Source organism: Microchirus variegatus (genome assembly GCF_963457635.1).
Source record: "Microchirus variegatus genome assembly, chromosome: 23".
Taxonomy (NCBI): Eukaryota; Metazoa; Chordata; class Actinopteri; order Pleuronectiformes; family Soleidae; genus Microchirus; species Microchirus variegatus.
This window is the reverse complement of record NC_139824.1, coordinates 8,626,571-8,747,260: the sequence shown is the minus strand read 5'-3', so window position 1 is coordinate 8,747,260 and position 120,690 is coordinate 8,626,571. Positions and strand designations below refer to the sequence as shown.

The window sequence follows — 120,690 nt, the reverse complement described above, 5'->3', positions numbered from 1 at the left end:
TGCAGCTCGGAGGCAGTTTTGTATCATATCGTATGTATTGATGTCATAGCCCCACCTCTTTAACCCACCTCTTAACTCCGCTTGATTTATGACCATGCTTCACATCTTTTTTTTTTTTTTACGGCAACACATTCAGATGAAGTCATTTCTTGAAACAAAGCTGCGATATAAGAACCAAAATGTAAAAGCCTGTATAGGTAACTTTCTCATTATGTTGGCGCTTTAGTTGATGTGTGCCCCGTGCAAATTATTACATTTTTACATCAAAATTCTATTGCTGCATGGCTAAGCTATCACCGGGTACACAATTGTCAGATGTGTAAATAAATATTAGATATGTCAGTGTTGTAAATTAAATATGTTTGACACATTTTGTACAACCTTCGACAATAATGTAGGCTTCTCTGTGATCCAACAATACAAGATGTATTGTTCATTAATTATTGATAATCATTTGAATAATTTTATTTTAGAAGCTAGACATTTATCTTGCATGAATTCGTCCCGCATTGCATTTTATTTTGTAGTAATTATTATCTATTATTTTCTGTTCTATTCATTATATCTTTCTGGTATTCCTCTACTGCTGTAACTCAAATAATGTCCCCTTTGGGATATTAATAAAGTGGTATTCTGTTCTATAATGATATTTATTTCTTGTGCACTCCAGTTGTCCAGTATGTTCATTCTATGGTTATCTATGGTATAGTTTATCATTCATCACATGATATTTTACTCTTAATTTCAAAGGTTTTTAACAACTTTGAGTCCACGCACTCAGATTTTTATTGTCAATCCTTACAGCAATGTGTGGGTGTGTTCTGCAGTTGTGAATGGCCCTCTGCTCTGTATCTGTGAGGCACAACGAGCATGTTAATAATTCAGCATGGTGCCATGCAGCTCCGAGTCTCTTAATGAACACAGAGGAATCTCTTAGGGATGTGTTTTGTGCAGGGACAAGAGGAAGTGTGACAAAATAAGTCCCGATGAAGAATTATGATGTGAAATTGAAAGAGTGGAGTGTTTCTTAATCCTGTGCTTGGAGGGACACATTGTTTGTTGATGCTCTGGTGCTGAGCAAGCGCAATTTTAACTGTTCCACTATCTTTTCATTATGTTTATAGGAACGTGTAATGGTACAGTCAGTGTTTTTACAAAGAACAGACCTTGCCTTGTCAGCCAGTCTTTCTCCCCTTGTAAATACAAGTATCCTGTTCACCCTGCAATTAAAATAGAGTTGTAGATTGTATGGATAGCTTTGGAGCATTGGTAGAACCGGCTGTCTTCCAAATGGAATGTTGGGAGGTTTGATCCTCGGGTCTTTAAGTTGACATGCAGATGTGTGTCTCTTTAGTAAAACACTGAATGATTACTCTTGCTGGCTGTGCTGGCAGCATTTGCAGTGTGTGATTGAGGATGTGCTGCATAGAGGTGTGTTGTAGGATGTGTGTATGAGTGGATTGCAAAACTGTAGTGTAAAGTGCAGTCAATTGGACGATTTACCATTTACATAAACCAGAAATGATCAAAAGCGGTGCTTACAAGAAACCATTTAATTTATACTGAAAGAAAAGCAATAAGAGGTTGCTCTAGTGCTGGGCACTTTAACACGATATCGGCAGTTAACGGTGTCAAGGTTACCGCACGACACGTTTCCGTGATGACTGACCGGAGAAAGACTCGTGTGACGTCATGTTTACGTCACTCCGGATTGTTCAAATGAGTCTCTATAGCAACGCTAAACTTTAAAAACAGAAGCAGACATACGCAGTACACAGGTACAGCTGGTTATTTGTAGCACTGCTCTTTTCGTTTAATAAACAGACCGCTCCAGTTCGTCTGTAGGCGAGCTAACGGAGCTAACTGGTAAACGGTGCCTGGACTCCGGTGTCGTGGCACGTAAATATGACGTCGCTTTTTCATGAACCACGTCATGCGTTAACCTAGTGCTGAGCACTTACTTAACAACCACATTCATGATATAACCCTCAATATCAATAAAACAAAAGACCAATATATTTATGTGTTTAGCCCAAAAGAAAAAAACACATAATGAACTAGTTTCTTTAACATTCACTCATGTGATTGACCTTTTAGTAACTTCCAAATAATTCTTATTGAAACATGGATGAAAAATCTGTCTGTCTTTGTCAGAGTTTTTATCACATTGTTCAAAGCAGGAATTCTTAGTCATTTGCGGTCACCCTTCAGTGGTTCTTCATTGGTAAAACCACAGTACATCCAAATCTCTGATTGACTGTCTCATCTCATTATGTAAACACACAATAAATAGATCGGTAAATAATCTAAATTGTTATGTGCAGTCCTAATTCATTCAAACCGAAGTTCTGGTCTAATAGGGATAGAAGCAGCTCTTGTCTCCAACCTGCTTTTCTATCACAGACTCCATGTAGGCTCAAGGGCTTTAGCCTCCAACATTTTCCATCTTGCCGTAACACAAATGCATCTCTTCGCTGCCACCCACAACTTATTCCCTCACTAAATTCCCACTCGTTCTTCTCTGAGACTGCAGCGGAGGTGCATGATGAAAAAGGAGGCCTCTCTCAGCAGAGGTCCTGTTGGCATGGAAACGGCTGTCCTTGTGAATGGAGGCTTCTCCTACAGGCCTGGTGAGGGGTCTCCCACTGTCTCATGGTCCAAGAAGACATTGTTAGTAATCTCACAAACTAAACTTAAGTCTGTTTACTAAACCTTCTGAAGAATTATAATAGTTATGCCGTGTTTTTGTACTGAACTTAGTGGACCTAAGGTGAAGGATAATGGAAAATGATATCTACCTCAAAAAAGCTTTGCATACTTTGTCTCCAAAAATGTGAGAAAAAATGGGACCCTTTTTTAGGTGTAGTTTGAAACTTTTAAATACAAACAATGTCTGTTATAATCAAACATTCCCACACTGCACACAGATTGACGCATTTTACTTCATGACTGAACAGGCGTCAGAAGCCTGAAGCGACAACAAAATACAAACAAACAAAGCAGCCATAAAAAAGTCGTAGATGTGGATTCTACTGTGGAAAAAAAACCCCTAACATTTTCAGGGTTAGGGTTAGTTAACATTTGTGTTTTATACATTTTTATCACGATTTTGGCTTCTCATGAAGGTGATTTTACTGGCGATCTGTCCAGGGTGTACCCCTGCATGTTGGGTCACAACTGCTGCTGTTTCCTTCGCCACGCGGCTCCAATGGAAAGACGCAACTTGCCAAAGTACTGTATCAACGACATCAGAAGACACCACTGCTTTTTGATCTCTGTGTGATCTCTCACATGTGTGTGAGTGGGAAGAGGTGGGGGCAGAGTAGAGTTTTGATTCTCTGCCCGAGCCTGACCCAGGCCCGACCCGACCCAACGACTCGGCCGGGCCCTTGATCAAGCATTTGTGTTTTTTCTCCCTCGTCGTGTGCACGTGGTATTTTATAGCACGTCGTCTTGTGTGAAGGTGTGGCCGTGAACGCATCATTTAAAAACCAGGAAGCGTATCGTCATTAGTAACGTATGCTTTCATGGAAACGAATCACAGCGGCTCTGTTACTGTTGTAAATTAGACAGTTGCAGCAGGTACAACAAGCTCCCGCCGTGGACGTACGTGTACATTTACGGCTCACGTATTAAAAAATTGTCGGGTTTAAATCGGGTTCAGACTCGTAATTACAGTTTATTTTTTTTGGGCCCGATCTAAGATCTAGGGCAGAGAACTAGGCCATTCACCACAGGGTCTTAAAAACAGCAGACTGTTTTGGTGATTTCTCAGAAAAAAAGAAGTCTTAACATTCTGTAAATCTGACTGTTGGAGCATTCAGTACATTTTATTCATTGAAATGTTGAAGTGTTGAGGCTTTTCTTTAGTACTGTATTGTATACATGTATTGATTAATAATGTGAGATCTACAGCTTCTTGAGTCAGAGGTCATTGTTGTATGCCTTTTACTGCATAGTGCGATTGCCTACACAATCTCTTATTGCAGGGTGAAACAAAGTGCTACATTATAGCTTTTATGATTTGAATTAGGTTTCTTTGCCATTGTTATGCGCAACTAAAAATAAAACCATTTGGAATTCAAAAAATTTGAAAATACCATGTGCTTAAAACATTTTGTTTAACCAACAATTCAAAGCCAGGTTCAGAGCTAGATCTGGACCAGATTTCTAATTCTTAGGTTATGATGCTTCGGTTTGATTTTTTTTATTTATTCCGTGTGTTAATTTTATCTCATCCATATTTTGTAGTAACTTCCCTTTAGCATTTAGGTGTCATTAAAGAATTGTAAGTGTTCTAGGAATGCACTGCATTGTCATAGTAGGATATCCTTCCTCGGTCTTGACCTGTGTTTCTTTCTGTCAGGGATGCAGACAGCTGGCAGCTCAGTTAAAGTGCCTTTAAGTCTATTAGAGAGGATAATCCTTGAGAGAGTTGCATTGAACACAGAGAGAGAGGCAAAACAATCTGTTAGTTCACTTTCCTCACTTTTGCCATCCAAACGCGCCTCTTGGACAAATGCTCTCCATACAGCTGATCACTCTCCACCACATGGCCACCACATGCTCTCTTCATTACTCCCTATAAGGACAATTGGCCTCTTTTAAACAAGACGTAAAAATAGGGAAACAAAATTATGTGCGTGCTGTGACCCCAACGTTTTAGCTCTGCTTCTAAAAAAAACTGCTGTCGAAGGAGTCTGAGGTGTCTTTTTTTTTTTTACTTGAAGAGATGAAAGTGAACAGGCATATTTTGGTTATTTCTCTGTTCCTGGTTTCTCTGTCTATTGCCCCTCAGGGTTGTTTTCTCACTTTTGTTGCTTTCTCTACATTTCCTCTAGCCTCCCACCTTCTACCTTTTTTACTGCCTGTGGATCAGCTTCACTTCAGAGGGGAAAATCTGCCTGACTGCAGATAATACCCTGTACCACACCACCAGCTTGTCCCCTGCACAGTTCCTTGGCTGACAGGTTTGGCTCCTTCTATGTTTTTGTTTTGCTTTCGTTCATTTTTTGTGTTCTTCAGTAAAACTCTTGCTTTTTTATATCCATTATGCTATAGAGCCAGGCCAGAATTAGAACCTTGTAGCCTTTAAATGATACTGTACAACTTTAAAGAATGAATGAACAAAATAATTTGTTGATATTTTTGGTAGTGTGCAGTCTTTCAACCGTTTTTGTCGCCTATATATTATATAAACTTGGTTCAAAACGCATTCAGAGTTTTAATTTCTAATATTTAGAAAGAAAAAAATAATGATATTTGCATATAATGCTGTAACACAGGCTAGTGCATTCAGTCTGAAGACATGGTTGTTTGCACATTAAAATTCCTGCTTCAGAGTTACCTGGTTATCATCAGTTTGCCAGCAAATGCACGTTACAAAGGCATATATTGTACAACAGTAAACAATGCCATTTATTGACTGTAAGTTACTTTAAGAGTGTTATGACAAAATTAAAAAAAAGGTGCATAAAAACAGGTGGATATTAACATACACCTAAACTGTACATATGTCAAAATTCACCTGCTCTTATCACACTATTCTCACTGACTTTATCTCAAACTTAGAATGAGCACATTGTTTAGAAAGGCATGAAATGACATTTCTTTGTTGCAAAAAATGCACTGAACTAGTGTAATGCCTCCCAAACATGAACAATTTGTCTTATTTTGTGTCCTTTCATCATTTTTTATTTGTAATTCCTGCTCTGCGCGACTGAGATGCGAGTTAGTTTGCTTTCGACGCACAGCTGTAACTTGTGTCGTGATCGCGATGTTCAGTCTCGTCCCGGTTGCTTGGTGTGTTAAGGTCCAGGACTTTGAGGAAGAAGCTGTTGAGAAGGTGGGGTCACAGAGGAAATGAGGCTACATTCCAGCAGTGATTTATGGAGCGTCTTTCACACTCTCTCTGTACTGCTCGCTGGTTTGCAGCTGCTCCCAAACTGTTGGCTGACTTTAAATCTGGAATTGTTAGTTACGTATTGAAAGGAAGTTATTATTCTCTACATGAGCAAATGTGATCGTGTGTGGTCAGATGAGGGAGTTTCGTTTCATCGGTACACCACACCTGCATAGTTTTATTCAGAAGCCGACACATTTCCCCACCCATGACATCACATTTTCTAAGTGTATTACACTGAATGATTCTCTCATTTGCTCCAACTATATACAAAATGCTGAAAAACGACCAATGTGTCATTTATTACCACTGGGTCCAAGGTGACGAGACAGGGCCTGTTTTATTAATGTGTATGAGACTCTGCACTGCTGTGTGAGAAAGTGTCAACCAGACTGGGCTCAAAGTTCACACCTATAGCAGCAATTAAAGACCCTTGCGACACCTCACAGGATGCTCTGATGTAAGGCCTTTATCCACATAAAGACGGACCATCCATCCATCATCTACTGCTTTATCCTCCACTGGAGGGTCGCGGGGGGTGTTGCCCATCTCAACTGACATAGGGCGACAGGCGGGTTACACCCTGGACAGCTCGCCAGTCCATCGCAGGGCCGCATAGAGACAAACAACCATCCACTCTCACATTGGCACCTACGGTCAATTTGGAGTGACCAATTCACCTAATCCCCATATTTACATATTGCATGTTTTTGGACTGTGGGAGGAAGCCTGAGAAAGCCCATGCACACACGGGGAGAACTTGCAGAAACATGCAACCCCACTAATAAAACGTAATTTGTGACTTTATGAGCGTGCTGGAAACCAAAAGAGAAAAACCACACCACCACTGTGGCGCTCGGTGACATTGTTAGATGAGTTACTATATTATCCATCTTCAGTTGATCATTTAATAGAAGGACATTAAAATGCAGATTTCCATCTCTGCCAGAAACAAAGGAAAAAGAAATGGGTTAATTTCCCACTGAAACTGATTGGGTACCCTGGTTTAAGCAGGTTTTTTGATCAGTAGGAATGGGGTTTGTTGTGGAAAACTCACTGCAGCCCCTTTATCTGGAAGCGGTGATCCATGATAACATTTTAAAGTGACCTCAAAACAGTTGAAGATCAATTATCTACACCACAGGTGTCAAACTGCCGACCCACTGGCCATATGCGGCCCCCCAATCGATTACATGTGCCCCCCCCCCCCCCCCACAATTAATATTATGTTATAATGAAATGGCCCACAACCACACTGTCTTTTAAACACAATGCTTAGCTGAGGCACAGCTGCCAGTGAGGTGACAGAATATTATATACTCAACAGGAAGTCGGCTTTTTTGAATTTTGGCATAGATTGATTTCCACTGCCGAAACTTGGCGGTAAGACCATGGCCTCAACTTAACAGGCAGTTGGCCTTTTTGCATTTTGGCGATTTTTACCCTTTGTAAATGAGCTAGACACATCGAAAAGTTGCCGAAAGCAGGCCGGCCCCCTATTGACCATGCTAGACATTCATTGGCCCCCAGGTCATTTGACTTTGACTACAATCTCTTATTTCATTCACATGCTATTGAAAATGCCTCAAATTTGACTTTTCCACATTAGCCATCTGTTAGTCAGATATTTTGCTTGTGATTTAGTTAAAAAAATCTAGAATAAACAACTCTTGGGTTAACTTTTGGTAACATGTTAGTTTGTGAGACCCACTGTCACTGCTTTCTCCTTCTTAATAATCCAAATCTAAAGGCATATAATTTGGGAAAATCTGACAAATTGAATAACTCATTATCACAATTATATGATTGTTTTTCTTCCCTATTCAAATGAGCAAATTTCTCAATGAGGACATTGATTTTGGTCCCTGAAGATTTGCTGCCCGCTCGTATTTTTACCCGAGTTCCTCAAACTGAACTGAGGCCAGGAAAGACATTCCTCCACATCTTTATTTAGCACATCCAAACACCGCTGACCCAGTCTGAAGCTGCATGCATTCATAACCACTGTTGGATTCACATCGGCCTCTGGGAAACATTCTTAACATTTCCTAGAAAGTTCTTGAGGTTGTTCCTCCTGATAATGATATTAAACGACAGCTTATTTTAAGGTAATGTTTTTGGGAAAGACACTGAAACATTATAGTCCTCTATATCACATACATTATACCGTGTATTACAACCAGGCATCTGTTTAAAAGCCAGTGGCTGATCATCAACCCAAGAGAATTCCTCCCACGTGAAGATTAAAGGATCTCTTCATCTTGAGTAGCCATTATATTGTTTTAAGTCCTGTGAGGATTTCTTTTGTGCCCAAGGACATGGATCAAAGTAAGGTGTAAGTAATGATAGTATTGTGTTGTAGAAACATAATTCTTCCCCTTATTCAACTGAAGTTCATTATTACTTCTACTTTCTTTCACAGAAAGTGGAATTTACTGTGGTGGTCATTGACTAGGCGACATTGTAGTTGGAAACGACTGGTTTTAGGGTTTTGGCTGATGGTGGACAGTGTATGAGAGCACAGGCAGTCATCAGTGTTCTTTCCTTAGATAACAAGTTAAAACATAAGGAGAAAGAGAGGAGTTCTTTTGCAAAGCATCAAAACTATTTCCTCTCACATTCCAGCCAAAGATGCCATGATCACACGGCATATTATAGAAATCGTTAAATAATTCCAGGATCTGCCTTCAAGAGTGCCCTCATTTTGTTTTACCCTCAGGGTTCTTTCATTTACAGTAAAATCCAAAAGACTGTTATTACTTTAATTAGCTACTGTATATACTTTTATCAGAATATTAAACATTTCTTTCACTGATGAAATTGGTTGCGTCTTGCGTATAGTTCTTTAAAATGAGCTTGGTCATCAACATTTGGAAATCTCTTCACCATATTTGGAAACCACCACCAGAAGCTTTAACATCATCCGTCAAATAAGCGTCTTTGGACACTGTTCAAAAACGACATGTTGGGTTTTTAGTTTTGAATCTGTCTATCTGTCGCCCCATCGCTCTGTCTCACGGTTATCAAATGTCTAACAGCTGGATGGTCCGTGTTTGGGCATCTGTCTGTTTCCCAGAACTCGATGTGCATATCCAGTTTTGTTTACGTCAACTAAGAAATCCTATTCACTCTCTCCACAAAGCCAGCTCCTCGACGCTGCTGGGGGAATCCAGTGGGTCTCGTTATTTTTGCTGCTTAAAACCAACAGCTCGGTCTCTTGCTATAAAACACCCTTTTTTTCTATTTTAAGACCTGTTATAAGGCATATTGCACCCTAAGGTACAGAAATTAAGTCTCAGAGATTTGCGTGCTTTTTAATTGTTTCTGTTTACACAGGTGATTCAATTGAGGCCATTTTCAAGAGAGACCTGATCAGTATTGCAACGGAGAGTTATAGACCGACAGGGCAGTCGTTAATATTGACATTTATATACGTTTGGTTTCAACAAGTAAATGCATGGATTAATTTAAATTAATCGCAAATCCAAGCAGACTTTAAAACTCAGTATTTAGTGTGTACTTGTTTAACCCTTTACTGGGCAAAGAACTGTATTTGGTAACTTCTAGAAACGCCCAAAACTACATTCAAGTGCAGTTCCAGAAGGCAAAAAGTACGGTCATATGGTAATATCTCAAAAACCAACAATCAGCTGGAAAAAATGTAAAACATGCAGGACAGTGGTCCATCAGGACCAGGATTGGGAAACACTGTTCTAGAATCTTCTAAAATAATGTTCCTTTCACTTTATTTGTGTTTTTATTCTATATTCTTGTGCGTACAGTATATGGGCAAGGAACCATACATGACCTTCATTCAAGGAAAAAGGTCTCGTTTTTAATTTCAAAGTATTTTAATGAGTGCCCTGTAAAGGGTTAAGCACATTAGTTCACTTTTGTCTACAATAAGTCGGAAATCTTACGCAAGCGAGATTCACATTTTATTTAATATTCAATATAATTGTGAAGTGGAATTCATACATTAACTGAACTAAACTGTAATTTGTGCATTTTAGCGCCAGTTTAAGTAGTGCCCCTTATAATCCATAAGGGGCACTACTTAGAGGCCAACATCTTAGAGATGGTACATAAAGAGATATGCCACTGTAGTAAGCAGATTTGGTGAAGAAACATAATGTGCACAGAATATCCACTAATAACCTCGCCTCATACTCGTCATAAATATGTGTATTTCAGCGATGTCTGTGCGCCTTCAGCGCATGTTCTCATACAGGGGTAATATTGTACTTAAGTTTTGCCAGAAACACAAAATTTCAGAGATTAAGAGGTCTCTTATCCTTGACTATTGGTTCCATGTTTAACGTAGAACCAATCTAACATAATTATATTTTGGCTGCTGGAGCTTCCTCCTGGGCCTGGGCAGCCCATTGCCAAGAGGAAAGGAATTGGGCTGGACGGTTGCTGGTTCAATCCCAGGATGGGTCAAGGCACCCAATCCCCTGTTGATCCCTGAGCACAGTTATGTGTTGCACACTTATCCTGTGCCCAGCTTGTAGTTGTGTTCGTTACTGGTGTGTAATGAGGATGGGTTAAATGCACAAAGTCACTATCACTAATTGTGTGTGCAAATGTCTAATTCTGTTCTCGGTTATTTTCTGTTCAGGGAGTGTTTATTCTGTCCTACTCTGCTGTACGTTTTGAACATTCCAACACTAGAAGTACTGTTCGTACATTTTTAAACTGTGACGTCTGTGGTGTATCAGGGGAGTGGCGACAGCGACACATGGGTTCTAGGTATTTATACAGGTCATTATAAATTAGTTATGACTTGATAACCTGATAACCCTACTAGACGCTACCTACCTTTCTTATGTCATTTGTGACAAAAATAGAATGTGAAGGAGCTTTACAGTGGCCCAGGTGTTTAAAATATGCATTGGTTCCAAATAGTTTATCTTTCCTTTCTAATTAAAGTTGGAATTAAACTTTCCAAATAAGCACCATTTTGTTGATGCCTTTTAGCTGTACAGCTGCCTCCTGCTCCCTTCCCATCAGACGAGACAGGAGGAAGTGACACATCTATGGTCTTGACTCACTGTTACATGCTGATGCAGGTGGTGTATGTTGTGCCAGGTTGTTGAATAGTTCTGTTGTAGTTCTTTTGGCAAGGCGATTGAATAAGTGGCGTGTTGGGTCCGGGTATTGGGAGATAAAGTGTGAAATCCCAGTGTTCTTATCTCATGACTCTGGCCCTCCAGCTTTCTCCTCTCGTATTTCAGACGGTTCCATGGCTTGTTAACTCTTGGATGACCTCTGCGATCGCTGCGCTGACAGCTCTATCTTGCTCTTTGTCCACAGAAAGAATTGACCCTTAGAGTGGGACCTGGAGTGGAGAAGACGAATTGTGGCTTGAACAAAGGCAGACAGAGAGAACTGTAAGTAAACACTGCATTCGTATTAACTTGTGTGTGTGTGTTGTGTGAGTGTGTGTGTGGCTTGTGCTCCTTTGAGAGCTTATCACATTGGTTTACATGCAAGGATAGCATGATGTATGTCTCAAGGATGTCTTCATTGTTTGTAGATAACGAAGATGTTGTTTTTGGTGATGTTTGCAAAGATGGCTTTAAACCATGTAGCAGACGGCCGCATGTATACAGTAACAGCCACTTATTAGGCTCATTCTCGGTTCTCCTTTGCTGCAGCCATGTTTATTATTTAAAGGGCAGGTTATATAGTATCACTTCTGCATACGAGCCGTATTTTGTTTGACGAACTGTGTATTGTCTGATAACGAACCCAAGACAAACGAGGTAAAAACATTTCCTCCACTAAACGGCAACCTGGTGAAGTATCATATCCAAAGTGTAGGCCGTATTACAGGTTCACACAATGACGGCTCAGGTTTATGTTGGCTGTTTTGTGACGGCCTGACGGGATGTAAGTGTGAACCCAGTTGTTTCCTGGCAACACATTTCCCCACATGTTGGGTATCAGGTGAATGTGAATGTGTTCCCTGTCAATCATGACATCAGTCTGCATAAAGAAGATCATAACCTTTAGGAAACTGTGGTATTTAATGCTACTTTATAAGACTTCAAGATGATGACAAGAAATAAATGTTTTGGAAATCTTGCAAAGAATTTTATGTTTCTGTTTTTACTTCTTAGAAACTTTAGTGAAATTAAGGTGCAGACTGGAAGTTTCTTGTATGTTTTGGAAGATGATGCAAATGCACAAACCAAAGGCACATAATTAGTTTCTAGTGCTGGGCGCGTTAACGGCGTCAACGTTAACACGCGGTGCGTTTCCATGACAACTGACCGGAAAAAGATGCATGTGACGTCATGTTTACGCGACTCCGGATTGTTAAAAATGAGTCTCAAATGTAACGCTAAACTTAAAAAAACAGAGGCACACATACGCTGTACACAGGTACGCTGGTTATTTGAAGCGCTTCTGTTTTCGTTTAATAAACAGACCGCTCCAGTTCGACTGTAGGAGCGCTAAAAGGAGCTAATGCAGCTAACGGAGCTAACCGGTAAAAGGTGTCTGGGCGTGTCGTGTCACGTAAACATGACGTCATGCGCGTCTTTTTCCGGTCAGTCGTCATGGAAACGCATCAGGCGTTAACCTAGTTTCCAGCACTATTATTTTCCAAGGCAACCGATTAATTATACAGAGAATCAATAAACAGAGAAATGTGGCCTTTAACATTTCACTCCTGGTGTTTGAATTTCATCGAGGAAAAAAAAGCAGGGCAAAGGTTAAACAGCTGGGGAAATCTATGCTATAAAAAGTGTGATGTTTTTCTCATTAGAGTTCTTGATCGACTTCAGCTTCCTTTTTTAAGGATGTGTAAACCATGTGTCATCTAAGAGAACATTGGTGAAAAAGTGCTACAGAGATCAAGGACAAGAGAATTATTGCATTGGTGGATGAACGGAAAGCCTCACCCTGCGTTTCATTGTCAGCGTCTCTGGCAGGAAGCGGACCTTTCACACTTCCGCAGGAGACACAGTGGAAGTTGTTCGCGTTGTTATGAACAAACAGGAGGGGAATTCATTCAGTGGTATCTGAGGTGTGTGTTGGCCATTCGCTGAACTTTGTGTGGAAGTGAAATGACACGTGGATAGTGGTGGCATAAGCTGACTGATATATGGCTTTGTGGACATTTGTAAGGATTGTTTTTATTTTCGCTCTCATTTTTACTCGATACATACATTTTTGGCACAGTTCTGCATAAGACAATTGGATTTTTTTTTCTTATCATAAATGACTGCTACCGTCTGTGTTTGTGGTTTATACAGTGTTCATTCCTGTAAAGGTGTGATTCTTCGTCAAAGCCAAGAGTGTGGTGCAAATCCTGAATAATTCATACTAGGCACGCGTCGTTGAATTAAAGGTAAAGTGATAGCACGTAGCGGAACCTTACTTGGCTCGCTGCTGCATTTTTAAAGCGTGGACAGGCACTCGAATGTCAAAATGTTAAAACCGTCTTCCACCTCAAACTCTTACCCTGGTCTGAGGGACTCGATAAAGGAAATTTGATATTGAGTTTAAATAATTCAGGCGTCCAAGTGCAACTTCCTTATTTGTATCCCAGTGATATGTTTCCTTTTGCTCAAGACTTGAAGAATCAATTATTGGAATTTGATGTTTACTGCCGTCACCCTGTCTCTCAGTGGACACAAGACTTTGCCTTTTCTCAGATTTATAAATTTGAAAAGGATGTATGGGCTTGCTGTATGACGTATAGCACAGTATAAAAATGTATACAAATGATCACAATTTGTAAAACTGTTGTATAGAAACTGTGTCCGTTCCCTTTTTTGTAGACCTTTCTCGGCATATAATAGACCTAATGCAAAGGTAAATTCCTGTAGAAGAAGTGCACCGCTATCATTTCTTGAAAAGGTCAGTTGAAATTTGAGTGTAAAACTGCTTCCTAAGCAGGCTGGTGAAAGGGACTGAGATTTAACTATCCACTGTGTCACTCGCTTATCAGTCCCACACCTCTCACCCACTCATTCTTTGTAAATAATTCAGAACAGCCGTGGGCCTGCTGCAGAGAAGAGCACACACACACACATACACACACATACACGTGTTGTGGTAAAGTGGAGAACGAGCTGCTTATGCACATTGCAGAAGTCCAGAAGAAAGTTTACACAGCTTTGATTACAGTCGCACTGTTATTTCAAACTTGGACTACCTCATTGTAGTTTGTGCCGACATGACCTCGAGTCCAAATCATAAATTACTCTCGCAAACAGTCGGTAGCTGATAAGTGAATTTGGCTTCTGTGTCGTCTTTGAAACAGTTGTTCATTTTGTGAGGCCTTATTGGCTAAAAATAAAATAAAGCATGACCTACTGACAGTAGGTCAGTGATGGTCAGTAATCTAACCAGCTCTGTACGTGGTTAAAGTATATTTATTCACTATGTCCCTTTTAGAGACCCCCCCCCCCCAGTCTGTCAATGTTTTGCTGTGATATTGATTGACACACACAGCAGCTTTCATTCTGCTCCAGTAAAATGTAAGCGTTTGAAAATTGGAGCTCACTTTTTTGATTTTGTCATTATGCGCCGAGGTCCCTCTGTGTTGTATTATAAAATTGTTATTGGTTACAATAGCAGCAGATTGGTGCTACTGCTGATATGAGGATTGGTGTCATGTTTTCATGGGTGTGGTTAATTGTCATTCATGTTCGGAGACCCTGATGAAAACAGGAAGTAAGACTTTGTCCCCATTTTGCAAAAACAGGAAGTATGGTAACCCTTTTAATTCCATACATTAATTCTGTTAATTCATTTTATGCGTTATATTTTAGATGTCTTAACACTGGGATTTCTCTTACTTGCATCTTTTAACATCTATGTTAGATAATAAGATGAGATGAATTAGGCTTTTATAAATTTGAGTTTATCGGCTTACAAAACATTAAACATTAAAAACCTGCTGATGCTTTGCATTTTCTGTGATGTGACAAATTTAATGAAGAGCCCATTGGAGATGGAAAGATCCTGCATGAGTTTTCAGTCTTTGCCCACTAGAGTGCAGACTAGTCAGAGGAGATCAGTCATACTGTATGGTGTGTGGGCATGCTGGATATTATTTGTTCATTTGCCAGTTATTATTCTTATCAAGGTTTTTGTTGTTGTGGTGGTGACATTTTTATACACGAGGTTTGTTTCTTTTGTGTATTCTTGCATTTTTTCAGGTCCTGATTTAAATGTTTGTGATGTTGGAGTAAATACATTTTAAGGCTTGATGTTCTAGATTAAGTTTGTTTTCAGCCTTGTTGCCTGTTGCCAGCACAGTGTTTCTGTGACATTACAGTTAAATAAAACCCAAATACTGAGATATTTGCCAACTTTGTGGACCTTTTTAAGTTCTAAGAACACAAGTTGCATTTACTTTATAACCTTCGAGACATTTTTATTTTCAAATTGCATCATGCATTCATAGCCTTTTAAAGGTGCATTATGTAATAAATCTAAAGCAACTGGCTGTAAATTCCTCCTTATGTCACAGAGACTCAGGAATAATGTTCATATAACAAACTGAACTCACCAACAACAACAGTACAGACAAAATATTAGCATTAAAAAAATATTTTGAGGACCGCAAATCATGTTTATGTTTTGGCATGTGGCGCCACCTACCGCCGTCTACCAATCATTACAGTCAGAGTCTCAGCTGCCGAGCAACCACGGGTTGCCAGTTACATCTGAGCTACAATGGGGGAGAAAACAAAACCTAAAAGTCCTCGGTATTTTGAATTTGAGTGTAGTAACCGTTTTTGGGCACATTTTTACATATGGCGCCTTTAAATCTACAGTGAGATTTAAAAAAATGTTTAGTTTAGCCGATAACGAAGTAAATCATGGCACTGAGAAACCATGGTAATAGCTTAAAATTGACTTTACCTTCTGCACTTCATCAATAATTTCCTCCAGTCCTTGATTTTTCCTCATAGAAAACACATATTCCGATAGAGCGTGCACACACACACACACAGTATTGATCAATGAACGTATGTTGTGTGTACATTGCAGAATGTAGAACGTCTTATTTATTCATCCATCCATCCTACAAAATAACTATTTCATAAAATACAAAAGTCATCATAGCTGTCGCACTGTGGTTTGATGGTCATGATGGCTGCTTTGTGTAACCGATGGCTTCCTTTGAAACCCCCAGCTATGTTACAGTGACTCTCAGCTTTATGGATCAATACTGAAGCAGTGAGCTGACACAGTGAAAAGCAATATTCATAAATAATGAACAGGGAGGCCTTTCACCCTGAACTGTCTTTTTGTCTCAGCCAAGAATAGAACAAAACTATACCGTGTGATGATAATTTCATTATAATTCCCTCTTAGGATCAATTGCCACTGTTTTGTGCTTCATTGCTGTGTATGTAAAGACAAAATAAGAATATTCTTTATGCAGATGTCCGTCCACATTTTAGTGTGATACCTTTACATTTTCCTTTTATACCTTGTGATGATTGTAGATCCAAGCGTCTGTATTTGTTGTGCTTATCTTCTCTCCTGATTTGCTGTTTGTTCGAGGCAGATAGCAGCCTGGCATTTCATGACAATCTTCTGTCGCAATGAATCTCAGTGTGGTGTCACATTTAGTAGCGTTCCTATCAGCTGCACAAAGACGTACCGGTGAGTGAGCACAGAGAGCAGCTTCGAGTGCTTCATCATTATCCTTTCTGCCTCCTTTCAAGTTGAATGCACTTGGCAGGCGGTCTCAGCTGCACACCAAAGCGTGAGGCACCTCACCCGGATAATCTGATGGAACAATAATAGTTCTTGTCGCTCCTGTAATATTCACCCGAAAAAGAGGCTAATGGCAGATGATTATTTTAGAGCAGATTGCGTTTCATCATTTAACCCTGACCATACTGTGAACACAGCCGTGTGCCGTGTAAATGCATAATTTGTAAGAAATGGACGATGAATAAATAATAATGAGCCAATACCAATGAATGAAAAAAGACACATATTGAACCAGTCTTTATATGTACAGTTTGTTGGTCAACAAATAACGATGAACTGCCATAATATATGGTATTAAGCCCTTTAAATTTACCGTGGGAGCCGTGGCTTTCATACTGGCTTTCATACTTCTAAAACTTGCCTGAGAATCATGTTGAGTAAGTAATCCTGTGTATCCATTGGCATACTGTTAAGTATTATTCTACAAGATCATATCATGGTTAAGTCTCGTGTTTACTAATGATTCTACTGGAATCAATAAAATTAGATATTGAACTGCCTCTGTATCTAATATCGACGGTAAGCCAGTAAGCATGAGACATGCCATTTCTCAGAGATCTAATGGTGCTTGCAGTAAGATGCGACAAGGGATGGATGGAGGTGCTGGACGTGGCTTATTGTGTGTGTGGTGTTTTGGCCGGTGCTTGTTCAGTGAATGGAGGAAAGAATGAAGGAAAAATGATGAGAGCAGAAAGTCCATGTTGGCTTGAGAGACGGCGACCATGCCAGCTAAAAACTCAAGTTTTACCATGTAAATACGGTTTAGGAATTGGAATCATAATATGATGCTAGGAGTCTGTCATTCTTGCTGGTTAGTGTTTGTATTTTTGCAGCAGCATCCATTAGCAGTTTTTCATTGTCTTTGTATTGGCATGGTAATGGGGGGGGGAAATGATTTTGATCTGTCATTTGACACTGTTTTGTTTGAGTGCTATTAATAGGAGTCTGCTGCTGTTCCTCTAACAGAGGGCCCATTTTCAGTCTTTGTCAGCTTTGTCTTTGCTTTGCTGCTAACACTATCTCTCTGCCTTCATCGGCTCAGATAATTCTCACTTGTGTGCGGAATGAAGTTTTCATTGCTTCGTCTGCTTTATTTAACAAACCTCATTAATATGTCGTTTCTATGGTGCCTATTAACTGCAGATTTTCTCCAGCATTTATTTGTACTTGCCTTTTCAGTGTCCCTCAATCATACTGTGAGGATTTTCAGTGTTTTTAATTAGGGGTTGAGCTGGTACAATACTGGTCAGAATCACTGTATTGGAAATTGGGGACCGATTTGTAATTGGGCGAAAATGCGGTATTGAGTTCAGTTCAACGATTCACATTGAAATTACAGTTCGAAAACAACGCATTTGGCGCAATTTCAAAGGCTTCATTTAATATAGTCGTATTGTGAATTGTTCTGTGTGCTATGCAAATTAGAAAATGTGACACAGGGAAACCATTCATATCTTCATCAAATCCACCATTTTTCATTAGCATAATAGAAGCAAGTCAAATTGCAATCGTAACAATCACAGTTATGTTTCCTCAAATTTAGCGTGAGTATTGACCGATCCCTGGTTTTTAAGTTTCCGGTTTATCTGAGTGCAGCGACATTATAATCACAAGTGTCTTTCAGTGTCTCTGTATAGCTTATTTTGAACCCTCCTCTGTATCCCGACCCATATCAGTCTTGCTGGTGATTAGAGTGGCTAAGTAATTCTGTAACTAAGTAACTGCTCAATTTACGGTAAAACTGTATTTCAGATGAGGAATGAACTGTCATCGGCAAGTTAGAGAGTCTCGGACTGAGTGGAGCTGCTAGTCGCGGCAGTGGTTTTGTGTGTGAGAGTGTGGGGTGGGTGGGTGGGTGGGTGGGGGGGGGAGCACAGTGGTGACAGTAGCTTTGACGGGGATAGCATCCTCATTGCACAGCAGCCGAAGGCAGTGGAGGGAGTGGACAGAAACCGAGGGAATTGTGGGAGACGAGAAGTGGATGCTGACTCCGGTGTGTTGTTTTGCAAGATCAGAAGAAGCTGTTTTCTGTTCATGGAAGAAGGTTTGGCAAAAGGAGAAGCCAACGGAGGAGGAGGCGTCTGTCTGTTCAGAGACCGAAGTACAGCTGAGGGAGTGGAGTAAGTGGGAAGCAATCACCAGGATAAAGGACCGATAAACTGTTCTTTCCATCTCAAGTGCCCTTACTGTGGATTAATGTGAGCATCAGGATCACTGTTATGTTGACCGTAGTTAAAACCAAACAGACTTTACTCACGGAAAACCTGTGGATCCGCTACACCACGTGGAATACATCTCAGAAGAGCCATTAGCTTTGAGGACGGCTTAGGAAATCCAGGAAGTGGCTGCTGCTTGCAGCCATTCTTTTTTCTGTCCTCCTTTTTTTTTCTTTTTTTTTTACCTCCTCACACGACCTCTAAGCCCAGAGAATAGCCAGGCTACTAATGAGCAAGTCGATGTGTGGCTGTGGCTGCAGCTTCATCTCCTCTCTGATGAAGAGACTGGGCCGCACAGCTTGCTGCTCAGATCTCCTCTCCTGCAGCCATACCTCAGAACAGCTGCAGCGACTGGCCACTGGCCGCCCACCGCAACCAAAGGTAACGGTGCCTCAGCGCCCACTGACGCTGCCACACGCGTGTCTCCGTTCCTTGTGATCAGATAACATTTTCACATCATCACCTCTGTGAAATGCAGGAAATGTATTTGGTCCGGCAGCAGAAAGAAGTTTGTGTGAGGAGCGGCGTACTCGCTTGTCCAAAACGATTTCTAAGGTAGAACGGATGCTTCCAGGGAAAGCGCCACTGTAATTGATTCTTTAATGGGGCCAGGTGATTTAACGGATGTGTTGCTGCCTTGACAACAGTGGACTTGCTTTCAGCTTGCAGTCATTTAAATGGATGCCTTCCGTCTGCCAGTGGTTTCGTGATTGCTGCCTCTCCTCGGTGGGAGAAAAAGCTTTTTCTAATGGAACAAATAAAAGGCAAACAAGATTGTGTGTGTGTGTGTGTCTGAGTGCCTGTGTGCACGTGGCGATGCGTTCGATGAGTGAGTCTTCAGTCTAACTCGGGCTTCTGCCTCATGGCTGTAGCTTCTAGAGTTCCCTCCGTTTCGCTGCTTGATATGCATGTTTTAATAGTTGGCTTGTACTTCACTGCCCTCCTGGCTGCTGCCTATTTTCACAGCAGTGGAGATTGATTCTCTTATTTCGCAAGAAGATTTATGCTCTTTTGATTGCCGTAAGAAATCCGGCCAAATAATACCCAAAGTCCTTTGTTTTCCAGAGAAAGCATTGTCACCGGATGAAGAGCTTCATGGCAAAATGAATGTCTCTTTGTTGAGCATCTCAGGGATTGAGGTTTCACTTTCTTCCTCTGAGACATCACAGGGCACCAGCTTGAAATGGAGCCAGCGATTAATAGCTTCACCATTGAACTGAGTGAATAGACAAAGGTTTCAACAAAAGCTGGGTATTTATAGCAATGCCAGACTTTTTAAGAGGCTAGGAGGCAAAATCTCTCATCTCATTTTTTGTGTCAAAGAAAAAAAAAAGTGGAAAAGTCAGAATTCTCATTAAATCTTAATTTGCTCATGTTACATGTTAGATTTAGGATATAGAATAATGTATCCTTTATAGAGCTGCAACCAACGATTATTTTCATAATCAATTAATCTGGTGATTAATCGTTTGGCGTCAGAAAATGCTGAAAAATCTGTGTTTGTTAAACCTGGAAATAATGATGTTCTCAAATGTCTTGTTTTGTCCACAAATTATTTCTTTGTGTTGTGGAGCAAAGAAATTAAGAAAATATTAACATACATTCACGCTAAAACGATCAGAAATCATGGACAAAAGCTTCAAACCGATTATTCTATTATCAAAATAGCTGAAGATTAACTTGGTAATCGATTAATAATTGTTTCAGTTCTGATCCTTTAGTTGTCAAACTAATATAATTTGCTCAGTTGTCACTGATCTCCCACTGTTAATATTTGATGATCTTAATGGAGCAGCTGTAATCTGGTGCTCGATCTGTATCCGTGTGCTCTGTGAACAGCCAACATTTTTCTCCACACTCTCCTTCCATTGCTCTGCTTCTATTAAGGTCACATTGGTGTGATTTATCGCTGCCATTTTGGGGGTTTCAGCACAGTCCTCTAATTTTCTTTCCTTATTCTCAACAAGGTTACAGGTGCCACCTGTATCCAGTAGCCTTGGAATGATTGATCCTCCTTTAAGTCATGTTTCATCTTATTAAAGGTGGACATCACTGTCATACTGGAGTCATCCTGGATTCCCCCCCCCCCCACAATCCATCATCAAAAACACACTCTTCTTGCAAGCATTTTAATTATGAATGATTTGGAAAGGTAATTTTTATAGATACTTCACATTTTGAGATACCCTTCAAAAATAACTCTTTGGTCCATCAGCCAATGACTGATGAACTGAAAAATATAGTTTCAACTGCCCGTTAAGCTGCATAAGACAGACTTATAATTTTAATACATTAGGTGAGATGTTAAATGTCAGTAGACGGCTCTCCACAAGTCATTACAGACTTAATATGTTTGACGTTTTTAGTTTTGCCCCATTTTTGTCCCTTTCCCCACCTGCTCTTATTATCCGTTATCCATGGCATTTCCTAAACCCCATCCTCCCTAATAGTTACATTAATTAATACCGGCTTCTCCTTTCTTTAACATCCTTGCAGTAACTTAATAAATGTCCATCAAGGCAAACAGCCTGGAACCTGGAAGAAAAAATGGCAAGGGTTAACCAAATAATTTGATAGTCAGTTTGCATTTTTTGAGACTTTCTTAATAATACAACAACTGGAAACACACACCATTAAAACTTCAACACAACAAAAGCCAAAAGTACATTAACACTGCACTTAAAATAGAGGGGTATACAAAGATACAGTCAAGATGTTTTTCCAGATCTTCTACTTCATAATGTATCGCAGCATGTGAAGAACTCCGTCTGTACTTATCTACCCAACTACTCTTGCTGAAGTGGCCCATGTTGAGTCTGTGCACAGGGCTGAAGTAAAGTCTGTGTGTGCGCCACAGCTGTGGCTTTATCTGTGAAGTGCCAACTTGGCATGGCACACTGAAGAAATCCCAACCCCTCCCCATTAGCAGCTTCTCCAGTGACTGTCTGGGTGTATGTTGTGCTGCCAGGCTGCAGGGCACACACACACACACACACACAGCATCAATGCTTTTCTGTCTACACTTCATCTTATTTTTCGTAAGAAAAGGAAAAAGCCTGTTGGCCATTAAGCAACCATTGGAAATAACACAATTAAAGGCAGAGTTATTGAGACGCCGTCTCTGACTTGGAATGCCACACACTGGCAAACAAACTGAGTGAACACAGGCAGGATGTGCTTCCATTTGTTTCAGATCCACATTAGCTTTAATGGAAGTTTAAGCTTTGTTTTTGTCAAAGTACGATGCACTGATTTGATAAAATCATCATTAGAATTTCACTTCCATTGTTTTCACCACTGGGGGCATGAGAAAAATGGCAACTTTGTTAATTTTAATAGTGAACATATAAGCAGTTCTTTTTACACAGATGCAGACCAACGTCGGTAGCTGAATGGAGCTTGTGATCACTAAATGTTTCATATTTTATCCTGTCAAATAGTAGATGGTTATACAAACTATTAGGGATGTGAATCTTTGGGTCTCTCACATAGTGTGTTAAGGCAAATTATGGCATCAAAACAATACCGTTTGGATAAGATAATGTGATTTTTAAATAAACTGTTTCCAATGATGTAATCACACAAAGGCAAAGTAAGAAAAACTTACTTACTGTACAACAAAAATAACTTGCACAAATAAAAGCTTAGGCTAGCTGCCTTTTCTCCAAGAATTTACAAAAATAAACTCTACACAAATAACCCAAACTGGTGTTTTGTGTGGTTTATTAAGTTTATGAATCCATTCAGAATTGTGGATGATTACAATCGCCATTCTTGTGTGAATCGATTCCCCCCCCACCCATATAAACTATATTTATTAACTTTACTTTGTTTTGCTCCACTGTTTTCACAAGCCGATTTAACCCAGAGAGTTGATCATTTCATACTACATTACTCATTGTCCAGTTTTATGTGTACATCTTCTCAAGGCTCTAGTAATTTTGAGACATTCAAGTATTGATTAGAGCAGCTTTAATGTTTCAGGTGATGCTGGTTCACCCCAAGAAAGCAACAAGATAAATGCATGTGTCAGTGCTAATACAAATATGGCTGTGTTTTTGACCTCAAACTAAGCATGTGTCTTTGATCATTACCTCTTTCAAAGAAAATGTGTGTTTACTGTGACTCTCCCTCTATGACTATCTTTTGCCCACCTGTGTCACCTGTTTGCTCCAGGAGACACAAATTCACACCTGCACTCCTCAGATCTGCAAAGCTATTTTTGTCCACTTCATAGCTCTTGGAGGATGATGAATGAAACGAGCGTGTGTGCAATACAAAATTCCATGTGCACAATTTGTGTCGGCCGCACCAAAATACCATTTCAACCACTTCAGAAGAGAACACTGTAAAGGCGTACATGCTGTTACTGTCGAGCGATTTAATTGGGCATGTGGTTCAATAAATAATTTGACTGAAGGTTAAATAACACTGTAATGGAAAAAAACATTTTTTTTTCCCAAAGAACCTTGAAGCTCTGGGGCAAACAAATAATTACAAGTGAGTGTCGCATCTGTTCCTTTTCATCAGTATCATGCTTTTATTGTATGTTCACATCTCCCGGATCACAATTGTTTGAGCAACAATAACAGCAAACAAATTTCATGCCATGTTAAGGAAACTAATTACAGAACCTCGGTCATTCCGGTAAAAGGCAGGGACAACTTAAGCTATTCATAGCCTTCTTCCTCTCAGCTCACAGCAATGAACAGTCCCAAAGGAGGCTGTGCAATCTGAGATCAGTCTAATGCTTCCCACCAGTGCACTGGGACTAAGCACCAAAGAGAAGAAGCCTTGGAGAAGGAACCTTTGACTTCTCCCTCAAGGTCACAAAACAATTGTTTTTTAGCACAGAAACCGATAAAGAAAGTGAGTCTGCAAAAATCTGTTATCTTATACGAAGTACGCTCTGAGATATGGAACTGTACCCCTGCATGACTAATTATTAATTTCTCACAGTTGAGATTAGCCAGAGACCTCATGTGGGATTTTAAAACACCCACGGGCACCTCCTGTAAAACTACAATATCTTGGACTATATTCAATTTAACAGTCAAAAATGAACCTCTATAATACAGTTATCAGTCTCTGAGCTCATGTGTTAGGGCTAGGGTTAATGGCCAAATGAGATGAGAGTAATGGAAGCTGCAAAACATGAATAAATGGCAACCATAACCTCACCTTTTCAATAGTTTTTTTTCAAGACATCAACAGCTTTAAAAACACCGCTTTAGTATGGTATGGTTTGTGTGTCGTGAAGCCCTGGCTCAGGTTGTGTTTTGACTGAGAACAGTACCTTTACTTGGTGGGAGGGTTGTGGGCTGCGCCAGCTAGACACGTAGCATAATGTCATATTTGTGCGCTGACATCTGAAAACTTCAAATGCGACACAATAGATAACTATGGAGAGCACCCAGCCCTCAAGTCCTACTTGATTTGTGGCTTTTTTTCTCAAAACGATGTCGAGCTTTGTTTGAGAATAGATTGCGGGTGTTGAAGAAAAAACCACTCGCAAGGGAGCGACTTTTTTTCTGTTGACTGTTGTGGGTGGAGCTCAAACCTGACCTTACCATATCATATTACTCTGATACCCCAAGGGAAGAAAAAGCCAAAAAATGGAACCGTAGTGGTTGGGATATTTTTGTACTATTCCTAATGCAAATGCAAAAAATACGTAGGGTACCAAACTGAACCGTTCTACTCGATGGAAACACAGCTTTAGATTAACCAAAGGGAGGCTCAAAAGTCAAAGTCTGAACCAAAACCATGAAATTGGATAATTGATATGTCTCTTCTGCTAAAAATTTACAAAATATTTTGCGTTACTCATCTGGGCAGTGACTGAAAAGGCTTATTGTTCCTCTTCCACAAGATTCTTCTTTGATGCCTTGGCTTCCGTTTACTCCTTCCATTTTTGTTGGCATGGGTTGCTTGCATATCTTGCTATTCCGATCTGCTGCGGATTCATTTTAGGAAATGTAAATGTTTTCAAGTCATAGACTGGGCTGAGTGTCCTTTTAGTCCCTGCTTTCACATCATGAAGAACGTCGATTTGAGGGCTCACAGTTGTGCTTTGTCCTGATTTTTGAAAGGCAGCAGTAGCTTAGTGTACACGAATTGTATTTATTTTAGTATTAGCAGCTAAATGTAGCAGACAACTTTCCAACTTTCCCAGACTGACTGACTAAGAAATCTATCCTACAACAAAACTCCATATGAAAGGTTCATGATACAGTGATATTCTACCATGAAAGCAGGGCATTTAAGTAAGTAGTAAGAAGGATGCAATGATAATTTCTTTATATCAAACGAGAGCTTACAACAGTGGTGGCAATACCACAACAAAACATTTCCATGTCTCAATAACTTGATCAATTTTAAAGTGTTTACTCTGTCTCATGATGCCAAAAGTTGAACATCATGATGAAGACGACTGTTTGAATACAAATTGTCATTGAACCAGAACTTACTTTTAGTGGTTCAATTGAACCATTACATCAGACAGTTGTTGTGATTTTTGTGGTTAATGACCTTGTTAGAGAACAGCATGTTATTCAATAAGTACTGAAACATTGAACAATTGGTTATAGTGCATTTTAGGTGCATTCTGAAATTGAATCGAAAAGCCAAACTATATGCATACCTGTAAGGGTTAGCAGAGATTTGCATTATGAGGCAGCTTTTTATATTTTAGAAAAAAAAAATATATATTTATATTAATATATACTGCTCAACATTTACCTGAATCCTGATGGGTAGCTTGTGGAGATGATTGTTTTACAAGCCTAAAGAAGATTGTTGTTTGTGTCGGTGATGCACACCAATGAGCCAATTGGTTCTAGACATATTTGGAATTGGAAAATGGTAAACGATTGCAGTTATCAGATTGACACTGATAGTTGCTACTCTGCTTGCTTCTCCTTCATATCGTCTCACCTCTGAACCATCCCTGCATTGTGCCTGTCATATTGAATAGATTGTCTACATTTGCGACCCTTGCTGCGTCATTAGTGCATAATTGTAGGGCTAAGCACCAACTGAAAGAAACTGTAATTCAAGAGAGTTAATGTCTTCATTTGTTATTGTTACTGTGATGTCACTGTCGCAGTGATTCATTTTATATTTAATCAAAACAAATGCATTTCTGAGAGAAGTTGATTTTGCAAATGTGTAATTGTTAAGCGCTTGTTGTTCAACTTGGCTTCTTGTCTGCACTGGTGCTTCTGTGACTGTTCATCAGAATTTGAAGCTGTCACGTCGTAGATAAAGAGCCACTGTAATGTGAGATTTCCCGAGCCATTAGACGGTTGTTTTGCCATCAGAAGTGGTAAATGCATGGCAACCATGAAGAGAAACAAACTTTCATTTTCCAAATCACTAAGAAGAAGAAAGCTAATTTTAAGGACAGTTGATTTTGTTGGAAGTTGGAATACTATTAGCTACCCATCCCTCCTCATGCGAGTGTCCAATGCTGTGTGATCTGAAGCCAAGGACAATCACGCCCACCTTATTTCATTGTCTGCTGCTGAGCAGCAAAAGCGTCTCCAAGAGAAAATGTTTGATACCTGAATTTGATAGTGAGAATGCGTTTAAATATGAAGACATACTTTGGAGGGAAAATGTAGCCGAGTATACACATGGCTGTAAGGATTTATCTTAGATAAGTCTTCTCTTCTGCAGTGAAATAATGTTTGCCTCAGGAGCAGAAGTTATAACAGAATCAATATCAAACAAAATGTATATAAAATGTCCTTTTGTGTTGCAGAATGTCAAGACCTTCTCCTCCTCAGACAGCCTAGCGAAGGTCCAGGAGGTAGCAAGCTGGCTTTTGGAAATGAACCAGGATCTGCTGTCGGGGGGCAGCAGCAGCAGGCGGAGTCGGGGGCCGGGGGGTCCGGCAGTGCGAGGTAACGCCTCCTCCACAGCCCGGGCACCCCAGCAGGCGGCAGAAGAGGGCGATGAGGATGAGCACATGAACCGGGTAGTAGAGGTGGAAGGGCAGCTGCAGCAGAGGGTAAGGCCGAACTGACATTCAACAGGGTTTGTTTATGAAAGTTATGTAGAGTCACATGAACAACGATGAAGCCCAATATAAGCGCAGCAGAATTTTCATGAGTCTGAGAGAAACTGTGTTTGTTTTCACAGTCTGAGGCTTCGCAGGTTGACGGTGGGAGAGAGCAACCATGGGCGCACAGCGAGTCAGGAGCCAGCAACGGGCCTCATGGAGACGAAGAAGCGGAGGATGGCGGAGATGGCCCTCCAAACGAGATGAACGGAGGGGAGAAAGGTGCCCGGTGGATGTGGGAGTCGGAGCAGAGGCGCCTGCGAGGTCAGCCGCTGGGCGAGGAGGACGAGGACGAGGAGGAAGAGGAGGAGAACAACAACAGCAGCAGCCACCAAGAGGAAGAGGAGGCAGAGGAGAGGACAGAGGGAGGGGAGCAACAGGGAGGGGAGGAAGAGGAGAGGGAAGAAGGTGAGGAGGAAGAGGAAGAGGAGGACGAGGAAGAGATGGACCAAGACAGTGATGACTTTGAACATTCGGCAGAGAGTGGGAGAGAGGAGGAAGAGGAAGGAGAAGGGGAAGAAGGGCTGCAGTCTCCCTCTCTCAGGAACAATGTTTCTGCCCCCAATAACAACCTGGACTCTGGTTGTACACACCAAAGCTCTTCCAACAAGAAGGTAAGCACAGCTGTTTGAACCGTTTTTTATACATAACCTATGCTTTATCTGACTTTAAGGGTTTCCATATCTGTTTGTTCCTTTCAATCGCACCACAAAAACATAGAATTATCCCCAGTGTATTTGGTTGGAGGCTAAAATGTGACAAGAGGACATGGACATCCAAACCAAATCCATTTACATGGCAAAATGCCACCACAACAAAGTGTAACACTGTGTAATGTGGGTGAACTGGACCTTTGTAGTCAGCATTTTCTCACAGACGTTTCTCACTGCCTGGCATTACTTGATTATCACTTCACCACTGTGAAAAGTTCCCCACACTGCACAGACACTCAATGTATATTTGAAACAACAGCTCCATCTTTTGCCACAAGTGTGCTACTGCATTCTACCATGCAGTGTAAAACAGCACTTGACAGTAGGGCACAAGTCCACAAATACAAATATTAAAGTGATTCAGAAATATGGTCCATCTACCCTCGAGTCTAAAGTTTTTGGGACTACTTTGGCTGCAGCACAATTTTCCATTCTATTGTCTTTGAAAAGCCTGGTTCTATTAATTTTGCAGCTGTCCTGCTGGTAGGTTGATGTCATGTGAATGCCTTGCATTTTTACCTCCAAGCTCTGTGGACAAATTGTTCAAGTTGGCCACAGTTTGAGTCCAAAAAAGGCAAAGAGTTACTGATGTAAGATATTTCAGGGTTTCTTACCCATGCTCAAATAAGGCTTTTAGTCTTTATTCATCTGAGTTGGTGTTGAGCATTGCCTTCACTTGTATAACATTATTTTTAAGAATTTTTTTAATCTGTGGTACCTGGAGAAGTCTGCAGTGAGATTAAGGATTGACTATGGTTTGGATCCACATTATTCTAAAGGGATCACGTCTTCTTTTCATAAAACATTTTTAATTCTGTTTTCTCAGTGAAGTTTGTTTATTAATCCAGAATACAGGTTTTTCATGGGGGTTTTCAAACATTGCTTAGCATATTTCTCCTAGTAACACTAACACTGTAACACAAACTGAAAGCTAATACATGAATGGAAGGAACTGCAGGAAGTAGAATGTATGCTCGTTGCTCTGGTGTAGGTTTCATTCAATTATTCATCCATATATCATAATGTAGTTAACAGACTAAAGCTGATATGTCATCAGCGGTGTAGTCTCCTGAAACAACCCTGTCCACATTTGTCTGACAATGGTAAGCAGGCCATTGAAGAGATGCTTTTAATGCTGTTGAAGAGCATTGTGCCTTAACTGGCACAGTTGTTTCCTGTATTGGATTTCATACCTGCTTTGGTCTCAATATAGAGTTATTATGCGCCTTTGATTCAGATATTGTCCTTGCTTATACTGGCCTAAGTTTAGCAGACGGCCCTGTGTGTTCTCACCGTCAGACACAGCTGTCAGATTTGTCAGGGTCTTGGTTATTGTAGCAGGTCAGCTGGCTTTGATGCTGAATATACACATTTTATTCAGCTGTGGATCCCATATGCTTGGAATTGGGAGTGCCACCTTTGGGAGGCTGCTGTTGTATCCTCACTAATCTGTGAAGCATAAATCATTGTTTTGATGAGTGTCATTACATGACATGACATTTTTTTTGTAATCCTGTTTGCATTGTCCCTAGATTCCAGAGTTTGTATATTATCCAATTATGTACTTTACTGTAATGTCATTTTGTTTAGAGCTGCTTCGGCAAATATGGTCTCTTTCACTGTTGGGATCAGTTTTGGGGAAAAGTCTAAGCCCCAATTTAATCTGTGTCTGACAGACTAAGAATGAGTCAGAGTCTGGGCTGAGGTTGAGCCAGAGTTAATCATGTTATTTCTATAATAAATAATAACATCGAGACCGAGGATAGACTCCTGTGGTACCCCATTACTGATGTTATGAGTCCTGACACTTATGTTTAGTCTGCACAGATTAAGTTGGACTTAATCCACTTTGAAATATTCATTGCCTGTCAATTGAACAAATCTTTAATGTGAATTAGACATGATCAACAGAGCTTTGAAATCCAAAAATGTATTTATAATAGGGCTGGGCGATATATCGAAAATTTATCGGTGCAGTAGCAGTGTTGCCAACTTGCCGACTTTGACGCTAAATCCTGATTTTTGACTCCTCCTAGCAATTTTTTTTTGTCAAAAGCAACTAGTGACAACTCTCCCCACTCTTTCTGGTGTTATTGGAGACTTTTGTGTTTTTTGGTGCACATGCTTATATCAGGCAAATTGTCAATTATGCAAATTAGGCGATGACATCATTTAGCAACTTCGAACTTATCGCTCATTTATCGTTAATCGAGGTGAGTTGCTCAATATTATCGTGATATTGATTTGAGGCCATATCGCCCAGCCCTAATTTATAATTCGACATATGAAAAGATTGCATTTTGGAGCTAAACTTAGATTATTATCTAGTACTTTTTCAAAACCAAGTACTTCCCAGTGAAAGTAGCCATAGTATTCAGTTGGTAACATGATAAATAAAATGTATATGTTCGCGATGAGCGCTCACAATCTCGTGTGTGCAACTTGACAGCTGCCACAAGCTCGTGTTCAACAAGATTCAGCATTATAGTAAAGGCTCAGATTCACTACCCATATATGGATTAGGCATGTGTCGCCGGTCCATGTGGGGTTATAAATGATATGTTCAGGTGTGGGTGTGACCGACAAGACGAAACCCTAAGCAACAAGATGTGTAAAAGTTTGACGTAGACGTTAAAAGCCTGCAATATGACTATGATTTGATTTTTTTGTATGCATGTCTCTACACGTCTCTGGTGAGAGCAGACTTTGTTCCAGGCTTCAGGTGCTGCAGGCTCAGGTTACCAGAATTAGACGCTCCATCGCCTGGTGATCCTCCCAGGTCATCCTTATCGTTAATCGTTTATCGTTTATTCATTTACATTTAAGCCATGCTTCAGCACACGATTTTCCCCCGTCAAGTCTGTACATCATTCAGATTAACATTTTAAGCAGGCGTGTGTCTTCAAAAGTAGTGAAGAGGGTGTGTGTCACATGATAGTTATATATGCGTGCGGTTGTGGGGGCGCGGACAAGTGTTTATCTGCATATTGTATCGTATACATTACTCCCTGGGAAGAGGGTAAAATGTTAAAGGTTGTATAAGGTAAGTGTTAAAGGTCAATAACCCAAATGCCACAATCCTCAAACCTCTCTCACTTCTTAAATTATTCACAGGTTTTAAAGGACAGATTTGTTGAATGGAAAGTCCAACGAGCTGTGAATAATACACATTTACTTTTATAACTACTTAACTCGTAACTGAGGTGAAGATTAACATTAAGTGAGCTTTAAGTTATTGGGCTGTATCAAATTTGGAGTGGGAGGTAAAACATTTTTTCTCCTTCCTGTCTCAGTGCAGTTTATTTTACGCAACTGGAAATTGAATGCTTTTTACTTTTCTATTTTAATAGCCCAAATTTCAGGACAACTGCATTTTATTAGAACTCGCGTTTTGAATAAATATTTGTACTCAAACTAAGCGCATCTTCAACACTTAAACTCGTTATAACAAGCTGATTCCTTTTTAAAAGTTATGACAATAAACAGAAACAGTCTGCCCATTTAAGGCTCCCAGCAGCAGTACACCGCTGGCTGCCCGTCTTAGAATTTATTTCGGTGTATTACTTATGGCCTGTGACCAAGACATTAAGTGATGTTGCAGGATTAGATGTCTCATAGTGACTCATTTATTAGTGGCAAATGGCAGATCTGCAGAGCTATGATGAGGCGAGGCTGGAGGACATGATAAGGTCATAGGGCAGTCACAGTGACACTTGCTGTATAAATAATTGATTTATCGGAATTAAATCAGGATATAATGTGTGTTAATATAAAAAGGAATATGTTGTGTATGTGCACTGTACTGCAGGCTCTTTACAAAGTGAGTTTTTTTTCCTCCATTTACTGCCGTGTTATCCATTTCCCCTGTGGGGATTAACAAAGTATTCTGATCGAGACAGGAACGTGCAACAAATCATCAACCCAAATTATTTTCCCAGCAGCGAGCATGAAGCACGCGCAGTTTGTCGTTTTCCTTCACCTACACGTTACTTTTCATTGCCTCCTAATTAAATATTTTTTTCCAAAGAAAAGACAGCCTGCTTGTTGTAGGTGGTGTCTCCCACACACTGGCCTTGTCACACAGGCAGAAATGAGCCACAAAGGATCAGTGTTCTCATCCTCCCACGTGAATGCAACTAGTTTGAGTCACTACCAGTATATTGACGACAGTTTATTTCTAAAATAGCCCTCATCAGAGCCTTATTCACCTCCACTTGTTCATTACTTATCACTCTCTCCCTTTTAAATTTGGGTTTTTACTCAACCCCTAATAGGAAGGTATATGTTTATTATTTTTTATTGTTGCTTCTTTATGGGTACGTTTGACATGATTGAGATGTTAAATTACAGAGAAATGTGATGGATAATTGGGGGATTTGTCAGTACTACATTGTTGTCCCGGTCACTGACACCAGAGGGAGGCAGCGGTCTGAAAGTCATGTGTCTAGAGTTTATAAAGTAATCCCTGGCCCACAGGGTGTGGGTCATTTTTGCAGCTGTGCACAGACTGTACTGCAGGCTTTACCTAATAATGACCTGCTGTTTGTTTCATATGGACATTGTCCAGCTGGATGAATAAGGGTTAATCCTCCCATAGGTTTGTTTATTTCTCATCTTTTTTATGCAAAGACTCATAGGCTTCATTGCTGTATAAACAAATATAGTGTGGGGGTAAATTGGATGAGGATGGCATAATATTATTCTTGTCAACTTTAACCACTTTTTAACAGCCCCCTGCTTCATGTCATGCTCCACCTCCAACCTGTATCTTCCTTGCAATTGTATAATCGACAGTATAAGGACTCGTATGATAAATGGCTGAAAAGGTTAACAGGATAAACGTTTTTAATCACTCAATAATCATCACAGTATATGTCCGATCACTGAGACTGGTTTATAAGTTGGGTGGGAGAGGTTTTAATCTAATTTAATATGTCATATTTATTCTTAAAATATATGTGTATATTTGTATATATATATTTATACATATATGTGTACTGTGTGTGTGTGTGTATATATATATATATATATATATGTGTATGTATATATTCATGTGTCTGTATACATATATGTATGTGTATATGTATATATGTATGTGTATATGTATGTATGTATATGTATTTATACACGTGTGTGTATATATATATATATATGTATATATATATATATATGTGTATTGTGTGTGTGTGTTTATATATATATAATATATATTAATTTATAAATCTCCATATATATATATATATCTCCATATATATATATCTCCATATATATATATCTCCATATATATATATATCTCCATATATATATATATCTCCATATATATATATATCTCCATATATATATATATATATATCTCCATATATATATATATATATATCTCCATATATATATATATATATATCTCCATATATATATATATATATCTCCATATATATATATATCTCCATATATATATATATATATATATCTCCATATATATATATATATATATATATATCTCCATATATATATATATATATCTCCATATATATATATATATATCTCCATATATATATATATATATATATATATCTCCATATATATATATATATATATATATATCTCCATATATATATATATATATATATATATCTCCATATATATATATATATATATATATATATATATATATATATATATATATATATATATATATATATATATATATATATCTCCATATATATATATCTCTCCATATATATATATCTCTCCATATATAAACCATTACGACCGAGAACTATATCATATTATTGTTGAATTATTGCTCAGCACTATACCTCACCAGTATTATCCCTTATGTTGAAAAGCTGATTACTGTCATTAGGACACAGTAAATCATCTTATTCTCTCCAGAGTTGTAATAATGTGAGTGAAACGGGCTACATTGATGTGATAAGAGCGCTACATAAAGTGTTCATCCCGGTTAATATGCCGGTCTGTTAATTATTAAACTACTGAAAACTAGGTTTTACATGTTTAATAAGCTGGAAGTGATGGTAGCACCCTGTTTGGTCTACATTTACTTCAACTCAATGATTTAATACATTCTTATGAGAGGTAAAATAACTGCGTACCACTTTACAAAGTACCTTCTGTGCTTAGTTGCGACTATAATTTACACTGAGCAACCTCAACATTTAAACTGGTAATTGGTTTGTGGCTCACCATTGAGTCTGTGACTTATTTTGAAAGAGTTTTTAAAACAATTTTATTGGTTCAGTTACTTTTTGCATCGTACGAACGTTGAGTCAATAACTGGCATCGTGTACGTGCATTTTTCTTTCTTCATAAATCTTGATGTGATGCTCGAACAGTTTCGCTTTATCAGATTCACCGTTAACCTTTTAATGTGAATAAATTCATACTACACTTTCCTTCTTTAACGGGGCCTATTTATGCCACCATGCCCTGTCATCTCAGCTGTTTTGAAAAGCTGGGAGTGATTTGTAAGAGTACTGAGTTACTAGAAGCCAAACATTCTTGACCCTCCGACACTCCAGCAGTCTTGATGTCTCATTAGGGAATGCAAACTCGATGACCAGGCAGTAATACTGTGACACGGTACTAAAAGAAACCAGACAAAATAATTTGCCCTGGTTTTTGACTCTACGTTGGTGTATATGACAGTATTGTTACAGGGTAGACGATGTCTAGCTACATCTGTAGCTTCATACTCAAATCTGTCTGTTGTGGAAGAACATAACAATATCTTGCGTTCCTCTACTCAAAGTTGGAAGCAACGATTGTTGTTGCCTTTTCAAGACTTTACAAAATAATCTTCATTGGGTTTGGTGTTTGTTGTCATGCTATGTTCGTTCCTGGATCAGTTGGTAATAGCACTATAGATGGTGGTTAAGATTGAGAAAATGTTGCATTACCCATCGAGGACAAGCATTCTAGAGGGTAAATATGTTTTCATGGCTCGCTCTTTTGACGAGTTACTTTGAGCCGATCATGTTTTAGCAGACTGGAACACCGTGACTTGTCACATAGCGTGATAACCTAAGATTAGTCTGAAAGCTCATGTAACCTCTACAAGGTCTAGTATACAGGGTGTCGGAAACAAGCCGACGCTCACAGAGGCCTTTGTTGGGTGTTGGTCAACTGCATGTCGACCAAGTGTCAGGAAAATGGAAAATGTAGGTGATATGTATGCAGGTAAACTAAATAACAAAGGCGTACGTCTAGGGTTTTTGACAGTCGGATGCTTTCAATGTGAAAATTATACACCATATATAGCCTCATTTCCACCAAGCTGGTACAGTTCTCTCATCAATATTTGACAATATTGTACCAAACTGTGCCTAACTGTACCGCTTGGTGGAAACAGGGATTATGGATCAGTTATATTTCTGTTGTGCTGAAGGACAAAGTTGTCATGTGTACACCAAAGCGAAACTTAAAAGTTGTGCCAACAAAGGACAACTTATCAGACATGTTGAATGTTCAAAGTGGGAAAACTCACAGTTGACATAAATCACATTCTTTGCCTTTAAGAACAAACTTGCTGCTCTAAAACCACAGCGAATAACTTAAATGTGAAATAGTCACATTGTTAAGTTTCCTTCGCTTAATCCTGGTGTCATATTTGCCGGTCTGATCATCAAGTCAGACAGCTTTATTACCAACTGCCTCAGTTCAACATGGTCAATAAGCTGATCAGCTACCTAACCAATATGGGGCCAACTTCCTCTAGTTGTGCTGAACATACTGTAAAATCTATGGGTGTTGGTCGGCCACAATAACTCGATGGCGTCCAATGGCTGAGTGTCAGCGTGATGCGTCAGGGCCCTCCAGTGTACTCTGTTAGATGTTCTGCCTCTGTAATCCTCTTCAAACAATGGCGCATGTGAGAATAGAAGAGAGGTTAAGCCCTGTCGGTCTTTTTGTTTCCATGTGTTCAGACGTTAAATGTGCACAATGCAGGCCGTCTCTTACTGTGCAGTCAATCTGTAGATTTATCCATATTCAGTAGTGATTGTCGGCTGTGCTCCGTTGCATATTAATGTCCCGTGGATAAAAAGCACAATACTTAGAAGTCTTCTCAGCTCTCCGACATTGCACCATTTCTGGATGTCGTACACACACTCACTTTCATGTATTTCGCATTTGTGTTCCTTTTGGTGCTGAGGTTTCACTGGGAAAAAAACAGTGACATCCTGTTGTCTCTCTCTGTGAAATAAATCCACGTTTAAATGCACATGTCCCACTTGCTAATGGTACTAACCCCGCTCACAATTGGATTTTTTGTTTTTAATGCAACAAAATACACTCAACATACGAGTTAAATTAAATTATGTTTGAGAACTTTAAACAAATTGGGAAAGAGACATATCTAAAAGAGCAAATAAAGAAATGTGTACCAGGGTTTAAAAAAAAAAGTTGAAATAAAAGTAACAATACAAAGTAGTCGTTAGTCCAAATAGAACATTCAGAAATAAAGCATAAAAACAGCATTACAGGGTCATCCATTCACTACTTCTGTCTGTTCAAGACTAACATATCTAGCCCACAGTTTGATAAATATGTTTTCCTGAAGGCGGAGGGAGAAGGTCATCTGTTCCATGAGGTAAATGTCGTTTACTCTACCTATCCACTCCTGTATTGTGGGTGGATCAGGGAGAAACCAATGCCATGTCGGTGCTTTTTTCTTTTTTCACTAGCGGTTATCAAAATACCAAATAAATATTCATCAGTTTGCCTGACCTTTGAATCCGAATTTCCGAAAAATAGAGTGGAAAACTGCTTGGGTAGATTGGTATTAAACATGGCTCCTAATACTTTGTGAAGCTCTGTCCAGAAGGATTTAACCACTGGCCATTCCCAAAAGATACGCCCAGTGTTTGGCTTCCCGGTGTCGATACTGAGATTCTTGGTACATGGAAGAGTGAGCGAGAGCAATTATTTCACAAACCCCCACCTCAACATCAGATATGTTGTAATCTGTTGCTTTGGTGTATGTGGACAGTTGTCATGTGGTCCAGTCCCTGTACTTGGCGATGATGCAGGCCTCTGAGTTGGGAGGACCAGGAAAGGGTCAGAGAATGACCACAATGAGGAAGTTCCCGGGACAAGTGTTCTGCGTCGAGCCGCGGCTGGTACACATTCCACCACCCCAGGGTCATTAGAGCAGATTCCACAGTCCCTGTCTGAGGGAGGAGGAGAGTGGGAGTTGGTCCATCCTCTTTTCAGGCCCTGACAACAGCTGCTGGCTTGGGCACAGTGGTGACCTCACACCCCAGAGATATTTTAAAGGGTGCCAGTCAGCAGGGAGAAGAGTTCTGAGTAGGTAGGTGAGGAGGCTTAGCGAGCATTGTATTGATACGTCTGCTGCACGATGGTTGCGAGGTCCAAATAAGTCACTCCTTTTTTTTTTTTTTTTTAAAGAAAATCATACCTTGCGTACGGCAGTGGTCGGGCCAACTTTCAGAGCGTCTTCTGGGATATGATCGATTGAACACCGCGCTTTGTTTTGCAATGCTGCGGCATTGCCCTATTCCCCGTTTCTCGTCTGGGGCCCGGAGAAAGATGCCAAATATTGCCTGTGTGAAAGAGAAGACCGTGCACGTCTCTCAGGAGCCTGACCTGTTAAAGTCCAAGAAAATGGCCCCGGAGCCGCTACCCCCTCAGAAAGTACTCAAGATATTTAGCATCAACATCATTGCCCAGGGTTTGCCTTTCTGCCGCAGACGGGTGAGTATTTACTATTGTTTGCATTAGTTTGCTCATATGGTTTGGTGGATCTGTAGAACCTTAAAATCTCATCCAGGTCTCTCTCTCGCTGAAGAGTCACGTTTAATAGTAAACGTCAAATCAAATTTTTATTTGCCTTTATTTGGTCTGATTTGCGTCATTTGTTTCCATACACTGGCGAATAGCTTCGCCACGGCTCCACCCATGGCAGATGACACGACGGCGCCAACATATATCCCTAAAATGGCTGTCGGCAACAAGGCTATTTTTAGGTTACGTTTATAAAAGAAGACGCTAATCGCAGTGAAACCATGAAACCGCTTTTTGTATTTATGTATCTTTTTTTGATATATTCAGTCATGTAGTTGAAATCAAATAAGTGAAACGTACTTTGTTAGTCGATATAGGCCATCTCCACCAGTAAAGTTTTTTTTTTTTTAAAGCATTTTATTTATGTTGGGGTGATTATTTGAAATCAATGGTTTTATGGTATACTTCTACGTCTGCTAGGACATAAGTTTCTCCCTCTTTGAGAGCGAATTAGATTGCGTGATGTGAGCTGTAACAGTCATGCTCCTTGAATTAAAAGTCTCCTCTGACATTCCGGCTGAATTAATTTTGGCATAATGCGCATAGTGACTTGAAAATTAATTAAGTTGGATTCCAGTGTTAACTAAGCTGCCTCTCAAAAGAAGCCAGGGTCGATTGTGAAAGATAAACGTACGTATGCCAGATTAAACCTCTCTGTTGCTGCTTAATCTAAGCGTTTTTTGCACTCAATGTAGACATTTTGTTTTTGTTCACAAAATTCTTATATTTTTTGACTCTCTTGACTCTTGAATCATGCAGGAGTTTATTTTGCATTAATTATTCATTAAAATAAAAATGGTGGTACAGCCATACTCAAGTTAATAAAACCAAAATGGTACATAATCCTTTTGGGTTTAGTTATTCAGGTACAAATCTGTACTTGTATTGCAAGTATATTTTATTTTTTTCTCATTTTTTAAATGTTATTTAAAAAGATTAAAACAAAAAGTACAACCAGTCGTCACTAGATTTTCCAAAGGTTACCGTATTAATGTAACAGTAACGTTAGATCTCAGTTTCAGTACAATATAAAGACATAAGAGATGCAACATTAAACTAAGTCTTTTCACCATTTTTTTCCTGTGTGTTTTTTTATCTTGTTCATTCGACAGTCAACTTGATTTGGATAAATTTAAACCTTAAACACCAAAGATCTTAATACACGGCTGTATTAAAACCCTGACACACAACAGACAAACTAAATATGTCTCCTTAAAACTGTTTGATTCAGTTAACAGTTAATAAATTTGTTTGTCATGATAGGAAAAATTTGAGGTTAGGAAGAGAAGAAGGAGAGATTCAGACAAAGACTTAAATAGAAACAAATGTCAACCTCACAATGACTTCAGTGTGACATTTTTTCTCTTCTTGGTTTCAGATAAAAGCGTCTTCTTTTTAGGATAAATGTATTATACCAACTCGTGTTCCTGTTATAATTCATAACTGCATGAAGTGATTTTAAATGGTACAGAAAGTCACTTTTGTTTGCATGGAAAGGGCACTGTCCTCAAGAACCCTTTTGTTTTTATTGTTTAAATAGACAAGAGAGTGAGAGGCAGCAGGCTGGGAAAAGGATCTTGAGTTTCCATGTTGTTTACAGAGTCTGTTACGCAGGATAAAGGTCCCATAAACCCAGTGCATGGAGTTGTTGCGCCGTGCCGAGCAGAAGCCACGTGGACTCTGCTGCGCGTTTTGGCAGCTGTCTCCAGTGAATGGCATAGCTGGGATTTCTCTGGGGTTCTTTGTGGTGCGTTACAACCAAAGTTGCCTGAAATTCCGGTTCCAGTTTAAAATGTTTAAATGAACACAAACATATCAGCTTCCTCAGCTAGGTTGTGTTTTTTTTTTGTTTTTTTTTTACACGTTGAGTTTGCCGTGCTGATAAAAACAGTCCTGGGTTAAATTTCTAATCGAAACGTGACCAGTCGCATCCACGCTGTATTTCCTGGATCCAAAAGGAGCATCCAGCTGTTAAGGGAGGTGGTGATCAAGATATAGAACATTAACAGCAGGACATTTAAGTTGACGGTATCACTTTCTCACCCACCACTCCCTGGGCTGCAGGCCTGTTGAGTAAGGTGATCTGGACTTGCCCATTGCAGCTATGTCTATATAAACAACTATCAGCAAGACGCATTTGCTGTTTGAGCAGGTGCAGAGGGTGTGTCGCAACTTTCTTAAGTAAGTTTAACCAGAGCTCTAAGGGTCTCCTGTGGTTTTCTCAGCAGTCACATCCTTTGTATTCCTTTATTTTTTATTTTTTTTATTTTTTGGTGCAGTATATGATTGTTGGCCCCTTTCAGTCTTGGTCTGAACGGTTTCTTTTGTCAACCAACAGAGGCTTTAAGAGTTGTGTACACTACTGTTCAAAAGTTTTCCATTAAAAGTCACACTTTTATTCATCAAAACAGTTGCAAGATGAATAGAAAATATAGTCAAGACATGGATAAGATTAGAAATAATGATTTGTATTCAAAATAATAATTTTGCCCTTTTGTCAAAGAACCAGCAAAACTGTTTTCAGTTGTGTTAACATAATTGCACAAGGGTTTTCATAATTGCACTGTGTTTGCTAATAGTCTTCTATTAGCAAACACAGTGTACCATTAAAACACTGGAGAGATGGTTGCTGGAAGTGGGCCTCTCTACACCTATGTACATATTCCATTAAAATGTATAGAATGTATTTCTGATCAATTTAATGTTATATTAATTGAAAAAAATATGTTTTTCCTTCAAAAATAAGGTCTAAGTGACCCCAAACCTTTGAAGGGTAGTGTATCTCGTATGATGAATCTTCAGTGACGTGATACTGCTCAAAGGTCCTGCTTCAGTTTGAGGACGACTCAAAAAATTCTGATTTGTCCTTTCAGTTAATATTTCAGAACCAACCAGAACCATGCATCCACCTTAGTCGATGTTGAGTTTTGATTGTATTAGTTGCAATATTACAACCATTTCTTTGCTGCTTCATTTCTTTTCAGATGTATTTTCTCTGCCCACCACTGTCCTGTAATTATTTATTACTCTACTTTTAAATTTTATAATGAGGTGTGCAATTGGAGGAGAAAGCAAATCTACATATGATGAGAAACGCTCTCTTCGGAGCCACAAATAGCATCTTTCATGGGAACTCGGATTTGTGCTCTTAGCACCTATTTGAAATAACTAAAATTCTCTTCCCTTAATCATTATTTCAGCCTTGTGATATTGGTAACCAAATGTTGCTGCCTACCTGACTTCATCGTTCAGTGAATCACTTTAGATTAAGTGAATGCCCTGGAGGAGCAGCTGTCTTTTCCTGGTGTCGCTCTCTATAGATAAGTGTTGTAAAGAAAGAAAGAAAGAAAGAAAGGCAATGCTGCTACACAAACACAGTCACTCAGACTTCAACCATTTTCCTCCTGTCTGTGGACAGCCAGTTACAGAATATTGTATCTGACGGAACAAAAAAGTCGTGAATCGTTTGAAGTTTTTATTCTTTCTTCTTTTCTTTTCTTTTTTTTCTTCCGCCATTACTGATGCAACACATTGTAATGCTGAAGCAAAGCTGGAGAAAGATTAATGTCTTACGTTCTTACTTAGCTGTTCATGTGGATGCAATAAGAGTGTTTTATGTTTGCGTTACAGAAAAATTAAACTGCCCGAAAAACTGGCTAAATAAAGATTACCAACGTCAACTTAGAGTTACGACTCAAAAAATGTGTAGAATAAACAACAAATTGTGAAAATAATGTGGTTAATTTATAAGTTGTGGCCCTAAACATTGTTTTGCTTGCTGGGCGTCTGACGGCGTTGCCTCGATGCGTTCGTGTGCAGTTATTAGGCTCACGCAGACCGTCTGCGTGAGCTTTCGAAGACAGATGGTTTTGTGCTCCCCTAGTTTCAAGCCCGTTCTCTCCGTCCTGAAGTTTAAGGACCACACCACAGGACACTGCGGGGAGGCTTGATTCCGCTGCCCTTGGGCTCCAAATAACACAGAGGGGAGGAAGGCATCTGCCATTGGCTATTCTGAGAAGCGGTCTCATTCCAGGGAGCACACACACATCCAGACTGCCTTCTACCCAGCAGCACGCACATCAGCCAAACAGTTCTGAGACTCTTAACTGAAAACGAGAACCTTTTTTTCCGATTTTAAAAGGGTAATCTGCTGTGGCTCAACTCAATCTTTGGAGCTTTTGAATGTAATTTATGAAAACGCATCCATGTGATGCTCACAATATGTCAAATCCTTTGCATTGACGTCTCATATGATCAGGATGATAACCGCTGCTTGAGTTCAAGCTGAGGAGGGTTATAGATTTGTGTTGTAGCGTTGCTTTACATACAGAGCACAGTGGATAGCTGTGTGCTGCTCCCACCTGCTGTGTGGCTGCCGGGAGGCACTGACTGAAGATTTCCCACTCTTCTTAGGTAGGAGCAGATAACAGATATATAGTCCTCTGTTCGGGAAATGTGTCGCAGTCTAATAAACATCATTTACTTGAAGACATGAAGCTTAAGGAAACCTAATCTGCGATGCATGCCGTTTTGCATCCATTTAAATAATTACTCTCAGTTGTGTAGTGTGGCACGCACATTTGACTACATAACTGGAACTTCCGCAATCAGTTTGTGAATGTCAGATTTGCCTCATGCACCAACTCTGCTGAGATTTTGCTTCTAGAAACTAAACCGTTGTGTTTTGATTGAAAGGTGCAGCCCACCTGTTTTAGACTTGCTGCTCAGAGAGTTTAGTTTTTTTATAGTTTCTAAGCAGCCCCACAAAACAGAATTCATAATTGCAGGAACTGTTCCCTCTCAATTAAAGGTCCCATATTATGCAAAATCATGTCTGCGAGAGTGCTGGCGAGGACAACGGTATCCAAAAACCAGAACTCTGCGAAAAGTTATGTTCTTGCCTCCACAGTGCAGCACAGAGTTCTACACAAACTTCCAGCCTCAGAGAATTTATCCGTCTAGTGGATACATGTTATTTGACGGCAATGTGCCTGCTAAAGTCCGCAAATGATCACTTTTCCAAATGCTAGCTGCTCCCAGTAGCCACTGTGGCTGATGTAATTTCCTGTTCCTCAAGTTTCGTTTTCCTTTTTTTAAGGTGGACCAAAAGAGATACTACTAAACAGAGCGTTCTGAACAGGGCTGTTTTGGCAGGGTGATTGAACTGCTGTGGTGCTTCATCCTTATAGTATTTTGACCAAAGCATGTCACAGACATGTTCATTAGGACACCAGGGAACTAGGTTAAATAGGGTATAATATGGGACCTTTAATTAATGAAAATATTGATTATCATAATTTGTCTTGGTTCCGCATTGCAGTCATCTGCTGTGGTAAACCTTAAGACAATTGGCTTCAAAGTACACATTCTTACGGTGGTGGGGGTTTTAAATTATGCAGAGTAATTTGCACATCTGAGTTGTGAGTTGTTGTTTGATGGTTGTTTACCAGTGTTTGAATGCTAAATATTTAATAGAAACTCTTGTGGTTTATGATGTTTGCTATAGAAAGGACAGTTATATTTTGTTCAAAGGCTCTAATAACCTGTTTTTCTTAAGAAGCATCTCGGTTACCATATTGGTATTAGTTTGTCTAATTTAAGATACTCGGGTGTGTTGAGTTCTACACCAGTTAGTTTAATGTGATCAAACGTGTGATTTTCTTAATGAGTACCTTTTTTTACTTCAATCATGAGATCAGATGATGAAAGTGTGTGCTTAGATTTGCATCGTTAATCTCCCCGATCATATTCATTGGGCAACATTCCTAGAAACACTTGACACTTCAATAGAGCTGCAACTAATTTTAATTGTGGGGTTTTAGTTGCTGAATCTCATGGTTACCAAAGTTTTTGTTTGACAGTTCAATTGTGGTCCTTTTTCATCCACCTTCTCTGTGATTTACCTCTAGAAATGGGAGCCTTGAATCACAGAGTCTGGTTGTCTTCTCCTGTCTTAGTATCAACACTTCCCAGCTCTGACCTTCGTCATGTCCGTGTCTTTCACAGTCCTGTTGGCAATAATCTGGTCCTCACTGATGGCCTGTGAATGGATAGCCGACTGGATTTAACCGATGTGTTTCGCCTGCATACTTTGTCTAATCTCTGTGTGTGACCCCTGCTGTCTCGCCTCACAGTTTGTGGTCTCTGTTCTTTTCGATGTGCTGCAGTGCACTCTGGACGCTCGCTGTTTCAGTAACAGCTTAGCTCTGCCAAAGCTGCACAACCTATAGTTGTACATAACCTGAACAGCCTGTACAACCCAAAGCTCCTTGTAGTGACTTTTTGTAAAGCTTTGCTCCCCCTTAGTATTCACCTGCAGATGGTGTAGTATCAAGTGCCTCCTCATCACCTTTACGGCAGGTATTTGTTGATGAGTGGAGACGTGCGTGTATGTCCTGTCACAGAGGTTAAGCAAAAATTAAAAAAACTTGCTCAGCATCAAGAGGATTACACGTTCTGAAAAATTCAAGGTCTCTAACAGGCCAAGATGGAAGACGGGACGAATGGCAGTTCTGCTGTACCAAAGCTATATTAATTGATGATTTTATTTTATATTTCTGTAGCCTCTCTGTTATGATTTTTCGTATTAGAAAACTATTATTATATTGTGAATATTTGGGGGGTTGTTTGTCAAACATGGGGCCAATTCCTATCTTAACCCTCAAGCTCAACCCTTAATCTCTTAACTGGCTGTTATTTTGTCACTTAGAAATGGGACACCCCTTAAATGCAGATACATCTTCAGACTGTGGGGGGCAGAATAACGCAAAAGCTGCGTCCAGTCTGTCAACTCCAAAAAAGAAGAACACATTAACGTCACGATTATTTACTACGATCAGTTTGTCAGTCAAGTTATAAGTTTGTCAGTTAGTAAATTAAAAATAAATGTTACGCAACAATGACCTAAGTAATCCATAATATGGGCCTAAACTAAGATAATACAATGGTTTTCATCATTTTTATATCTCTATTAACAACGGAAATACTTAATTTGTAGCATACTCGTTTCGCTGCTTTCGGTGTCATCTTTATGTGAAAACACGCAATGCATTCTGGGTAGCCCTTGCTCCCAAGGGTGGTCTCGGAAAATCTCAATGTTGAGGGCGATACAGCCCTTAAACTTGCCCCTCAACTGAATTTTTCCGAGAATCAGGACAGGGAGGGAGTGCACATTTTTTAGATTGAGGGTTAAGCAAGGAATTTGAATTCACCCATGGATTTGGGACATTGTCTTCTTGGTATTGTCTTTTGACACCTGAGAGAGTAGAAGTTTTCTTTGGCCGTGACAATATGCAAATCTCTCAACAAAATGTTTCTGATGTTTATTGTAACTCCACAAACAGAATTATGAAGACTGAAAGAGTGAACATAATATCCTCTCGAAGGTGCGCAGTAACGCCTCGTGACGGTCAGCCGCCGAGTGATCACATTTAGTCGTGGTTACCCGATTCATCATCTGACATTGATTAGCAGCATGCAGTGTGTGTGTGAGAGATGATGGATGACTGCCAGGTTTGGGCCGTGACATCCATATTTGTAATCTGCACACTATATAAATGACCTTGGCTGTTGTGTACCTCCCAGGTCAGACGAGTAAGGCTGTGTTCAGACCAAAAATAGCACAATGGTTAAAAGAACAAAACAAAACGCAGGAGGCTGCATCGCTGCAGGTATACGATGTGAAAATGTGATCCGAGATGCTTTGTGTGAGGAGGATTATCACGTCTCCAAACACTGCAGAGGTGATTCATACTATTCACACTATGAGGCAGGATTTTGCAACTCTGGAAAGTTATTGCAGCAGCAATCATTTGATCTTTTATGTCGCAATGTTCTCACACTTTACAGTGGAATTAGCGCTCTTGATATTACAAAGCAATCGTAATCTAGCAACACAGTTGTGCTTCTGTTTATTTAATCGACTAAAAGACGCGGCACCAGAAGGTCAAACCTTTGTATCCTGTTGTTGTGTCTTTCAGGAGCTTGAATGACGGAACCGAAGAAAGTCAAATATACTGTATACAGCTTTTTGTTCCCCCTGTTTTTAATTAATTAGTCTTCCTACACAATGAAACTCGAGTTGAGTCAGTCCCCTTGTGCCCTTCTGCCTATCTGCATTTTATTATTCAAAAACGTCACAACATTGTTGCTGCATCCATTGTAAATGCACTCCCTCTAATGTAAATGTGGTGACTCAGCAGACTAATAATAGCAATTGACCATTCCTTGACCAGGTCTCTTTGTGCTGCAGTCTCTTGAATATGTCCATTACATCCCGCTTTCCTGTTAGTAGATAACCATCACGTCGGAAATATACTAATGGCCAAAAGATGCATCCTATCATGCCAGGGACTTGTCTTATCCTAGAATATCAACTTAGAAGTACGGCTGCTCTTAGTGAATTAATCCGTCGGTTGGTGCATTAAAATGTCCTTCACAGTTTCCCAAAGCTTAAGGTAATTCGATCAAATGTCTTTGTTTGTTCAACCAACTAAGTCTATAGTATAATGTAAGACAAAGACACTTAAGGTTATGGAAGCCTTAAAAAACAAACCGATTGAATGAATTTGAAATTAATAAATTGATTAGGGCTGAACAATTAATCGAAATGTTATCGAAATTGCAATACGGCCTACTGCAATTCTCTAATTCATTATTGTCTTGATCTATACACATGTTACTCTGCAGACTGAAGAAATAAGTTTGTTTCCTGCAGAAATATCAGACGGTTATCCTTTTAAAATAAGTTTTTCGAATGAAATTTAGTAAAAAAAAAAAAAACTAGAAGCACTCTGAGAGCACAGACCTCCGCCAGGGCAGCTCAGCCCCCCACAAATTAGCGATAAAAATAGCGATAGCGTCTATGGATCACACCCAACATTTTCTGAAAACAAATCCGTCCATTAATTTAAATCCAAATCCATTAAAAACAAGACGTTTGCAGCTAGAATAATCTATAATAGTGTATTCTGATCAATTTGATTTTATATTAATTGAAAAAAAAGTGTCCTCTAAGTGACCCCAAACTTTTGAACGGCAGTGTATGTGCAGCTTCTCCTTCACCAGTTGATTGGGGAGCTTCATCTGGACAATGCAGGTTCCAGACTTATTTCAGACGTGGTGCAGATAAGCCCAGTGAAACAGGTGTGTTGCGATGGATCATTGTTACCGACTGCAAGTTTCTCCATTCAAAATGAAGGTTTTCTGCCTGCGCGACGGCTCCTGAGAGTGTTTTCAGGTCTTTCCAAGGACACGCTTCTCCTTTGTGTTAACAACAGTGCGGCAAAGTGGAAACTATACCACCTCCAGTTTCCATCTCTGGCCATTGAACAGAAGATGGATGACTGCACGACTCACAGATTATCAACTCACTCTTCATAGAACGTAGTGTAAATTCATGCTCTGCCTACCGAATATCTGTTTTGTAATTTCAGCTCAGTCGTTCTCCTTCTGAATTTATTCAGTTTTTCCTTTCATCAGGAAGACGAAACTACTGGTCTTATCTATCAGGAGCAGAGTCGACGCCCACCCTCCACACACTGTATGGGCTTCTTATTGTCCTGACTTAACTGAGTCATTCTTTTTTTAGTGCTTTTGACCTTGTGTGGTTGAGTATCACCAACACACATTCTGATTTATTTTCCATCTTTCTGAAATAAGTGCAGTTGTAGGAAAATATGAATTACTTATCTCCAAAGTACAAATCAATTTAAAGTTCTTTAAGTTGCAGTTGTTGATTGAACCAAGAGAGTTTTCTTGAGTCCCCTTATGTTGTATATGTGAATAATGAAGAGGGCTTTTGGTGTCCAACATGGTTATACAGTGTTATTATTTGCATCATATTCTGCATCGCTGCTTTCAACTTTCATTCACTTTACAACGATGAGGATTAGAAGCAAAAGTTAATAGAGTTCCACTTCCTCCTTGACCGTTGCATTGTGCTGGTGAAATTTCTCTGCTTCGCTATCTTTATGTGCAGAATCTCATTTGCGAGAGCAGCTTGTATCCCTGATGCATAAAATGCACTTCTGAATGCATATTAATGTGTATTTTTAATGAGATCTGGCTGAAAATTAATGTTTAATGGCGCTTTCTATTTGCAATCAACACTGTTGTTGTGTACCTGTATATACATTTTTCTTGTTTATGTCGCTTCTTAAAGTTTGTGGAGCAGAAACGGCAACGCCGGGGGAATTCCTTCTGCTTATTTGGACTGTATTTTAATTCACGGCGTTTAGAAAATACAGAAACAAAATGGATGCGCGTCGCTGAAAGCGGCATCTGTCGCACGCCAACTGCTGCAAACTTGTGTTCAGTATTCTCGTACAAAGACGCTGTGCTTTCTGAAAGCTGCCAGGTTTTAAACTGTGACAGTGATGTGATGGTGCTGTGGCACAACCTGAACACAAATCTTGATGTTGTATAAAACTTTACATAAATCATTTGGTGTCTCATTTAATCCATTGGTTTATTTTTGGGTGAGGCAGAACCATAAGCGAAGAAAATGCTGAAACTAAGGGAATAGCAAACTTTAATGAGGCACCATGTTGATTCTTTTTGAGAAACTGTTGGGAATTATTCCAGCGTGTGTCTTTAAAGAATATTATAAAATGTGTGTAACGGCATAGATTAAGTGAGAGATAAGTTAAGAAATATATGAAAAACATTCATTTCCATTTCTGTGACCAGCCGCCCGAGTCTTCTCCCAGCATGTGCACCTCTGTGACCTGTGTGTGGGAGTTGTAGTTTTCCCGTTTTGCTTTCAGACCACAACAGAAACAACAATGATAAGCTAGGCACAGAAATTACTTTCCCCCCCCCTTTCAGGTTTTGATGCGGTAAAGCTTTGTTGCTGATACCATTTCAGCTGTTGCTCGTCCATTCAATTGGTAGAGTAACTGAAATCAATTTCTGCGAGCCCGAGAGAGAATTGCTTCAGCACCTACACAATGTTACATCAGGCACCCACTACAAACACCTTTATTACACAGCCGTGAAACCCACCCCTCCTGTAGTTCTCACACGTCAGCCTCCAAAGAGTTCTCGAGATATAGAAATGTAGTCGTAATCCTGCTTTCTTCCTTGATTATTTTCCCCATTCCTGGTTTGCCAGTGTCTTTCATTGTGGTAAAAAAGGAATTATTTCCTGTAACAATGTCCCATTTTATCAGTGTTTATTATGAAGTATCCACAAGATATATTTATTTTACAGTTCTCTGTCGCACTATTTGAGCACCAGCAAGAACAAGTCAGTCAAAGACTCATTACACTGGGTTACAAAAAAAATAAAATAAAGTAATTTGTCTATGTCTTTTCAACTGAATTAGAACCATTGAGCACAGCTGAATCCGAATCCAAAAATGACATCCATTTTCAACTTTTTATGCTTTGATTTAGAAAAATCTGATCCTCTGACTAAATTGATTACATTAAGCCCAAGCTTTATCCTGGTCACCAAGTTTTAATACCAACATAAGCATGGTAAGCACGCTTTATGAAACTTGCGACTAGATTCCAGTTAGGAACAATGGTGTATTCACCGCAGATGTAGAAGAACACGTCAGGCTTATTTTTGTAAGCTCTTCTGGTCGAAGCCATTTCATTCGCTTGTAATATATATTAAAAAATAACAATTAGTCGTAAGTTGGCACATGCAAAATCTTCAGAATTTGTTTATTGCAAGAATTTTGCATCATATGACGAGAAAATACCTGTACATGTATACAAAAAGCTCTGAGCCAGGAGTGTGTACAATTACTGCGTAAATATCCTTTTACCAAGGAGACAAATCTGTGAAGCAGCTTATCCATTTTCAGTGCCCCGAATGCCCAGAAACTATGAGTTTACAATCCACTGAAATTGCCATAATGGCAGGTTTTCTGTCCAAGTGTTAAAATATAAGATAGACAGTGATACAAGAAACATAAAACCGCAGGATAAAAGTGATTCAGTGATAGTAGAAATTTAATGAAATCTTTGGAAATCCAGTAAATGATTTATACAGCATCTAGACCTGCTTTATAATCAAGAATGGAAATATGACGTGAATCATATTTTCTTTGGTACAAATTAAAGTTTTTCTTGAAAGAAGTCTTCCAATATGGAGTTCAACCAAGTTTAATTTGGTCACTCTGTGTTGGATCTTACCAACCATCCATTTTCCTGAACCATTTTTCTCTGTTACGGGTCATAGGAGGTTGAAGACTATACCAGCTCACATCACGAGACAGGATACACCCGGAATATCCTATCACTGTGCAACTCTTAGATCCAATTAATATTAATATGGTGACGTTTAGGATGAAAGCAAACTTCCCATTCAACCTGCCGATTATGAACCAATTTGTATATGCGTTTTGCATCTGATGGAAAAGCCCTTTACTAACACGAATGTCTTCTCTTTTTTTCTCCTTCCCCCATGTGCTGCTCTACGTGAATTGAACGCACAGGTAAGAAAAAACTCTTCTAGCAATATCTTATTTCCATGTCCAGGAGGAGAAACGTACACAATCCCATGCTGCTCATCACTGGTGCTTATCATTTCTTGTCTTGAAACAACTCAAAGTGCTGCTTTGTTACCTCTAGGGGGCAGCATGAACTAAAACATAAATAACCACAGAGGCTGTTGAAAGTTCACCTTCCTCTTTTCACATCACTTGTAAAAAGGGTTTGTGCATTACAACCACACCCTGTGTTTTTTACATTTTGTTGCTTGGACACCGGTATTGAGAGTGATGAGTACTTCCAAGTCCTTGAGGGATCCTGCACGTCGTTGCAATAGTCGTCTTTGTATCAGGAGTAGTCTTGTGGCCATCTGTGGTTTTGTTGATTTCCAAATCACCCCTGCCTAAAGATTGCACCACTACCACCATTTCCATCCCCCGTCTCTGCATTTTACAGACATCGGTATTTATGAACTGTTCGCACATCTGCAGTCTTTGAAGCGCCAACTCTTTCCTTCCAGTCGTTTTTCCCACATGCACACACTCCTGGCTAAGAGCTTCGATAAATGCTCAGGTTGTTATGACGACAATGAGTGCGGCACTCAATGCTACATTAAGAATCTGAAGAAGCTCTCGCGCTGTTGCAAACCTCCACCGTTTTAATGAAATTGTAATTTTGCAAAAAAAAAAGATCCTTGGGGATTTATTCCCATGAAGTTTGGTGCGGAATGATCAATGGCTTTCATTAATGTTTGGATTTAAGAAACAGCTTGAATTTTAATCCTGTAATCTTCGATTCATATATATTGCTTCGATTAATCATTTGATGGCTTTTAAAAGTAACATTTAGTAGTATTTTTGGACTAGTCTGAATAACCCTAACCCTAACCCGGAGACTCTTTTTATAATCACAATATTTTCCAAAAATACCAGGTAAACTTAAAAAAGACTCATTGTTTGGCTCTCGGTGATGAACCTGGTGATCGAGAAGTGAAATTACTCGTCCATAGCCTGAGGCCTGCTCGACTTTGATGAGTCACCAGATGTAAAGTGGCTTTCCGTATCACAGCGTTGTGAGGTGGCACAGGGATAATTGAGGACCCGGTGAAGCTTCGCTGCACCGTGTCTTTTCCACGCTAGCGTCGGTCCAAACACTGCATCTGTTTTTTTTTTGTTTTTTTTTAGTGACACTGACTCACTGCAGGCTGTTTGTCTCAGCGTGGCTGTCAATGCCATACAGCCCTGCGCTGTTGTTCAAATCCAGTCTGTTCTACAGTGTTGCTCCACTGAGCTCATTTCTGTGCAAACTGAGCATCTTGTTTTATATCATAATAGTGATTATGTCAACCCAAGAACTACATTGTCAGTTGTTTTTTTCTCAAACCAAAGCAACCAATTTGCATAGGCAATGTTTGGTCTTTAAGTGCTTATTTTCTGCTTATTAGAAAATACATTTAGTGTGTGTTGTTGAGACAGGGTCAGGGTGTCTTATGGCTATTTATTTGTGCTTATTATTGTATATATTATATACAATTTATGAAAAGACATCCATAATGTATAAAACTTTTTCGAGGTCCACAAAAGTTTAGACAATTTTGTGCAAGAAAGAAGTTAAGTCGATATATAGGTCTCCCGCCTCCGATGTGCCCTTGTTTGTTACGACGCCACCTACTGTTTCATGCGCCCTGCATTGCCTGATGTACGTAGACTAGGCCTACGGTGTTGTGGACACTGTTGACGTGAGATGCCATGCAGAACAATGAGCGAGTAAAGTTAAGCAAGAGAGCAAATTACTTGATGCCAGGGAAATTCCAGGATTTCTGGCTCACCAAAGAAAATTACAAATACCGACTTGGACAAGATTTCAAGGACAGCCACTTGGCCAGACGCAGAGCGTGCTGCAAATCAATAAAATTGGACGCCATGGATGAAGTTGCCCTCCCATCTAAAGCTCTGTGTCTGCACATTCAGTCCTTAGATTTTAGGGAATTTGTCCTGGAAAGGCTTTGAAAATCCCTTGAATTTGAAGTCAACCAAGGTGTGAGAACCCTGATGAAAGACCATATATACATATTTATGCTTTTGTTGAATGTAATGGTCTCTTTGAAAGTTCAAGATTGGGTGTATAACTTTTAAGCCTAAACAAACCAATCCATTGACGTGGAAGTGGACACAATTCTGATTAAGTTTATCAGCTTTGCACAAAAGGTTGTGCATCAGTTTCATGGGATAAAGTTTATTTTTTTACCTCAAACATAAATACAGCTTTTGAATTAATGACGTAACTAGAAAACAACTCGGAGAGCGCAGACCTCCGCCAAGGCAGCTCAGTGCCTACAAAATAGCGATAAAAATAGTGATAGCATCTACAGATCACGCCCAAAATGTTATCACTGGTTTCTGGTCCCATTGCGTACATTTCTTGAAAATTTCATCCGAATTTGTCCGTGACTTTGAGTTATGTTGCTAACAAACAAACAAACAAACTCTGGAGAAAACATAACCTCCTTGGCGGAGGTAATAATACCAGTGACAAAAAACCTGAATGATTCAGTTGGCACTGGGAATTGAGAGAGCGGGCAGAAGCAGCTCTTTTTGCGATTATATCTGTTACATTTCCCCCATTTCTCTTTCTTTTTCTTATTCCAACACCGTCAAAGTCGCCATGTTTTGAAGCCTGTCAAGGAAGCCCATCTTGGCCAGCTATGCGATTTATAGAGAGACAGACGTTCCTTTGCATTTACAGATAGATATCCGCTGAACTGATGCACCGAACAGCACGTTTACAGAAACACTGTCACGCAGCTCTTTTCCCACGGGTTCAACAGCTTGAAAAGCATGGGAAGAAAAATGACTCAGCAGTACATCCGCATCCATGTTGAGGTCACATCAGGCTACACTGAGAGCATAAACTAGAGACGTGCCTGTTGATCTGCCATCTGTCTCACTGGTGTCCAAGTGAAGAGAAACGCAGCCCCCTTTTCAGCTTGGCTGCGTTTATCTCCAGTCCATATGTATTCATATTCCTCAGGACAGCTTCAACCTGATGAGGAATAAAAAAAGCATTGTCCATGTAGAAGAGAACGGGAATCTAATTTCAGCTCCCCGTATTGATTCTTCCATTCAGCCACCTGCTTGAGTGCATATGTCAAAGAATACACACTTTATCTCAGCGTGAAGGGAAATTATTTTGCTGCTGAGAGATAATAATCGAGGAGGTACCATTTACGAAGAGGTGTGTGTAAAAGTTGTACTTCAAGCCCTCTAGTGTTCTCTGGAGTGTTATCACCATGTTGGAGTGCTCAGACATTAGACGGAGCCTGTTTCTTAAGTGCCAGGCCAGAAGAAAATGTGTTACTAGTAATTTCTTTTTTGGAAAGTGGTCTCTCTCTCTCTCTCTCTCTCTCTCTCTCTCTCTCTCTCTCTGCGTACAACATTAAAATAGTGTTTGGATTTCCAGACAGAGGTTCATTGTGCATAAGCGTGCCTTGCATACTGTGTAGTCTGAGCTATTTAAGACTATTAGCTGCAGATGTGTCGGCTGCATCTTTTAACATGTTTTGCCAATAAGAGAAGCCAAAGTTTTGCTAATTCTCCTCGTATAATGTTTTCACTATAGTGTTGTTTAATGTATTTAGGTTAACAAAGGGCTGGGCAGGCAGTTTGAGCAGTTTAATTCCATTATTCGGCATTAGAGCTGAAAAAATTAATGTTGAATCGATTATAATTCCATTACTAAATTAATCGTCAACTATTTTGATAATCAATTAATCGGTTTGAAGCTTTTTTTAATGATTAAAGGTCCCATATTATGCAAAATCAATTTTTAATAATTTTAATACTTACTACTTACTCTGGAGGCCCTGCCAGTCGCCAAAGTATGAAAAAAGATCATGTTTTTGTGGTCCTCCTCAGTCCAAGTACAGAAGTACAGACTTCCGCGCTCACTGGGACGTCACAATGCGCTTAATTCCTGGAATTGTTGATTGTTTTCTCGCGTAGCTCCGCTTTGTCTGTAAAACACACGAGAGTGCTGGCGAGGGTAACAGCTTCCGAAAACCGGAAGTCTGCGAAAAGTTCTATTCTTGGCTCCACAGTGCAGCACAGAGTCCTACACAAACTTCCAGCCTTAGAGGATTTATCTGTCCAGTGGATACATGTTATATATGACGGCAATGTGCCTGCAAGAGCCTGCAAATTATCACTTTTCCAAAATGCTAACTGCTATTAGCTCCCAGTAGCCTCTGTGGCTGATGTCATTTTCTGTCCCTTAAGTTTCGTTTTACTTTTTTCTTAAAAGAGATACTACTAAACAGAGCGTTCTAAACAGGGCTGTTTTGGCAGGGTGATTGAACTGCTGTGGTGCATTTCCAGATTTGACAACCACTGATCAACATTTTTTTTTTTAGCATTTTCTGTCATTTTATGGACCACACGATTAATCATGGAAATAATTGTTAGTTGCAGCTCTATTGGGCATTGAACATTTTACTTTTTGAACAGTTTTTCAAAAATATGGAATCTAGGAAAGTTTGCGCTTAAATTCAAAGTATAGATATATTTTTGTAATTTTCTTGCCACGTTTACATCGCACCAACACAAGATCACCCCTGCATTGACAAATACTAATAATAAAAAGCAAACAAGCAAATTACACAACGGCACAACCTGTGACCCTGCTGAAATGTCTGTCCCTCTGCAGTGTCGCTCTGTTTGTTTTGCATGGCCAGGAAATGAATATTTACCCTGATGCAGAATGTGGATTTTCATTAGCAATTCATGGCCTCCCTTAAGACACTATAACAAAGCAATCAATATTCCTTTCCTCCGATGAGGGTGGGGGATTAATTTATTAATATAAAATGGGGGAATCGATGCTCGATGCCCCCGTTGAATACATACAAGCGTTTAGATGCACACCTACAGTAACGCGGAGCATCTTTTTCTTCTTCTTTGAATCTCAGCTGCAGTGTGTCATTAATGTTAAATTACTGTGATGGATGACCGTGACAGGGATTCCATGGCGACATTAGATGTCGCAGCTACGTCTCCTGACTCTGCAGCAGCAGCATCTAGAGCCTTTCATTCAAACAGAGCCCTGATGTAATTAGGACGGCGTCATTACTCTGCTTCTTACCCCTCCCACTTATTTACCATTAGTCCAGTGGAAAAACACAACAGATGTTGGGGACAGACCTCACTTCCTCTTTAACTGATTACACTGTGACAAAGTGTAACGACTGATTATTCCTGGTAAAGCAATACAGTGCAGTTCAGAAACCTAAAGCATAGGTTTGGTTGAAAGTTTTCAAAAAAGTATTTTTAATCTGATCACTCATGTCTAATGACGTTAAAGGGGAGCAGCTCCAAAGCACATTAGTTGCTACCAACATAAGCTCCAGCCCTTCTGTTGGTGGTGGATGATGCTTTCCTCCTAACAATGAAGGACATTGTGTAGAATATGAAGATATAACTTGTAGCCTTCCTTCATTAATATTGATCTTTCTGTAAACTGTCCTTTCACACTCGGGCAATGTCATAAAGATTTATGGAGAGCTTTTCTTCTCTTAATCCGACAAATCACACTGGGATCGCTCTTATTCTGTACACCTCTAGCACACAGTTGATGCATCATCTGGGGCAGTCCACTTCATGGACAATACGGCTACGCTAAGTTGGGAGCAAACTATCAATTCTATTTCTATTGAGATATTTTACCCTGATGATTTTGCAGCAGGAAGACCCGGGTTTCTAGGTTTGAGCGCCGGTTGGAATTATTCGGAACATGGGCCTTTCTGCAAGGGGTTTGCATTTTCTCCCCATGTGTGTGTGGGTTTTCTCCGGGTTCTCCGGCTTCCTCCCACAGTCCAAAAATATGCAATATGGGGATTAAGTAAATTGGTCACTCTAAATTGACTGTAGGTGTGAGAGTGTGAGTGAATGGTTGTTTGCCTCTATATGTGGCCCTGCGATGGACTGCCGAACTGTCCGGGGTGTACCCCGCCTATCGCTCTATGTCAGCTGAGATAGGCACAGCACCCCCCACGACCCTCCGGTAAAGGATTAAGTGGTTGGATTTCCCAGCACAGTAAAGCCAGTCACAGGTTGTCTAATCTGTATTTGCCTGAATACTGTGTGAAATGGGCAAAACTGCCTACTCTGAAAAGCTAAGCTAATATTCATCTTTACCTTCTATGTCCTTTGGGCTGTTGAGGCCCGATCATTTAAGTATTATTTGCTATCCTACGGAAGTTAAATGTGTAGTAGAAAGTAGGAGAGGCGAAAATCAAAGACCGAAATCGTTATATATTTTAAACTAGAGCTGAAATAATTATTTCATTATAAACAACTATTTTGAAAATGGATTTATCCGTTTTAAGCGTTATACATTGTTAAAACAAGATTATCTTCTTAAATGTGAATATTTTCTTTGCTCCATATGACAAAGAAATCATTAAAACTGAATAATTTTGGTTTGTGGACAAAACAAGACATTGGAGAACATCGTCATTTCTGGGTTTGACAAACACTGATCAACGTTTTTTTTAAATCATTTTCTGACATTTTATCGACCAAACGATTAATTGAGAAAATAATCGTTAGTTGCAGCTCTATTTTAAACATCCACTGACTGTTTAAGGCCCCCCATGTCGCTTATAGGAGAAAATAGCCACACCAACATGTCTATCAGAGTCTGTCATCAGCTTCAGTTTCAGTCCTCTTTTTTTTAACGGGTCTCCACTGCAGAACCTTGTTTTACATCTACTCTGTTGGAGATGTTTTAGAAAGGGGTCCAAGGACATTGAGGTCCAGTTTCATTCAACATTTCTTACTCTACCATCTATTTACCCTCCTTACCCTCCTTGCATCCCATGTGCCTAACTGCTATTTAGCTGCATTACTGTGTAGGTGGGGGTGGGTGGCGCCACAGACCAAAACTCCAAACCAAATGATGCTAAATTGTGCCGTTAGCTTCTCGAAAACTTTTTGAGAAGTTGTGCTTTAATAAGATTTAAACAAAAGCGACTTTGGATGACTTTATCTTGGATGTGGTGAAGTTGCTTAAGGCTCACAGAGCCCAAATGTGAGCTTCATGCTTCATGCTTCATATCCTGATCTTCTCAGGGCCTCCCTTACACCTCCTTACAACATCAGTATGCTACAGTGGGGAAGAAAAAGTGCTGATTTGGTCCAACTGGCCGCTTTAATTTGTGATGAGCCTGGTCGATTGGGACCCCGCAGGGCCGCCAGGGAGTATTGTGGCCAGGTTTTGCTTCTGCTTTATCCCCCTAGCCAGCTGTAGATGCACCTGCCAAGTCAGCACGAGTCTTCCCAGTTCACTTTCTCTTTCTCACAAAACCTTAAAAGAAGAATGGAGTTGTCACACTTGGAATAGAGCTGGGTTTTTTTCTCCATGTCCATAGAGATTTAAATGTCCCATGTTCTTATTTGACCCACTGGTTATGACTTTTCCTTTCAGTAATTTTCTCTCAGCTAAGTTTGTTTACTTTGAGTTACTTAATACTTAGCTGTTCCGCCTCCTCCGTTACTGTGTTCTCTAGAAGTTTACACATATTTTAATGCTTCAGATTGCTTTATCATCCCTAAAGCTGTAATGCCTTTCTAGCATTTAGATCATTTATGGACACTAACTGTGGGGAACAGGAAACTAAGTTGTAAAACCACATTTTTCTTGAAGATAAACACACAAGATATTCAATTTGTGACTGTTTTTTTAATGTATACACTATAGGTGTTTTAAAGTATGATGCATGTAGTTGCCTCTCATATTTAAGTGGGTAGAACAAGGCAGTAATGAAAACATTACGGATGCCTACTGTGATTAAACAGCCCTTCTAATAAAACAAGAGGGAAGCAATAGGTCATACACAAATAATGGTACTTTGTGACCAAAACCCTATAACAGGGACACACTCGTTCATCATGCTTTTCAATATATGATTTTCAAATGTACGCAATTAGTGCTCGATTTTCTTAATGTGATGCCTTGTGGTGTCACATTGGGATAGCTCAACACCCTCTTTAATGAAAAACAAGTGTTTTTTTAATGAACACAATTTATGCCTGAGAGTATATTCATGTAAGGTAAAGTACTGGCAGAATATGCTTGTGTTAGCAAAGCTTGGAATCCCTGAATGTAGATTCTGTCACACATAATCCTTGTCTATTCTGCTTGTAATCTCCCAGTTATGTATCAACAGTTTGTTGATTCAACACTGGGGGTAAATGGTTTATATGGTGATTTCAGATATTTGCATGGTAACAATGCACTTGTTGTAAATACGTCTATATTGCATAATAATTAGGCGGCATCGTCACAGACAATGGCGCGCACCTATACAGGAGAAACTGCATTTGGGCCTTTTCTATTAGAATGATGATTGAAAGGATGAGTGACAAACTGTTATGATACACATTGTATGAACCTGCTGGTCCTAACCCAGCCCCCAATATAAGATGCAATTGGCCTTATTCTTGTGAGAGTGTGGCCTTCATTAGCAACCTCTGCAGAATTCATAAGTGAGTGGCAAGCCCTGCTTCCTTTGCCAGAATCAGTTGATTCTATTAGCAAACAAGAACCTTATCCCTGGATGAGGCCAGAGGCAGCACACTGCAGCCTGGAGGCCAGCGAGCATGAATCCTGTTGCCAGGCAACAGTTTACAGATAGAGGGGGAGGTGGGGGGGGGGGGGGTGAGTTGTTGCGGGGTCCTCCTCAAATGCCCACGCCCCCGCTTGTCCTTCGTCATCGTCATGTCAGGATTACATCTGCAGCGTGCCTGGGCTTAAATTTTTGATTTGATTTATCCGTTTACCTGAAATGTCTGACTTCACCTGTCACCGATTATCTTTCTGCGTTTTCCCGAGACGCAGAGCGGGAAAAAAAGATAAAACCAACACTTATTGTAGTACTTAAGGGGAATTATTCTCAACTGTTACCCTTAAAACTTCATTCCGCAGTTCGTTCAGCTGTAGAAGGGCACTTCAGGATTGATGTTGTTATGAGACGTCTTCACTTGATGTATTTGATCCCAATTACAACATATTGCCAAAAGAAAAACCACAAGGGGACGGGCACAGTTTCTCAGTCTCATCACTTTAACAGTTTCCCCCCCTTTTCCTGATTTATTTTTTGACAGTCTCCTCCTCAGCCTTGTGTGATAGGTTGTTGTTAATTTGAGGGTGCCTGTCTGTGATGGAGCCTTATTTATTTCCTGAATGTCTAATCTGCCAAGTTCATGCCTTTGGCTACCCACTGAGAAGGGGGTCCTTGTTCTGTGTCTGCCTGGCAATCCCAGAGACTGCTGCTGTCCCTGGCCTCTTGTGCACATTAACATACAGCTGTCCCACAGGATGTAGTGAGACAGACACCCATGAGCTTCAGAGGGAAGCTGGGCTCTCCCTCTCTCTCTCAGATTCACCTCACAGGCAGCAGCCGCAGCAGATGGGGTGTGAAGATTAAACCACTCGGCACATGGCAGCTATTGTGGACTGCCTATTGTGAAATGCAAAGGTCATCTATAGGGTCAAGGCTGAATGAGTCTGATGAGCCCCACCTCCCATACATGAACTGGGTTTGTGAAGGTTTTTGCTAATGATGGCTTTTTCGGCATGTCAGTAATATTGATCAATAGGCCACATGCAGGGAAGGAAGGAAGCAAGAGTCAGAGGGCAGGTTACAAGCTGAAACACTGGGTGAAAGGTTTTATGTTAACTCCATTTCACACACTTTTTATTATGTTAAAGGTTACCGTTTGTCACATCTTTCTTTTAAGACTAAAGACAAAAAATGTGAGTGGATGCCATTGTACACTACCGTTCAAAAGTTTGGTGTCAATTTTTTAGTGTTTTCCATTGAAAGTCACACTTTTATTCATCAAAAGAGTTGCAAAATGAATAGTAAATATAGTCAAGACACTGACAAGATTAGAAATAATGATTTTTATTCAAAATAATCATTTTGCCCTTTCGTCAAAGAACCAGCAAAACTGTTTTCAGCTGTGCTAACATCATTGCACAAGGGTTTTCTAATCATCCAATAGACTTCCAACGCAATTAGCAAACACAATGTACCATTAGAACACTGGAGAGATGGTTGCTGGAAATGGGCCTCTTTACACCTATGTACATATTCCATTAAAAACCAGACATTTGCACCACGTCTTCATGACGACTGACCGGAAAAAGACGCACGTGACGTCATGTTTACGTGCCGTGACACCGGAGTCCAGGCACTGTTTACCAGGCTGCATTAGCTTGTTTATCGCCGTTAGCACACTTACTGTCGGACTGGAGTGGTCCGTTTATTAAACGAAAAGAGCAGCGCTACAAATAACCTGCCTCTGTTTTTAAAGTTTAGCGTTACTTTAGAGACTCATTTTAACAATCTGGTCAGACGCAAATTTTTCCGGTCAGTCGTCATGGAAACGCGCCATGCGCTAACGTGTGTTAAAGTTGGCGCCGTTAACCCCCGCTATCACGTTAATGCGCCCAGCACTAGGTAAAATTAACAATGTATAGAGTGTATTTATGATGAATTTAATGTTATATTCATGGGAAAAATAGGGCTTTTCTTTCAAAAATAAGGACTAAGTGACCCCAAACTTTTGAACGGTAGTGTAATTGTCAGCTGAAATCGTCCAGCCGATGCCCGGCTGCAGGTCTGTGAGTTTCCTTTTGCACAACCTCAACTTTTAAATTTTGAGGCTTAAAAACGGGAGTTCAGATTGTTATGGTCATGTTCCCACTTGTGTGCGAAAATAATAAATTGACCCTTTAAAATGATTTAGAAAGAGAAACTGTTGGGTGCAAGGAACATTCACTAAGATATATACAAAGAATTTAGTCAAAGCCAGTGTTATGTGACCATGTGAATATACTATTTCACTTAACACCCAAAGTGAAAAAACATGATTTAAGTTGCAACAATCCCCTCTAAAAACTTTCATAATGATGAGCATAATGAAACTATTCCTGAGATGCATCTCACCTAACCTTTGTAATATTGAATTCCAAGTTGTATGTGACCTAAACATCCTGAAAACGGTAAAGGTAAAAGTGACAGAAATCAATGACACCTTTTGATTAAGACGCTCTGCTGGATTGTCGCAGAAGGTCCGTGAATAATTGGCACAATCCATAAAAACATAGCACTTTATTGATTTTAAAAAGTCATCTAATATTCATTTCTGCTCCTATGAATAAGTGAGTTATGTTTTGTCAGCACCCACTCGACTTGTCTGTTTCAATATAAATGGCGACCGCTTCACGGGTGAAGATTAGATTTGGATCATCCACTTCCCCCTCTCCATGAGCTGTATCAACCCTCAAGTTGTGTTCCGCTGTTTTTGAAATACAGCTCAACATCCACTAAAGTCGCCTGAGTGGTTTCACAGCAGAAAACATTAAAGACTTCCATGTTGTTGCGGGTCTGAGAGTATGATGAGTGTGTGCTGAGGGAAGTCTATTTTTGGCACGGTTATTCCAACCGTGCCTCCATTTTCCGCTCTTGTGCTGATTTCATTGACTGGTCTTTTGGTTGTGAAACATCTTTCTTCGGGAAGTTGGTCGACACATTTACAAGTGACACGAATGACAGCCGTTTCGCCGTCATTCTCATTGTGCACTGACGATGTTTAAAGGACCCATATTTTAAATTTCAAACTTTTCAATGTTTGAGCTTACTGGTTGGCCTCAGGAGAACTATTTAAATAAGAAGGCGTGCTAACTTTCCTCTCACCATCTGCTGCTTCACTCGCTCCACAGATGCTGGTTAGCTCGCCCTCAGGCTACATGTCATTTCAAGTTAGACCAGCTCATCAAGATAGATGACAAGTTTCTGCGAATGAAGCGATTGACAGCTTGAAATAACAATACGCTTCCTGCAACAAGTTTTAGATTTGAATGTTACATTGCGTTATCTCCTGCCTGTTTGTTGAATGATTGATATTTTAAAGTTAAACCCACAGCTATAACGTTAAATTAAACATACCGACGTACTTTGTTATGAGCAATCTGTAGTCCACGATGAACATCGTAACAAAGTCTCTGTATTCCATTCAGAGCGAGAGCACCAAATGGCTTTAACAGTGCGTGCGATTTTTGATTACAAACACAATTGCTGTTTCAATTCAAAACCAAAACCCCCAAGATATTTTACTCAGCAGGATTTTGTTTGTTTGAGTTCAAAGTGCTTGGCTTATTCAGATGCTGGGAGGAATTTGCAGCTTGAGACAAAATGACAGTTTTGAAAAGCAAGTGACAACAACTTATGGACGAGCCTTGCAACTCATCAGCCATTTTGGCAACTGTCCAAGGTGTATGTTGACTTTTTTTTGTCTCTCATATATTCCTGATGCCAGTCGAAGTTGACACACACACGTTAACGCACTTTGTAAAGCAACGCATGACGCTTTTTCCAGGACGACTGCCCGGAAAAAGACGCGTGTGACGTCATGTTTACGTGCCGTAACACTGGAGTCCAGGCACCGTTTCCCAGTAAGCTCCGTTAGCTGCATTAGCTCGGTTAGCGCCGTTAGTGCGCCCACAGTCGAACTGGAGCGGTCTGTTAATAACCAGCGTACCTGTGTACGTGTGCCTCTGTTTTTAAAGTTTAGCGTTCGGGACTCATTTTAACAATCCGGAGTCACGTAAACATGACGTCACGCGCATTAATTTTTCCAGTCAGTCGTCATGGGCTAACGTTGATGCCTTTAACCGTTGTTAACGCGCCCAGCAATTTAAACAGCAAAAACATACACACCATCAGTCTATATACGTAACACAGTTAAAGTATTATTCAGTTCAAACTACGTGCGGAAAAAAAAAGCAAGCAGAATATTTAATCAGTGCAATTAATTAGTCACCATAACAGAGAGTTAACAGTCTGTCACTTTTTTTTGCCATTTTAGTATCAACCTGGCTTTAGATGTATGATAATGCATTGTATTTGTATCTTGCATCATTATGCATAGTACAAAACACATGAGCAAACAAACTCCAGATGCCAGAGGTGCTTTTCTAAATGACCCAATGTAATCTCCTCCTCGTATCTGTTCGCTGCAAGATGGGAAGTAGTAGGAGTGGTATTGTCTGTGTAGTCGGTGCGTAGGAGGTCTCCATGACTATGTGTCAGAAGCTCTACTCTACTTTCTGAGTTGGAGGCAGAAAGAAGGGAATGACTGCAACAAAACCTGAATCAAATCAGTGAGTAACTGTATAATCCAGCACCTTGAAAGTTCTCACTGAAACACTGCTGAGCGTTTTCCCTTATTCAAATAAAACAATGTAATTCTGTCATTTAGCACGCAGTAATGGCAATATAGTTTGTGTAGCAAACGTGAACAATACAAGGTTAAAGTTCTTAAGCTGGCCATAAAATATGCCATACTCGTCTTTCTTCTCACAAAACGGACACCCAGCCATTTAAGATTTACTTTTGGCAACAGTTTGGTTTCTTCCTCTGTCCCCTGTTCGTCCATGTTGCCATAACTCTTCAGGGGCTCCATGCTGCACACTCTTATGACACAAACACATTCCCGCCTCAGGATTCATTGGACATAGAGCAGCCACCAATAGCATCAGCCTGATCAATTATTCCTGTGCACCAAATGAGTACATTTGTTAGATTAAACCAGTTCTCTGGGTCTTTCCTGGTTGATTTTATGGTTTCTAAATTTCTTTTATTGTTGCTCTTTTATCTCCTTAAATTGGTAGAGTCTACGGATGTTACCCATTGTCCTTGTTAAATTATTCAAAGTGAATCTGTTTATTTTCGTGGTTTTTCCCCCATAAAAACCGCAAATTGCTGCAGAAGAATGCGGAAATATGCAAATTGCTTTCACTACTTAATAAGTACATGCATTTTGTTCCTTCTGTCAACATATACTTCAATATAGGCAAGTGCTTGTGTGTCTTTGTGAGTGTGTGTGGGATGTGGAGGGTGAAACAAACATGCTTGAAAGCCATCCAAGGTTCACTGCCCCCTCTGCCCTTCCTGAAATGAAACATTTACGACCCCTGACCCCTGTGTCATTCCCTGTCGCCGTTTAAATCTTGGGAGATGCATCGCTGTTGTCCATCTAACCGTTCTCACTATCTTTCTGTGCTGTGTTGCAGCATGACCAGCTCGTCTCCCAAATAATAGTCTATTCATCCCCCCCAATTTATATATATATAAAAAAACATTCTTTTTTATTAACTGGCTTTTCTTCAGCCAAAAAAGGCTACTCGATCCTCATCCCTTCCATAAAGGCACTTTATTCTCAGTGAATATGATCTCACGGCAGAGTACACTTCACAAACCATTGCATTACTGATGACCGTCTTGCATTCTTTCGAAATTATAATAGTCATTTTCCTCTAGGCTGTTTAATTAAATCATAGCCCCGTGTTGTTTTTGCTCAACGCTCGCCACTTTTATGTGTCTGTATTTGTACAGATGCAGGACAGGATCAATAACAAGCTAACACTTTTAGCTTTTAGTCTTTTTAGGAACATTTGCTACAAATCTAGCAGTAATGATGGCTATATTAAATCAAATTAAATTAACTAATTTATTAATTTAATTTAACTTAACTCATTTTCAATTATTTAATACAATTTGGTTGTAATTTAACAGGCCAGTGCGTTAAGCTTCTACAAATGAATGAATTTAAATAAAATAATTGTAGTGATACCTGGGCACACCTGGAAAAATTTAAGTATATAATAATTTAACTATCAATAATTTTGTCTCCAGGACAAGTAAGTGTGGTACATATTAGAGCTGAAACAATTAATTGAAGAATCAATTATTGATCGATACATTTCTAAATTAAAGGTGCCATATGTAAGAATGTGGCCAAAAACGGTTACTACATTCAAATTCAAAATACCGAGGTCTTTTAGGTTTCGTTTTCTGACGTAACTGGCAACCCGTGGTTGCTCGGCAGCTGAGACTCTACTGACTGCAATGATTGGTAGACGGCGGTAGGTGGCGCCACATGCCAAAACATGATTTCAAAACATAAACATGATTTGCAGTCGGTAAAATATATTTTTTAATGCAAATATTTTGTCTGTACTGTTGTTGTTGTGAGTTCAGTTTGTTATATGAACATTATTCCTGAGTCTCTGTGACATATTAGGAGGATTTTATGGCCAGTTGCTCTAGATTTATTACATAATGCACCTTTAAATTAATTTATTTAAATTTGATAGTCGATTAATCGGTTTGAAGCTTATTTCATGATCGAAAACAAGATTTCTCATTGTTTTAGCTTCTTAAATGTGAATATTTTCTGGTTTCTTTGCTCCTGTAAATCGTTAAAAACCAAATCATTTCGGTTTGTGTACAAAACAAGACATTCGAGAGCAGCGTCATTTCCATTTTTCGGACATTCAATGGACCGATCGATTAATCGTGAAAATAATCAACAGATTAATCTGTTACGAAAATGATCGTAAGTTGTAGCTCTAGTAGAAATATCTGCTGTAAATACAGAGGAACTTATCACTGGACACACGGGTAGTAATGAAAAGCTGCTAAATAACTAGATTTCTTAATTATGTGGCATCAAACCAGCTGGAGATGCTGCACTTTTCCCTTAAGGATCTATACTCCTTTAATGTTGCCCGCCTACGTTAAAATGAGGAGCGGGACTGGGGGGGATTTGATGGTGGGTGTTGTGAGCGATTATCATTAGTTGCTTAAGCGAGAGGTGTTGATAATGTGCTGATGGTGTGCTGCTGAGTGACTGACTGACTGAATGTAGGAGAATCACTCACATGTGGACAGGTCCACTCCACAGCCTGCACGCAAGTTGGAATTGCTGTTCCGTTGCATCATTCACCTTCACCGACAAACGTCATAGCCAAAGTTTTCTGTGCTTTCATAAGCTGCCCCTTTTTGATCTCTTTTAAAATAAATTAATTGCGCGACTCCCGCTTTTCTCTCGCATCTGACGTAGCTGATAGCAGTCAAGGTAAGCACTACAAAGGCTGCTATCACCCACTCTACTGGTGGTCCTCCAGAGATAATACTCCCCAAACAGACACTTAAGAAAAGAGCCTTAGCTTTTCAAAGCATGGCCAATAGACACATCTAAACAAGATCGAGTTTGTCCTTCACTTCCTGGAAATGGGATTGCGTATCAACATAAAAGCCACGTCTTTACTCCCGTCAAATGTTTGATTCATCTCTGCTCGTAGCCGTCAAAAACAGGACTGACAAAACCAGAGCTTAGTTTTATACTTTCAGGCGAACAGATTTGTTATTTTCTCACCTGCATTTGTCCTCGATCACCACATCAGTCTCACCTGGTGGGATAATTCAACTTATTCAAATCTTCAAAGAAGTAGAGATAGCTGCAAGACCCTCTCCCTTAAGACAAAAATGCATTTATAGCCGCTTATTTCAAAGTGTCAAAGTGAAATGTTGCTTGTATAACTTTTAGCACGTTGACCATCAGGGTTAGGCTGTTAAGGATGTCATTAGTTTACCATATAGTTGCTTTCAACAGAAGTTGAGGCTTATTCTAACCGCGTGTTTAAGGTCAGATGACTGCGAAACTTTGGGAAATTGAGCTGCAAAGCAATAGATTGAACTAATCACAACACTTGATGAAAACTCAACACAAGACATCCATCAAGGGGATTACAATTAATCCTCAGGGAGAAATTATTGGCTGTATGAAATACCATGATAGTAGCACCAGAGGAAATCACCAGAAGTGTATTATTCATCCTCTGGAGTGTCTATCTTTCATTGTTTTCCATTCCAAATCATTGAGAAAACGTAGACATTACTGGCAGATAAAAAAAAGATCATTATACACTGTTTCCTTATGTCCCTGCTTACATACAGACTGTTAAATTACATCCTCTGATTCTTGATCCACTTACTAATCTCAATTAAGAGGCAGCTCTGGCATATTTTCCCTCGAAAACCTGTATTTGGAACCGTAAACATGCAGTTTATTTGAAGGGTTTTTCGGGGTAGATGGTGTTCCAGATGAGATCGGTATCACAGAACAGAAATAAATACCAAGTTACAGTTTCTGTAATGAGTTCAGGTCAATGCATGTGACCGAGGCAGTCAAATGCGGTTTTCCACCACCTTCTCAAGTATATTTAGGGATTCAAAGATGACAGAAAATGCCCAGCAGGCACAATTTGGCTGGCTCTGCTTCATCTGGAGATGCAGAGTGTTAAATCTGGATGATTAAAGAGGTTTATTTGTTTCTGTGTAAATGTTCATGCTAGGTCTGTCCAAGTTTTTGCCTGGCTCGTCACACACGCATTTCCATAACCCCGCTTTCATTTCTGAATGAGATATGACGGCTCGGGCAGCATCCAAATGTAAAACCAGCTCGGTCTGTCGTGGGAAAAGGGATTAGAGATGGAGGGAAAATGTTCATACCTCCATGGCAAAGATTCTGCTGGAGTTTGTCATTAGATGATAAAGTGTATGACTTCCTCCTGTGGAAGTTTTAGTTGCATATAATCCAAGTTTAATTACTCCTACTGTTGGGTCAAATGCCGGCACTGTAGAACTTTTTGTCAGAATTGAGCAAGTGATGACGTTTGCTCAATTCTGAACTTCTTTATGTGCACTGAGTTCTTTGGTAGAGAACTTATTTCACACAATATTTACCTCAATTCGAGGTGATTCTATTTTTGCCATGCGAAGAATCTGGGGATTTAGGGTGCCCCAGTCCTCCAGACTGTGAAAGACAAATGTATGATTTTGAGCTTGATAAAATAATCTTTTACTTTGGACTTTTCTGAAAGTCTGTTGTCCCCTCACAAGACAGGAGGATTAAAATAAAGCTGCATATCATAGCCACTGTAACTTAACAGGATGAGGCAGAAGATGTTGGGCCAGGATCAGGGCAACCAGGTGGTGGAATGATGATTGGATGATATTGGATTGAGAGGCTTGGTAATTGACACTGCACCATTTTTCTCCATGAAAATATATTTGTTCTTATCCGGTTTTTTTTTTTTGAAATACTGGTTTGTCTCAATGTTGTGAATATGGCTTCACACATACAGGTCTTGTTTTCTTTCTTTTTCACCACCCACATTCAGTGCAGAGGCATATCAGAGTCGGAGCTTGTCGGAGGCAAAGTAGCGGGCCTCTGCCAGGTGCATCAGTGCAACCAGTAAAAGTGTTTATTCACACTAGACAGATTTTGTGTCAGTGTTGAGCTTCTCACAACACACATCTATGCGACACTTTGAATGCTATTGTTCTTTCTTCAGCGGAGAAGGTTTTGTACGCGTTTCATTTCCATTGTGTTGCTTGTGCATGCCTCTTCAAACTTCAGTTTCTAAAGAGTTGCCAGTAATTGTAAATGCTGACCTCTGGTCCCCATTTATTTTCCACAAACTGTTTTGATTTCTTTCTCTCTCTTTTTCTTTTTGACATGACCCCCCCTCATACTTGAGCGTTTTTGTCGCGTGGGTGGCTGCAGCACATGCAAATTCAACTTCATGCAGATGTTGCCACTATTATCCTTCGTAGAACGCCATGATCCGGGGTTTCCTTATTCATCAAACCTCCCCCAACACGCATTGCATCTGTCCAGCGTGGAATGGGGGCTCACACATCACCATTTCAGAAATCTATGAAGAGGAGACCCCCAAGTCCTCATTTTTTTTTCCCCCTCGGGGAGGACAATCGCACAATGACATGGCCTCGTTTAGTGATGCATCACTGCCCAGGAAGTATTTGCCTCCTTCAAGTTCACCTTCTCACATTAAACATTTGCTCAAGAAAGCTCTTTTCTTCTCCAGTTAAGCTTTATCCTCCCCCCGACATCTGCTGATCTGGAGTAGTTGACCAGTCACATTACTCTAATCCGATTAGAACGGGACCATAACAGAAAATGAATATAGTAAAATTAATCGGGTCGGGGCTGAAACTTGGAACTGAAATTTTTTTTTCTTGGTTATTTTAGCGATCAACTGTCCAATAGAATATGAATCTGATAAGAAATACAAATTATCAAAATCTATGACCACATTCAAGCAATCAAATGACCAGAATCCAAATATTCCAATTATTTTTAGTTATAACAATCAAGCTTTACCCACATCGGTCGTGACATTTAATACGTTTTCTTGCATTCCTCAGCTTTGTATAATTTGAAACGATCTCAACATGTTCATCAACGACGAGATCAATATAATTGACATAAAGACATTTATTTTGCTGCTAAACCCTGATGGGCCATTCATCATTATTATGTAGCGTTTAATTCATTAAATTATTCCACTATCCATCCATTGATTGCTTCCTTGTATCTGTACAATATTATGTATTGAGTTAGTTTGCTGAAACTTTGCCATCGATGTCTGTCGTTTCTTCACAGTCGTAGTCGACCGGGACTGGATTTGCATATCACTAAAAGCTCTGCACTGCAGTTCGTTGTTATGAGTGTAATTTTATACATTGTGCAACGTTTGAATATACTGCCCATAAAAAAAATAACACGTATAAAAACTTGATGAATTAAATATTTTTAGTGGAAAATCTTTACTGATATGAATTGTATAACCAACCAGAGGCTGATTCCCTTAATTTTAAGGTGCTGATGTCTGAAACAAGACAGACAAAAATGACTTTGCTTTGAAAGACATCTATTTTGTGCGCCTTTACATCTGGCCAGCATGATTTGGGCTTTGATGAGCCGGAGGTCAGTGTTGGTGGGGGAGAGGCCTGTTGTTTTCTGCTTTACCAACCGGCACAAGGAGAGCGACAAAGGAGGCCACGGCCTATTCAAAGGCCACAGTGCAACCTCTCTCGCATGCCGAGCATTCCAATGAGCTGTGTAAAGGTTGGGCCGGCAGAGAGCAACCAGAGGGCCTTTCTCATGAGGGCCACCTTAAACACACACAGACACACACAGACAAAACTTGAAACGAGCTGTGGGATCCACCGACTTCAGTGCTTTTCTGAGGTTAATGGTCTGGTGAGAAACTGTGACTAAAATGCATGGATTAGCCACCTGTCGTATCCTCTTACACAGTCATAATTTATATCTTTTACCACACCGTAGAATGCTTCATCTCACAGCATGTGATGGAATGTGTTATTTTTGCAATATGTGCCAAAAAATCACATCACAAACATTCTTCTCATATCATGACCGATTTTACTCGGACATTTCATGCCAAAGCCGCTCAATCTTTACACGTTAACGGCGCCTGAACGCCAACTAGATTTAAATGCTCCATCTCCTGCGGGCCTTTCCCATGAACCCACGCTCATTGCGTCCTCTGTTTTGATTATCGAATGCCGACGTCCAAACGGGAACAAATGTTCAAGGACTACTGAAACAAATGGCTTGGTTCAAATTGGTAGGAATGCCGTGTATAAAACATTAAAAAAAATAGTCTCGCTACATGCCCAGAAGCAAACAAACCTGTTTTGATGTTCAATTCAAGCCATACATAAATGTCAATATCGATGAATGGCAACGGGTTTGTTTAATGGAGTCATGCGTTTTCAGTTTGTTCCCTGCAGCACATTGACACGACACCAGTGCCTCCGTTGTATTTACATTTTAAAGCCAATACCTGCCGATACTGATTTCATGCATACCTTTTTTTTAATTAAATGTAGCATTTATTTGTCTCGTGCTTTGTACTTTCTCCATTCCTTCCTGCTCCTCCTGGAGTTGTGGATCCTTTTTGGCCCGGTGACACAGTTCAGTTATCAGTGCCATGATCTTGTAGATATCTGCCAGCAGCTCTGGTTCTCCTCGAACTAGCATGTTTTCTTTTGTGGAATGAGCCTGGGGTTCTTCTTCCTCTTGTTTTTTTTGGGTGCACCTTTTCTCCATACTCTAGTAAATCTCTCTTGGTTTATCATTAGCATAGCATTTTCATGGCCTTTTCCTAAACATACGTATAAATATTACAGACTAAAACGCTGCATCTCTGCATCCTTTTTTTTCCAATCTAAGGCTATAATAACTGTTTGGTGGAGTCATTCTCAGCAATGCCTGGATTGTTGTAACCTGGGCAGTCGCAGTCTGGTATTACAACCCAGACTGAAATGCAAATATTGCCCTGATCTGTGTGTGCAAATAAGCAGGTGCAGCAGACGTAAACCACTAGTCACACTCTGTATGTTTTCTTCCACGGTTAAGTCGTTGCAGCTCGGCTACGCCATTGAATCGGACTGTTTCCCTTGTCCCAGTCTGCAGACACTAGAGGGGAATTGATTTATTGAATGGAGTGTGACAATATCTTCCAGTTTCAGCTTGTTGATATTAGGCTGGCAGCTAACTGGTAGCATGTCGAGTCTTCTTACCATCTGCAAAATATTCAGTTCTTTGAGCTGGTGGAGCATAAACTCAGTCTCATCATTCCAAAAATGTACCAGCCTGGTTTTTACCACAGTTTTCTCACCGTTGTCTTTTTCTTTAGTGTTCTGGCTGCTTCTTATATTTCTGGGTCAAAGCTCAAAGACACGGGAGCTGTGGTGCGTGTACACAGTGACCAGGCCATGATTGAACTTGTACATGCACGAGTGATTTGACTCCCAACTGCATCATCTTGGTGTGTTAATACAACTGAGAACTTACATTAAGTACATTTTCAGTTTGACTTGCAGGTGTACGTGTATTTTAAGCGTCTGGTACCAGTTCGACTTCCAATAATTCATATAATTCCATGTAAATAAGTCGTGCAAATGCACCGACTCTTGTCTTATGGGTTATAAATGGCAGAGACTATTTTGTGCTGTGTTGGCTGTGATGCAGCACCTCCAGTACATTATGTTCAGTTCAGTGAGTATCTGCTGCAGTGGAACATGTTTTCAGATCATTAACTACAAGTAGTAACAGAAGGATTAAAAAAAAAAAAAAAAAAATTCCCAAGGAGTAATGGCCCAAGACTCTGGTAATTATTTAAAGCAGAAAAATGAGAATCACAAAAAGAAATGATAAAAAGGAGATGGGGGTAGTGGTGTGTCCGTGTTGTGCGGTGTGTGGATGAAGTGATGCTCCAGTTTTTTCGAAGCGAAAGGACAAGGGCGTTCCCTCTTCTCCGGTCTCTGTGTGCTGCCTCTCTGCTGCTGCTGCTGCTGCTGCTGCTCTGTCCACCGGTTACTGCTCGCTGAGGATGCGCTGCGCACCGTGTTGAATGCTGGACTGCACCATTCCTGTCGTCTCCACCAGGGAGGCTGTAATCCGATCCTGTTTGCAGGAGCCGTCGTGCAGCCTGAGAAGAGGAGGAGGAGGAGGAGGTGGTGGAGGAGGAAGAAGAGGAAGGCACTGCTCTGCGCCGTGACGCTCTCCTCCTGCACTCCTCCCCTTTCTGCCGAGTGTCACCCTCTCTCTCCCTCGTCTGTTCACTCCCTGCTCGGCGAGGCTGGTCGGCGGCGCTCAAACCTCCAGGATCGTCGCATCGCATTGTTCACCCACCTCATTTAAGTCTGCGTGACGCGGCGGAGCTTCTTTTTTTCCATTCTTCTTCTACTTCTTTTTTTTCCTCCCCCTCTTTCGCGATGTCTTTACCGGGGGATCCTGCCGAACGCGCACCGGTGCGGTGAGCATGTTCGCATCAGAGGCAGCGTCGGATTTACCTGAGAGTCCACTGCCCTCGCACTGTCACAGCTTCCTCCTCCTCTCCACGCACGCAGATCTGCACTTCACCCACTGTCACTGAAGAGGAAGAAAAAAGGGAAACACACCGGATTACAAGGATGGGGTTCTACGGCACTTTAAAGATGATTTTCTACAAAGTGAGTAGGCTTTTTTTTTCTCCCCTCCGCTCTGCTTGCATGAACCCGCCCATGTCCCTCCTGCGAACACGTCCTCGTCTGCTTAAATGTCATATTTGACTCGCTCCGTCGCCCTCATTATCTCTGACGCGCCTCCCACGGCAGATTGTGCGGTCACTGCGGAGGATGAGCAGCAGCAGCAGCAGCAGAGCCCCAGAGACGCCGCTTTTAATCGCTCGGGCCTTCGTGTTATGTTGGCGCTGCGTAAAATCTTGTAATATTACGAGGCATTTTTTTTGGCATCAGCCTTTCACACAGTGGTAACTTCAGCCACGCAAATCAACGCCAACGCGGCGATTCAGGGGCAAAAAAAGAAAGAAATGTAAATGGGTTACTGCTGTGGCATTAATGCTGCTGGATGGATACATGTTCGTAATCCTGCGTAATACACAACTGAATTCTGCGTCTGTGGATGACATCTGATCCAATTTTCTGCCTCTTCGTTGGCATGATGCTCCCTCAACTGTAGTCCCTCCATTTGCATAACATAGTAACTACTACATACATACACACAGTACTACATTTAAATGGCCGATATCCCCTCCAGCTATGTTTTTAATGCACACTCATGCAAATCTGTGCAAATGAGAATGCATCTGTTCCTGGCACAGAAGCAGCCAGTCTCCCCCTGCAGTCCTCCCCTGTTTGCAGGGCTTGTTATGGTTCTACATTATGCAGCAGTGGGTTTTCTTGCACTGGCCAAAGTGACTGCATGACATGCATGCATGTGATCAGTCGGCTGCTGCCTGTTGCAGTAGCCCTTTTTCCTGACATTGTGCGCCCGCCTTGGGCTCCAAGTACAGATAATAGGTCACTGTGTCAGACTGCATGAGGTACCATATCCTTAAGGATGTTGGGTGTATGATGCTCAATGGCAGCCATGAAATTCATGAAATCTCCTGTATTCAGGAAAGCAGGGCAAAAATGCACTAAATAAATGAGTGAAATAATTGCAGGGTTTGTCATGTAATGCAAAAAAAAAAAACGGTGATAAAATCGTTCACAATGTGACTCGGAAAATCCCCCTTGCTTGGGGATTTTTTCTGTAGATGTGTGCATCTTGTGTCACGTCGAAACCTTTTCCTCCGTTACTTCCGAAATGTAGGTAAAAATGCTTGTTTTAAATGTCCTTTTTTTAAAATTTACTCACTGAACCCAACCCCATGCATATTTTGTGCTACTTTGCCGCACCGTCAGAAATGGAAACACCAAGATGGAATACCTTTTTGTGATATGTTTTGATCCTCATCAATCCCCGTAAAACCCTGATGCAAGTTTCTCCAGCACTGCTGAGTGACACGAACGAAGTCGTGTCAACTTGAAACGGTGTTTGAATAATGAGGAAGTGCATTTCGAGTGATGGATGCTGCAGGATGTAGCTTCCATTGAAATGAATCAACACATTATGTAAGAGTGATTGCTGTCTTTAAAACATCATTAACTCTTTTGCGTATCCATCTGTCATTGCTTTTGACCAGATAGAGGAGGGGGTGGGTGGGATGGGATGGGGGGGTGACTGATTAGTAGTGATTTACAAACACTGCACTCTCTGGTTACCTTTTCCCAGGCCGGAACACAAGCTGGTTACATGCACCGTTTTGTTTTTGTTTTTTTCACGCCAGCGTTTAGTCTTTTAGGCTTTTCTTTTTACATGTCTACACAGAGGCACACACTTTGAAAGCCAGCGAGCACTCCCCCCTTTTTCTCTTTTCAATCTCACTCTAAAGCACACACACCCAATGCATGCATACACACACCCAGGCGCTCCTTGGCTACTGAACTGCCATTGCAGTGAGATCACTGCTTAAAGAACAAGGCAGTTGAGTTTCAGCGCCAGATCTTAACAAGCAGGAATATCTTGTAACCCCTACCTCCGTGTTCTTTATCAATCAACTTCTTTCAGTCATATATGATGAATGTAGACAGGTAACACAAAAGCTGTATAGGTTCCTAGCTTTTGAAAACGTTTGTTTACTTAGTTTTTGTCACTGTCCCAGTGCCTTCTCTGTACATAAGTTAGTAGACCCTTTCATGGCTCCTTGAACAAAGCTCTCTGCTTCACGAATGAGCTGACGTGTGAAGAAAATTGGTCAATTGAGTCTAATGTCTGACTAGAGGGCAAATCATCTGCTGTATTTGTTGTCATGTACACAAACCTTTTGGTTTCCTATCGGTTCCTTTGGTGCATTGATTCCAAATCAGGAATCCTATCTTGATACCGACTTTGTGGGTGGATTTCCTGATATTCTGCTCACAGTGAGCATGCCTGAATTTAGAAACTTGTTTATAACACATTTTCCTTGATACACACATCATGCTCTTCCCAATACTGGAGCCATGCCCCCCTGAGACTAAAATCACAGCGAGAACAAACGCACGCTTACCAAATTATAGTGATCAACAAAAGCACATCTTGAGGAGACGCATGTAATCATTCCACTTTTAACCTATGCACTGTGGAGTCAGACATTCAAGGCTCTTCTTCTTCTTCTCCCTTTACAGAATTCATAGCAACTCTACCATAACATAAACGCACTGTAAGAGCATTGTTTGCTGCAAAGACAGAAATGCCACACTCTAATGTGGTTTTTGTGTTTCAACAATAGCTGGAGGACGAGTGGATTTTTTTTTCCCCCTCATGCTGAACAGGCTACATCTTGCTGCACAACAGGCTGAACCGAACTGTTTGCCTAAGCGTAGATTGCTCAAATAAAAATACCGATTTTGTGATTAGACAATAGAGTGACTTGTCGAAATATTCTCATGGAAAGTGTGGCTTATTATTTATTATTAGTATTTAATGTCGTGGCTTTGCACTCAATCCCCAAAAACCCTATTTTTGTCACTTTGTTGAGTCACTGGCTTTACTTGGCTTAACAGGGTGAAACTGCAGAACGAGTCTTGACTTAAACACGAAACATATTTAATTAATCATAGAACAATGCCAGACTGCCACGTTGTATATCTTATTTTGGCCCCGCAGCTTTTAGTTCCCAGTGTTTGTTTGTTTTTTCAGCGATGAGCTGGTGATCACTTGCATGTGTGGTGTGAGAAGTGTTGCCACAGAGAGAGTGGAAGGCATGGGGATGAAGAAAATTGGCTTTACACTGACTCCTTTGTTTGCAGCGTAGGGTAGGTGGTAACAGGGACTTTGTGGTGTGTTCGTGCAGGTGATAGAGAATGAGTTTTTCCCCTCGTCTGGTATCAGTATGCATCAAACATCACTGACAAAGAATGCACCTTGTACCCTCCCTGAATGGGATTTTGTGTACATGAACACACTGTTCCCATGGAGGTTTGGGCGTGAACATGCGATTGCCTGTGGATATTATAGTGTGGCTGTTTGCCCAAGGGTCACTGTTCTCTTGTCATGTGCGCTCAACATGGGAAATATTGAAAATACCGTGCAGAAGTAAGAAAATAAGCACTTTCCTTATCCTCCCATCTCATACTGTCGAGCTGTTTCATGTACACTCCTGCCGTGTTATGAACACGTTAATAAACTGAATCTGGCCTATGCATTAAAGATTCATTTTTGCATTTGCATAAAGCTGTAGCAGGAAGGTGGTGTCTATATTTTTACTGTGGTAACAAAGTAAAATATAGATATATTTTTAAGAATCCATGACCCATGAACACCCTTAAACCAAAAGTTAAGTCAAAATAAATGTTATAACAGTAGAGAGGGAAAATATTATCTACAAACCATGACAAACATTACATTATACTGTGTGTGTGTGTTTTTGTTTTAAGTGTTTTTCTCTCTTCTCTCTCTCAGATGAAAAGAAAGTTGGACCATGGCCCCGAGGTCCGATCTTTCCCTTCAGGAAAAAAGCCCTGCAAAGGCCCAGAGTATCCAAGGTAATAATAAAAATATATATATATATTCAGAGTTATTTAATGCCATATTCAAACTTAATGAACCTACCAGGAAAATAATGAAAATATATATCATGTGATATGAGCAAAGCACCTCCATTTCATTGTTTCTCCAGCATTCAGCCTTCAGTCCCCCGTGTTTCCCCAACCCTGAATATTTAATGCATGTGTTCACATGTAGCCACATTAAAATTCATACAGAACACAGCCACTTAACAGTAAATGCCATGTAACTGGCTCCATCTCAGCTTCCTCTCCCATTAAAAATGAATCAGTAATGAAATAGACCCCCAGTTCCCATTTTGCTCTCCGCAAGCACAACCTGAAGTTTGGAGGGGAGACCAGTGGCCGGTTTCTCCTGCTGCCTGTTCATCATCATCATCATACTGTTGCATGGTTGCCCTTTGAAACGCTGCACTGCTCTTCTTATCTAGGTTGTGACAACAGAAGATGCTGGACCTGAACAGAAAATCAGTGTTTTTTGCACTTTTGTGTGGAAAAATACACACAAGCTAAAACAGAGCTTGCTTAAATTTTCAGTTTCTGTTGGGAGGAATCGTGCCAACTACATAGTCTTTTTCCAGAATGTAATTTTTAATAGTTTGCTGTTGAACAGTACTGGATTTTAACACAATGCAAATGTGTACCAAGATATAAACTAGTTGCCGTTGGACCTGGAAACAATAAATAACTTCTTGCTTGTGTAAATTTGATATTTTACCTTTTCATAATAACAGCAAATGTGTTCATTTATTACCTGAACACAACCAAAATGAGAGGTTAATGAAGGACTTCAAACAACTGAACTCCAAACACTTTTGTGAATTAACCATCAGATTACAGATGCATGTTTATTGCTAAATAAACATTTATGCCTATTCCCTGAATTTAAGTACAGCCTTCAATATTTAACTTAATAATATTGCCTATCTTATACACACACAGGTCGTCTTTAATGTTATCTCTGTTGTCCAAATAATTAGTTGTGGAAATATTTGCAAAAGCCAGGGCAAAACTAATCCGTGCGCAAATAAACATCCGCTTAATCTGTTTTTGATAGAGCTCATTCATGGTATATCCTTAATATCTGTTGTGATATGTAATGTAGACATTACTACAATTCTTCCAGTGGTTTTACATCTTTAATAAATAAGTTGTTTTATTTGTTTTTCCTTTTTTTTTTAAATTGCAGCCCGACAGGAATTGTCCCATGTCCTGCCACACCTACCACATTTGGCCACATCAGAACAGCCAATGGTCAGGGGCAACAAAGACGACGCATCACCTCAATCCAGCCACCTACAGGTCTCCAAGAATGGCTCCGAACATTTCAGGTGAGCATGTCGCTGTTTTGTTCCTCTCCCCCCCACCCTGGTGACTTTGAACCCTTGAGCAAAAGCTCATCAAAAAAAAAAACAGATGATGTACACAATCAATGTTCACTTAGTCTCAGAGATAATTGCTGCTTTGTTGTTGTGGCCCACCACATTACCATAGGCACTGTAGCGTGGAATTGGAATTAGCCGTACCTGACAAAAAGGGAGTTATGGAACACGTGTGTCTACTGTAGACTTATAATCTGTATTAAAAGCAGAACATATGTTGTCTTACTTCAAGGTGATTTAAGCTCATTATTTCCACGTCATTTATTTTTACTGCAATATCCAAGGACATGAATGCAGACTGTGGTTCTTTGTTTTGTGTTCAAGATGGGCAACATTTGAAATAGACCATATTCAAATGCCTCAGTGTTGCCTCATGTGCCAGCTTTATTCTAAATTTAAACAAAACAACCTTGTTAATCTTCATTGAATATCCCACAATGAAAACATTTACAGAACAGAATTTAGAGTTTTACAATTATAAACTAAAATGGCACATTTCCAAAAGTATTCAGACACCAGGTGATGATGCTACATATTTAGCTCTGGTGCCTTCTGTTTTTCTTTGAGATGTTTTGTTAACAGAATGATTGGAGTCCATCTGTGAGTATTTTTGATTGATAAGAATTATTTTAGAATGTTATAAGGGGAAAGCCCTATTCTGAGGCTATGGGTTTGAAGGAAGAGCCTGCAGAGCTCTGAGAAGGGATTATTATAAGGCACCAATATGGGAAAGGCTACAAAAACATTTCTGCTGTATTTACACACAGAACAGCCAAACCCTTTCTTTAGAAGGCTGCATGGCCGAACTTAGCCTGACTGTTGTAGTTGGGAGAAATATGATTTTATCCATGTCATCATGGGTCATTGTTTGTAGATTGAAGATGGTAAAGTGAATAAATGTTTCCTTATGTACTGTAAGGCAAACATTATATTTCATTCTGATTGTATTTAATATTTCCTTTAAAATATTTTTCTATTAACTATTTCTTGCATATTAGAAGTAATGGCTGAGGTTGTCATTTGAGCATAATAGCCTGCAAGAATTCTCCCTGATTTACTGTTTCATTGTTTGCAAAGCATGATTTAATTATGGAAAAATGTCAACATTGAATGTCGGATATCAATTTTCATTTGTAAAAGGGTAAAATCTTATTTCACTGTAGTGCTGTGCACGGCACGTTGATTTACTTGCTCTCTTCTTGGCACTTCTCACTCCCTCACACACTGACAACAGGCCAGTATGTCATAAACCGTCTGTCTGTCTGGACATCGGAGTCTCTGGGATAAATCCCACCGCATCAGTCGGCTAGTGGACCATCCAAGGTTTTTCTGGTAGATTAGACTTGGATTATATCAAACAAACCCAGACTTGACCTACCAGTCAGGCTCCCACTCCCAGCAGTTCAAACCTCAATTTGCATTCTGTACATTCCCCAGTCCAGTCCTGGCCTGTAGCTGCTATTAAAGACGGAGGCACAACAGAGTGTGTTTTACTTGAAACATTTGTTTGTTTTTTACATGAATTTTCAAACTACATGTCTTATTAAGTGATTGATATGACATATGATATGTGATATATAGTCAGTGCAATGTTGAATATTAGTTTGAGATTTAGGTTTACACGTATTTAGATGTTTGATGGTAGGACTGACTCTACTCTTATGTAACCTTTAGTATGAATCATCAGCTGTCAGGTACTCTGCCTGCCAGCAAGGGGAAAGTTTACTTGTGGGGGCATTTCTTGGTAATAGATTTCAACAATTTTTTAAATCGAACCACAATACACTCTTAGAAATAAGGGTTCCTTAAGGGTCCTTCTACAATGGCTGAGGTTCTACCTGAAACCATTTGCTTCTGAAAAACCATTTCCCGAAGAAAGGGTTTTTCAAGGGTTCTTGGTAACACTAATGGTTCCAGTAAGAACCATTTTGATCCAGAGAACCCTTTAAAACCCCTTTCCTGAATAAAGGGTTTTAAAAGGGTTCCAGGTGGAACCTTTATAAAAAGGTTCTACCTGGAGCCAAAAAGGGTTCTCCTATGAGGACAAGCCGAAGAACCTTATATGGTTCTACTTAGCACTTTTGTTTCTAAAAGTGTACACTGACAACTACAAGTTTGACTATATGTAGGCACAATGTTCTGTAAGTTTAAATAAAACTTCTGCCTGACTGAGGTTTATCTAAACAACATGTAGCTAGTCCCTGCAATGGAAGAATTCAGTCTTTATTGACATGAGTGGGAGTTTTTTCTTCTTCTCAACAGCCCATTATCATAACTTCCATCAAAAGAGTCAAGTAATGTTCTAGTTTCAGCACTGTGATCACAGATGTTAACTTCAAGCTTGTGGCACATCCGCTCTCAAAGGATTGTTAAAAGAAATTTAGGGAAATTAAAGAAATCGGCTACTGACTAGAATGTGTGCAAAGGAAATATCCGTTTACCAAAAGACTGCTAACTGCTCAGGATTGTCTGTGATTATGTGGGAAACTGAGCTTTCCAGAAGTTAGTTTTTAAGATCATTTTGAGTTTTTTTGTTTGTTATTATTGTAATGCCACATACTTGGTTGTCTCAGCAATCCTTTCAATGTTAGGAATTGTGATACTGAAACTGTAGCTGTTACGTGGCCCTTCCTATGTCAGGAGGGGGCTGCATCTAAATCCCATTATTATCTCCACCTCCGACACCTCTGACTAAGTCTTTCAAATGCCAAATTACAGGTGGTTTGCGTGTGCCAGGTTTTCCATCCTGCCTCGTAGCCTGTAATCACTGTTAGATTTCAGAGGTCCACAGAGGAAAACAACTGTGGCTGGGATGCGTCCAACATGGAGCACAGTTTTACTCAGCGGCTACCATTTTAACAACTGAATGTTCAAGCGGGAAGAAACCGAAACCCCACAGAGCTCTAATAACTCGCTTGATTGTCAAGACCCTGTTATAGAAATATTCCACTAGTGATTTGGCTTCTCACATTAAGCAGGTGCCCCAAGCAACTCTGTCCTGCCATGAAGGGCATGTAGGGAACATTATGTTACAGGCATGTAGAAAGCTAGTTTTTTTTACATGCTCCCATAAAGATGAGGCAAAATAGTGAGTCTGTAGTTGTGCGTTTTCTCTTAAGGCTGATTTCACACCTAGAGCATTTCGGTGCGCACCAAATGCGTTTGATCCCTTGGTTCGGTTCGTTTGCGTAGGTGTGAGTGTAATCTCGGTACTTTGGTGCACACCAAATCAGGTAGGCCTCGGACCGCTTTATCCGCCCTGCTTTGGTACAGTTCCTCTGGTGTGAAAGCAACCAAACCAAATGGGACGAAACGATCTAGTTTAATGCATTATGGATATGAGATGAGATACGGGATTACCCCGAATTTCCACCGGGTGCGTCGGTTTTGCGCTGTCCTCTGCCCAGCGTCAATCCTGACCTGGTGCTTTACGGCAACACAGCACTGCTATGAGCGCTGCCTTGCGAGCCAGCCATATTCAGCGTTACAGCGATCTGCTCCGGTGAGGCACCTGGTGAAATCGGGGGGTTAGCTTTTTTCCGGTGCCGATGGTCTTCACGGTCTGTTTTGGTTTATTTAGAACTCTGCATATGTGAAAGCAACCAGTACCAATGTCTGTTTGCTACATTGTAATATTTTTCTGACTGGTACAGACCAAAGCAATCGAACTATAGGTGTGAAAGCGCCCTAAAACTGGATCTTTAGATCTGTAATGAGTCCTGATGTGACTGTGCACTTAATACAGCGCTGAAGTAGTGCACCATCACCCGTGATACCCAACTTGCAGTGTTTATTTCGAGAACCTCTGGAGAGCACAGTGCAGAAATAAGAGCACAGATGGCCTTGAACAAAAAAAAACTAAAAAAAAAACTTTTTTAACTCGTAATATTCAGATCTGCACATTCCATAGCTGCTTGTGAACGTCACTGCTGCTCTGTAAACTTAAGTCAGATGAAAAAATAATCTGTGATTTAAGCTTTTTAGCTTTCTGACCTCACAACATTTCCACTCTTTAATTAGCGACAGATTTTTCTCTTTGAAAAGTTGTAAAACTTTTAGACTGCTTTTGATTTCAGCACACGTTTAAGCTCTAAGGTTACAATACCATGTTGATACCAACTGTGATGTGATGCATTTGTTTCTTCCTACGTGTCTCTGATCCCAGGAGTGTTTGTTCAGGATAGGGAAACCAAAGTAAGAAAGTTCAAGAAAGACTGCCTTTTTTTTAATTTTACAGGCATCTAACATCGCGATTAAACTGCTGATTTAACACCGCAAAATAAAGTTGTTACTTGGATGTAACCTTTTTTTTTTTTTTATATATATATAAAAGTATGTGTCTAGTGCAATGTATCATAAACTATATAAATACAGACAATGGGGGATTATAAAGCACAGTATGGCTTGTTAACACAGGCATCTGGCTTTGCAGGCATGAAGTGAAGTGAAGTCCGGCTTTTGAGTTATCCCCACGTGTGGACTATAAATCCAGCTAAATGCTACCGCCCTCTAAATAGAGGGAACTAGAGGATGTACCTCAACTTTTGGAAGGTCAGCAGTTGACTCATTAGCCGAGTTGAGGCGGCTAGTATGCTTTCATCTGTTGTGCGTTATGAATTGCGGGTTTTAACAAGGCTGCTTCCCCAGCAATCAAATGCCTGGGAGTTAAAAGTCACATTATAAAGAAGCAGCATCCAAATGAAATGTGGAGAATGTTTAACTTATCCTCTGTCCTCTGTTGCAGAGCTGGACTGGCCCCGAGAAGCTGCTGGCCCTGGATGAGTTGATTGACAGCTGTGAGCCCACACAAGTCAAGCATATGATGCAGGTGATAGAGCCACAGTTTCAGCGAGACTTTATCTCCCTGCTGCCCAAAGAGGTGAGTTCCTCCATCCCTCTTCCCTGTTATCAGTTCATAACTTCCTCTGTAGCCCGTATCCCTCTCTGCCTGAACTCCCACAGGAATCCTTCGCAGTAGACATTATTTTTGTGTGAATGAGTGTTTCCGACACGGAGACGAGGCCTCCTCTCCGGCTCTAATCCTGCCGCAGTCTTCCCTCACGTCATCCAACTACATCCATAGTGGACGCCTTGTCTCTGCTACAAAACTGGCAGCACAAACAATCTAATGTGCCAAAGTGATGATAAGATCGCATAAGGGATTCTTACAAAGCAGGCTCAGTCCACCGTTTCCTGTGCAGTTGATTAAAAAATCGAAACACCTGGTGTTTGTGTGGCAGATGTTACAATGAAGAATTCCATAGAGAGTTAATAGTTTTAATATTTCTAGTTGTCTGCACTGCTAGTTACAGAAAACAACTTAATGTGTTTACACCAAGATATTCGTTTTCTTTTCCCCCCTGTGTTTTTAAAATCCTCTTCTCTTTGACTTCTTTTACGCAATTCCACCTCTGCTCTCTGTGGAAATAAACCAGGTCCATGCTATGAAGTAATTTTAACAGGCCGGTCCCTGTGGTTGCACAATAAATTCATCTGGAATTGAAAGTGTAAAGGAGAGAGAATCTGTGTCGCGCTTGAAAAACAATCACCAACAAGAGATGCGTTTATAAAACTGTCAACTTTCAACAACACCAGAAATGACCAGTGGTTACTTTAACCCGGTTACTGAGCTCCGGGGTGTGTAAAAATTAGTCTCTCAAATAGGAGGATTTAATACTTTTTAAAGTAATATGCTGCCATAATTATAACCCCTTGTTTTTAATCATTATTTTCTATTACAAACTCATCAAGAAAATAATTAGATTTATCCTTTTAAGAACAATTTCAGATGTGGTTAGACATCACTCAATAAACCCTAATCATTCTTTTTAATGATGGATGGATTGACTATGTTTTGTAAGCGTTGTTCAAACATTTACTTGTGTGAATGTCTGAAAAAAACCTGAAAAGCAGACAATAATGTTTATATTTCCCAGTCAATGGGTTCAGATTTATGCTCATTCAACCGGGTTTTGTGTTTTCATTTGCCGTCTTTGGCTTAACGAATAGTATCACTTGCGTCGTTACTGGCTTTGTGAAGCGACTATTGCATGATTTTGCTGGGCTTTCATGGCAATGTTGATTCTGTTCTATGGTAACACAATCGTGTCAGTCAGTCGTGCCGTTGGTATTGTGACGTTTTTCTGCAGGCGTTTTTCTCCATACGTTGTTTGCACTGTTTTTAAACACCTGCTTTAGTAAAAAAAAAAAAAGATGGGTCCTCTTTGTGTCTTCTCTATTTACACCTCTCTTATGCTTTGCCCGTGTCTTTCAACAGCTGGCTTTGTATGTCCTGGCATTCCTGGAACCGAAGGACCTCCTCCAAGCAGCCCAGACGTGTCGCTACTGGCGCATCCTGGCAGAAGACAACCTGCTGTGGAGGGAGAAATGCAGAGAAGAGGGTGAGTTTTGAATTTAAGTAAGAGATACAGGCACAGAGATGGTGCTGTGGTCAGTTCTGTGCTCGACATCGTGGTTATACCTTCTTTGAAAGTCCAATGAGCTTCCATCTCTCTCTCCTAACAGGCATTGACGAGCCTCTGCCCCAGAAGAAGAGGAAAATTGTTCGGCCCGGCTTCACTCACAGCCCGTGGAAGAGTGCCTACATCAGGCAGCACAGAATAGACACTAACTGGAGGAGAGGGGACCTCAAATCACCTAAGGTAGCTCATTCTTCGATCTCGAGTTCCCCAGAGTTTCGCCTCATCCCAGCTGATCTCGTAGATCTGATGGCAATTGACTTTGAATCACAGAACTGGGTGATCTTATTCTTCTTCATTTTAAAGACTGTATTTGTCTGAAGTTTCCCATAAAGCACAGTCAACATGCTAATGGGCCTTGCTGCTTTAGAAACAGCTGCTGTTCATTTTATGCTTGCCCGTATTCTTCGCATAAACAGTATCCTCTCTCTTATGCTGAGACAGCATTCCTGTGACCCAGTATGTGTAAACAGAGACCACATCCATACAAACACACACACACCAAAGCATACAGCTCAGAGTAAAGATGGCGTACACCTGCAGCACTTGGCAACATGAGCCCTTTAATCTACTTACTTAGGTCTGCATTTTCAGTCCATCAACAATCCATGCATCTTCTGCGTCCTTCTTATTGTATCTCTTTTTCTATCCCTTCCTGTATCGAAGGTGCTGAAAGGTCACGACGACCACGTGATCACCTGCCTCCAGTTCTGTGGCAACCGCATTGTCAGCGGCTCCGACGACAACACGCTGAAAGTCTGGTCCGCCATCACAGGAAAGGTAAACGTGAACTACTTTTCCTGTTGTGGCTTCACATGTCTTTAATGCTTCTCTTCCTTCTACTCGATTGTTTTGTTCGACACTAATGGACTTACACAAAGTTCAAGTTTCATCTTATGTAACATAAGGAAGGAGCTGCCTTTTAAACCTCCCTTATCTTCTGTATTATTCAACCTTTTTAGCTCCTTTAGTGCCATTTTCTTCCAAATTTGTGGCCACCACAGCCCTGTTGCCTTTAGCTTTACACACAGTGAAACTCATGATTATCAGTCCATGTGGTTTTAATGGCAGTCAGGCAGGTTCTGCACAATACCTGGTGCTGTGCAGCATCCTCCTTTTTAAAAAAAAACTGAAATAGCTGCACACAACCAACGTACTGTTCCTTCTTTGACACTAGTGCATCCGTTGTGCCAGGTACTGTTCAGCCTGAGGCCGTTGCACAACTGGTTGCCTCCTCCCTCCTTTAGCCGACTGCTCTGCTCTCACTTGCAAGTCACGCGACGTGCAATGTTCTCACTTGTAAGTCATGTGAGAGTAGTTGTTTTTTTTTCATATCGCAATATTATCGCAGATTCTGTAAGTCTGTAAGTCGTTCAGCCCTACCGGTAAGACCTTTTATCTCTTCGCTACTTAGAAGACGGGTTACACAGCAAGCATTGTTAGTATTCATGGCTGAACCTGGTGCAGCCCACAGGCTTTGTCCTGCCACTTTATTCTGTGTATTAAACAGAGAGGCAGCAGTTGTGGCAGTGTGGTGTTTGAGAGGTACACAGATTGTTGTACCTTTTTCCTTTTCAGCTCAAATAAACGAGATGAGTCTGGGCTGTGGAACTTGCTACTTCATTAAAAGAAAGGCCTTAAAGAAATTGATATTTTGAATAATTACACTGCAGCAGGTTTCTCTTTTTGTTCCACACAATATGCCAGAGAGCTCGCTTTTCATTCCTGCACAGTCTCACAGTCTAACAGATAGTAAAGTTGGCATTCGGCCCACTGGTGATTACACGCATAATAGTCTGCATTTGCTGATCTGAAGAGATTTCACCAAGGTCATCTGATAGGCATGGTGTACAAATAGGCTCTCCTTCACCCAAAGACGTATCAAGATGACACGTTGCTGAGTTACAGTTTGCGGTGGTGGAAGTCAAAGTTTGAGTCACATCGCCGGCAATCTTTTTATGAAGCCACCATGCAGTCAGACGTAGCACAAACAGTGCATTGTGTCCATGGTTGCCGCATATCTGCCTCAGGATTGTTTGTTTACGTTAGCCGCATGGAAGAGAGGAGCCTGAATCCTCTGTTAAGGTGGTGTATTCAGAGCTCATCCACACTGAAGATTTCATCTCTTTGCTTATTTAGCTCTTAACACCAGAGGGAGAAACCCCCCTGGCTGGAGAGGAATGGCCAATTAAGCCCAGTCGACCATTTCACATGAAGTGGCTGTCGATGCCAGTAAAACTGTAAAGTGAAAATACAATGGGATTCCCAGAACTGGCATTTGTTTTTCTTTTTCTCTGTCAACATCCTTTACGGTCTATGCCAGCTTTTTTGAAGTCTTGATTGCTATCTCTTTTTTTTTTTTTTGATCCATGTGAGGTGCATGTCTATAAAGATGCTCTCAGTGATCATGTATCCTCTGGCTCCTGGCCCACATGACAATATCAATTACTCTTCTTCATTTCTTATTTTCCTTCATATTGCAAATAGCCAAAAGATGATTAGTAAAGTCGCTCCTCCATTTGTTTGACCTTGGTGTGCCTATTTCCTGACAAATAAATCCACTAACCTAAGGTACGCCTTCCACTGTCAAGCCTCTAACACCTGGACTTTAGTTTTACTTAGATTTGGGTCAATAAGAGGTTGAAAAATGGAGAATGAACAAGAATGAGAAACTCACATTTCAGTCTTCAAGTCTGATGCCATTAGAGTGAAGACTTGTTTTTCTGTTTCATTCCATTCCCCCTTTTTCCATCTTTGACTTTAGATTGTGTTTCCCTCATCAGACTCAAGTCGTCTCCCCAAATCAGTAATGAGTTTGGTGGATTATTATAGATTACAAGGGTGAATTGCCTCATGACCTGAGATGAGTGGTTACCTCTGTGCTTTTCTTCAGATTGGTAGATGGATTTATTTTCTTTCTTTTTTTCTGCGGTTTGAATTAAAAGGCTTGATTCTCTTGAATCACTTTGTAGGTAGAGGATTAACTTGATAGGATTGAGAAAATAAATTGTTTACACCCTGGACAAATTGTGCCGGAGGAAGAGCAGAGTTGACTCTTCTTCTCTGATACTTGTGGGCCTTTAGAAACTTCACCACTCAGTGTTGAGCCAATCGAGCTCCATAACATCACTTTACGGTGTTAAAATGTCCTCATGTATCGTATATGATACATTTTTAAATACCAGTGTCTACTGTTTCATCTCCGTAGCCAGTTCTAATTCAGCCTCTTGCTGTGAGGCAATCAGAGAATTATTGTCATATGAGCACATTACATGTAAATGCTTCTACACCTCTGGAAGAAGTGGGTCGTTGCTTAGTGATCAGGTGTGACGATGGGGATTTGATTGAGGTGAAAATATTGCATCAGACACTGAGTCATACTGTATAAGAGCTTTGGTTTAATGTCTTAAAAAAATAAGCTTGATCTCCTGCTGACAAAGACACCTTTTCTAAAACCTGAAAGAGACCTTTGTCTTTGTGTTGCCCTCTATTGTCACTGAGATATGTCGTTTTTTGTTTTTTTCTGGTCCATGCACACAAACCGCAGCGCTACATATCATTGCATCAAACGTGGCTTTTCTGAGCAGTGCAACAGAGCAGCACGTGTCCTTGGCGGTGCTCGTCAGCGGCAACCTCAGCTGTCAGGCTGATCTAAGATGGCAGACTTATGGGCTGTTGTCATTTGGAGGGAGAGGTTTCCTCTGCCAGATACTGTAGCTGCACGGACACTCCTTCACCTCGCTGTAACGCAGATAAGGGATTGTTTTTGGAGCTGAGAGTCTAGTGGGGCTATTAAGTTGATTAGACATGGGGGAGATTACTTCTTAACATTGTAATGAAATCTTTGAAGTCGATCTATTAGTGAAACACAACAGAGGCTGTGATCTTGCGTTTTCTTTTTGCCCTTTTCAGCCGAGGGGGAAAGTAGTGTGTAATTATTGTAGCGTGTGGTGTGGTGTGATATCAATCTGTCAACATTTGGAGAATCATTAAATCACACCCATCTCATCAAATCAGCTGCACAAGGAATGGATTTAAAAAAAATAAAACCAAACATGTTGACGATCCACACAAAGATCTCAGAATAGCTTTAGACTTCACCAGTTTTATTTTTTTACCACTTAATCTACCAGCAATTTTCTGCTAAACAAGCTAAAAGCAGGAGCAGTTTTTCTGCTGTTGCAGGGAAACGCGTGCCAAGTTAAGGCACTTTTAAATCGGGCATCGTGGTGGCGCAGTTGGCCAAAGTGTCCCTACTGAAAATAATGAAGCAGGCACCAGCAAAGATGTTTTTTTATTTTTTGCCTTTGCCTCTGCCAAGATCATTATGTCTGTGCGTCAGAACGATTCAGGAAATGGTTTCATTTCAAACAATCGTCCTGTTGGTCGTAAACAGGAAGTCCATCGCCATGACTGTTAAAATGTGAACTATGTAGAAATGTTAATTGTACATTTAAGGTATTCTCAGAATAGACTCCTGCCTGCCAAGCTCAAGCACACGTTTTTTCGCATTGAAAACCATGGAACACCATCTTAAAATCTGCTTTTACCTTGATTTTTGTCTCTGTATTGGGGAAAAAAAGATGTCTAAAGTTGATTAAACTGTTTCCATGATTTTTTTAGTCATGTGAATGTAACATAATGATAGCTTGACCTGAGGTGGTTTATTTTAGCCTTTGTAAAGCTGCAAATCAATATACCTTTAGTCTTCTCAACCCGCGTGTTTTGATGTTCTGCTAAGGTCAACAAACATGGATTTTTCACTCTAGAAAACAGTACTTGAGTATTTAATGTTTTTTATGACCGCTAACCTGAGAAGTCTGTGTTTTTGAGAGTGGATGATGAGTTGAGTACCTCATTTACTATTTCCCAATGGTATAGATTCCATACATTCACTGCTGTGCAAACAGAAGCAAACCTATCACTGTCTTCTCTGCTCATTGAGTGGCAGAGCAGCGAGTGGTTTCCCAGACAGAGGCTGTGCACTACATGACAGACAAAATCTCCTTTCTCACATACAAATCAGAACTTCATATGGAGGAGCTGCATCTTTTAACATATATAGCCTTAACAAAAGTTTCACAGAATTGCTCTTCGGTACAAAGTCAATTTATCAGGGCCTCCTCGACACAGAATGCAAATACATTGCAGTGGCGTCGTGATTTTGTTAATTTGGTGTACTGCGGCTCCACAGAACATTGACCTTAAAAAGCCACGTTCGAGATTTTGACCTGGTCTCGTTCTTGAAACGAAGAGGAGAATAAACACGATTCATTAAAAAAAACAAATAAGAATCTCCTTTCATTCTCAGAGATGGGATTATTTTATGTTTGTTCCGCAGACAGACAAAGATGCCTAAGCCCTTCATTTCACATGCTCTCTCTTCCCACGCCGTTTCAGTGGGCTTTAATCATACACTGCGATTCTTGTTCTTGGAACCTTAAACACTGGCTTCGATTCTCGAGAAAAGAACGAAAAAGAAGAAAAAAAAAAAAGCTCAGTTAAAACTGCAGGTTTGTAGCTGAATATTACACAGCAGTGGCACCGATTTTGCCAAATGTGAGTGAAGATCCATGTTGAATAGTGTTGTGAAAAATCTGCATAATATACCACCTTTCTGTCATATTCTGAATGTGCAACGAAGTGTGCTTTAGTGGAACGTCTCTCCAGCTGGGGTGTTCTCTTTTCACCGGTGTCACAGACCTAAGAAAACGGTCCATGGCGATAAAACAAGAGCGACTTAAACACTGTGGTGAGGTTGACTGTAAGGTCACGCTACATTGACCTACAATTAATGAAGGGCTTCTCTTTATCACAGGAGGTGGTGGGAGAGTGCAGGCTGCAGAGACATCCACCCTTTTCCCCCCACTTGCTGCAGTAAAAGCGATGCGCTGCCATTCACTGCTCAGTGGCTTATCAGCTGCAGTCGGCGGGGGGGGGGGGGGGGGGGGTTCACATGTTGTACATTTCAGAGGCTTTATGCTCCTGAACCTGTGCAATCACCGCTGACCAACTCCACAGTTTGCTCCTCTCCCCAAAGACTGTTTAATTGAATGCACTTAGGTTTATTAAATTTAGGGACAAATGAAATACACAGTGGAGACGGACGCAAATTCAATTGATCAGAAAGAACTACTCTAATGAATGGTTAATCTACCTTACCTAATGCACATGAATATCCACTTTTCTTATGATTGAAGACAGTTGTCAACTCTTTCTTCCAAAAAGAAAAAAAACTCAAGCAATTAAAAAAGATCCAACAGCTCAGAGTGACTCTGTCCCAGTGCAGCAGCAGCAGCAGGTAGAAATGACTGAACTCTTCCTCCCCATTAAAGGTCACACACATTTAATTGTCCTTGTCTTTTTTTCCCCCCTGAAGGCAAAAGATGGTCATACAGAGAGAAGAAATGTGATTTTTATGAATCTAATTTATGATCTGTTATGAATAAAAATAACCCTGAATGTCTTTGAAACGTGTCATTGATCGAGACGTTCCTTCTCCTCTTCTTCTTCGTCTTCACAGTGTCTGCGAACGTTGGTGGGCCACACGGGCGGGGTGTGGTCATCCCAGATGCGAGACAACATTATTATCAGTGGTTCGACTGATCGCACACTCAAGGTCTGGAACGCAGAGACGGGAGAATGTATCCACACCCTCTATGGGCATACCTCAACAGTGCGCTGCATGCACTTACATGAGAAAAGGTATGGAGCAATCGCACGGGCAAACACCGCTAAGCCTTAATGAGCCTGTTTAACAGGAAAAAGAAAAACCACACGAGTATCGACTGATATGTAACTTTTATAATAGATGAATAACGGAGATTTATCAAGTATAAAGGCCAAAGAGTCCCTCGTGACTGAGGATTAACTGCCCTTTTTGTCTTGAGTTGTTAAACTGATATCTTACACATAACACACAGGCCACAGGCTGTGCCGCTTTCTGTCTTACATCGAGAAATTAACAACCTGGATCACATTCATCTGAGAACAACAACCTTTTTCCACGGTAAAAGTGTAACCGTAGCGGTGACCTTACGACAGCGGGAGTGAAAGAGGACAGTGTGTGTATGACGGTGAGAGCTTGTGGTTTTACAGTGATTAAATAGACCCTGTAAAATGTCTTCAGTCAACTGCTGCTCACTTATTCACTCAGTATTACTCTCCAGTCCCAAAGTGCTCTATTTGCCTTAGGGCCCACCAAGGTTTTTTGTGTAGTATTTGATTACTCACCCACTGAAAACACTGAGAACTGCCTGCAGACAGTGAAAAACATGTTGGTGATCTCCATCTTAGTATCACCGAGAGGCATTTTAGAATATGTGCTGTGTGTCACTACAGAATGTAAATGGCCTGTGAATGGAAAACCTTCATTTAATGGAGTAATGTCTCTCTAGGTCTTTATTGAAGCATCAAGAAATCTGGTGGAAATTAAGTAAAACAGCCTCAATCAGTGAATAAATGTAATGTTTTCTCTCTTTTTTTTATATAAATGACAGCTTTCGATTCAAACTATCACCACAATCGTCACAAGGTTAAAAAAAACAAACGTAGGCAACCATTCTTCCCTGAAGGCAGTTTCCCTTTCAATAAACTTCTGGCTGCTCAGAGACATCCGTTTGAGTCAGAGAGGTGTTTTTGTACGATCAAGTATGAACATGACTGTGACGCTGTGTGTTACTCACAAGAGAAGCAAACACACAATGTTCATACCTGCGTCATTACTCTGTCAACGAGCTGACAAGAGGTGTAAGGAGAGTTTAAATAAAAGGTTTAAATGAATTGGACAGAATGGATAATATTACATAATGGGAAAACTATTTCAACTGTGTCAATAATCGCTGACTCGTCTGTATGTGCTTTCCTCGTCAGGGTGGTCAGTGGCTCTCGCGATGCCACGCTGCGCGTCTGGGACATTGAGACGGGTCAGTGTTTACATGTCCTCATGGGCCATGTGGCGGCGGTTCGCTGTGTCCAGTACGACGGCCGGCGGGTGGTCAGCGGTGCTTACGACTTCATGGTTAAAGTGTGGGACCCGGAGACGGAGACTTGCCTCCACACGCTGCAGGGCCACACCAACAGAGTGTATTCATTACAGGTGAGATTACGTGTGTGGAGTTTGAACAGTTCATATTTTTCTCACCAGTGATCAGTGAATCAGATTAGGATAATAGCCTTAAAGGAGACATATTATGCAAAATCAACTTTTTAATCATTTTAATACTTGGGACTCTGGAGGCCCTATGAGGAGGCAAAGTGTGAAAAAAGATGACTCTGTCATGTTTTTGTGGTCCGCCTCAGTCTAAGTACAGGAGATAAAACACGTGATGTTGACGTGTGCACGAGAATGCAGGCGAGGGCAATAATATCCGGAAGTCCGCGAAGTGTTCTATTCTTGGCTGCGCAGTGCAGCACAGAGTGCTACACAAACTTCCAGCCTCAGAGGATTTATGTGTCCAGTGGATACATTTTATAGCAATAATGATGGCTTTTCCAAATGCTAACTGCTGTTAGCTGCCGAAGCCTCAGTGACGCTGACGTAGTTTCTTGTGTCTCATTTGCATTTAAAGAGACATGCACTCAAAACCGAGTGTTCTGAACAGGGCTGTTTTGGCAGGGTGATTGAACTGCTGTGGTGCTTCATCCTTATTTTGACGGAAGCATGTCACAGACATGTTCATTAGGACACCAGGGAACTAGGTTGTCTTTTAGAAATAGAGTATAATATGTCTACTTTAGGTAAGACACTGTCATGTAAGACATATGAACTTCCACGTTTCTGTTTATATTATTGTCGTCATGATCAGAGTATTGTCTCACTGCAGGAGACATAATATTGATTTAAGTCATCATCAGACAGTGAAACATAAAAACATGACTATAAATGGTAGATTCTGTTAGCAGCTCTAGTAAACATCATAGTCGGACTATGAGCTGGACTTGTTGGCTCAGTTTGAACTTGGCTGGAGTTTCTCTTTCAACTGTCCTCTACCTTAATGAGACTAATTAATTAACTGCATGTTTATATCTTTTATCAATAATTAATATTGTTCATATTCATACAAATGTTTGTTGATTCCCCCCCTCAAATCTATTTTTCAACAAAATAACGTCCTCTACCTCGCTCTGCACTTTCACCGGTGTCATCACTTTCAGAGAAGAGGCGGCGGTTTACTCCACTGTTAGATTGGTTTTTGTAGCACGCTTGCATCGTTTGTGTGTAATAACGAGAAGCGACGCCTTTCGCCGATCAATAAAATTCATTCATTTCAATGAGCTTCATCTTCAGTTTGTTAATAGAACAGAAGAACATGCCGCGTAAGGCATCTGCAAGTCGAGGTGACATACGCAGTTATCTTGAAGCGGTGCCTTGGCTTTCCGCCAGTTTAAATTGATCCCCCTGTGTCTCTAGTTTGATGGGATCCATGTGGTGAGCGGCTCATTGGACACGTCCATAAGGGTCTGGGACGTGGAGACGGGGAACTGCATCCACACGCTAACGGGGCATCAGTCCCTCACAAGCGGCATGGAGCTAAAAGACAACATCTTGGTGTCGGGCAACGCAGACTCCACTGTCAAGATCTGGGACATCAAGACAGGCCAGTGCCTACAAACACTGCAAGGTGAGTCCACTCAGAAAATATAGTCAAGACGTTGGCGAGAATAGAATTAATGATTTTATTCAAAATAAGAATTTTTGACCTCCAGCAAAACTGTTTTCAGCTGTGCTAACATTATTGCACAAGGGTTTTCAAGGGTTTTCTAATCATCCAATAGCTTTCTAACGCAATGTACCATTAGAACACTGGAAATGGGCCTCTATACACCTGTGTACATATTCCATTAAAAAGACGTTTGCAGCTAGAATAGTCGTTTACCACATTAACAATGTATAGAGTGTTTATTTAATGTTATATTCATTGGAAAAGAAGTGCTTTTCCTTAAAAAATAAGGAAATTTCTAAGTGCGCCCAAACTTTTGAATGGTAGTGCAATTTTATAAAATAAGTAAATCTGAATTTTATGATGACTAAATGATGGGTATTTCAGTTTTGGAGCACTAGTGCCACTTGTGAACAAAGTTATTGTTGAGACCTGAATGTGTTGACTGTGTGTGTGCGGTTACACACCTTGTGTCTGCGTGTCCTGATTATCGACTCATGTCTCTTTGTCTGAAAGTGAAAAGCTCCACCGCTCCATTAGCAGCAGCAGTGGTCCCTCTCACTGAGTTCAGACCATTTGCTGAATCACAGCAGCAGACGCCCGGTGCCCCGCCCCTAAATGCCCTCATTAACAAACCACAGAACTGCGTGCTGGTCGTCCTTACACAACACACACACAACACACACACACACACATTCAGCCACTGAACAAAAAGATGCCCCAGTGAGAGACTGAAGAGAGGGTGGATGTGTGTGTGCTTTGTAAAGAGGGGATGGATGACTACAGTCGGGGAATGAGGGTCTGATAACTTTGTAGGTCATATAATTAGGTCAGTGGACAATATCTGCCATTCATTTGTGTTTTTTGATAAGACAATAGACCATTAACAAGGCAGTGACTGTCAGCTGATGGCCATAAAGGTAGAGATGGAGGAGGCTGCTCTGTTGTGGTAATAGGGAGAGGAGGAAGGGAGGGTTGTTGGGGGTTGGTGCAGAGCAGTGTTGTATACTTCAGGTTTATAACACAGCCTTTAAATCGATGGAAAATATGAGAATGAGTGTTGATGGTGTGATTTCAACATCTTCTCTGCATGAAAACTAAATTAAGACTTGAAACGCCTCGGTAAAGAAGGAAAAGATGTTCGATTTTGAAACTTTGTCTCGCCTGAATTGATTTAATTAAGATGCGATTTTCGCCGCCATGTTCCCTGTATCTGTGGCCTCCTGCCAGCTGCCAGCTCACGGATGCAGCAGGCCGAGGTGTGTCCTCTGTGACAGCGACGGCGAAACATCTCACTGCAGCTCGTCCTGTGAAACCTCGTCTGCTGCAGGAAAGACCTGGGCTGCTCCGTCACAGCTGCTTCATGAATAAGAGAAGGAGCTTTTCTCTTCATCTCGCAGCAGACTTACAAAGGCTCTTTGCTCCGTCGCTGGGTTTTCTCCACGACTTCTCTGCATTAGTCTGGTTATTAGAGATGGCGTTTGGAGCGAGAGACTGACGCGAGGAGTTGTCTTTAATCAAAGTGTTTACTCGAGCAGGTAAACCTCTCATCTGGTGATCAACACACAAGACTGGGTGTCATTGTATTAGGTCTTAAAACTGTTAAGATTGAAATGAAAGAGTAGAGGTCATGTTTATTTTAGGTGGGATGTCTGTGACACTGTGGAAAATCCCCAGAGGAATGAAATCAGGAATGAAACTTATCCGGAAAATATGTCAACGTGAAGAAGTTTGGATAAACCCAGACTGATATCTGTCACCTCTGCTTATTTTTAAATGAAAATAGTATACACTGGGGAAAAAATGGTGAATGAAAATGCTAGAAAGGCCAGGCACCTGCATTAAACAGTGGAACAGTCCATTAAAATGTCCTTTAACTGAAATTTGAACCAAATTTTTCTTCAAGCCTGGCAGTCCAGTCCACAAAGTCCTCTTCTGTATCCACAGTTTACTTTTGCCAGTCTAACAGAAGTGGGAGGGGCATTCCGTTTGTCACAGAGGAGAGCTGCAGAGATGTGTGTGTGCTCTTGTATTTCTATGCTTGTGTGGACCACCCCCTGGTTAAATACCTTTTTTGTGGGGACAGTTTTCCTTTTGGGGACATAATGCCAGGTTCCGTACGTGGTCCCTACAGTGTGGTACAGACATGTATGTAGGTGTGTGGGCTCTTGTATTTCTATTCTTATGTGGACCACCCCCTGGCAAAACACCTTTTTTGTGGGGACATTTTTCCTTTTGGGGACATTATGCCAGGTTCAGAATGTGGTACAGACGTGTGTGTGTGTGATGAGTAACTTTAAGTGCTGCTGACAGTCCTAATATTTCCTGGACTCTCACAAAGTTCTGTCCCAGGAGCAGAGATGTTTTATGGCCAGTAAATATGTATGAGGAACTATATTTAGACCGCGATGCCTTCCTTCTGCTGCAGAGAAGCTAAAGTTCTTGAGCTCCTATAGTAAAAAAAAAAAAAAAAAAACTTTTCTCTCTCTGTCTGTCTATAAACTCTAACCATGTGTGTGTGTCTTTGTGTGTTCAGGTCCACACAAGCACCAGAGCGCTGTGACGTGCCTCCAGTTCAACAAGAACTTTGTCATCACCAGCTCGGACGACGGCACGGTCAAACTGTGGGACCTGAAGACGGGCGAGTTCATCCGCAACCTGGTGACTCTGGAGAGCGGCGGCAGCGGAGGCGTGGTGTGGCGCATCCGAGCCTCCAACACCAAGCTGGTGTGCGCGGTCGGCAGCCGCAACGGCACGGAGGAGACCAAGCTGCTGGTGCTGGACTTTGACGTGGACATGAAGTGAGACGGTGGGGACGGGACGATTTTTTTCAGGGGGGGGAGGTGAACGAAACGGCGACAGAGCGAGGGAGATGAGGCGCGGAGAGAAAAACCAGAGGGCAGAAGCCGAGAGCTCTTTGCGTAAACTTGCAAAATCAACAACAACAACCACCATCAACAGCGGGCTGTCCTTCATCTTCCCTGTCCCTGCCTCTCTCCTGCGTACATGTTACTGACAAAGCCACAGACCCCTCTCACGTCATCACAGTCCCTGCCTCTGAGCGTCTACCTCCGCCCACCAGGTGGAGTCGAGAGGATGGGGGGGGGCACAAAGCTGTCTCATGATTAGTCTGAGAGGAAGAAGAAGAAAAGGAACGACTGATGATGACTGAACTCTTTTTGAAGTCGCTCCCCGCCCTTTCAGTTCGGAGAGACTCTCGCTTCAAACCTTGACAGATTTTGAGATGTACAGAGATATATTATTTTTTAAAAGCCCCCCCACACCCGTGCATACACCCTCACCTTCCCCCTCCCTCATCAGTACACACACACACACACACACACTCTGACACACACATACCAGGAAGTGGACAACACTGACCATAGGAAAAAGCTTGAGCGAGGTGGGAGATGTTTTAAAGGTGAATTTTCTCCACAGTTACACGTTAAAGAGCTGCTCGACATCAAAGGAGGGAAAGCGGGAGGTTTTCGTCGTTTCTCGTCACTCATTCTCGCTCTCCACTTAGTGTCTTTCTTTAGTTTGGTTTTTCTTTACAATAATCGCACACAAACACAACTGTGAATTTCAGTACCTTTTTTTTTTTGGTTTATCATATGAAAGGGGTTTCTGTATTGTTGTTGTGATTTTTTTTTTTTTTTCCTCCCCACCTCCCCTCGCCCCACCCCCACCTCCCCCACTCCTTTTTTTTTTTCTTGCCGTTGCCAACAGCAACAAATCCCAGTATTAGAAACCTGCTCAGTTTAGGTTTGCTGTCATGATGTCACAGGATTTTCTCTCTTTCTTTCGGTCTTGTTTTGCGTTGTTTGTTCTTCCTCTCTGTTTTCCACATACCTGGGGTTTGGAGCGCCGTCTCCACATCAACGTCAATGCTGTCCGGAGTTTTTCAGCCCCCCCCCCCCTCCCCTCTCCTCTCCTTTTTCCCCAGTGGCCAAACTGTATTTATGCTGCTAGATGAATGGAAAAGAGAGAGATGGAACTCTTACTTGCTGTGACGTTTTAGTCCCAGGCGGAAAAAAAAATTCCAAATTGAACTCTGTATGTTTGGACTTGAAAACAAAAGATGACAAAAGATGAACATGCGACATTTTTGTTTTTTGTTTTGATTTTGCCACTGAAAACTTGAGCCAAACGTGCCTCTACGAGGCTGAGAGGAGGGGGGAGCGTGTCCGACAGATGCCGACAGGATCGCCTGCTGAGAGGAAACCGAGCGGGATGCGTGTGCGTGCATGAGTGCGTGTGTTAAAGCGTGTTAATGGGCTACTTGTAAACACATTCCTTGGGACAACGCTCTTTCAGCCTGTTCTTTGGGGAAATGTACAAATGCTGTGTGGACTGGTGAAGAAAAAAAACAACAAAAACAAACAAAAACTAGCAGATGTATCAACTTTTAACACACGAATGAAAGAAGTGTCCGTGTCCATGTGCGACTGTTGTTCCATTCAAAGATGTCTGAAGCGACAGAGGAGACCATCACAAACATCAGCCGACTGGTCGAGCGGCCAGGAGTCATAGTGTTACACGTGTTGCAGTTTAAAAAAAACAAAAAAAAACGCCTCGGTTGCAGCCTTGTGGTTCGTCAGCGGAGGAAGAATTCAAAAACCCACACAAACGCACACACACACACACACACACACAAAAAGGCGACAAACATGAACTGAAAAACATTGTAGCCAAAAATCGTCTCAATCTCCAAGAGTCACAAACTCAAGCTGAACTGTGAAAGTGGTATAACACTGTATATTAAAAAAGAAAAAAAAAAGACAACAATCTTGCTCTATCTCCTCTTGTTGTTTTCTCCCTCTGTTATAATTTATGGTCTGGTTTGAGAAATCGGACTTTGTTGCAGGTGTTTTTATTTTTTCAGTTCATGTAAACTGCCTGGCAAAAAAAGAAAACAGACAGAAAAAAACCTTAAAGGGATTGTGTATTTGTTTGATTCACTTAGAATTTTATTTTCTTATAACTTAAGTGCAATAAAATGTGGGTTTTTCTTTTTTCATTTCAAGCATATCAGTTGTCTGTTTTTGTTACCTGTGTGAAGGCATCTTATATGTTCAATAAAGCAAATTATTTGATTAATTACGTTGGCGAGGGAAATACTTCGAAGGTTTAACGCAGCGCAGCTTTAATCCGCCAGAGCACCTGTTTAGTTTAAGCTCAGATTCACTGAATTAAACGGGTCTGGACAGTTCAGCGGCAGCCATGTTGGATCCAGTTCATCCTCTTTCATCGTGAAACGAGTTAGTTTGCGTCAGTCTGTGTTGAGCAGTCGAATTAATCCTCATTTTCAGAATGTTTTGACGCTTTTCTTCTTCTTGTGTGTGTTTTTTCAGGAAATTCACTTTATATTTGAGCTAAACCTGGACATATTCTCAACTACTTTCCTCTAATTTGCATTAGAGTTGTATTTTTCTCAATAATCTGTTCAATATCCTTAATCTGACTCAAGCAGAGTAGTCCATGTTTTTGCTCTAGTGAGTATTTATAGCAGCAAGTGGGTTAATGTGGAATAAACCTACAACTACTGTGCTAATCTCAACTTTTCCAATGTAATGAAGATCTGTGAGGCCAAAGCCAGCAATTTAAACATGTCATACCAGACATTTTATTATTATTATCAGGGAACTAATCAATGGTTCCGGCTCTTGAATTATACCACGAGTCAACGAACGAGATAAATGAGCATTTTGCGAACATTATTTTCCTAATTTTAATTGAATCAATAATGAATATTGTTAAGAATTGAATCCGGCTGCAGTTTAAACATCCAAACATTGTCTTTGGGGTTTAGAAGTCTATGCAGGTCCCTGCATGTGAGCTCAAATTTATTGTGTCATTTTCATATCTGTTAAGTGCTTTTTTTTTTTTAATGCACAGCGTGAAGCTGTAAGAAGGGGAAATAAATAAAAAAAAAAAAAAAATGTGGAACAGGATCCTGAAGAGGCAGATACAGGATTTAGTCTCATTAAGAGTCATATTATTAATCTCAGTGTGTTTTTTTTTTTGTTAGCATAATTTGGCTGAAAGAGATTAATCTCCTCTTTTAGAAAATGATAATGAGGTATTTTATTCTGCTAAGCCTCTAATTTAATTCTTGGTTTTTGTTTTTTTCATCCTCTTAAGATAATTTATGCGATTTCAGCCTGAGCAGAACATGTGGCTTCCGCTCCATGGAAAGCACGACTGTGAAGGCGACTGCGGAACAATTTGAATGTGACCCTTTGTGGTTTTTTTTTTCCTCTGGCCAGTGTCAATTATAACCTTTAACGGTTATCTGTCATGAGCCCATTCGGCTCAGTGTAGCAGGCACAGCTGAGTCTGCTACAGATTCCCTCCTCCCCGTTGCCTAGTGATAGCTGGTCTCTGGCCCGGCCTCGCGGCTCGGTGTGAACGATATTGTGAGGAAGGCAGCGAGGGCTGTACATCCTCACATGAATGGACGTGTGGGGGAGTTTCCACTTTGGTTGGCACGGTTACCACTGTGCGACTGTTTGTTCCCAGGCTCCGCTCATGTGTTGTGTAAGCAGCGGTTCTCCTCCGCAGACTGTTCTGTTCACGGACGATAGTAATCGACTTTTTCCTTTCTGTGGTTTTTTTTCTATTTATAAATGTCTTTCTAGCTTTCTAGTATTAAAGCAGGCCCAATGATTTGGAGTTGATCTGAAACATCCATCCATTTTCTACCGCTTTATCGTCCACATGAGGGTCTGGTCTCATGGACTGTGGAAACTGAAGAACCTGGAGAAAAGACCATGTTCCGTCCGGGTTGTGAACCCTCAACCCAGGTATTCTTGCTACAGTGCGAACCATTACACCAGGCTATGATGTCCAGCAACCAGAAATTCCCAGATGTCACCTATAACTTGGCTCCTATTGGATGATACCAGCGGTCAATCACACTTGTGTCCAATCATACAGTATGTGCCATATTTATCATCTATTTTCCTCTTAATGGGAACATAATTAATAAGGCCACACACGGCCGGTGTAGGTATTAGCGCTCTTGCTTCTCCATTTCCCCCCCACAGTCCCAAAAACATGCAGATTTGGGAAATTAATTCTTATAAATGTTACACATTAGACCTATGAATGTTAAAATGCCATTTTAACCTTGGAGTAGGTTAAACTGATGTCATCCTATAAATAAGAGATAAAATGTCCCCTTTTTGGTGGACAAGGAAACAACTAAATGTTCTACTACTTTAACAAGTGAAGACGATAAAAAAAAAAAAAAAAAAAGGATTCTGGAAGGATTGATTTAAAGCTTGAGTGTGTGATTTGTATCTGAAACACTTGTTGTTGAAATCCTCTCGATAAGTCGTCTAAAAATAAAGTTCTCAAGGATTATGAGTAGTTGGAGAGTGTGAGCAGACGTGTGATGCAATGATTACATCTCACTCTTCAGACAGCTCTCAAAACTCTGGCCTTAAAGCACAAACAAACACAGAACACACACAGAACACATCGAGAACACACACATAAGGAACACACAGAGAACACACAGATTGCACAAAGAACCCACACTGAACACACCGAGAATACACAAAGGACACAGCACAAACAGAACACACACATAAGAAACACAGAATACACATAGAACACACACAACACATATAGAACACATCAAGAACACACACATAAGGAACACACATATTGCACATAGAACCCACACAGAACACACCAAGAACACACACAGAACAAACGGAACACACGCATAAGAAACACAGAACACACAAAGAACACACAGAATACACACAGAACAAACAGAACACACACATAAGGAACACAGAGAACACAAACAGAACAAACAGAACACACATAAGAAACACAGAACACAGAATACACAGAGAACACTCACTGTCTGTAGTTGAGTGGAGGACAGAGCTGTCTACAGCATCAATGATTCTGATGATTTCACGTCTGAATCACCTGCAGAAAACCTTCAAATGATTGTGTGTATGTTGTGTTAATTCTACATTACTGAGCTGCTACAGAAACAGGATCTTCATTTATTATGATAACCCTCTTACAACACTATTATTATACAGTGCTATATTTAAGGAGCTTATCTTGTCTCATGGAAAGACTGTTGTTAAAAATCCACATTAGTGCAGTAACACGAGCAAATCTGTGAGACTTAATCTGCCAATGAATCAATCATGAAAATCATTGTTGTTTCACATTTTCTCACATGAGGAAATCATCATCATTTTCTTGGAGGGAAAGCTCAGTGGTTCTACTTCTCCTTCTTCTTCTTCTTCTTCTCTAACAAACAAGATGATGTGGATTATGAGACACTGATGAATCTCCAAAGTCGGCCCTTTTAATGAACTTAATTTTAGAACGTGATGAATCATTTCATTCCCTTTCGGTTATTAGCCATTCATCTACCTTCTGCACCTACTGCCTGCTCCTGCCTGTTGATGAATGAAACGCTCCCTCTCTCTGCTCTCGCCGCTCAAACCAACCGCGGCTGTCGTTGCCCTCAGCACTAAGTCACCCGGTGACAAACAACACACCGCAGTGGTGAGGGATGTGCACCGGTGACGGATGCGCCTCCACTGCCGCACACAGTTTGATGGTACGAGACGCATTCAAGGGGGTTTTGGGTGTCAAGAAAAAAAAGGAAGAAAAAAAAAAAAACAGATATATGGAGGGTTGCTCCCACACCTCATTTTATATCCCTCCATCTCTTTGTTCAGTAATCCTGCCCTGCAGCATCATGGCTCCTCTCACTGCCAGCACATTCTCAAAGGGCCACAGCATTAGCACTGGTAGTGTTTCACGTCTGCACTTAATCCTGTTTTGGACCTTTGTTGTAGCCTGAGAAGTGATAAAGCAGCTTTTAATTGCCATAACCTGGTGTCAATGGATGACGGTGATGGTGGTGCTACAGTATACACACACACACACACACACACACACACACACACACACACACACACACACACACACACACACACACACACACACACACACACACACACACACACACACACACACACACACACACACACACACATTCTTGTACTCGTTGCATACTGAGGACCAGGTAAAAGTGCTGACAAAGTGAGGACCAGCATTTCCACTTTATAAATCAACACAATTACAAATATCTACTTAATGAATGACATCTACAAAGAACTACTGGTTGCAGTACCATAAAATGTCTGCAGGTGGAGCCCCAGAGCAAAAAGGGCTGGAAAACTTTTTTCTTTTCTTTAATTTTTGGTACAAAATTTTACAAAAACATCATACTTATACTATGTTGACCAAAATTAAAAATTAAATTTGACCAAAAACATCATAATATGCTATGTCATTCAAAATTTGAAAAAATGTTGGTCCAAAATTTGACAAAAACGTCATACCATATTATTTAATTTTTTTACAAATTGAGTATAGCATGTTATATATATATAACCTAAGGAAGTGATTTCAATGAAAACAAAGTGAGGACCGGCCAAAATGTCCTCACTCTGTAAAAATGACCTCACGTTGTTGGTTAAAAACCCTCACTGGTCCTCAGTATGCCGCAAGTACAAGAACACACACACACACACACACACTTGCACACGTTCATCTAAGCTGCCTTTGTTTCCTTCAGGGAGCTGATGTTGATGTTGGTCATTAATCTCCTCTCTGCCTCTCTGTATTAGCTCTATACTCTGAAGGCTGTGAGGTCAGCAGGTCCACATCACTCGGTAAAGTTTGAATTTGGCAGAAGTGACCTTTTTTTCCTCTCCTTTTTGCTCGTTTTGCACGAGAAAAAAAAAAAAGAAAGCATTAAAAAAAAAAAATCTGCACTCTCAATTGAAATGCCAGCTTTGTCATTGGCGAAATTGGAAAACGTGAAAGGATTCCTGCATTTGATCACAGCTCAGCGGCGTATACCGAATCACATCCTGTGTTTTGTAATGAGATGTGTCAGAGCCTTTTCTCCAGGACAATAATCCTGCATGAGCGAGCCAGCAGCAGAAATATTCATTCATTCTCTCTTTTCAAATCAGCCACAGTTAATAACAGCCAGGTGAGGTGAGCGCGCGCGCGGCAGAGCACATCAGTGGAGGCTCTTTTGATTGGTCCTGATGGGAGTCTGCAGTATCAAGACGCTGACAGCAGGAGGGGAAACTGCCCCGAGTCAGTCCTTCACGTCCCAGAGGATCTGACACATCTGCATACGCGACACGGTGACAGGTATTTAAATGACAGGCTTCAGTTTCTCAAGGGATTTCTCCTCTGTTTTTACTCTGCAATAATTTACACAGCTGCATTTATTTAATTATATCAACAATACTTTCAATATTTTTTTTTACTAATCATTCACTCACTCATCTTCTACCGCTTTATTCTCCACCTCAGGGTCGTGGGTGTCACTGGTGCTAATCCATGCACATCCTGGACAGGTTGCCAGGTAAGAGAACAAACCCGCTACACCAACCATGTGGCTCTATTTTAACCCTATAACCCTTTAAGGTATTACTCAACCATTTGGTCGACCACACTTTAAGTCACTATATCTCAGTGAATAATGCATCAAACTGAACTCATTAACACTTAATGTGACTTGTTCTGAATGTTGTACTTTATGAATTATGCAAACCAGGTTTATTACGAACAGACGTCTCAACCGTTTGGTAGAGGCCTGTATCTGAAATAATGTAGGGTCTAATTTAAAACAAAAATAATAAAAATATTGATTGTTGTTATTGTTATCATTAACAAGTACATAAAATAAAATAATAAAACATGCAAAGAAATAATTTTTCCTTTGCTTTTTTCTTGGTAACCATCAAAATGTCTGCCTGGACCTTTTTTGGTGCTTATTTTAACCATGTGGTTAAACCAAGTGCTTTTCCCAGAATAACTTTCAATATCTGGCAGTTATTTACAATTTACTGCATGTTAAAATAGTGTATAAACAATTTCAAATGAAGAAAAAAAGTTTAGGTAACATTTTACATTAGGGAACACATATTCACCGTTAACTCGGTGCTTACTAACATATATAAGTCGCATACTAGCCCTTTATTAGTAATCATTAAGCACGTATTAACATCTTATTCTACCTTTATTACGACATGAATTAAGATTTTTCCTGCAAAAGGTGTTAATATGTGCTTAATATTTACTAATAAAGGGCTAGTATGCTACTTATATGCATACTTATACAGCGATATGATAATCCCGCCTCTCTGTTGCGCTTCACTTCATAGCGCAACAGTTGTTGCTATAGATAGTCGTCTTCCTCTTTCTTTATTCTGCCTTTATTCCTGTAATTGTATGTATATTGTATATATATATATATATATATATATATATATATATATATATATATATGTATTGTAATGTATGCTTTGTATGCTTTTGTCGTTTTCGCCAGTTTTTCTGTATTTCTGTAGCCACAGTGCCACATACAGGCCTGGCATGTGTACTACAGCGTTTAAAATGGTTTTGTGCAGCTGATTTCCTGAAACAAAGCATTTTTTTTTTTTTTTTTACTGAAATCCTTTTCAAAACGACACAGAAAAAGGGCCTAACTCAGGCTGTGACAGCACGGGTGGTGAGCGTACAGGGAGGCCAGGTTGGTTAGTGACAAACAGGTACAGCAGCCAATTATTCCATGCTGTCTGAATGAAAAGATTGATCATGTTTACTACAGTAATGTGAAGGCTGCAATCGGCCTTTGTTCTTTCTTGTTTTTTCCCCTTCCAGACAACTGTGGAGTTACTGATGGATTGATGGTTTGGGATGTGAAGAGAGTTTCAACAGATTAAGAAAGAAAGAAATGAAGAAAAATAGAGGAAAAAACATTTCAGAAACAGACGACAGAGCTTAGATTTGAAAGCAATAACCTGGTGACCTAGTGTTCACTTTAAAACAAGGCTCCAGGACAAAATAGGACTGTACCTGATGATTACCTCCATTTTTTTGCACATTATTATTCACCAGTGAAGAATGTCTCTCAGTCTCTCCGTTCAAACTCAAATTGCTTGTTTTATGCAACAGACCCTTTAAAAAAAGTCAAACTTAGTGTGAGAATCTGCCAGGAACGTTAGGTTGTTGCTGGTGTTATTATTCCGTCTCTCTTTAGTCTTCATGAAAAGAAACGACGTAACAGTATTTGTTCATGTATGCTGTGTCCTTCATCTTTTGTGTTTACAGCAGAGCAGAGTGCTTTTATCGCATCACTCTGCTGAGTTACTTTTTATGGACACGTATTTGTGTTTGCAGTCGTCTCACTTTACTCGTGCAATGATTCTGCTGCCTCCGTCTGTCTTGGCTTAAAATTAATCACTTCCTGTGTGCAGCGTGAGAATGTCGCCGGTCAACACTTGATCTCGTCACTCACCTGTCCCTGTAAGTCACCTGTCCTCATCATTCACCTGTCCTACTCATTCGCCTGTCCTTGTCAATCACCTGTCATCATTCACCTGTCCTCTCCTGTCCCCATCATTCACCTGTCCTCATTGTTCACCTGTCAACATCGTTCACCTGTCCTTTTCACTCACCTTTCCTCCTCATTCATTCACCTGTCCTTATTATTCACCTGTCCTCATTATTCACCTGTCCTCATTATTCACCTGTCCTCATTATTCACCTGTACTCATCATTCACCTGTCCGAATCACTCACCTGTCCTCATTATTCACCTATACTCCTCATTCACCTGTCCTCATCACTCAACTGTCCTCATCGTTCACCTGTCCGCATCGTTCAACTGTCCTCATCGTTCACCTGTCCTCATCACTCAACTTCAACTGTCCTCATCGTTCACCTGTCCGCATCGTTCAACTGTCCTCATCGTTCACCTGTCCTCATCACTCAACTTCAACTGTCCTCATTGTTCACCTGTCCTCATCACTCAACTGTCCTCATCGTTCACCTGTACTCATCGTAATGAATTAATGAAAAGTACAGAAATTACACTAACGCAAGTAAATGTAATACATTACTTTCCAACGCTCGTCATGTGGAGCTGATAGTCAGGTCATTGTCACTGACCTGAGGTCTGTGGGTTTTTAGGTGAGACGGTGAACGAGTGTTTCCTTACCATGACACGGCAGCAAAAGGAGCTTTTCAGCTTCACTCTACACCAGAGCCCATCTGCACTGCTTGTGTGCGTAGGTGGTGAAAGGATGCCAGCACACACTGCTATGGAAAAGGGCACACGCTGACTCTCCAGCACCACCTGTCTCACTCGGGTAACTGATGAGCACAAGGTGTGCTCCGGTGTGCGCTCTCATTCATCTGCAGAGATGAGCAAGCAAATTCACCTGCGCTGTTGTCCTCGAGCGCTAATTATGCAGTCAATTTTCTGCAACAGTGGACAGAGTGTGTGAACATTTCAGAGACAGATTTATTATGTTTGCATGAATATGGAGCATAACTTATTTCACTGATCTGATGTCGGAGAAAATGCCGTTGCGTGTGCTTGTTTAAGCACTTGTGTGTGGAGGGACGGTGCTGGTGCTTTAACCGTTGTTTGGCAGGAAGACGCCGCTCCTGAGCAGCAGCAGCAGCAGCTCGGCCATGACCAACCCTTCTGGAGCAGGCTTATGACGCAGCACACATCCATCAATACTTGATTCCCCAAAGCCTCGAGCACTGACCTCCTGCACAACTCTAAAAAACCATCTGTGACCAATACTGACAGCACTTCAACCTCTTTAAAGGATAGTCCCATGCGGGTCATAACTTTGATGTTATGAGCTTGATATAAAGGTAACCTTATGTTCCAGAGGGAACTTTGATAAAGTAAGGCAAGTACCAAATACTGAATTATGCAACAGAACATTTAAAGGAGAGCTATGAAGGATTTTCACCTGAATTTAACAGCTTCAGAGATGGTTAAGTGTCTTGTTGTGGGGGAGATTGGAGATGGGAGGCTGTCTCCACTCCACCAGATCAGGACCACAGACCCGGAGACCTCAGAATATCGAAGTCTCGCCAGAAACACATATTGCTTGACAGGATCAGATTTTTTTTTTTATTGTCAAGTACATTTAGACCTACAAGGATATTTTAGACGTTCATCATGACAGAGCAGATGCAAAAAAAGTAGAGAAAACTGTTGTCAGGAAGAAGAGGAAATGAAACGGGACACACGAGGCAACATCAGGCCAGATTTTCCCCGAATGGCGATAATCGAAAAACACAGAAGCATGTAAACCGGATGCCGAACATGAGGATATTGAAGCAATAGACAATTGGTAGATGTGTAGATGGATGTTTACGGTAGTGTCGTAAAAATATGCACTCCTCCGAAACTGTAGGGGGAGCTCTGTAGAGAAAAGGGCGGAAAAGGCGACCATACTTGCAAAGTTCCACTTTAAGTTTTTAAACTCTGATAGATCTTTAATTCTTCAAATCAAACCCAAACTTATATACGTAAAATACACAACACACATGCTACAAATAAATAGTGGAGGACAGGAACGGTTCACACTGTGTGCATCGTGTGTGTGTGTAACGGATAAAAAAACAAAAGTGTAAACCAGGCTTTGTGGTTTATTTTCTCCTCCATACAAATATGTTTGACGATAACCTGTGTTTTTGTTTCAGTTCTATATTTATTATATGACTCAGTGAGTGTTGTCAGGTTAGTGACAACAGGGGAATCTACCTGTTACAGTGTACTGTCACCTCCCCTGAAACCTGTGATAAACAGAGGCAAAAATGTCACGGAGCTAAATATACACACACACACACATTGGGTTTCCATGACTTCAGAGGACATTGCAGTAACACTTTAGATTAGAAGGAACACATCACCATTAACTAGGTGCTTACTAACATATCGTTAGCCTAATAGCGCATTAAAAAAACAAAAAACATAAAGCACATAAAAAAACACATTTTTAGCAAGCACATTGGTAAAGTTAGGCAGATATCACAATTACCAAAAAATGACTTAGGCAATTATGCTATTAGGCTAACGATATATAAGTTGCATACTAGCCCTTTATTAGTATCATAATCATTAAGCTCGTATTAACACCTTATTCTACCTCTATTATGACATGAATTAACATTTTTCCTACATAAGGTGTTAATATGTGCTTAATATTTACTAATAAAGGGCTAATATGCAACTTATATGCATGTTAGTAAGCACTTAGTTAATGGTGCATATGTGTTCCCTAATCTAAAGTGTTCCCAACATTGCATTTCTTTTACTTCGGGGTGAATTCCAATATTGAGATTTTCCGAGACCACCCTTGGGAGCAAGGGCTACCCAGAATGCATTGCACGCAGCTTTCTCGTTATTCTGCCCCCTACAGTCTGAAGACGTATCTGCATTTAAGGGGTGTCCCATTCCTAAGTGACAAAATAACCCTCAACACTTGGTTTTGAGGGCCAGTTAAGATTAAGGGTTGAGTTTGAGGGTTAAGATAGGAATTGGAATTGGCCCTTTATGTAGTTATTTACATTATGGGGCCTTCATTTTTGTCCCCATAATGTGACTCTGAAAACAGATTTAGGTCCCCACAACATAACGAATATCAAGTACACACACACGTGCATGTTTAACACACAGATGGTACATCATGGACACCTTTATGAATTAGTTAAACCTTTCCGACGTGAGGCTGACAATTGACTTTCAGCAAACGAGTGAGTTTACAGCTGCCGCTTGTCTAGATGTAGTCGTCCGATCCACAAATGAGTCTCAGCGCTTGTGACGGTCGCCCTCTCTGACGTGCGATCATGTGCAATTAACTCCGACGAGCGCAAAAGGTTGCTAGAAGTTTGAATAAAGATTTGCAATTCAACCTTTTTGTCTGTGAGTGAAATAATTGAAAATAAAATGCTTTATTTTATCTGGGTTAAATATTATCAAGAGACACAGAATGAGGGGATTGTAATACAGCAATTACTGGAAGTGCCTTTAATACCAAGACACTAATTATACTCGCCATCTGCAAAATATTGCAAAGCAGCGATTCCCAAGACTGCCGAGTAGTTACGCTTTCATCATGATCACAGTTTTTCCTCAGGAGGAAACACTGTCTTTAAACCTGGGACAACACGAGTGAGTGAAATGGCTCCCGTCGAGTGGTGAGTGTGACAGTGATATTATTATCTTTGTGGAGCTGATTGAATTACTTTCGTATGTGTGTTTAAATGAATCTGAAGAGCACATTCACCTGCAGAAGTGATTAAACCATCACAAGAGTGAAGATTATGTTTCTGCAAACCTCAAGTGAGCAGGGAGGCTGTTCTGGAACTAACTCTGATTTCTTTGTCGCCAGGTTTGGGATCTGGAACTAAATGTAATCTGGGACCAGAACCATTAAGAGGTTTGTAAAACAGCACCAGTTAACTGCAGTCCATTAGGAACCAGAAGAATATGACAGAATTTCCATGCTCAGCATATAAGTGGCTGTTTTACAGTGAGCTAAAGTTGTTAAATTACTTTTATAGATATAATAAAAACAAGGCTTTGTGGAAATATAGCCTCCTAAATTCACAACCCCATATCCGACAGAGGGAAAACATAAATTCCACTAAGGCTCTATGATAATCTCGGGCTTAACTCAAATAGCAAAGTCAATGCAAAGAAGAAAACAGAATTTGAGTCATTTACTTCACACGCTCTAAGTTTGAGCCAATCAGGATGAAATCAGACAGAGAAAGGGACGGACATTGTGTGTTCCATTAACATCGGAACTGGGAGTGACGTCACCTCCCAGTAGCAACATGTCCACTGAAAAAAATGGAATAGTACTATGTGATTTATTGTGAAACATATAAGACAGAATTTCAATTAAGGAAAGTAAGGAGACAGTAAGAGTGCCAATCGCCAGAAATAATTGTTTTGTTGTAAACACAAAAGCTCATGTGGCTAAAGTTTGTTGACAAAGGCGACGCAGTCATTTTCTGTGTTTTGGTGTCAGCAAATCATTCGAATGCTTTCTCCCTCTTGTGATTAATTGGTACTGGTAGTATTTATATTTTTATATATATACCAACAAGTTTATTCTTCTCAGCCCGCTTTCCTGGCAAACTGGTAACAGAGATGCAAAGATAGGCAAACAATGTTAATAGCACATTATGGACAAAACTATTTGGCCACACATGTTAAAGGTGTCATATGTAAGAATGTGGCCAAAAACGGTTACTACATTCAAATAATAAAAAAAGAGGTCTTTTAGGTTTATATGAACATTATTCCTGAGTCTCTGTGACATATTAGGAGGATTTTATAGCCAGTTGCTTTAGATTTATTACAAAGTGCACCTTTAAATATTAAATTCAGGTGTTCCTCAGTCTTTGGGTTCTGCCCCTTATCTTCAGTGAAGGACAATCTTAAGGCTTCATCATACCAAGACATTTTGGACAATTCTATGCTTCCAACTTTGTTTTTCAACAGTTTGAGGAAGACCGTTTTCTATGCCAACATGACTGTGCCCCAGTGCACAAAGTATACTACTATAAAAGCATGGTTTGACTTTGGTGTGGAACAACTTGTCTGACCTGACCTCAACCCCATCCACCACCTTTTGGGATGAGCCAGGTTCTTCTCGTCCAACATCAGTGCCTGACCTCATAAATGCTCTACTCCCATAGAAACACTTCAGAATATTTAGGAAAGTCTTCCAAGAAGAGAAGTTGTAATAGCTGCTAGAGCAGAGGCGCAGCTTGTGAACAGGCAAGGCAGGCAACTGCTTGGGGTCCTGAGCCTATAGGGGGGCCCCCGACACTCGGAGCCTGAGGGCTGTTTTTACTGAAATGTGCAGTGACCAGCCACCTCCCCGTATGTTTTGTTTCAGTTATTTACAGTATTTTATTGTTCTTTATATTTATATTGTTTTATAATGTGGGTTCTTTACAGTGTAATGTATTTTGTTTTAACTAAATTTATATAGTTTTTTTGTAAGCTATTTACAGTATTTTATTGTCCTTTACATTTATATTTTCACATACTTTTTAAATACAAGGTTGTTCCATGTTATTTCATTCATTTTGAAATAAAATAATAATAACTCATACATTTTTTTTCATTGGTGTCTTATTTGATTATTTGTAACATAATGGTGATGAACACTGGTTGGAAGGGCCCCCTGGGAATTTTTGCTTAGGGCCCCTACAGACTCTAGAATCGCCTCTGTGCAAAAGAAGGACCAACTCCAAATTAAAGTACTGTATCTGAACAGGTCATTACAGTCCCTCTTAGTGTAATAGTCAGGCGTTCGGAATACTTTTGTCCATATAGTGTATATAAATAACTGTACTTTGCAGTTAATGGATGTAAACAGATATTCATAAACCTGCTGCCCTTTACTGACCAGACCACACCCACTTCACCATTGAACAGATATGCGGAGGTGAGAGAGGAACCAGGGATTCCATTTCCCTCTCATTCATTTTCTTGCTATTTTTTTCTTCTTCTATTAACACGATTATTTTGTCAAGGTCAAAAACGAAGCATCACGCTCAATATAGCACCTTTCAGTGATCTCGTAACCAGACCAGGCAACGACACCTGACGACTAAAAGACGACAGAAGGACGATAAATGACCTGGACCCACTCGTGACCTGGAGCCGTTGCACTTTTCAGCTTCTCTACATTTATTCCTGACACCACATGACTTTCTGTCAGCCGGCAGGATGCATCTTTTATAAGTGTTTCACCCTGAAACGTTGCGCAATCATTATTGATTCTTATTGTTCTTTGTTTTTGTCTCATCAATTCCAGTGATTCTGCTAATCCTTGCTGTGGAAATCCTTAATTTTTCTTTTAAAATCCAAACGAATTAGTGTTAGATCAAAGCAGTGTCAGTCTATAAACAGGAAATGTAATTAGACACTAATGAAGCAGACGCCGCTGCTCTCATTCCTCCACAGAGATACTGCAGGTTTTTCCGTCACATCATCTCACTGCTCCTCACCCCTCTGGGGATTTGATCATCCAGTCTCTGGGTGAGGCTTTAAATCCCTCCCCTCCTTCCCCTTGGGTGAAATAAGACATGTGTGGGTGAGGGGTGGGGAGAAGGAGGGAAGTGTTGCACTTAATGACAAGTGTAGGAGAGAGCTCAGGCTGTCGAGAAAAGAAACTTCAAGACTTCAAAGCGGGCAAACGAGACGAGAGAAAGGGCGGCAAACGCGGAGCGTCATAACATGTCAGCGCAGAGAGAAAAGGTGATGGAGCCGAATATAAATGTCGTGGATTAGAAGTGAAGTCGTTTGCCCTCAGACGTCGTTCCCTAAACAGGCACCTGCTCAGACGCCCTCTGCACCGTGCAACCTTTTTTCAATTTGCAAGGCGTGATTTAAGAAGATGGCGGCCGGACGTCGGCACGTGTTTGGCGCTCTCAACTGGACTGTGTTTTGACCGATCGAAGCCGAAGCGTGCGCCGCACGAAAGTGATCAAAGCTGTGTAATATGGGATGTGGAGATTAATGTTTTAAATGACAATGACAGAAAACTGGGAGCGAACGAGGGAGAGACTCAAACTGAAACGTACAGAAAATGAGCAAGTGAATTCATTACCAGCACACACACACACACACAGGCCTATACTGTGTATTTACATTTATATGCTGTATCAGGCCGTTTTTTTTTGTTGTTTTTTTTAACAGAAATAGACTTTTTTCTCCCAGGAAGCACTCTGGTGAAATAAAACATGTATAAGGGCCTCCCCAGTGGACCGTGTTGTACGTGACTGGTTTGTTTGGCTCCTAATGAAGATGCTCTCGGCCTGTTCAGAGCCGATTCGGGGGGACGTTTGCTGTGCCGCTGATGACTGCCAGAGTCTGCCCCGGATAATGAGGCCTGGGACGCCTGTGAAGAGGGATTGGAGGAATCTGCGGCAGACTGTTGGCAGGCTCACGTTGTCTGAGCCAGTCTCTTACACCGACTACTTGGGAGGAACGACTCTTTCAGGCGCAGGGAATGGCGGGAAGGAAGCAAAGGAAGCCGTTTTGGGGGGAAAAAATACCCACTTTTAACTGCAAAATATTGGGCTTAAATACGTGCCTGATATCTGCGTGTGGTCTGAAACACAGGACAGGAAGTGAGTGAGATGAGACGACGTGCCAATGAATAAAATGAGTTGACATGGCTGTATCAGAGAGGAAAGAGGAGTTTCTCAAGCAAATCGAACTTAAATCTTTTGTCAGGGACTGAACGAGGGAGGTGCAGGTTTAGAATTGGGGCACAGATTCAAATAAGCATGGATAAATGTTTTAAATCTCATTTAAAAAGAGACAAATGCCATAACAACTAAAATGCCTTCCACCCCTGAGACCCAAACAGCTATTGATCATTTTTTGCAGCATTTAGTGCATTTGTCTGATTTTAAGGTTGTCTTTATGAACTGATCTCTATTTATGCTCTTTCTAATAGAGATTTGAACACGTTTGTGAACACAATTTAAGAGAAATAAGCCTTTTTGTTTGCATGCAGGAAGTCTTACATCATTTTGGGAGCAAAAAAAAAAAGTGTTGTTTTTATGTAATTCCTATATTTTTGTTGAGTAGGAATTGGGACACGGATTCAAATAAGCATGGAAACATGTTTTAAATCTCATTTAAAGAGACAAATGCAATAACTAGACAACTAAAATGCCTTCCACCCCTGAGACCCAAACAGCTATTGATCACATTATGCAGTATTTAGTACATTTGTCTGATTTTAAGGTTGTCTTTATGGACTGATCTCTATTTATGCTCTTTCTAATAGAGATTTGAACACATTTGTGAACACAATTTAAGAGAAATAAGGCTTTTTTTTGTTTGCATGCAGGAAGTCTTAAATCATTTTAGGAGCAAAAAAAAATAAAATTTGTTTTTATGTACTTCCTATATTTTTGTTGAGTAGGAATTGGGACACGGATTCAAGTAAGCATGAATACATGTTTTAAATCTCATTTAAAAACAGACAAATGCCATAACTACACAACTAAAATGCCTTCCACCCCTGAGACGCAAACAGCTATTGATCATTTTTTGCAGCATTTAGTAGATTTGTCTGATTTTAAGGTTGTCTTTATGGACTGATCTCTATTTATGCTCTTTCGAACACATTTGTGAACACAATTAGAGAGAAATAAGCTTTTTTTTGTTTACATGCAGGAAGTCTTACATCATTTTGGGAGCAACAACTAACTTGTACTTCCTATATTTTTGCTGAGTGTAGTTTGTTAAGGAGGAGCATCAGATTCCTGGGCGGTCTGTGTCACCTCTGGCTTCCCCTCTGGCTGTGGAACATGTGACTGCGTCCAATCCTCCATCAAATTATTCTGACAGACAAGGCAGGTGCAGAGCAGATGCTGCCCGTGTCTCTCAAACGGACAAACTAAATGAAGCCGAACCGCCCCAGACACCTGACTGCAGCGTCTCGATACATACGACTTTGCTTGTGATTCATAATTAAGGAAACTGAAGGATAATCAGCAGGATATTTAGAGTACAGTGAGTAAAAAATTATATGGGTGATATTTACTGCACCGTTTGAACCAGGACGATTTGTATTTATCCCCGAAACATAAACTTCTCCAACAAAAACACAATTCAGCGAAGCCTGTTCTCGGTTGGCAGTGCAGTTCACAGGGCCATTCATTACCCTCTCCCCATTCATCGTTTCTCCTTGAACCAAAGAGAATGATTAAGAAGGCCTTGATTGGTTGGAGAGGTTCTGATTCTGCAGTTGGCCCAGACTTCAATCAGCCTCTAATTGAAAAGTTATAATGAGGTTGAGCCGAAGTTCAGCTGAAGCGCTCCGCTCTGGTTCGACATCAGCCTCATGTCACGCAACAAAGACAACATGCAGACGTCTGAATTTTTTACACAAACAAATCCCCGTGAAAATGGATTTCACCGATTTTTTAATTTTTTTTTAATCAAGCTTCAAATTAACTGGCATTTAATGCAAATTGAATGCACAAAAGCAGTTTTTATTTTCCATTCAAATGCGTGTGTAATTAGTCGCAGTCCATTCAGTCAGTGTCACGAAGGAAATGGAGAAAAAAAAAATTACCAACAACAACAACAACAATGCATGCATATTGCATTAGGGAACAGACGACCAGGGAGGAGCATCGTTAATCAAAGATCCATAAACATGGCTCATAATGTAAATCCAGTGCTTATTTTCAAAGCTGAGGACATTTGTAAGGAAGAATCTATTTCTTCCAAATATTTTTTTATGCAGTGGAGGAAAATGTGTCCTCAATTATCAATTCATGTGTGGAAAAAAAGGAGGCTTTGATGCAGGGATTCTTTTCTCTCTCTGATGTAATGAGCAACATCAGTTTGTATGCTTTTATTTTCACCTCCGGGGGAAACGTTGTTAGTATTATTCATCTCAGCTAAGTCTTAGGGCTCCACCGGCTTTGTTGATTTTATCACTGTGACCATTGGCATTTGGAGTGGAATGATGCGACTGAAAGTTGATCTTATATTTCAACAAACTGTCAAAGAGCTTAACTCATGAAACATGTATATGTAATGCTATTTTAATTAGGTCGGCTTGTTTGCTCTATTGAAATTGCCTTCAGCTGCCTGAAAGTGAGTGCCAGCTAGTCTCACTCTATTTCTCATTTTCTATACTGTTTATATTTATTATGTTTTGCATTGTATTTTTTGGAACCTATTCATCTTATTCTATTCAGTACATACTTTCTTTTATATAACTCTGTAATGGTATAACTTTATTCACTGCATTTCGGTGAAAAATGTCCTTCTTCATATCTATCTATTTGTTGGTTTGCTGGTGGTTATTTGAATAACTGTTGTCGTTCTATCCCTCAGTACGTTTACATGCACCGTTTAACCAAGCTAAGGCCATAGTCTGACTAAGGCCATAGTCCGACTAAGACCAATGAGACAACTTCCTGAGTCTTCTGACTGCTTCTGTATCCCTCTATAAGCGAGTGTGTATTGAATCAGTTCTCCCACTAAGTGTGTACATGCAGGAGTAATCAGACTATGAGTCACATGTTAGTCCGACTAAGACTAGCCCAATTTTAGTCGGACTAGCGTGTTATTATTATTATTGGACTATTAACACACTGACTGAACTAAACTGATCACTTTCCTCTGATGTCTGGCATCAACAAGGCATTTCCATGCAGAGAGCTGCTGCTCACTGGATATCTTCTCCTTGTTTTCTTCTTTCTTCCGCATGATGTGGTTGCGTGAGCAAATCCCAGTAGATCAGCAGTTCCTGAAATACTCAGACCAGCCTGTCTGGCACCAACAACCGCGCTACGTTCAAAGTCTCTTCCTCCTCATTCTGATGCTCCGTCTGAACTTCAGCAGGTAGTCGCCGCACGTTTCTGATGTACGTTTGCTTTGTAGAGGAGCTTCAGATGAAACGAGAAACAATGACATTTCCCAGTAATTACCTCCAGGTATCCACCACTTATGTTTTTCTTCTGCAGATTAATAATACAAACACTCTACAAAGGCTTCATGTTTTTGAATTTTCTATTTTATTTTTATTTTTTTTGCTGCATGTGTGCATGTGCGTGTTTGTGTGTGTGTGTCTAAAATATAGAAGGAGAAGCAGAATCCAGCTGCTGCAAACTATTGCCTGTTGAAAAATGAGCACCCTTGAGCTCTGAGGGAGGGAAAGCCACAGATAAAAGAGAGTGGAGGAGAAAAGAGAGCATGAATGTGTGTGTTTCTGTGTACTCGCATGTTTACCTTTGTGAGGACCCAAATATGTTGAAACTTGGTATTAGGAATAGGGTTATAATTAGATGTGTGTGTGTTTGTGTGTGTGTGTGTTTAGGGAAGTTGTAAACAGTATTTCTTGGGCAAATGAGGCCCAGAATTAACTCAGGAATTCTGCCAAATGTTAAAAGGCTCTAATGAGAGACACCAGCCAATCTTGAGAACAGTCTGTGAGTGACACAGCTGTATTCTTACATAAGAACGCTCTGCTTACATGTACAGTTGCAACGTTATGATGTGCTTGAGTGGCCATTTCCCCCCCCCTGCAAAATCAAAACAGAATCAAAGCCAGAACAAAAGCAAAATAGATTGGTAACGCTTTACAGTAAGGGTCCCTTAATTAATGTTAGTTAGCACATTATAAAGCATTAATTAACTGTTTAATAATATATTAACAATCATTGTTAGTTAACATAGTAGTTAATGCATTAATAAGCAGTTAATGTTTACTACTCAAAGTTAGTTAATCAATAGGGATCGGGCACCGCGTTGCATTCTGGGATGTGGCGGCCATGTTGATGTAAACAAACAGCAAGTAAACTAGGAGAAGAATCATAGTTGGGAGAAAGAAAATAAAGAAAAAAAATGTAAATAAGATGTAATATTGTAATTAGTTATCATTATGTATGCATTACTCAGCAATAATTAACACATTGGTTCATATATTAGTAGTACTCATTTACTAATGGTGTTTATTTGGCGGTACAAAGCCGTAGTCCGCCTACAGCACCGGTTCTTCCTCTGCTCCCATCGTCACCTGCGTCACTTCCGGGTCAAAGTCCGCGTTCCAGACAGGTATGGCCGCACACTGCTTCACCTTGCTGGTCGTTTCGTTTGGTCGTTATGCTCAAGGCATATGTGTTGTGTTGTAGGGTGACTGGTTGTTGTGTGCAGCTCCGTGTTCCCTGTGTGCGCTGCTGTGATTGTTTTGGCCGTACGTGTCTCTCTCTGCGTTATGGTCGGTGCTAACAGGTTCGGTGGCTAATGCTAGCGTGGACACAGGTAAATGTTGGCGGCTGCCTGGAGCCTTTTCCCCTTCTTCCTCTCGTGGGTGTGAGTGTAGGTATTATTGTAAGTCAATTGTAATTTTAGTGTACTTAGTCGATGCTAATGTTTTTCCTGAATAGGTGTTACTGTAACCACCTCATATGGCCACTGCTGCTTTGTCTGGGTTGAAGCTGGATTTTTCTTGTGTTTCTATTTTGTTAATCCAGTCAATTCAGGGATTTGTTTTGTAAATTGGGTAATTATTTTCTTCAACTTCCTCTTTTGTTATATTGGGCAATTATTAATTGATATATTGGTTGTTTAAGCCTGTGACTTGCCCATTCTTATAGTTTTTATAGCATTCTTATAGTTATAGTTTTTTTTTGAGTGTGTGCAACCCCACTAATGTGTTGTTCTCCTCCCTTTACAGTTGCTGTAAGCCGGTGGTGCTGATGACCTGGTGGTGGCATCCTCCCGTCTTGTCTTGCTGTGTCCCTGGATGTGGGTTTTCTTCACTGAGAGAGTGTCTGACATGTGTGCCCACTGCCCAGCGATTGTGTTGTTTTCCTTTGGAGGATCCTCCACTGCACAAGCCTTCATCCGTTCACTTTGGCCTCAGCCCTGATTAGGGTTTCCCCGCCCTTTTTTTTGTATGAATGAGTTTTATTGATATTTTAGAACTGATGAATATTTAATAAAAGTAAAGTGTATTTTAACTCGGAACCATGTCTCCTGCCCTGTGCCTTGTGTCTGAGATTAATTCCAGGGTGGAGTTGTCGACCTTTCCCTTTGCAAAACGCATAACAGTGGTAGTAGTTGAAGAAATTGCATATAAAGCATTATATGGTCACCATATTGTTATTTTTGTTCCGCGTTCTTAACTAAACAAGAGGTCAGATCATGTTTGCTCAAAGTTTTCTCTGTGCAAGTTGAGATGTTATCTGTAAATATGTTTTAATGCATTTTAAATAAAATGTGTAAAATGCTTTATGTGATTTCTACAACTATGTTTCAGCTTAGAGTGGTTAAGTAATGCTTATTTACAACTGTTAAGCATTTCCTAAGGGATGTACATTTACACTATACAATAAGGGTCCAAAAAGTATCCAGTAATGTTTAACTATGCTTAATTAGTACTTAAGTAATACCTGTAAGGTTAGGTAAGGGCTACCTGATGACATATGCAGTAAATTATTAATTAAGATTAATTATGAAGTTTATTAATGGCCATCCAGGTACACCATACAGTGACTGGTTAGTAAATGCATTAGTTAGCTGTTACTTAATGCTTATTCACTCCAAATAATATGTTAATTAATGTGAGTAATGCATACCTAATACCTTTTATTAATGCTAAAATAATTTTATTAACTAGCTTTGCATTAATTTGCATAAAACATTAATGAACTGCTTATTAATGCACTCACTCATATGTTATTTAATGCTAAGTAATACATAATTATTGTTAATATATTATTAAACAGTTAATTAACGCTTAATAATGTATTTACTAACGTTAATTAAGGGACCCTTATTGTAAAGTCTTACCAATAGATTAATCTTGTTTTCTTACAAATTTTCCAAATAATGGTGAGCAAACATCCCATCGTCCTCTGTTATCATCCAGTCTGAGAGGGCGGAAAAATAGAAGCAGTAAAAGAGCAGACAGAAGCAGCAAACTATTATAATGAATCTAAATGAGTCTATTTCCATAATTCTCGCAGCTATTCATTTTTTTTTATTATGTTTCTCTTCTCGGTGGCTGATGCTCACAGTCTTTCCAACCCATCTCCATTATGTTGAGCTTGTCAGCTGGCAAAGAGAGCAAGAACAAGGAAGGAGGACAGACAATGAGACAGACGATAAAAAGCAGAGAATAGAGA

General features: G+C 40.4%; 1 protein-coding gene across 5 annotated transcripts; it reads left to right on the top strand.

Annotated features, from left to right (window-relative positions):
* The first annotated feature begins 11,218 nt into the window (after positions 1-11,218).
* fbxw7 (F-box and WD repeat domain containing 7) lies at positions 11,219-99,170 on the top strand. Of its 5 annotated transcripts, none has more exons than XM_083909708.1 (13): positions 11,219-11,295; positions 26,636-26,884; positions 27,016-27,549; positions 76,488-76,570; positions 77,781-77,922; positions 82,718-82,852; positions 84,251-84,374; positions 84,499-84,635; positions 85,119-85,232; positions 90,976-91,157; positions 92,325-92,550; positions 93,865-94,075; positions 96,651-99,170. In XM_083909708.1, the coding sequence occupies exons 2-13, from the start codon at positions 26,705-26,707 to the stop codon at positions 96,917-96,919; spliced, it is 2,337 nt and encodes a 778-aa protein (XP_083765834.1). In that variant the 5' UTR covers positions 11,219-11,295; positions 26,636-26,704; the 3' UTR covers positions 96,920-99,170. The 5 variants fall into 5 exon arrangements, with proteins under 5 accessions (XP_083765834.1, XP_083765835.1, XP_083765837.1 ...); XM_083909709.1 differs by lacking the exons at positions 11,219-11,295; positions 26,636-26,884; positions 27,016-27,549 and adding exons at positions 36,849-36,976; positions 37,075-37,380; positions 49,920-50,000; XM_083909711.1 differs by lacking the exons at positions 11,219-11,295; positions 26,636-26,884; positions 27,016-27,549 and adding exons at positions 36,849-36,976; positions 37,075-37,380.
* Positions 99,171-120,690: the final 21,520 nt, after the last annotated feature.

Coding starts and splice junctions, on each gene's coding strand:
- fbxw7 (XM_083909708.1), top strand. CDS start 26,705: ATGAACCAGGATCTGCTGTCGGGGGGCAGCAGCAGCAGGCGGAGTCGG. Junction 27,550..76,487: donor AAAGCTCTTCCAACAAGAAG/GTAAGCACAGCT, acceptor TCTCTCTCTCAG/ATGAAAAGAAAGTTGGACCA. Junction 77,923..82,717: donor AATGGCTCCGAACATTTCAG/GTGAGCATGTCG, acceptor CCTCTGTTGCAG/AGCTGGACTGGCCCCGAGAA.